The sequence below is a fragment of the Hylobates moloch genome, unplaced genomic scaffold (genome assembly GCF_009828535.3).
Source record: "Hylobates moloch isolate HMO894 unplaced genomic scaffold, HMol_V3 SCAFFOLD_6, whole genome shotgun sequence".
Classification (NCBI taxonomy): domain Eukaryota; kingdom Metazoa; phylum Chordata; class Mammalia; order Primates; family Hylobatidae; genus Hylobates; species Hylobates moloch.
In genome coordinates, this window is record NW_026652281.1 from 137,360,088 (window position 1) to 137,497,943 (window position 137,856).

At 42.7% G+C, this 137,856-nt stretch overlaps 4 protein-coding genes across 7 annotated transcripts; 1 reads left to right on the forward strand and 3 right to left on the reverse strand.

Annotated features, from left to right (window-relative positions):
- Positions 1-18,474: 18,474 nt before the first annotated feature.
- C1QTNF2 (C1q and TNF related 2) lies at positions 18,475-40,460 on the reverse strand. Its single transcript, XM_032155992.2, has 3 exons — positions 40,339-40,460; positions 24,771-25,023; positions 18,475-20,480 (listed from the first exon to the last, which is right to left on the reverse strand). The coding sequence occupies exons 2-3, from the start codon at positions 25,012-25,014 to the stop codon at positions 19,867-19,869; spliced, it is 858 nt and encodes a 285-aa protein (XP_032011883.2). The 5' UTR covers positions 25,015-25,023; positions 40,339-40,460; the 3' UTR covers positions 18,475-19,866.
- Positions 40,461-61,007: 20,547 nt separating this feature from the next.
- Positions 61,008-67,975, reverse strand: FAM200C (family with sequence similarity 200 member C). Its single transcript, XM_032158533.2, has 2 exons — positions 67,553-67,975; positions 61,008-63,442 (listed from the first exon to the last, which is right to left on the reverse strand). Exon 2 carries the CDS (start codon positions 63,391-63,393, stop codon positions 61,609-61,611), a length of 1,785 nt encoding a protein of 594 aa, XP_032014424.1. The 5' UTR covers positions 63,394-63,442; positions 67,553-67,975; the 3' UTR covers positions 61,008-61,608.
- Positions 67,976-69,554: 1,579 nt separating this feature from the next.
- On the reverse strand, positions 69,555-87,009 carry SLU7 (SLU7 homolog, splicing factor). Of its 2 annotated transcripts, none has more exons than XM_032158536.2 (16): positions 86,857-87,009; positions 83,021-83,206; positions 82,209-82,362; positions 81,789-81,869; positions 81,227-81,391; positions 80,224-80,292; positions 76,571-76,618; positions 76,250-76,381; positions 75,892-75,989; positions 75,669-75,736; positions 75,399-75,538; positions 74,384-74,545; positions 72,943-73,047; positions 72,721-72,792; positions 72,348-72,464; positions 69,555-71,378 (listed from the first exon to the last, which is right to left on the reverse strand). In XM_032158536.2, exons 2-16 carry the CDS (start codon positions 83,188-83,190, stop codon positions 71,199-71,201), a joined length of 1,761 nt encoding a protein of 586 aa, XP_032014427.1. In that variant the 5' UTR covers positions 83,191-83,206; positions 86,857-87,009; the 3' UTR covers positions 69,555-71,198. The 2 variants fall into 2 exon arrangements, with proteins under 2 accessions (XP_032014427.1, XP_058296086.1); XM_058440103.1 differs by lacking the exon at positions 86,857-87,009 and adding an exon at positions 86,437-86,585.
- Positions 87,010-89,645: 2,636 nt separating this feature from the next.
- On the forward strand, positions 89,646-96,828 carry PTTG1 (PTTG1 regulator of sister chromatid separation, securin). Of its 3 annotated transcripts, none has more exons than XM_032158537.2 (6): positions 89,646-89,753; positions 90,093-90,194; positions 90,502-90,686; positions 92,253-92,346; positions 95,805-95,963; positions 96,691-96,828. In XM_032158537.2, exons 2-6 carry the CDS (start codon positions 90,104-90,106, stop codon positions 96,768-96,770), a joined length of 609 nt encoding a protein of 202 aa, XP_032014428.1. In that variant the 5' UTR covers positions 89,646-89,753; positions 90,093-90,103; the 3' UTR covers positions 96,771-96,828. The 3 variants fall into 3 exon arrangements, with proteins under 3 accessions (XP_032014428.1, XP_058296088.1, XP_032014429.1); XM_058440105.1 differs by having other exon boundaries at positions 89,685-89,722; XM_032158538.2 differs by lacking the exon at positions 89,646-89,753 and adding an exon at positions 89,844-89,962.
- Positions 96,829-137,856: the final 41,028 nt, after the last annotated feature.

Sequence of the window (137,856 nt, forward strand, 5' to 3'; positions counted from 1 at the left end):
TAACCCTCTAAGGAAAGTAACTGGGAAATGACCCATCTGCTTTTTGATCCTTGTTTCTACTTTCTTCAGCCTTTTTCTGCCTATAAAATCCACCACCTCTGCTCAGCTCACTGGAACACCTTTCTATTTTGCAGGTGGGATCTGTCCAATTCATGAATTGCTAATAAAAGCCAATTAAATCTTTGAAACTCAATTTGTTGACATTTCGTTCTTTGAGACAGGTATTATTAGGACACCCCTCCGCTGTCCTCCATATCACCACTGTGGTTATGGAGAGAGACCACCACCCTCTTTGTGCTCCTGGCAAGACCCCCACCCCTGCCTCTTTCCAACACAACCTCATCACCATGATCTGTCTTGAGACCACAGTGAGGCACCTGAGCCTTCTTCATGTCTGTTGCTATAGAAGCTCAGTTCTCCCTTTGCTCCTTCAGATTTGAATCCTCATGCCCCACCTTGCCATTGTCCCCAATTCTGACCCTGTCTCCTGAAACCTGCCACTCTGTTCTGGACCCTGGTCCAAATCTCTCAGGGTCCCCTTGATCTCGTTACTCTCATTCCTGGGCTGCATATTCATATCACCTCAAGGGCTTAAAAACATCCTGAAGTCCAGGCTCCTCACCAGACCAATTAAATAAAATTTCAGATTGTGGCATCCAGGTATTGGCATGTTCTCAAAATTCCCCAGGTGTTTCTAATTTGTGGCTGGGTCAAGAACCACAGAGGGAAGAGACCTTGGCTCCCCCGAGAGCTCAGCTGCCTTTAGGGGTGGCTGTGTTCACTTCCTGCCGCCTCCGCACCATGGGCCTGAAGGTGTCGTGGGCTCCTCTCTCCTCTCAGCTCCCCCTTGTCACTGCCACTCTCTTCTCCATCGTTGTTCCTGTAAAACCTTCAGGCTTTGAACCTCGTGTCTTCAAAGTGCACCTCCTGGCCACCAGGTCACCCCTGATTGCTTGAGGATTTTAGCTCCTGGCTCACTATCACTCTAACAGTGCTCCTGTCTTTTTTTTTTTTTTGAGACAGAGTCTCCCTCTGTCACCCAGGCTGGAGGGCAGTGGTGCGGTCTCAGCTCACTGCAACCTCCGCCTCCTGGGTTCAAGTAGTTCTCCTGCCTCAGCCTCCCAAGTAGCTGGGATTACAGGCATGTGCCACCATGCCTGCCTAATTTTTGTATTTTTAGTAGAACTGGGGTTTCACCATGTTAGCCAGGCTAGTCTCGAACTCTGATCTGCCCACCTTGGCCTCCCAAAGTGCTGGGATTATAGGCGCGAGCCACCGTGCCTGGCCCACTGCTCCTGGCTTAATTCTCAGTGTTTTCAATATCCAAACAGATAGATGGACCTTCTGAGACTCTGATCTACTGTCCTCTAATCCCCTGTCTTCCACCTCACTTCAGCCGTTCCTTGTGATGGTCTCACACCATCCATGGTCTCAGTGTCCAATAACTCCTCGACCACTCATCACTTATCACTTGCCATCTTTCCAGCTCACCCTCACTAGGACCCAGATCCCAGTTATCCTTGAAGCCCTGAATCTTTTCTTTTCTTTTTTTTTTTTTTTTTGTGAGACGGAGTCTTGCTCTGTCGCCCAGGCTGGAGTGCAGTGTCTCAATCTTGGCTCACTGCAAGCTCCACCTCCCAGGTTCACACCATTCTCCTGCCTCAGCTTCCCAAGTAGTTGGGACTAAAGGCGCCCGCCACTATGCCAGGCTAATTTTTTTGTATTTTTAGTAGAGACACGGTTTCACTGTGTTAGCCAGGATGGTCTTGATCTCCTGACCTCGTGATCCGTCTGCCTCGGCCTCCCAAAGTGCTGGGATTACAGGCGTGAGCCACCGTGCCCGGCCTAAAGCCCTGAATCTTATCTCCTCTCTGCTGTCTCACCTCCTCTCTTCTCGCCTTTTCCAGATTCCATTCCAAAGTCAATCAGTGGACTCAATCATTTGCATCTACCCTTAACCCTCTTGACTTTCTCATAACTTGCAGCATCCACTCGGTCAACCTTCAACCCAGGTTCAATACAGCTGCCTGTTCTGCACCAGATCCTGTGCACTGACCGTGATGGGACAGAAACACAGCCATACTAATGGCCTTCCAGTGAAGTCACCATCATTAAGCACAAATGGGTTTTCCATTTGGCCGAGCAAGCCTACTATATTTCTCTTGTCTGGTGGATCTCAAGGATGGTCCCTGAACCAGCAGCTTCAGCATCATCTGGGAACTTGTTAGAAATGCAAATTCTCAGACTGTCAGACCTACTCAATCATAATACTCTGGGGGTGGGCCCAGCACTCTACTTTAACCAAGCCTCTGGTGAGTCTGATGCATGGGCCCCAGTATATACCATTGCTAGAATCTGTTTCCCCTCCCTCTCTCCAAGATGAATATTTCATGCCATCTCTTCTCCCTGCTGATGTCTAATACTTCCTCACCCCTCCTCACATTCAGCTAGCTTCCTTATACACTAAGAAAATAGGAAAAATCGGAGGAACTTCCACAAGCTCCCACACCACACCTCTGCCTCCTTTTACTGCACCTGTACCCATACATGCTGCCTGCTCTCTTTTATAGATGACACGCTGGCCATCCGGTCTTAAAACCAGGCCCCATGACTTCCCTGCTCAAAGCTGCCACCAACTCTCCACTGGATAGTGGCAAAAGCTCCCTAACCAGTCTCCTTACATCTGCCCTTGCCCCTCCCCCCAACTTTGCCCAGCCAGAGTGACTCCATCAAAATGCAATTCACATTCTTCCTTTGCCCAAAACCCCTCAGTGATTCTGCATCTCACTCAGAGTAAAGGCCTATACCTACAGGGCCCTGTGTGATCTGCCTACACATTTGTAACCCTGTCTGACCTCATCTTCTCCCACAGTCCCCACCCTGTCCACCTGCTCCCACCACACTGGCCTCTTGCTTGTCCTCAGACATTCTGGGCAGGCTCCCACCTCAGGGCCTCCGTACTTGCTGTTCCTCCCAGCCCCACATATCTGTACAGCCAGCTCTCCAATACCCTTCAAGTTTTTACTCCATGTCATCTTATCAAGGGGGCTTTTCCCAGCCACCTATTATAGTTTCAGCTACTGACCCTTCCATCTGTCTTCTCTGTTTTTTTTTTCTCCTAGTCCTTAGCACTAATAGACTATATATTTGGCTTTTAAAATCTTGTTTACTCTCTGTCTCTGGGGTGGAGCATAAAGTCCACGATGGCAGAAATATCTTACTCTTTTCTTCTCCATCGCAGTGCCCAGCAGAGTGCCAGGCATAGAAGTGGATCAGTGAATTAAGACCACCAACCTCATCAATGATTCTCTTCCTCCACTGGGCATAGTGGCTCACACCTGTAATCCCAGCACTTTGGGAGGCCAAAACAGCAGGATTGCTTGAGCTCAGGAGTTTGAGACTGGCCGGGCCAACATATGACTACCCAGTCTCTACAATTTTTTTTTTTTTTTTTTCGGAGACGGCGTCTTGCTCTGTCGCCCAGGCTGGAGTGCAGTGGAATGATCTCGGCTCACTGCAAGCTCTGCCTCCCGGGTTCACACCATTCTCCTGCCTCAGCCTCCTGAGTAGCTAGGACTACAGGTGCCTGCCACCACGCCCGGCTAATTTTTTTGTATATTTTAGTAGAGATGGGGTTTCACCGTGTTAGCCAGGATGGTCTCGATCTCCTGACCTCATGATCCGTCCACCTCGGCCTCCCAAAGTGCTGGGATTACAGGCGTGAGCCACTGTGCCCAGCCCAAAAAATTTTCTAAAAAGTAGCCAGGCATGGCAGTGTACACCTGTAGTCCCAGCTACTCAGAAGGCTGAGGTAGGAGGATTGTTTTAGCTTAGGAGGTCAAGGCTGCAGTCACCCATGGTCATGCCACTGCACTCCAGCCTGGGTAACAGAGTGAGACCCTGTCTCAAAAAAAAAAAAAAAAAAAAAAAAAATTCCCTTTCTATTTTCCCTCTAGCTAAGAGAGCAAGCTTCCACTATAATCCCCTTAGGTGGAGTTGTTTTCTGTCCCTCTCCCCTTGTACCAAGAGGCCTGAGCGGAAGGTGGTGACCCCTGCTCACCATCACCACACCCAAGCCACTCTCCTTCCCTTCTCTATGCCCCCTAGCTTAGAAATTCACCTCATCAGACTAGTCCATCTTGCCCCTGTCTCCTGTGGACCCCCAGGGTTTTCCCCTCACTCCTAGAAGAGCTGAGTGGGTGCCTTGCTGTTGCAGTTCCAACACTGCTTCATCAGAATTCTTGGTGATTTTGCTGTCTTGGTAGATGATTCATCCAAGACCCAGGTTTTTCAGTTCCTTGAAGTCCTCTCCAACAATCTTATTCTCCACCCTAACTCAGCCACTTACTCTGTGGCCAAAACTCAGACTCTGTTTTTACTAATAATTGCAAACCATCCATTTCAGGAATCGCATGCTGTGACCAACAAACCTGTCTTGCCAGCTCACCCCTCAGGCACCCCAACTTCAGCAACCACCCTACTCCACTGGGTCCTCCAACCATTGATCCCTCTACCTTTTCACTGCCTCACCCACCACTGTCATGCCCATGCCACACACAGTGCAGATTCCATGGCTCCCCATTAAATCCTTTGGTTGTACACAATCTCCACTAGGTTGCCTACTCTTGATTCATGATTTTTACCCAGCAAAAGCCCAGCCCTTATCAAAGGCAACATTCCACCTACTCAGCACCTGCACAACCAGAGGGCACAATAAAATGATACAAATCCATGCGGATGGCCTCACTTTAAATCAATCACAATAGCTATTCTCGTAGTGCTCTCCATGGGCAAGGTACCATTATAGGTGCTTGACATATAATAAGTCACTTAATCCTCATGACAACCTTATGAGATACTATTATTATCATCCTTATTTCAAGATGAGAAAACTGAAGCACAGAAAGGTTAAGAGACTTGCCCAAGATCACTCAGCTGGGTGGAGGAATTAGAACAGAACTGGCAATTCAGCCCCCAGAATTGATACTCAGGACCACTACCCTGGCCTCTCGGGATCCATGAACTTCACACACCGCTGTTGTCGAACATTTCTCCCACAATTCCTTTGGCCAGGCTTCTCACATGAGACCCAGCATCAGATCCACCTGGAGGGTCTGTTAAGAACAGGGGGCTGGACCCCATTCTCTGGGCTTCCGAATCCATGACAAGAAAATGTGGGCTGATGAGGAGCCTTTCCAACAACTGCCAAGGCGATGCCACTGTACAGTTCAGTCACATTAATTACATTCACACTGTTGTGCAACCATCACCACTGTGTCCTAATATTTTATATATAGAATATACATTTTAGCTGGGCACAGTGGCTCACGCCTCTAATCCCAGCACTTTGGGAGGCTGAGGTGGGTGGATAACGAGGTCAGAAGTTTGAGACCAGCCTGGCCAACATGGTGAAACCCCGTCTCCACTAAAAATACAACAACTAGTCGAGTGTGGTGGCATGCGCCTGTAATCCCAGCTACTGGGGAGGCTAAAGCAGGAGAATCACTTGAATCCTGCAGGCGGAGGTTGCAGTGAACCGAGATTGTGCCACTGTACTCCAGCCTGGGCAACAGAGTGAGACTCCATCTAAAAGAAAAATTACATTGTAATGTATCTGCTTATATATAATATAGACTATATAGTTTATGTATCTATTTATATATTTATATTTTTATATACCTAGATATATAGAATTTATATATTTTTATATACAGAAAATCTCAAAGAATCCACAAGAAAGTTGCTAGAGTACAGCCTCCTGTTGTCTCTTGACCCTTCCCTGGGCATGTTTTGCCTCCATTCCTCCACCCAAAATGCTCTTTCAAAGTCTCCTCTGATCTCCATCTTGCTAAAGCCAATGGTCAACACTTAGTCTACATCATCTGATATGGTTGATCATTACTTCCTCTTTCTTTCTTTCTCTTTTTTTTTGAGATGGGATCTCTGTTGCCCAAGCTGGAGTGCAGTGGCATGATCATAGTAGCTCACTGCAGCCTTTGAACTCCTGGGCTCAAGGGATCCTCCTGCCTCAGCCTCTCAGATAGCTTGGACTATAGGCAAATGCCATCATGTCTAATTTTTTTTGATTTTTTTTTTTTTTGTAGAAATGAGGTTTTGTTTTGTTGTCCCAGCCAGTCTCAAATTCCTGGCTTCAAGTGATCCTCCCACTTAAGCTTCCCGAAGTGCTAAAATTACAAGCACGAGCCACTACACCGACCCCCCTTGCTCTTTTTAACAGTATCTTTGGTTTCCAGCATCACAGTCTCTTGATTCTCTTCTAGCTCTGTAGCAACCACTTATTTTTCAGTCTCCCTTGCTGGATCCTCCTCATGGTCCACACTCCAAATGCCAGAGTGTCCCAGGGCTCAGTCTTCAGACTCTCCCCTTCTTTATTTGCATTCTTTCCCCTTGTGGTCTCTCTAGAACCATGGCTTAAAAACCGTCTATAGACTGAGGACTTCTAAATTTATATTGTCAGTCCAGACCTCTTCTCTGAACCCCAGACTCATACATTCAACTACCCATTTGCCATCTCAACTTAGTTGTTGATGACAGTCCTCAAAAGAATATGTCTACATCAAATATCTGGAACTTGTGAATGTGGCCTTATTTGGAAAAAGGGTCTTTGCAGATGTAATTAAGGATCTTGAGATGAGAAGGTCTCTAAGGAGGTCCCTAAGTCAAATAGAAGTGTTCTTATATGACACAAAGAGAGGAGACCCACTCAGAAGAGGAGAAGGCTGTGTGACCAAGGAGGCAGAGACTGCAGCAATGCAGCCACAAGTCAAGGAACGCTGACGGCCACCAGAAGCTGGAAAAGGCAAGGAACAGAGTCCACCTAATACCCTTCAGAGTAAGCGCAGCCCTGCTGCTGACATGTAGATGTCAGACTCTGGCTTCCAGAACTGTGGGAGAATCCATTTCTGTTGTTTTAAGCCACAGTTTGTGGTAATCTGTTATGGCAGCTCTAGGAAACTTACACAGGTGTTTTATAGACATCTCTGACACAACGTTTCTCAAAACAACTCTATTTACTCACCTCCTGCTCCCATCCACATAGCCTGCTCCTCCCACTCCTCCCAGGAGCAGTGTGTCCCATCCTGGTGAATGGCAATTCCAGCCTTAAAGTTGCTCAGGCCAAAACTTTTATGTCAATGTTGACCCTTCACTTTCCATCACAGCCCACATGCAAATACTCACTGGAACCTGTTGGCTCTATCTCCAAAGACGGCCAAAATTACATCGTTTCTTACCTCTTTCCTGCAACCACTTGGGGCCAAGCTCCCATCATCCCTTGCTGGGATTTTTTTTTTCCTTCCTTCCTCTTTCTTTCCTTTCTTTCTTTCTTTCTTGCTTGCTTGCTTGCTTTCTTGCTTTCTTTCTTGCTTTCTTTCTTTTCTTTCTTTCTCTTTCTCTCTCTCTCTTTCTTTCTTTCTCTCTTTTTTTGACAGGGTCTAGCTCTGTTGTCTAGCTTGGAGAGCAGTGGCACGATCACGGATTACTGCAGCCTCTGCCTCCTGGGCTCAAGCAATCCTCCCACCTCAGCCTTCTGAGTAGCTGGGACTACAGGCATGTACCACCATGCCTGGCTAATTTTTGAATTTTTTTTTTTGAGGGGGTAGAGACAGGTTTTCATCATGTTGCCCAGGCTGGTCTCAAACTCCTGGGCTGAAAAGACCCTTCCGTCTCACCTTGCCTCCCAAAGTGCTGGGATTACAGGTGTGAGCCACCGCACCTGGCTGCTGGGATTATTAAACTAATCTTCTGTCTCCCTCCTTTGTCCTTGTCCCTCACAGTCTATTCTCAAGTAGTAGCTGGAGTAATGCTGTTATAATTGAAACCAGACTTCATCACGCATCTGCTCAAAGCCCTCCAATTGTTTCATGTCTCACTCAGCATAAAAGCCAAGTGCTTACCATGTTCTGCAGGGCCCTACATGATCTGGGTGCTTGTAACCCTTCTGAGGTCATCACCTGCCACTCTCTTCCTCTGTTACTCTGCTCCTTGAGCCAATCATATTGGCCCCCACCTCAGGGATGTTTCATTGAGAATGTTGCCAGGTTACATTTTGTGCCATTGGAGATTTGTAGGCATGAATTGAAAGTAGGACCAATCAGCACAGTTACGTGTTCTTAATATTTAGTTGGAAATGAGTGAATTGTGAACAAATGTGAACCTGAAAGAACCAATCCTTCAAGATAGATCCTGAGTGGCTAACTGGGCCTAAATTTAAAATAGAGCCAAATGGCCATTTGCTGACTACAGGTCACACACATACTCTGAGTTCCCCAAACGCCCCTCACCTCTGTTTAATTTTGGGACTTTCAGGGCTCACCTCAACCAACAAGAGCTCACCTACCTCAGCCAATCAGGGCTTAGCTGTATCAACCAAGCAGAACTCAGCTACATCAACAATTCAGAACTAAGCAAGTTTGAATCCTTCATTTGCATAAACAGATTTGATTGGAAACCTACGTAGAAACCTTTTCTATAAAAGCTAAACCTGGCTCACTCCTGTAGTCCCAGCACTTTGGGAGGCCAAGGCGGGTGGGTCACTTGAGCCCAGAGGTTGGAGGCCACCTTGGGTAACATGGCGAAACCCCATCTCTACAAAAAATACAAAAAAAACTAGCCGGATGTGGTGGCATGGGCCTGTAGTCTCAGCTATTTGGGAGGCTGAGTCGGGCGAATCTTGAGCCCAGAGAAGGTTGCAATGAGCTGAGATCACGCCACTACACTCCCACTTGGGTGACAGAGTGAGACCCTGTGTCCCCAACCCCCCCACTCCCCAAAAAAAGCCAAACCTTCTCTTTGTCTCTGGAACATATCTTCATTTTACACTAAAGGCTTACCCTCTTGGTTTGTAAACTGTTCACTGAAATAAAGCCTCTTTCCTCCAAATTCCTTTTTTAGAGAATTTTTATTCACGGAATGAAGAAAGAGAAGGATTGGGTTTGGCCGGATTAAGGTTTTGCTAGGAAAGAATGATGAGAGAAAAGGGCAAGGATGTAAGGGCTATTTGTATAAGGGAATGATTATAATCTTGGCCCATGAGCTCTCAGATGGGTAAGAAGGACTTAGGTAATGTGTGTAAAGTGCTTACCATAGGGCCTGGCACATTTTAAAAGCTCAGTAACTGCATTCATCCTATGTGTACTAAAACTGTTCTTCTTCTTCTTCTTTTTCTTTTTTTTTGAGACGAAGTCTGGCTCTGTCACCCAGGCTGGAGTGCAGTGGCGCAATCTCAGCTCTTTGCCACTTCCGCCTCTGGGTCCAAGCGATTCTCCTGCCTCAGCCTCCTGAGTAGCTGGGATTACAGGCACCTGCCACCACGCCTGGCGAATTTTTGTATTTTTAATAGAGATGGGGTTTCACCCTGTTGGCCAGGCCAGTCTCGAACTCCTGACCTCAGGTGATCCACCCACCTCGGCCTCCCAAAATGTTGGGATTCCAAGCATGAGCCACTGCACCCAGCCTAAAACTACTCTTAAACCTCAAAAGACCTGGCAAAATTAACCACAGTGCCATACTCTAGCCTATCACTTGCAATTAAACCTCTATCTCTATAAACAAGAGATGGCTTTGAAGATAGAGCAATAAAACCCAAAACATGGATAATACTTAAGAAATGTGCATATATATATATATTTTTTATATATATATGGTATAAACAAATCAAAGGTATAATTGCCAGAGTGAAAGTGATTATCACTTTGTAACTCTATATAATGAGCAACATGCAAAAAAAAAAAACCAAACCAAAAAAACCACCACAACCCAAAAACACATCCAAACATGTTCTTCAATTTAAATACATTAAGATTTGCTTACTCCTCCAAGTGTTTGTAATATTTCAGTACCATTTCAGCCTGATAATATTGTGGTTTTCTTTTAGATATATGCCTCATTTTACAAATCTTTGTCGACTTGCTTTCAGTTATCCATTAGTGCTGACACAGAAAGTGTTTTTTCATCTGTTACTCATATCTGCCAAGCTGCAAGCTGTGGTTGACTAATTGGAAACATGCAACCAAATGGATCAACTTTATCAGTGTGTTCTAGGTACTCAAGGCCACGGCCCATTTTCCTCAAGCTTCAGTGTGATTCAAAGATTTGGCTGAGAAAAACATTTTATTTTTATGTTCATACAAATAGAGATGTTAATAAGGAGAATGTCAAAATCACATATATTTGAAAGATTAAAACACATCAGCAAAATTCACGAGCTGGGCCATGGATCAAGAAATCAACAGATGGGAGTTACAGTAGGAGGTGCCATCTGCCAATTCAAGGTCCCGCTAATTTAGGACTAAGACAAACCCTCTGTGACAACACTGTGGTGGAGGGAATTATTTCTACATTTCTGAGCTGAGCACCTGGGTAGATGGAGTTGCCGCTTACTAAAATGAGGGAGTTGGGGCTGGAACACACAGTTTCAGGTTCAAGCCCCTGATGGTTTAATTCCAACTGCAGGAGCCTCAATTTCATTATCTATGAAATGGATGTCTATTCCAAATTTCCTCAATCCTATTATTGATTTTTTTGGCATTTCTGCTATTGAGAATGTGTCTTAATTAATAAATTAATCCATCTGAAGGGTCTTTTAACAGATAAATTTTAAAATTGAAAGCATTTATTTTACATGGTGTTGATTTTAAATGTAACAAAGAAGACAGGACCTGGCTCATGAGGTTGCTGTGAGGATTAAATTCGTTAAAGTGTGGTGTTGTTGTAAAGCATTTCGGAGTGTCTGGACCCCAGGGCCGATGAGGGAAAGTGAGAAGGGCTGCAGCCTGAGTGAGGATGTTCCACTTCCTAGTCCTGTGTGTTGCTAAGATCTCCACCATCACCTCACCGAACCTCAGCAGAAAAAGGCCAGGAAAAGCATCCCTGTCCTAGTCTGGGGGATTATTTCTTATTTATAATTTGTTCAGGGATATGCATTTCTCTTGAGCTGTTTCCTACCCTGCCCCCCTTTTCTTGTTACTCACTATGAAACCTACTTCAGGACAATGTCAGATTCTGACCCACACAATCAGCATCTCTGCAGGGGGATCTTGATTTCACATTTATTTCCTGTTTACATGTGAGTCTTTTATTGTTCAAGACACTCCAGGTGGCTGGGCGAGGTGGCTCATGCCCTGTAATCCCAGCACTTTGGGAGGCTGAGGCTGGTGGATCACTTGAGATCTGGAGTTCGAGACCAGCCTGGGCAACATGGCAAAACCTCTTCTCTACAAAAAGGACAAAAATTATCTGGGCATGATGGTGGGTGCCTGTAATCCCAGCTACTCAGGAGGCTGAGGCAGGACAATTACTTGAACATGGGAGGCAGAGGCTGCAGGGAGCCAAGATCACTGCACTCCAGCCTGGGCGACAGAGCAAGACTCCATCTAAAAAAAAAAAAGAAAGACAACAACAAAACTCCAGGGGCGACCGTCAGGTCAATGGTCCATAAATGCCATCCATGATCTCTCTGACCAAGGACTCTAGCCATGGTGGCCTCTTGGCTATTCCTTCAACCCACCAGGCTTACTCTTGTTCCAGGTTCTTGCATTTGATATTTCCACTGCCTGAAATGCTCCCTGCTACCCTCCACCCCTACCCTCAGATATTCTCATCTCACTTTCTAAAAGGTCTGTACTCAAACGTCACCTTTGCAGTAACAGCTTCCCTAACCACCCCCATAAAGCTGTAATTCACCCTTAACCAGCACTCCCATTTTCTCCCCTACTTTATTTTCTCTCCGTAGCACTTTGACCATCTAACCCCATTTTATTTTATGTTTACTTGGTTTATTGCCAGTCTCTGTATTAGAATGTAACTTCCACGAAGGCAGGAATCTTTCTCTGTCTTGTTCACTGCTTTATCTCCAGTGCCCAGAATGGAGCCTGGCATATAAAGGTCCTCAGTAAGTGCTGTTAAATAAAATGTGTAGGAGGCCATTGGTTTAGACTGAGCTCCTGCGTTAGGCCCAACTGAATAAACCAAAATGGGATCAGTCATGCTGAAGTTCCATGTCACCCAGCCAAAACTAAGTTGTTTATCTGACCTTCCCAGAAATCAGGAGAGACAATAGCCAAATTTCTAAACAAGCTAGTTTTAGCTGGTATGATAAGGAAGTCCCCTCTTCTTTAACCTTCACAAGGGAAGTAACTTTGAAGCAACCCATCCGCTTTTTGCTTTCTGTTTCTGCTTTCCTCAGCCCTTTTTGGTCTATAAAACCAACATTCTCTGCTCCGATTCTAGGAACGCTCATTCTGTTTTACAGAACATGAGGTATTGCCTGATTCTAGAATTGCAAATAAAAGCCAATTAAGATCTTGAAATTTGTCAAAATTTTGTCCTTTGACAGGATTTATTTCAATAACTAGTCTTTTACGTATTCAGCATTTCTCTTCTTCAAGTTGGGATTTGGGGCCAAAAGGGATGACTACTTTTTATAATTTTTCATCTAGGTTGTTTCAGTGTATCAATAGTTTGTTTCTTTTTATTGCTGAGTAGTACTTCATGATATGGATGCATCCCAGTTTGTTCAACCAGTAAGTGCAAAGGCCTGGAGTGGGGAATGAGCTTGCCACCCCTTCAAGTGACAGGAGACCAAGTAGCTAAAGAGAAAGAGGTTATTTATCACATTAGGCTCTGAGCAGCAGAACCCCAAGAAGCTAAGGAGCCATAGAGGGCAGGTGAAGGATGTTCCTTGAGGTTTTGTTCATAACTCAGCTCTCAAGCTCAGTCTCATCTGACCTCTACAGGAACTTTTCCTTGGGAGGAACCAACCCCCGGCCTGCCCCACACCTTCCACAGCTCCTGACACTCTCAAAGGAGTGGATCAGATCCTGGCCAACAGCCAGCGGCATCCAGTCCTGGCAGTGCCAACTGTGGGTCAGCTACTTCATTTCTCCTCTCACTGGTCTGCAGGCTTGGTCTGCATCAGAGGGAAGATGGTGGGCAGGGCGCGGAGATACAGCCTTGAAGACTCTGCTCTCCCTGATGGGCCATTGGAGCTGACACAGTATTACCAAGGTCCCTCAGCCTCCATCTGTCAGTTCCAGAAATTCAGTCACCTTGGAGAAAGCCTTCTGGCAGCAGAACTGGTGAATCATAAAATAAAAAAAAAATCCAAGCTAGAAGGGAACTCAGAGATCACTGAGTCCAGCCAGAGAGATGGCTCTTCCCTGCACCAGCTCTCTCAGATGTTTTATGAGCTCTCTGCCTGTGGGTCTCAACCTGGCTGCACCACAGACTCAGCTGGGGAGTTGCCAAAAATTCCCAATGTCCAGGCTGTACTCCAGACTAATTGCATTAGAGTCACCTAGCGGGTGGGAGACAGGATTAGAAGTCTTACCACTCCACCCAGGTGCAACCACGGTTAGAACCAGAGCTGTGGTCCCCTGCAGCCTGGCTGTCAGAGGGCTGCAGTCATTATGACCGTGACCTCTGAGGTCTGAAGGACTTGGATTTGAGCTCCTGCTCTGCAACTTCTCCAACTGGGTAACCTCAGTCAACTTTCTGAACCTCTTCTAGCCTCTATTTCTTCATCTGTGGAAAGTGGATCATCGTAATACACCTACCTTACATGTTGTTCTCAACGCCAAACGTATTAATCCATGAAAAGCACACAGTGTTTCATTCCTAGTAAGAACTCAGTAAACGTTAGCTTTTATTGTTATTACTTTCCCAAAGTCTAGCATTCTATTAGAAAGCTCTTCTGGGCTGAGAGACATGGCTCATGCCTGTAATCCCAGCACTGTGGGAGGCCTAGGTGGGTGGATTACCTGAGGTCAGGAGTTCGAGACCAGCCTGGCCAACATGGCAAAACCCCATCTCTACTAAAAATACAAAAATTCGCCAGGTGTAGTAGCGGGTGCCTGTAATTCCAGCTACTCGGGAGGCTAAGGCAGAAGAATCGCTTGAACCCTGGAGGCAGAGGTTGCAGTGAGCCAAGATGGCACCACTGCACACCAGCCTGGGTGATAGAACAAGACTTTATCTCAAAACAAACAAACAAACAAACAAAATGAAAGCTCTTCTATAGGGTAAGTTGAAATGTTTCTCCTATAACTGCAAGAGTGGTCTTCTCAAAACCCAAGTCTGCTTATGTCACTTGCCAACTTAAAATCATTCTGTGGTTTCCTGTTATTCTCATGGTCAAGATAGCCATCTTTAGTTTGACCTATCAGCCTTCAAGGTCTGGGCTCTGCCCCCTTATCTTCTCCACTTGCACTCTTTGCCCCCATGACCTGGGGAGGGGCTTCTTTGATTCCTCCCCTCTGTCGTGCCCTGCCCCACCACGGGGCCTTTGCCTGCCATGCCCGTCCCTGGAAAGCCTTCTCCATCCAGCTTCCCTTGCCACCTCCCACTTGCCCTTCAGCTCTGCTTTTACTCCACCAGTGCTATTCCCTGACAGTCTCACCAGGACAAATCCTCACCTTGCCATTCTCGTGGCATCATGCCGCAGCTGACATCTTACATTTATTGGTGTGGTCATTTTTGCAATGTCTGTCACCTGTGTTAGACTCTAAGCTCCAGGAGAAGAGAGACCATATCTGTTTTGCTGATCCCATGATCCCTCTGTGCCTAACTCACTGCTTGGCACATAGCTAAGGTTCAATAAACATGTGTTGCGTAAACAAACTGGCCCCAATTGGCCTCTTGATAAAGTCCACCAGTTGTTTCAGTTCTGCCATCTGCAGCTCTTCAAAGCAGTCAGCACCTTCTACCCTGAGACCACCTTGCAGGGGCAGGCGGGCGCCTTCAGGACTCCCAGTCTTTTCTCCTCAAGGTTGAACAGCCAACACTCCTATGGCAGGTGGCACTTCTAGACCCTCCACACCCTCCTCGGGTTCAGGTTGTAGGATGCCTAGAACCAGACTCAACACCAGGGAATGAGGAGCTTTTCAAAAGTGATTTGCCCATCCAGTTCTGCCAAGTGACAGGAAACTGTGATGAGGCTGAGGATTAATGCCCTGTTAGCCTTTCACCTCTCAGGCCCTTGATTTCCATGTCTTGAAGCTCACACATTAAGTGTGTTTTATGGGATAAGAGAGCCCCAAATAGAATATGGACATCTCACATAAGGAAGCCATTTCGGATCGCTGTCAGCATCAGCTTGAAAACCACTTGGGGTGGGGATAAATGAGTGTCGGAAGTTTGCAAGGGCATCAGCAAAAATAAATACCTGTGATGAAGTTGAACTCTTCATTATTGTTTTTAAGTCAGGGCTAATCTGAGGCAAAAGTATAAAGTAGATGGAGAATGTTTAAAAAATAAAAAATAAAAAAACAAACCCACCATTTTCCAGAGCCATCTTTGGGCTCTTTCTGAGAAATTCTTTTTTTTTTTTGGAAACGGAGTCTCACTCTGTTGTCTAGGCTGGAGTGCAGTGGCACAATCTTGGTTCACCATAACCTCTGCTTCCTGGGTTCAAACAATTCTAGTGCCTCAGCTTCTCGAGTAGCTGGGATTACAGGCACCCGTCACCATGCCCGGCTAGTATTTTTTTTTTGTATTTTTAGTAGAGATGGGGTTTCCACCATGTTGGCCAGGCTGGTCTCGAACTCCTGATCTCAAGCGATCCACCTGCCTCGGCCTCCCAAAGTGCTGGGATTACAGGCGTGAGCCACTGCGCCCGGCCTCTTTCTGAGAAATTCTTTTTGGGTCTCTGTCTCTGGAGCAGGGAGAGAAGAGTGTTAGGAAGCCACAGAGGTCGTCGGGAGCACCCTCAGATGCTGTGGTTGAGGAGCTGGGCCTGCGAGGTGACCTCCAACCCACACTCTGCTCCATTCTCAATGCCACCCCGGCCTGAGGTCAGCTGTGGAAGTGACACCGGGACAAGGGAGGCACACACAACGTCCTCCCTTGAAGGGCAGAACTCGAGGCTTTCCTGTGTTAGTTTTCCCCTCAGCCCGGCCCAGGGCTTGGCAAAGCTGGCTGTGGGTTAGAATCGGCTGAGGAGGTTTTATGAAAGCACATGGCAGCTGTCCCCGCAGGCGGTTCGGGTGCTGAATGAGGTTGTGGTGCCAGATAGATCTGACTCCCCACCTGGTTTGGCGACCCCGGGTGCATTCTCCAGCCTTGCCTCAGTGAGTGCTCAGGACACGTCTGCTGAATTGAAATAGACCTTCAATGGACTGAACAACAACCTGCTTTGTGGCAGGCAGTCTAGAAAACAGCCTGAGACCAGGGTGGATCTCCCAGCCTCCATGCCGCAGGCCTGGAGGTTTGTGTAGTCGACGTTCTCCCCCTAGTGGCAAGAGTGAAGATGACAGACAGGAGGGAAAAAAAGCCTTTCCACCTGCGAGGCCTGGCTGCTAAGGGCTCCCGAGCTGCGGATGGACACCAGGATCCAGCTGCTCTTGCATGACTCGCCCTCCCTTACCTCGCCCTGATCCCGGCCCTGTCAGATCTCATCTTTACTTAACATTTTGATATTTTGTTTATCATAGAGTTTTGGGTTAATTTTGATTTTTTAAAATATTATTTCTGGCCGGGGGTGGTGGCTCACGCCTATAATCCCAAAACTTTGGGAGGCTGAGGCGGGTGGATCATTTGGGGTCAGGGGTTCGAGACCAGCCTGGCCAACATGGTGAAACCCCGTCTCTACTGAAAATAAAAATAAAAAATAAACTAGCCAGCCGTGGTGGTGGGCGCCTGTAATCCCAGCTACTCGGGAGGCTGAGGCACAAGAATCGTTTGAACCAGGGAGGCAGAGGTTGCAGTAAACTGAGATTGTGCCACTGTACTCTAGCCTGGGCGACAGAGCAAGATTCCATCTTAAAAATAAAAAAAAATTATTTCTGCCAGGTGCCCTAGCTCATACCTGTAATCCTAGCACTTTGGGGAGGCTGAGGCAGGAGGATCATTTGAGGCTAGGAGTTTGAGACCAGCCTGGGCAACATAGCAAGACCTCCGTCTCTACAAATAATTTAAAAATTAGCCGTGTGTGGTAGCACAGGTCTGTAGTTCCAGCTTCTCAGGAGGCTGAGGTGGGAGGATCACTTGAGCCCAGGAGGTCGAGGCTGCAGTGATCATGCCACTGCACTCCAGCCTCGGTGACAGAACAAGACCCTGTCTCAAAAATATATATATTTCTATTGATTACTGAGGTTTTTGTCATCCTCTTACATTTTGTGCATGAAGTGAGTGCTTCAATTGCCCTCCCCCAACCTCATCATAGTCCTGATGCAGAAGTCAGCCCACGAAGCCCCCCCAGATATAGCGAGTGCGACCCTCATCATTTGTCAGCTGAACCCTGAGGCTCCACCCAGGGTTGGGCTGGCCTGTGAGGGCCTTGGGTGTCTAGCGCTCTTTGCACTGTAATAAAGAGAGCTGCAGATTCTCCAGGCTTTCTCCAGAAGGGGAATGGCTGCCTTTCAAAGTGTGTTCTGAATGAGAAAATACCCCTGGATCAAGGGCGATTTGAGTGCACAAAGATGCACTGGGTTCTGTGGTGCTTACAAACGTGGAGACCTACAGGTAGGCCCTGGTTGCTGAAGCCCACAGTAATCAGCCAAAGCTAGGAAGAAGGGCTGGGACCCAGTGCATCTGGGAAGGCCACCGCCTTGGATCCCCTTCCTCATCTGGGTCACCATCCCGCATAATCAGCCTGAGACCTCCAAGTGGCTCACCAAGGAGGCAGCCATCCTCAGAAATGTCAGGGGATAAAGGAGCGCTCATCCTTGACATCACTCGCTACCAGAGACCCGCCTCAACTGCATCATCAGCTTCTGCCCCACCTGCCACAAACCCACCATCTGCAGCATCCGTAGACCACATCCAAGGAAGACAAGACCCCAGCCCTGGGCCCTGGAAGGTCTCTGCTATCATCTGCCCCACACTCTACAAAACAGTGACGAGTCTTCCCCCATCAGTCCCACACTCTCCCTGAGGAGTCCCTGGTAGATGCCAAGGGGACATCGGTTCAATATGGGCCAAAAAGTGGCAACTACAGAGCTCTGGGGTCCAGCTGATCTTTCTGAGTTTGGATTTATTACCTGGGCTACAAAGGGTTAAGTCAAGTGCCTTCAAATGCCTATATCCCTGAGGGAAGGAAGAGGAAGAAGCGAAAGGCTCTCCTAAAATTTATTTTTGTAAGAAAAAGAAAAGGAAAAAAGAACTGTTCACTGACCAAAGCTGACCCCTTCCCATAGGGCTGCTGCAGGGGACCCCAACCCACACGTCAATCTGATTGGGCCAGAAAGCCTTTCCTGAATTTTTCAGACCCACCCCAATCCCAAACCATTTATGGCCCAGAGAAAATGGAGTTATTTTAAATAAACCCCATTTTATTTATGGAGATGGCCACTCCTTCCGGAACCATCCTGTGCAGCTATCCTTGTCCCTGAGGATTTCACTAGGCGGGCAGCCAGAGAAAGCTGCTAGGGAGCTGCAGCTCCAACTGAAAATTCTCTCCAGCAAATTATTTCATGGGGCTCTCAGTACCTGCGTTTTTTTTGTTTTGTTTTGTTTTTGTTTTTGAGATAGTCTTACTTGTTGCCCAGGCTGGAGTGCAGTGGCACGATCTCAGCTAACTGCAACCTCCACCTGCCAGGTTCAAGCGATTCTACCGCCTCAGCCTCCCCAGTAGCTGGGATTACAGGCGCCCAACACCATGCCTGCCTAATTTTTGTATTTTTTTAGATGACGTGTTGGCCAGGCTAGTCTTGCACTCCTGACCTCAAATGATCCGTCTCCCTCAGCCTCCCAACGTCCTGGGATTACAGGCATGAGCCACCACATCCGGCCAGCACCTGGCACTTTTACTGCGGCTTCTTAAGCCCTCAGATCCCTGCATACTGGAAACACCTGGGCTTGGGGTGCGATTCACTTGCGTGGGATCCATTCCTGCCATCTTAGAGTAGCGGTTCTCAGGCGCACGTGCATATCCTGGTGTATCTCATTCATTGAGAAGCGGCCCTGCAAAAGATTAACTAATAATAAAGTGCTCAAGTCTGTGACCGACTTGACTCATGCAATGAGCAGATTCAAGATGATCTGCTTATCAGTGTCACTTTGCATTCTGATAAGCCTTTGTGAGTGGAAGGAGCTCTGCCATGGCCTGGGAGGTTCTGTATTATCTTCCAGCCTCACGCCTCATGCCTCCCTTCTCAATTCTTACCTTGGTCCCTCGCCCTTTCCTGTCAAGGTCTTTGCACTTGCATAGCCTTTTGCTGGAGACCTCTTTTCCGAGGCCTTTGCGTTGCTCTATTTCCTTCTTTGGAACTCAGCTCAAAAATAGAACTTTTCCAGGTACTGACTTAGAGGGGTCTTAAGAGAGCCTTTGGGGAAGGGAGGTGAGAGGCTGGAAATAGCTTGTTCTTTGATCTACATGGAGGTTTCAGGGTGTGCACGTAAGTAAAAATTATTCACTGAGCTGTCAACTTAAAATTTGGAGAGTCACTGTATGTAAGTAAACCAAAAAAGGCAAACTTAAAAAAAAAAAAAAGAAACAAATTTCCATCTCTTCCCTGTCTCCTGCTATTCCTATTACTGTCAACTGTGGCATGTTCATTTCTATCCTGGCATAATATTATATTATTTGCTTGTTTATTTGTAAATTGTATCTCCTGCTAGAATGTAAGCCGCATGAGGACAGATACTCTGTCTTGTCCACTGCTGCATCTTTCAGAGAATAGCATAGTGCCTGTTACACAGTAGATACTTTTAAAAGAAGTGAATAAATAGATGGTTGGATGAATAAAAAGGTTTGGATTTAATGATGGGGAAAAAAAGAGGCAAAGGAGGTCAACCTGAGGCTGGAACCGCTCACTCGACCCCCCACCCCCAGCCTACAGTTGAGGGGTCTTGCTCTGTAAGCCCAAGTCCAGAAGCTTGTTCCCTGCCTAGAGGACCACCCTGGCGTGTCTATACCTCGTTGGGGTCGTCCTGGTCAGCATAGATTAGGAAGCCCGTAAAGAGGCTGTCTGTCCAGTAAGGGTCATAGAAGAGCCCATTCTGCTCCGAGTAGAAGATCTGCAGCCAGACTTCATCACCCTGCTTGAGAGCCAGGATGGTGGAGCCTGAGGCCACATCGTGGTTGCCGGTGTTGGCATCAAAGGTCCGGATGCGGTACTGGCCGTTGTGCACCAGGCCGATGGCCAGGTGCTTGTTGGCCAGCGTGATGTCGTAGGTGAAGTAGTAGATCCCAGGCACACCGCAGACGAACTTGCCGCTGGAAGCATTGTAGTGGCCACCCTCGTTCATCAGAATCTTGTCAAACTTGATGGGCAGCCGCTCCCGTGGGTAGCTCTTGGTCACTGCCACTGAGAAAGCTGACTTGGTATGGCCACTGCCACAGCTGCAGGGGCCTGGGAGGCCCGGCTCCCCCTTCTTGCCCTTGGGCCCCTTCTTGCCTGGCGTGCCATGCTTCCCGGGGGTACCGTTGACCCCCTTGGGGCCACGGGGGCCAGCCCGCCCAATGGCCCCGGCTTTTCCCTTGGGTCCTGGCTTTCCCCGGTTACCTGTCCGGCCAGGTGGACCTGGAAGACAGAGCAACTGGTGTTATGGAGGGTCCTCACAGACCTAGGCAGAGGGGTGCGCCTTGATTTTCCAACCTTGGAGAAGGAGTGCTTGGGTAACAGAAAGAACAAGAAGGCTTTGCAGACACATAGAAATGGGTGTAAATCCTAATGCTAGCTATCTGGAAAATGGAAATGATGATACTTAACTTCAAGAATCACTGTGGATCAGGGCAAAAAGAATAACTTGTAACAGTTCATACCCTTTCCTTTTCCTGCCTTCTAAGGAAGGGTCTGGTCTGTCTGCCAGGTCAATCCTTCCATGGGCTGTGCTGGTAATGGGTTGAGAAGAGAACTGGAAAAAGCCTCTTGATTTCAACAAATTGATCTTAGTAAAATCTCTGCCTAGTGCATACACGCCCTGCCCACGTGTACAAGGATTTTATTGCAGCATTGCTTATAATAGCAAAAAATAGGAACAACTAAATGCCCATCCAAAGGCAAATGATAAAGAACATTATGGTCCATCCATACTGTGGATTTCTATGCAGGAGTTAAAAAAAAAAGTAGAGTCACGTGTGCTCTATGAAACCTTCTCTAACATACACTAAGAGGAAAGAGCAGGTGGCCAGACCCTTTGTGTTAAAAGGAAGCCAGGCCGGGCATGGTGGCTCGCGTCTGTAATCCCAGCACTTTGGGAAGCTGGGACTGGAGGATCGCTTGAGGCCAGGAGTTTGAGACCAGTCTGGGCAATGTAGCCAGACAGTCTCTGCAAAAAATACAAAAATTAGTCAGGCATGGTGGCACGTGCCTGTAGCCCTATCTACTTGGGAGGCTGAGGTGAGAGGATCCCTTGAGCCCAGGAGTTCCAGGTTACAGTGGGCTATGATTGTGTCACTGCATTCCAGCCTGGGCAACAGAGTAAGACCTTGTCTCTAAAAAATAACAATTAGAAAAACAAAAGGAATGGAATCCACAATGCTAATTTTTTTTTTTTTTTGAGACGGAATCTTGCTCTGTCACCCAGGCTGGAGTGTGGTGGCACGATCTCGGCTCACTGCAAGCTCCACCTCCCAGGATCACACCATTCTCCTGCCTCAGCAGCCTCCCGAGTAGCTGGGACTACAGGCACCTGCCACCATGCCTGGCTAATTTTTTGTATATTTAGTAGAGATGGGGTTTCACCATGTTAGCCAGGATGGTCTTGATCTCCTGACCTCGTGATCCGCCCACCTCGGCCTCCCAAAGTGCTGGGATTACAGGCGTGAGCCACCACGCCCGGCCCACAATGCTAAATATTTCTACACCCATTTAAACGCATAGAAGAGTGCTTGGCCTATAGCAAACATTCCCTAAATACTAGCTGGCATTCCCTGCAGAACAATTCCACCAATTGTGTTTTCCTTTAGAAGGCTTTTTGATGTTTCATACTCATAGTTCATAAAATGCACATTTCTCTCAATACAACATTTTTGGCTATTGATTGTATAAAATCAATTTAGTTTATGTCCCCTCAACTCAATACAACATTTTAAACAAAATCTGTATGGATAATGACTTGAGTTCACTCGACACAAGCTTGTTACAACCATATGAACTGGGTGATCAAGGAATTAATGTTTTAGGCATTTTCAAAATGCTGAAATTACAGGCATGAGCCACCATGCAGCCCCCAAGTCATTTTGACTTGGGGTTTTTGGCAGGAGACAAATAGATAAAAAAGCTTACCAGGAAGTCCTACCATGTATTATATAATGTGCTTCCCTCTTCATTACCTTTTTTGAGAGACTTTGGGAAAAACTGACTTAACTCTTGAAAGACTTTTCTGGAGGTGAATTTGTGTGTGTGGTGATGGGGGGTGGTTGGATGTTATCCTGAATTGGCCCCAGGGTGACAAGCTTTGTCTGAGTTACATGTGCTGGGACTCTCCCAACACTGCCTTTGTTGGTGTGGTGGCTTCCTTCTCTGCAGAGACTCAACACATATAGCAGAACAGATGGCCAAAGGCAGCCCCAGTACATGGTAGAACTTCCTGGTAAGCTTTATCTATTTGGGGAAAAAGTCAACAGCAGAGACTCTGTCCCTCAGGATCCATAGGCAAATCTCAGGGAAAACTCTAGCTGGCCTGCTTGGAGCATATGTCCAGACCGGAGTCTGCCGTTGTGGTCAGGGAATTGGATATCATGACACCAGTGCCCAGTATGCTGGAAGACCTTCCCCAGTTAAAGCTATGATGGTTACTTTTATACTAATCTCCTGGGGAGGAGGTACCTTTGAAGGAATTAGTTTGGTGTGGTAGGAAAAGACCTGGATTTGGAGTCAGCTATCTACGTGTTATGTGAGCTCAATAAGTCAATTACAGGGTGCCTAACATTTATTGTATGTCTATGCTGAGGCTGATGCTTCATACACTGTTTTATTTCATCTTTACCACAACCTTGTGAGACAGGTGCTATTATTATCCATATTTTAGAGATGAGGAAACCATGGTTTGGAGAGAAGTTAAGTAGTTTGCCAAAATCAGTGTTCAGGTTTGTTTCCAAAGTTCACGTTCTTGCAAGGATGACATTTTGCTATCAGCGGAATCACTCTGACTCTCAGTATCCTCGTCTGTAACATGGGGAAAATAAGAATCCCTCCGGCACAGGATATGGATGGTCAGATGGGCAACATGTTCAAAAGTGCTTTGTCAATATTAAAATGCCATACAAATAAAAATTATTACATTTCTCTACTGCTTAAAATGTAGGCTTAGGGATGCTGCTGACACTGAAAAGTACTTGGTTGCTGGGGTGAGAGTTTGGAGATATAAGGAAGGTCACAACGGAAAGGTCTGTAGCGTATATCCATTCTGCTTGCCATCCACCTGGCATCCCTTCCCTTGGGGAGCTGCCCTTCACCATTTCATTTCATATGGTCCTAGTGGGGCTGTCAGTCGCAATGACTGACTGCCCCCACCACCCACTCACACACATGCAGGGGTGGGCCCATGAGCCTGCCCTGCAAATGGAGGCACCTCACCTCCTTGGTCAAGGGAATTGGTCCAGGATACACATGTGGCCAAGGAGAATTGGCTGTTCTGAGATTTGCTCTGTGGATGAAGCCAGGAAGATGTGGGCCTCAGCCCAGCAGTGCTATTTCAGAACTTCCAGCCTTTGTGAGGATACAACAAACACAGAGAGAAGCAGAGCCCTGACAATGATATTTGAGCTCCTGGACTCAGCTATTCCTGGAGCTTGGCTCTTGGATGTCTCAGTTTTTTTTTTTTTTTTTTTTGAGACAGGGTCCTGCTCTATTTCCCAGGGTGGAGTACAGTGGCAGGATCTCAACTCACTCCAACCTCTGCCTCCTGGGTTCAAGCAATTCTTTTACCTCAGCCTCCAGAGTAGCTGGGATTACAAGCATACACCACCAGGCCTGGCTAATTTTTTGTATTTTTAGTAGAGATGGGGTTTTCCTATGTTGGCCTGGCTAGTCTTGAACTCCTGGCCTCAAGTGATCTGCCCACCTCGGCCTCCCAAAGTGCTGGGATTACAGGTGTAAGCCACCGTGTCTGGCCTGATGTCTCAGTTTTATGAGTGAATACATTCCATTTGGGACTATAAATTGCGTTTCTGTCACTTGCAATCATCAAGAGTTCTGAGGAATATTTTGGGAGACTTTTCCAAAGTCACTTAGCAACCCAAAGGTGCACCAGGGGCAGGAACACAAAATTCAATACCTATGTTCCTTTCAGAATAAACTGCTCTCAGGCCGGGCACAGTGGCCCATGCCTGTAATCCCAGCACTTTGGAAGGGCGAGGTAGATGGATCACTTGAGGTCAAGAGTTTGAGACCAGCCTGGCCAACATGGTGAAACCCCATCTATACTAAAAAATACAAAAATTAGCCAGGTGTGGTGGCACGTGTCTGTAGTTCCAGCTACTCAGGAGGCTGAGGCAGGAGAATTGTTTGATCCCAGGAGGCAGAGCTTGCAGTGAGCTGAGATCACGCCACTGCACTCCGGCCTGGGCGACAGAGCAAGCCTCTGTCTCAAGGGGGAAAAAAAAAAAAATATATATATATATATATATATACACACACACACACATACATATATACACACATATATACACATATATACATATATACACATATACACATATATATACATATATATACACACATATATATTGCTCTATTTGTAAGTAAACAGTAATTTGATTTATAACGAAGAGGATTAATACTAGTTTTATTAACTTCATGACGCCCCCCACGTGCCGGATGCTGTCAGCCAGGTGGGAACGAGAGGGGCAGGTATAGGCCTCTTACCTTCCTCTCCACTGTCCCCCCGGTCGCCGTCGTGTCCATCTTGGCCGTCTTTGCCAGGAAAGCCCATTCGTCCCATGATTCCTGAGGGTCCTGGGGCTCCTGGGGGGCCGGGTGGGCCCTGGGGGCCAGGCAGGCTGCAGACCAGTTGAGGGGAGCCTTTCCGGAAGTCCCTGCGAGCAAAGGCGCCAAGCAGTGGGTCAGCAGCACAGGGGAGGGCACAGGCCAGGAGCACCCAGGGGATCATGGTGGTCACCTGTGGGAGGCAAGAGAGCTGTGACAGGTGAGTGTGGCCACCAAGCTGACCTGGGGCTGGTCAGAGGGGATGCACAGGAGGAGGCATCTGGGATACACTCAGTTGGATTTCTGTCTCTTGCTCTTTCCTGCATCACATACAAGTAGATGTGATGTGGACAGAGTCTTCATATCTTGAGGACGTATTTGGGTGAGTGGAGTCATTACCCAGAATACACTTTGAAGGGGTCTCGGGGGTGAGGCACTCATCATCAGACCATCATCCTCCAGAGTGGCTGAAATGGATGCAGAACTTATGACCCAGAGACCGATGACTGGGAGGAGCCGTTTCATCCAAATCTATGGCATGAATAGAAAGTTACAGTTCTACAAGGGTAGAAATGTTTGAATTGTAGGTGACTTTGCAACTAGTCTGCTTCTCACGGGAGACTCAGGGTTGCACATGAGGAAGGCTGAGGATTCAGTTACTGACAACCAACACCTGAGCGACCCTGGCAGGCCATGGTAGCAGCTCCTCCCCCAAGCACTTCCTGTGCGCCAGGCATGTGCTAAGAGCTTTCCATTCATTACTTGATCTTCACTATACCCTTATAGAATAGATATAGGAGAGGAAGCAGAGGCTCAGAGAAGTTGAGCAATGTGTCTACATCACGTTTTTCCAATCCAGGGGCTGTGGGCCGCATGCACCCCAGGATGGCTTTGAATGCAGCCCAACACAAGTTTTGTAAACTTTCTTAAAACATCATGAGATATTTTTTGCGATTTTTTTTAAGCTCATCACCTATCGTTAATGTTAGTGTATTTTATGTGTGGCCCAAGACAATTCTTCTTCCAATGTGGCACAGGGAAGCCAAAAGATTGGACACTTCTGGTCTACATCATGCGATGAGTAGATGGCAGGGCTAAGGTTTGAACCAGGCCATCCAGATCCAGGGCCTGTGCCCTCCTGTCCCAGGCTAGACCGTGTCCTTAAGGCTGATGGCAACAATAGCAAGATCCCACCGGAGATCAGTGTGCTATGCACCTGGAGGTATCTACTCCCTGCCCTCACTATGCACACGCAGAAACTGAGACCCAGAGCAGAAATAAGCAACTTGCCCAAGATCTCTCAACAAATCAGTTCCGTTGCTTTGTAATTAACAGCCTCTCTCTCAAGAATGAAACCGGCGGGGAACATCCCAGGCATGACTTCCTGCCATGGCGATTAACTATAAATGGCAATTTGCTTTGTGACCTTAGGCAAACCCTTTTCCCTCTCTGGGTCTCAGTTTCCTCACTTGAACAACAGGGGCTGGGCTAGAGCAGTGGTTCCTAAACTTCAGTGTGCATCACACTCACCTCGAGGGCTTGTTAACACACAGGTTGTTGGGCCTTACCCCCAAAGTTTCTGATTCATTAGTTCTGGGGTGAAGCTGGATCATTTGCATTTCTAATAAGTTTCCAAGGGATGCTGCTGATGGTGGTCCAGAGACCTTGTTTTGGGAACCACTAGAGTAGATGGTCTCTAGGGTCTCTTCTAGCTCCAATGCTGAGCTTTTCAGACTTCTAGCTGTTCTCTTTCCAGATACAAAGCACTGTGGGCTTCGTAGTCCTCACTCAGCCTGTGGCTATCCAATCAGAGCATTTGAGTATTAGGGGGATCTTCGGGAGCTGTGGTCCTGGTTGCACGGCAGGGGCATTGCTCAGGCATTGACCTTTGGAACTCATTTTTCCTTCTGGGCTTTCAATCTCCTTTCCCTTCAGACTCTGCTTGGCCCCTGGTTGTTGGAGCCGGTCCAGGCTTTTTGGCTGCCTCTGGCTGTTCCCCGCAGAAACAGGCTGACCATACCTCTCCTCCTGCCCCCTCCAGGGTCTTTAACCCTGGAAACAGATGCTGAGGGGAAGGCCTGGACTTGCAGAGAAGGGAAAATGTTCATTGCCCACATCCCAGCAGTGTGACAATCACAGGGCCCAAAATGGTCACTCCCAAAGAGCCTGCAAAAGGCCCCCATGGAAAAGACAGCTTTAAATGTCTGCCAGGCACAGAGATGCAGAGCAGTCTAGGCCCGCCCCAGTAGTGAAACATCTAGAAATCCTCCTCCTGTCCCTGTACCTCCCCTCCCTTCAACTTGGAAAACAGCTGAGCTGACAAGGGGAGCAGATGGCCTTGCCCGTTTCACACCTTCACTGGGGGAGCAGAAAGAAATCTCACCTTCGAATGGAAATTGAGGTGTGGGTTGCCTGGGAGTGGAGACTTCAACCAGGGGGAGGAGGAGCTCTCCTCACTGACTAAATTATAAGTAGGGAGGGGTAGGCAAAAATAAAGACGCATTTGATTGTATTTCTGATGTCACACTTGCTCAACCTAGGTTGCATAAATAATAGTAGAGATGGTAGGCAGGCATGGCAAACATCGTGGAAATGTTACATGAATGACAAGGGCTTTTGGAAAACTATGGCCTAGACACTCCCCAGGCCCTGTGAATCACCATTTCTTTCCCTTGTCTATGTGACGAGAGTCTTGGAAAACTGGTTGGCCTTATTTGTGAGCTGCAGCACATCTGGGACCCCCAGAATAGAAACTGAATTTTTAAAGCAGGTTCGAAATTATTTGGAAAGTTGCAGTCTACAATCATTTTGCAGTAGGCAGAGAGGGAGGAAGGAAGTGGAAGCGAGTCTTCGAGGCAGATGAGAATGCTGCAAACAGCTAGCTGAAGACAGGCAGAAAAGAGAGCCAGCCGGACGAGAGAGAGGGAGAGAAAGGGAACCATCTGTCACAGTTGACAATGCCCCTCTCTCTTCTGACCTCCATGCCCAGCCACACAGGCTCCACAAGAGGAAGGCGGATTTGCTCTCTTGCCCACAATGGCCTTGCACCAGCTTCTCTGGACAAAGAGGGAATGCCTCTCTGCGAAAGCTGGTTTGGGGCAGGCCCCAGTGCCTGGGAGGAGGGGTGTGTGTCTGAGACACACAGGGAGGCAGGGTTTTCTGAACTGGAGCCTGAAGGCTCCTGGAGTCCCAGAGGAGTCTTGGGAGCTAGAGCCAGGAACTGTTTTGGAAATAAAGGCGGGGAGACTAGATTCTAGTTCCAAACCTAGAGGAAGGGAGGGAGAGGAGAGTCTCCTTGCCTCCACAACACCTCCAAGAAAAACAAGACTCCAAATAGCACTGCTCCCAGCTTGTGCCCTGCCCCACCCTCACCCCACTCTCTACACAATGGTGTCGAGAAAGCCTGGGGGCAGGGTGCTTAGAGGGGCACTAAGGCCCCAAGGAATCCAGGCAGATTAACTCTTCCAGGGCTTTCTTTAATTTTTTTTTCTTTTTAGGGATGGGGGTCTTGCTCTGTTGCTCAGGCTGGAGTGCATGGGGCAAGAGCTCACCATAGCCTTGAACTCCTGGGCTCAAGTGATCCTCCTGCCTCAACCTTCTGTCCCAAGTAGGTGGACCTACAGGAGTGTGCCACCACTCTCAGCTAGCACCTTTTAAATACATTTAGAATCACAAACTTGGGGAGTGCCTCAGGGAACCATCTAATCCAACCTCTTCAGTTACAGATGGGGAAACCAAGGCAGAAGAAAACTGACCTTATTACACACCTACAATGTTCCAGGCACTGTGTGAAGCCCTGTATCTACATTGCTTTTTTTTTCTCACTTTGTCGCCCAGGCTGGAGTGCAGTGGCGTGATCTCGGCTCACTGCAACCTCCACCTCTCGGGCTCAAGTGTTCCTCCCTCCTCAGCCTCCCGAGTAGCTGGGACTATAGGAGCGTGCCACCATGCCCAGCTAATTTTCGTATTTTTTGTAGAGATGGAGTCTTGCCACGTCACCCACTGGTCTCGAACTCCTGGACTCCAGCGATCCACCCGTCTCAGCCTTCCAAAGTGCTGAGATTACAGGTGTGAGCCACCTCATCCAGCCTGCTGCATTGTTTTATATGAAGCTTACCAGAGCCCTATGAAGCTTACCTGAGCCCTTATCGTCCCATTTTTTTTTTCCAGAGGAAAAAGCAGATACTCCAAGAAGTGAAGTTATTTACCCAGAGTCACACAATCAGGGATTAATGGAGATGGCATCCAAACCCATGTCCGTATGACTCTGAAAACTATGCCTAATCCACACCATCTTGCTTCCTGCCCCTGCTATTTACCCCCCATTTTATAAAAGACACTGAAACTTGGAGAGGCTAATTTACTTATGTTTACACAACTAGTTAGTGGCAGAAGTTATATTTGAACTTGGGTTTGGCTGACCCTAGTACCCAAATGCTTTCCATTATGTCAGCATTTCTTATATTTTTCCCCCTAAATATCCCACATTACAGAAAAGACCTTGAAGCATATGCCAAAACCACACACAGCCGTAGAGAAATCTCTCTGATGCCCTGTATTTTATTTTACAATTTTTACACATACTACATGACCTTGAAAATGTACAAGTGATGCTTTTTCTCTCTCTCGGGGTGCTGGAGTAAATCAATGCTTGAGCAAAACCTCCTGTCCTTTGAGAGGCCCACACTTGGATTAGACAAGGTGATGAGAGGCGTGGAGGGGACAGCCTCCTGGGCCCTGGGTCCCCACCATAAGCCCTTTTAGTGTGTTAATGGGGGAGTTTCCAAGGCCTGAGCCAAAAGATCAGGGTGTCACTCCCCAAGACCCTCCAGTAGGTGCTGGCTTAAAATAGCAAACATCAGAATCTCGGCTGTGGCTTACAAGGCCCCAATTGAGCTGGCTCCAGCCTCCGCCCCAACTTCAGCTCCTCCCTGGCTCCCTCGGCTCCTCTGGCCCAGCACCCCCCGCCCACCCCCGCTACCTTTTCTAGGCCAAGCTCCATTCAGCCCCAAGGCACCAGCCACTCCACCAATAACCTCACGGCTCCACCCTCTTGGTTTGCTGGCTCTTTATCTGCTGTATTTCAGTTTAAATGTCACTTCCTCCAGGCATTCCCTGACGTGCCCTCTCTGCCAGCGCCCCTTTCTGCAAGCTCCCTTTTCCCAGCTGTTTCTTTTCCAGCACTTGAAACCACTTACCCATATTCACTTTACTTGGTTGCCTCCCCCATGTGTCTCCACTAAAATGTAAGCTCCATGAGTACAGGGACCCCAGCTGGCCACCTGGCTTCAAACTTCCTCACACACAGTGAATGTTCAAGAAATATTTGCTTAATTAGTAAGTGTTGGAGACACAGACTCTGCCCTCAAGAAAATCCACAGTGAAGAGAAAACCAGGCAGTGGCTGAAATCCAGAGGAGAGAGCACTGACACCCCTTGATACAAATCAGTTCTTTTTTCCTCTGCTTTTCTAACCCAAATCAGATCAAATCCCTCCTTGCTTTTGACCCCTTACAGTACAGGGGCTAGGTTGTTCCCTCTCTGGCCCCTAGGGTGAGGCCAGCCTTGCAGAATACCTTACATAGAGTAGGTGCCCCATAGAAAGCTGTCCAATTAACCAGAAGAGAAGTATTAGTCCTTTCTCACCTGTAAAAAAAAACAATCTCAGTTCCTAAACTGTCCTTTCTGGGGGTGAGAAGGTGTTAGTTGAATATGGAAGCCTTCATTAGAGCCTTCCTACTAAAGGGATAAAAAATATTAGTTGGTTAAACCCCGGAAATGGAATCGTGGGTTGCTAAACTCGGATGAGTTCTTTTTTTTTTTTTTTTTTTTTTTTTGAGATGGACTCTCGCTCTGTTGCCAGGCTGAAGTGCAGTGGCACAATCTCGGCTCACTGCAACCTCCACCTGCTGGGTTCAAGCAATTCTCCTGCCTCAGCCTCCCAAGTAGCTGGGACTACAGGTGCGCACCACCATGCCCGGCTAATTTTTTGTATTTTTAGTAGAGACGGGGTTTCATTATGCTGGCCAGGCTGGTCTCGAACTCCTGACCTCGTGATCCTCCTGTCTCACCTCAAAGTGCTGAGATTACAGGCGTGAGCCACCGTACCTGGCTGAACTTGGATGAGTTCTTAAGTCTGGCTTTCAGCTGCCCAGTCCCTGGGCTTCTCATCTCTCTGTTAAGTAGCTAACGATTCATCAATACACATGTTCTAGAAAAGCGCTAGGAGCTAAAGTGCCACAGCCTGGGTCTACTGTCAGGGAAGTCTTCCTCCTGGCCCACAGGACATGGCCCCCTGGTTTATTCCCAAGGGCCCTCTGCCCAGACTGTGATGTGAGAGGGGCCAAAAGTGGGGATATGGGCCTCTCACTCATCCTTCTTGAATGTATCTGCCAGTAGAAGCTCCAGGAATACTTGTCTTGAGCAAGCCTGCTAGGCCTGGGTGCTGAACAGTCTCCCCTTGCAGATTGGAAGATGTAAATTACACTCAAATAAATCTGACCTGTTGGTTATCAGGTTTTGACACACTGACAGATAGGAGTGGCATTTAACTCCGTGGTTAAGAGCCATGGAACACCCAGCACTTGGTTCCCTCAACTATGCAATGAAAATAGTAGGATACCTACCTCAGGGAGTTTGTGTGAGAAATGAGTGAAGGAATGCATCCAAAGATTCTATCTAGCCCAGTGTTTGACACTGTAAACGCTCCACAGTTGGAAAGAACCGTGCCTAAAATGCCCCCAATCCTTAACCTCCTCTGGGAAGCCCTCAGGTAGCTGCCAGCCTCACCCTTCAAGTTTCAGGTCTCATATCATCTCCTCAGAGGGGCCTGCCCTGATCATGTGATCCAAAGCATTCCACCCATCCTGCATATGCTCTTATCCCATCCTGTTCTTTCAAGGCACCTGGCCCAGTTTGTGATCATGTATTTGTTTGTTTCTTGACTTGTTAACTCTCTGGCTCTTTCCCTGGTATGGAAGGTCCAGGAAAGTATGGGCCCTGCATGTTGCTCTCAGTTGGGCTGCTGGAGCCTAGCGCAGCACTGCACAGAGTAAGTGCTCAACACACAGCTGTTGAATAACCTTGAATGAACTGGCCACCCTTACGGAGACAGGAATAATCCAGCGTGGTCATAGGATAAAAATTCCAGGCAGCAATTTGACATGATTAGACGCTATATAGGCCGATAAGACCCTGAAAAACAGGGTGTGGACCAAGCTGGCTAAGGCCCACTGGACCAACATGGTGATGGATTTGATCTAGGTTTTACCTAGGACCTCTTTATACGCTCATTCATGTACTCAATCACACACCCACCAGTGCCACGACAGCTCCGAGAACACCCATATTTGGTGTAGAAATGGGTAGCACCACAGTTCCAGGAAATCTCCACCTTTTTCCAGGAATTTTCATGAATATTCCACCTCTTGGTTAAAGAAACCCATAAAGATAGAAGCCCCAAACCCTTCTGCCCAACTCTGTCTTGAGAATGCCCACAGCCCCCTTTCCTGAGTGTGTACTTTTTTCCCTTGCAAAAAATCACCATATTTTCACAATTTTCTGACTCATCCTTGAATTCCTTCTTGAGATGGTGTCAAGAGCCTGGACACTGGCTGGGGTCGAGGTCCCACTGGCGTTTGAGGACCTCCCCAGCCCACCAGTATTATTATAATTTATAAAACAAGGGGATCACAAGGGTCTCAATAGACGTGCGGATGACAAAGCCTCACCTGGCTACTGAGGAAAACCCAGTGCAATGACTGGGCTTGGATTCTGAAGATTGGGGTCCCAGTCCTAGTTTTGTAACTTACTAATCGTGTGACTGTGAAAAAGTCATTTCATCTTATCTGGGCCTTCATTTCCTCATCTGTAAAATGGAGAGATTAACATTTGCCCCGTCTGCCTTACAGGGTTATTCAGAGAATCAAATAAGATAGTGGATTTGAAAACAAAACATGATACAAAAGTTAGGGCCGTATTTAAAATTGTAATTGTCACTAGTTGCAATTGAATGAAGGGATTACAGTCCTAAACTCCCCACTGGGAGCCCCCGGAGTGTTTCAGGGGAGGCCTCATCCTGGATGGAGGAGGACACCCAAATCTCGCCCAGCAGGGCAATTCTCCCTGTGTTTGGTGTTAAAAGGGACAAGGCTTGCTTGCAGATGAAGCTTGCTGAAAATCCACTTTGATGGGAGAATAGAATACTATAATAAGAAACACTCCACGCCCTCCCTGAATTCCAGGAAGTAAATTGGAAACAGTCCTCTCCAGCTTCTCTGAAAAGCTAAAGAGATCCTTTGGAGGAAAAAGCGGCTGGCTGCTGCTCCTCACAGTACTCATGAAATGTCCCCTCTCTCCAGATCTCAAGATCAGTGTCCTTTTGGAAACTGTCCAGAATCCAGAGTCTAAATACAGAGGCTTAAAAGTCCTGGGGCCCACTTGACAGGATGCCTCAGAAAATATTTGATCTGCTATTTTCTCTCTCCTCATTTCTGGTTCAGCCTAGGAAATGAGATCCAAGGACACATCATGATCTAACAAGGTCTCGGAAGCCGGGGGTTTGTCTCAGTAAGAATTCCTGAAAGCATATGGGAAATCAGCCCGTGTGTTAAAGCTGAAGAATTATACCTTCTAATATATACACGCCCAGCCTTTACAAAATGACAAACGTGGTGTATAATGTGGTGGGCAGTGGAGCCCACCCCCTGGGCCCTGGCCTGCTGCACATCTGAGCCTCAGCTGCCTCCTCTGCACAATGAGGGCAAGAGTCGGGCTCTGGAGTGGCTGAAGACAAAGCCATCAAGCTTTGGCATTGTCTGCAGCTGTTTTCTGCCACGTGGAGACCAAGGACTGCCGTGGGAGAGAAGAATGCAGCAGCTGTGCGAGATGTGAGGGGGAGAGAAGGCGGCTGAGGGTGTTCACATCCCCATATCGCATCCCCAGGGCCAGTCTCCACGTGCCTGACCACAGCGGTGGGGGAGTGGGTGTGAGCAGCTCAGCCCAATAGGAAAATGATGCAAGTCACATGTGTCAGTTTGTCTTGTAGTCACATTAAAAAAGTAAAAAAGAAGCAGGCGAAATTAATTTCAATGCTATTTAGCCCATGATTTCCCAAATACCATCATTTCAACATGTAATCACCATAAAAATTATTAATGAGACATTTTACATTCTTAAGTTAGTACTAAGTCTTTGAAGCCCAGTGATGTATTTCACACTTGCAGCAGATCTCAGTTCAGACTGGAGCATTTCAAGTCTCCAATAGCTGCATGGTAGCTTCCATAATAGCTCCAGCATAGCTGTGTGAGTTCAGATGCCATGAACTAGCTGTAGTACCTTTACACATTATTTAGTCTCTCCCCTTCAGTCTCCTCCTCTCCAACATGAACACGATAATAATAGAACCTACCTTAGACAGTTGTTACAAGGAATTAATGTTTCTAGAATAAGGCCTGGCATATGGCAAGAGGTATAAAAGCATCAGCTTCTATTATTTTCTTATTTCTTGCTCTTCCGAAAATCAAACAAGATAATGGGTGTTGAATGTAATGATACAAGTTTTAAGACCTTGTTTAAAATTGTAATTGCCACTAACTGCAGTTGAACTAGCAAAAACCAGCCCTGACCTGCCACCCTGAGTCCTGCATGCATTTCAGGTACAGACTCCTGTAGCTTCTCATAAATTCCCATTTTCACTTAAGTTAGAGTTATGGCTCTGTCAGGCGCTATCAAAAAAAGTCCCAGGGAGGCCGGGCCTTTGTTCCTGCTTTGCTGTTTCTGCCCTGAGGGAAGGATGGGGTGTTGCCTTGGCTCCACAACTTTGAGCCACCTGGCATGTCCGTGCTCCATAATACAAAGACCAGGGAAGAAGTGGGATGGTGCTCATCTCATCAAGTGACAAGGCCAAATGGGATATGAGGTGTGCATGTGTGCATGATACTGTAGCCTGGCACATGGATACCCAATAAATAGTATGGTTTATTATTATTGTCTTTGAGGCCAGACACTGGGGAATTGGAGGTGGAAAGATGGAGTTGCTGCTCCTGTAGGGCCCACTCTGATCCCTAGAACTACCTGGGCAGGTTATAACTGTCTGCTTACCTGAGCATCTAGCCTGCACACCTGTGTGGCCAGGAAAGAAAAGCCTCACTCTCCTTTTCCTTTGTAATAGGTGCCCAACAGCATCTAGATGTAACAGCATTCAAGACCAGGCAAGCAGCAGGGGAAGGAAATTTTGGGATTAGGCAACAATCCCTGGGAATGACATAAAAGGGACTACACTTGAAGAGCTAAGAACTGAGGGAAAGAAACAAATTCTGAACTTTGAAGGGGACAGGGAGAAAAGGCTAAGTTTTCCTTGACTTCTCTGGGTGAACCCAAGAACTTCCATGGAGTCATTTCTGGTCAGGCCTTGATGGGCGTTCAGAGTAACCCTAAACTTCTGATATAGGGCTGGGCACAATGTCTCACATCTCTAATCCTAGCACTTTGGGAGGCTGAGGTGGGGGGGATCACCTGAAGACAGGAGTTCGAGACCAGTCTGGCCAACAAAGTGAGACCCTCTGGGCAACAAAGTGAGACCTCCCCCCGCATCACCCTGCCATCTCTACAAAGAAAAAAAAAACCAGATACAAGTCTACCCTTAGAGAAGCACGAGCTGGTCTGGTGGTTAAGTCATTTTCCAGCTGTTTGACCTTGGGCCAAGTTATTTAATCCCTCTAGGCCTCAGTTTCTTTGTCTGTAAAATGAGAAAAATAATACTGTATGGTCTTATTTGAATTTGAATATTTATTGTTTCACTTGATTTGTGAAATCTGAAATAACCCCAATTTTCCCAAGTTAAAAGTTGTCGAGAATCTTGTAAGGCAGTGTGAATTGTAAATTTTAAACTGTGTTTATGCTATAGCCACATAATAGCACTGTCCTAACAGGTAATCAGAAATATCTACCATTCTTCAGCAGGCGAGCTTTTTTTTTAAAAATTTTTAATTTCCATAGATTATTGGGAACAGGTGGTGTTTGGTTACATGAGTAAGTTCTTTAGTGGTGATTTGTGAGATTTTGTTGTACCCATCACCCGAGCAGTATACACTGTACCCTATTTGTAGTCTTTCATCCCTCACTCCCTTTCACCCTTTCCCCTTGAGTCCCCAAAGTCCTTTGTATCATTCTTATGCCTTTGCATCCTCATAGCTTAGCTCCCACTTATGAGTGAGAACATACGATGTCTGGGTTTCCATTCAGCCCGTGAGCTTTTAATGACACAAGTTTTGAATTGTTTGAGGTCTTTAGGAATGCCTCCCTTGAGTAATTTGACTGTTCACACCTCCCTTATAGAGTAATTGTGAATATTTAATGAGATAATGCAGCAACCAGCCCACAGTAAGCACTCAGTAACAGTAGTGATTTTTGATACAATAATCATTCCTGAGAACAAAGAGAGGGATGATGTCATGGGAAAAGATTGCCACACTCGTGAGAATAAACAAGCAGACCTGGGTAGACCTGGGTCTGCTGTTTCTCCATCTGTAAAGTGGCCATAACAGTGACCCCGTGAGGAGCTGAACGTTCGCAAACTTTGGCATCAATGGTAATGAAAGCAGTTATAATGGCTGATGCAATTTTATAGCTGGGCATGAATGCAAAGAGGTACAGGATTTCTACAGGTGTGCCCCCCTTTAAGCAAGATTGTGAAATTCAAATTTAGTCATTCAATGATTAGCTTTTAACTTTTTGTTAATAATAGAATGTGCAGGCTGAGTGCGGCGGCTCACATCTGTAATTCCAGCACTTTTGGAGGCCAAAGCAGGTGGAGTGCCTGAGCCTAGGAGTTCAAGACCAGCCTGGACGACATGGCAAAACTTCATCTCTACAAAAACTGTGAAAATTAGCTGGGCGTGGTGGTGCATGCCTGTAGTCCCAGTTACTTGGGAGGCTGAGGGGGGAGAATCGCTTGAGTCTAGGAGGCAGAGGCTGCAGTGAACAGAGATAGTGCCACTGCACTTCAACCTGGGCAATAGAGCAAGACATTGTAAATAAATAAATAAATAAATAAATAAATAAACAACGTGCAAAAACTGGCTGAGAAGGATTAAAAAGCTATGGAACATGCCCCTGCCACTGAGGAAATTATAGCCTAGACAAGGGATCAGTTGGCTTATCAGTGGCCTCATGCGGATCACAGACTACTCTGTACTTTTTATTTTGGATTTTTAATTTGAAATTGTTGCCAATGTGAAACTTGGGAGATTTTCTGTTAACATCAACGTCTGCATCTTTTCTTGAACAGCAGAAGGATCTGGGCAGCAGTGAGCCTGCATTTGGGCAGGTCAACAGGTAGCTGCCCCTTGAGACAAGGTATTACAGGCTGACTTGTGTCTCCCCAGAATTCACACATTGAAGTCGCAACTCTTAGATTCTCAGAATGGGACTGTATTTAGAGATAGGATCTTAAAAACAGTAACCAAGGTAAAATGAGTCATATGGGTAGGCCCTAATCCAGTATGAGTGGTGTCGTTACATGAAGAGGAGATCAGGACACAGACACACACAGAGTGACAACCATGTGAAGACACAGCAGATGATGGCCACCTGCAAGCCACGGAGAGAGGACTCAGAAGAAACCAACACTGCAGACACCTTGATGACGGGCTTCCAGCCTCTAGGGATTGTGAGAAATAAATGTCTATTGTTGCAGCTCCCCAGTCTGTGGTATTGTCACGGTGCCCCACACTGACTAGGACAGAGAGCCTGTGTTCTAGAGTGTCCACAGTCCTCACCCCTCCCAAATGTCATGCATCCCATTCCTATACACATTGTGCACAGTCTCTGTCAGTATCTGGGTTTGCAACCCCTAATCTAGAGGAAAAGAGTAATGATTCTCCATGTATGTTGTGTGTTCTTATTTCAAAGTTTCAATGTTCATATCTCCTTTAATTCTCCCCACACTTCTAAGAGGCTGATACTGTCATCCCCACTTGGCAGAAGAGAAAACAGAGCTCAGAAAAGGGAAAAATTACTTTTCCTAGGTCACTGTTTGGGTGGAACTCAGGCCTGCTGGCTCAGGGCCCAGAGCTCATGTTCCTCTACCATGGCCCCTCAGCTAACAGGGGAGTTACTAACAGGGCAGTGATGTGTATGCTCATGTGTATGTGTGTTATAGGAGTAAGCCACTTAACAGAAGTGAACAAATCCAGGGGAAGGTTATTTGCTTGAAAAAATATTCAGAACACAATTCCTTTCAAAAGGAAAGCTAGAATGGGCTGGGCGCAGTGGCTCATGCCTGTAATCCCAGCGCTTTGGGAGGCTGAGGCGGGCGGATCATGAGATCAGGAGTTTGAGACCAGCCTGGCCAATATGGTGGAACCCCATCTCTACTAAAAATACAAAAATTAGCTGGGTGTGGTGGCGTGCGCCTGTAGTCCCAGCTACTGGGGAGGCTGAGGCAGAAGAATTGCTTGAACCCAGGAGGTGGAGATTGCAGTGAGCCGAGATCTTGCCACTGCACTCCAGCCTGGGCAACAGAGTGAGACTCCTTCTCAAAAAAAAAAAGAGAGAAGCTAAAATGGAATATAACTAACAGAAGTTTGATTTCTGCAAGAGTTCATCTCACAGAGGCAAATTAAGGTTGGCAGGCCTTTGACCTGCAAGAAGGAGTGGGTGAAGCTGTGGGTATGGAGAGAGACTCTGATACCCCACAGTGAACATTCAGGAGTAGGAAGCATCAGTGATTGAGACAGCAGGAGACACTGTCTGTCTGATCAGCAGGGTCAGGATAAGAGAAGGAATAGCGAGACAGGGGAGAAGAATAGGGAGATTTGCAGAGAAAAAAAGTGACATCTTGGAGAACTTGCTGAATATTCCATGGAGACAGAGTGGCTTCAAACATGATTCCAGCCTTGTGAAAAATAATATCAGTTCATCCATACAATGACACACTATGATACCATTAGTAGAACAAAGTAGGCCTGTGTATGCAGATATGAAAACATGGCGAAGACACACTGTTAAGTGAAAAAAGCAAGTTGTACCATGGAATGTTAAGTATGCTTCTCTTTGAGTTAAAAAAACAGCACAAATATAGAATATATATATGTACAGAAGGGTTGGGGAAATACTTTCTGAAAAGACACAAAATCTTGTTAAGGGGTTACCTTTCGGAATCGGGAGGGAGTGTGTGGCCTTTTACTTTTCTCTTTCTACCTTTTTGAACTGTTCGAATTTCTTGCGATGAGCATCGTTACTTTTATAACATTTAAAACAAAAGGTAACCCTAAGGTTTAAGGATTGGAACACAGGTAAGTGTGGTATCCCTGCTAGGAGATGGGGAGAAGTCAGACATTTGGGAGGAAACAAATTCTGCAGTGTATCTGATGTGTTACAATGAAGGGCTGTAGTGATGCTTGGAAATGTGTGGAGAGTCTGAGGATCGGGCAGTTGAAAGCAGGAGTAATTGATATAATTACTCCAGACGACAGAATAAATTAGAGAATGGTGCAGAGGGAGGGCAAAAATAAGGATGTGAGAGGACAGATTTTTAACAGTGCTAACTGAGCACCAGCCTTGGGTTGATCTATGTAAGACATTGTCTTTCTATTACTGCTACTTCAGCATGGTGGAAACACTGGGCCTCTGAGAGATGGCCAGTCTAAGGAAGGGACCCCTGCAGGCTTTCAAGCAGGGCAGTTTTGTGGTCAAGGAGCAGAGAAGGATCACAATGAGGTAGTGCAAGGGACTCATGGTGTTAGAGGAGAGACCTGGGCTGGGAGACTATTAGGGCCCACTGCAATTGTTTAGCTGAAAAGCGAGGTCCTAGAATGGGGCAGCAGCAGTGGGGATGGAGAAATAAGGACAAAGCATACTAAGACAAGTAGTTTAGGTGGGGAAGGAGAGTGAAGAGAGTCATGAAGAATTGGGTACAAATCTCTGCCTGCCATTCAATACCTTTTGAGCTCAGTTCGTCAGTCTGTATCATATATTTAAATAAATGTGAAGATTAAGTGAAATAATGCATTCAGTAAATGTTAACTGTGATTGTTAGCTCGGGTATTGGACTCAGATTTACCAGACTTCAAGTCCCTTTTTCATCAATTACTAGCTGTGCAGCCCTGTCCAAGTCATTAATGTCTCTGAGCCCAGTTCCTCTTTCGTAGACTATCCCCATCTGTTGTCACGAAAATGAAAGAGCAGAAGTAAAGTGCTGGCAGGACTTGGCGCAAAGTAGGCGCTCAATAAATGGCAGAGCTACGGGTGTTACTATTGTAACGGGTAAACCACTGGGCACAGAGCCTGGTACACAGTAAGGACTCAAAACATGTTAATTTGTATTATAATACAGAAGGCAGAAGTCGAGAGGCAGGAGTGCGGGAGCTGCCCAGCCCGCAATAAAGGCGCGCTGGCAGCTCTCCCACCTTCCGCATCCCGCCCCGCCCGCAGCAGTGCAAGTCCTCCTCCTCCTCCTCCCGGCGCGCACTTGGCGCCCCCGCCCGACCGCGGTGCGGGACACTCACCCTCGCGGCTGCCCGCCACGTCCAGGGGCGTCCGGAGCAAAGAAGCTCTCGGCGGGGCTCCGCGTCCCGGCTTTCCTCAGCGGCAGCAGCCGGGCCGAGCGCCGGCCCCAGGCATAGTTTTCCCATCCCGTCATGGGCGGGAGAGCCCTCCTCCCGGTCACGTGGGCTGGCCCGCAGCGCAGCATTCTCTTTTTAGCAGCTGTTTGGAAAAAACTTGCAGTGCTGATGACAGCTCGGGTGTGTCGGTGCATCTCTGCGTTTGTAGAGCTTGTTAGTGTATTTGGAGGTTTTGTGCGCCAGAGTGATCAGAGTGATGGTTTCCCACGCGTTTGCAAAGGTGTGCATGTACTTGAGTGTGATGATAAATCATAGGGATGTGTTTAGTTGTGTGTGTGCGTACGTGCGTTTATCCAAATTTTCATCAGGGCTGTTCGGTGTATGCACACATGCATGCACATGTCCAAGATGGCAGTTTGGTGTACAACTGGAGTGCACATCAGTGGTTGGATGTACACGATAGTGGCTAGACATCTGTATGTGGGGTGCATGTTTAAATGTATGTGTGACTGTGCAGTGGCTCATTCTGTGTGTTGTTTGACATCTGTATGTGGGGTGCATGTTTAAATGTGTGTATGACTGTGCAGTGGCTCATTCTATGTGTTGATTTCTATGCATGCCTTGGTGTGGATTTTGTCCGGATGTGAGTGTGCACGTACACACTAGTGTGGGTGAGTTCCCCTGTGTCCCAGCTCTCATTTCTCGTCTCCCCAGAAGGTGAGGATTCACTGGTCTCCCTCACTCTCTGGCCCAGCCTCAAGTCATTGAGAGACTTATGGAGGGTCTCAGCTCCCAGGATAGGCAAAGCAATCCTGTTTGGGAATCAAGCAGGCAGTGGAGGAAAGGAAATCCTCCAAGGCCTGGCTTTTGCTTCTCCCTGTTCCTTCCACTGCTCTCTTCCACTAGCTACCCATATTTCACTCCTCGCAGCCAGAGCATCTGGTTAACAGCTGGTAAGTGACACAAAATTTACAGTCAGAATTTTAATACAGATATGCATTTGAATTCTAATATTGTGTCCAGCACCTTAATCAAGTCAGATAATCTCACAGATGGTGTTTTATTTTCTAAAAAATTGGGAGAATAATATTACCTGCACTGCCTTTACCCCAAAGTTGGGACACTAACTCATAAAGATGTTTGGTAAGCCATTGAACTACGTAGGGAATTATTACTAATATTACATAAATACGATTTGAGAAAGAAAGTTTGTAGGCTCAACAAACATTCATTTGACAAATATTTAATAAGCATCCATTGTGTGTCAGTCCCCAAGCAAGGTGCTGGGGATATAGAGGGAAACAAATAGGCTTGATGCCTACCCTCATGAAACTTAGAGTCCTCCAGTTGGGGATGACACAAGTGGTTACAAGTGAAATGAGTGTTATAGAAAAGAAAAACTCAAAGTATAAACTGGGCAGTCAGGGGAAGGCATGGGAAACTGATGTTTCAGGTGAACCCCGAGAAATGACTGAGACTTGTCTGAATGTAGGGGAAGTGTGAGCTCAAAAAATGAAGGAATGATAACATGTGGAGTGGAGTTTAGGGTGTTGATACACAGATGGCTGGAAAGGAAACTTCCATCCACCACCTCTTGGGTCAGATGTGTCAGCAATCGGAAACGTGAGGAAACTGCTTAGAATGCCTGGAGGCCATTCAGAATTTAAAGGGCTCAGGAAAGCCCCTCTCCTAGAGTAGAGTGGTAATATCTGCGTGTTATCCATATGGCTCCACTATGACAGAGGTTGAAATCACTGGCATGCTCTCATTTGTTAAAAAAAAAAAAAGATTAATGAAAAGTTAAGAAAGGCAGTGGTGCTATACCTGGTAGTGTGAAACATTTAATAAACACTACTGATTGAATGAATGGGGGCAAATGTTTTCCCAACTTTTAAAGGATACCTGGAAACTAGGTTTCCTGAAGCCTAGCAGAGTTCCTGGGTCCTTGTCCTATGGTTCCTTGCAGTGGTGATGGCTTCATGTAGCATGCAATCCAAAATACTTGTTAAGTGGCAGTTCCATGAGCTGTAGGAATTGTGTCAAGCTAGAATGGGGCTTAGAACTTCCTCTCCCTAGCCTCTCTCTGTCTTTACTCTCTGCTTGAATTCAGTCTACGAACATTTGTTTGTTTGTTTGTTTGAGATGGAGTCTCACTCTGTTGCCTAGGCTGGAGTGCAGTGGCACAATCTCAGCTCACTGCAATCTCCACCTCCCGGGTTCAAACGATTCTCCTGTCTTAGCCTGCCGAGTAGCTGGGACCACAGGTGCATACCACCACACCGGGCTAATCTTTGTACTTTTAGTAGAAATGGGGTTTCACTATGTTGCCCAGGCTGGTCCTGAAATCCTGGCCTCAGGTCATCCACCAGCCTCGGCCTCCCAAAGTGCTGGGACTACAGGCTTGAACCACCGCACCCGGCCACAGTCTATAAACATTTATTACCTATTATGAGTATGGAGACAAAGAGATGAACTTCTGAATGAGAACACAAATTACACCAGGAGGCAAAATACAATTAAGTGCCATAGGAAAGGTGCAAAGTGTGAACATGAAAGAGGAGGATTTTCCCCTTCGATTTCATTCAATTCATTTCACATCCATTCACATCTAGAGAACATGCCAGTATCCATCTAGAGAAGACGAATGATATTATGACATTGATGGCCACAGAGCGGGGCAGCCATGAGGCAGATGTGGCAGATTGGCTTGTTCCACAATTGTCCAAACTTTTCTTGGTGTGCTTTCCTATACAACAGAGACTAGAAAGCTAAAAATCCATTTCCTAGACTCCTTGCTGTTGGGGCTCCCATTATAATTTAGGCTTAGCCAGTCCTGTGCACCTGGGAAAGACCTGAATTCAAAATTGTGTTACGAAAACCAAAAAACAAAAAACAAAAACAGTTATGTGAAGAGGAGGCAGCAGCCTGGGAGGAATCCACTTTGCTGGTGGTGACCTGGAAGGTGCAGTGTGACTCTAGAGTTCTGCCAGTTCCTGATCCCCAGATTACACCTAAGATGTTGTGTTCTTGTAGTCAGACTAGGCCAGTCGCTGGCCTCCTGATTGTGGCAGAAGGCCACAACCCTTGGGGTGGTGGGGTTAGTACAACGGCAGGTTTTGGGACTCATTCCTGCAAGCCCAAGCCAGAACTTGTTCTGCAATGGTTCTGAGTTTATTTGATTCTTTTTATTAAATTCATGTCTGCTTAAAATCCTAACTGATATGTCATGTTATGAACTATAGGTGCTATGAAAGTCAGGCAAAGGAGATGAGTGTGGATCAGAACAAGCAGAGAAGAAATCTAGAGGACTGCCTTCTTTCCTCTTTCTATCCACCTCCTATGCTCAACCCCATTTCAATCCTCCCATCAACCTTCAGATTAATCAGTTGATTAAATATCAGCAACTACAATGCACCAGGCACTCTGCTTGGTGTTGGGCTCACAGTGATGAACGAATAAGGAAGGTCTCTGCTTCCACAGAGCTTATGAGACAGATGTGAAACCAGCAATCAAATAAACATATAATTCAAAATTGTGAAAATAAGAGGGAAACATGGGAAAGAATAACGGTATGAAGTCTGTGAGATAACCTACTTTGATTGAAAAGTCTAGATGATCTCTTCAGTAGGTGATATTTAAGCTGAGTCCCAAAGGATAAAAAAGGGCTAATCATACAAAGGTGGCCAAAGTGAAGAGTGGTGCCAGGCAGAAGGAGCAGGGTATGTACAAGCTACCTTAGTCTTTCCAAACATCGTTCTAATGCTTCCCTGTGTAACAGAGGATAAAGCCTAAACTCAGCCTTTTTGTTGAGGGGGCTGTCCTATGCATTGTAGGATTAGCAGGATCTCTGGCCTCTACCCACTAGATACTACCTACTAGTAGCAGCCCCCCTCGACCCCAGCTGGGACAACAAAAATGTCTTCAGACTTTGCCAAATCTTTCCAGAGAGGCAAAATTGCCCTCTGTTGCAAACCACTGTCTTATAGGTAACCTCTGCTTTGCTCAGTGGTTTTCTCACTGACTCCCAAATGCACCATCAATGTTTACATTTCTGCACCTACATATGCTGTTCCCTCTAATTACTATATCTTCTTCTGCCTCTCCACAAAGCCTTACCCATATTTCTACCACAAATTCATGGCTTTTTCCATTGGGGAACTCTAGTTGGATGACTCTGATGTGTTTTGGGTGGTAGGGGAAGAGAGGTCTATCCCAGTGCTCTGTCTGCTCTCTGGCTACAGTGCCAGGGGCATGTGAATTACGTACCCTTTCCTATTCTGCCCAGTTAGGAGTTGAACTGGTGGGCATGAGACCCAAGTGAGCCAATCAGAGTCTTTCCACGTGATCTCCATAAGAGTGTATTGCTTTTCTTTTGAATTGTTGACTGCAAAGAGGTAGCCCCTGGGCTGCCACTAGCCATGTTTTTCCTGCCACTTGGAGACAGCCTGCTTATGGCAGGAGACAATGACATCAATACACAAATAGAAGTAGATTCAAGAAGAACTGAAAGGTGGAGCAAGTGCCATGACTACATTATTAAAGCCCTTTTTTCAGATACTTGTGCTAAAACAGTCTCATGCTCATATTCTTTTTCTTTCTTTAAGCTAGTTTGAATTGTTTCTGTCAGTTACCACGGAAAGTCCTAATCAAAATCCTTCAATGCCTAGTCCAAATCTTTCCTCTTTTATGAAGTCCTCTCAGCATAGAACAGTATGAAGAAAATGCCTTCTTTGCATTCTTAACTGGTGGTTTGGTGGATCCCAGCAGCCAATTCCATTCATCTTTTCCCAGCTCTGAGTTTAGTGATGTCATGTTGGTAATGTGAAAGTAATCACACCATGAAATCAACAAATTCTACAAATCAGAGCACTGTTCCGTCTACCCCAGCCCCCAGCCTGTTTACCAGCACATCACCGTCTAAATCCCTTCACAACTGTATCACCCATTTGGATAGTAATCATGTAGTGATTTGTGACACTTCTTGCATTTTGAAAATGGTGAGATTGGGAGGACAAGTACCCCTTATGCTGCATCTGAATCTTCAGAATCTCAAAGGAGGAAAGACCCTGAGAAATAATTTGGTCCATGGTCTTCATTTCGTACCCAAAGACAAAGAGGTCCACAGACCTTCAATGACTTAATGGTTGTGGAGCCAAGAAGAAAGTCTTCTGACTTAACACTCATTATTCAAATGTAGGCTTTTTTTTTTTTTTTTTTTTTTTGCCATTTACAGCCTTTTATTTTCTCCAATTTTGGTATAAAATAATATTTTAAAACTATTGTTGAATCATTCCAAACAGCTGATGGCCAAGACCCAAGTTCTCAGATGCTTACTTTTAATAAGGGTCTGTGAGGTTCTCCAGAATGAGATAATTCCAGATGGTGCTCACCATTGTGGCAGTACCGGGGAGATAGCTGTTCATAGAGAGGACTTACTGCCGTTCCACAGACTTCTAAGCCCTCAAGCCTGGAGAACTGTACTCACTGTTGTAATGCCGTATGAGGCAAAAGATCAAAACAGCCCAGGTTTAAGAGACCATGACGTGGAAGTGAATGTTGGCTGCTCTGTGTATTATGTCTCTTAGAATGAAACAAGATCAACCCAAATGAAAGCTTGCTGATTTATTTAAAAAAATTAAAAATACATGGTTTATTTTTTGATATAGCCATTCTGTTTCCAGGAACTTATTCCGGAAATGTGCATATGGATATTCACTGCAACCTTGTTTAATAAAGGATTGGACACAATCTAAATGCCCAGTAACAGGCAGCTGATTACATAAATCACTATACATATCTACACAGAGGCAGAATTCTATGTCTTATATGGAATGATCTCTGAGATATACTGTTTAGTGAGAAAAATAAGGAGCAGAACAATGTATATAGTTTGCTACTATATACATTAATAAAAGACAGGCAAGGAAAACACACAAACACACATGGGTATAAAAACAATTATTTCTGGAAGGATATAGAAATCGTAACCCATGAAGTTGTCTCTGGAGTGGGGAACTGGAAAACAGTTGTGAGAGGGAGGCTTATTCACTGCTTGTTTTTTGGAACGATTTGATTTTTAAAACCATGGGAATATGTTACTTATTCAACATCCCTCCCTCCAAGAAAATAAAAAATAAAGTCTATGCTGTGTTGTAGTTTTTGGAAATTCTTCTTTTGCTTTTATGGATGAGCTGGATCTGGGGATGTGCCAGAGTTTAGAAAGTTAATAATAGTAACCCCTCTACAATGATACACTTTCTTTAAAAAAAATTTAAAATAGCTTTTTGATCCATCTTTCAAATTTGGGACAAGTATTTCCCTCATTATACACCTGAAGGAACTGAGGCACAGAGGCAGGTCATCTTCCCAAGGTTACACGTTGAATGAGGGTCAGAGTTGGGATAACCAAAATATTGCACCCAGCCATAAGTTCCTTCTACTGGACTATATTTAGCTGGGCAGAGGGCGTCAACAAGCGAGTAGTTTTCATGGGAAGGAAAAGAAGAACCAGAGTTCTGAGAGGCTCTTCTTGCTTTAGTTTTTTTTTGTGTTTTGTTTTGTTTTGAGATGGAGTTTCGCTCTTGTTGCCCAGGCTGGAGTGCAATGGTGTGATCTCGGCTCACCACAACCTCCACCTCCCGGGTTCAAGCAATTCTCCTGCCTCAGCCTCCGAGTAGCTGGGATTACAAGCATGTGCCATCATGCCCGGCTAATTTTTGTATTTTTAGTAGAGACAGGGTTTCGCCATTTTGGTCGGGCTGGTCTCGAACTTCTGAATTCAGGTGATCCACCTGCCTTGGCCTCCCAAAGTGTTGAGATTACAGGTGTGAGCCACCATGCCTGGCCCCGTTTCAGATTTTAAGAAAGTTAAAGCTCTGACCGGATGCAGTGGCTCATGCCTGTAATCCCAGCACTTTGGGAGGCCAAGGCAGGTGGATCACCTGAGGTCAGGAGTTCGAGACCAGCCTGACCAACATGGAGAAACCCCACCTCTACTAAAAAAATACAAAAAAAATTAGCTGAGCGTGGGGCGCATGCCTGTAATCCCAGCTGCTCGGGAGGCTGAGGCAGGAGAATCGCTTGAACCTGGGAGGCAGATGTTACGGTGAGCTGAGATCGTGCCATTGCACTCCAGTAGCCCGGGCAACAAGAGCGAAACTCTGTCTCCAAAAAAAAAAAAAAAAGTTAAAGCTCTGAGACAGAGTCCTAGTGCAGACGAAATCAGACTAAAATAGGTATCGTTTACATTCAACAAGAATTGACCCAGAAAATCTCCAATCGGTTTCCAGATGTAACTCGAAGGGCCTCAGCTGGAAAGACTTCATTTTGGAATCTGATGCAAAAAGCTCTTGATGAGGTTTCTCAACTCAGTGTGTGGATCAGAAATGAACTAACATTTGATTTGAGAAAATGCCCTGCTAAGTTCTAGAGGCTTCTGCTTTGTAGAATTCTGCTTTCTGAGGAAAGTAGCCTATGAATGAGTCCAGAAACAGGCTTTGCCACATTTTGCCAGCATGATTTTAGGAGGGAATATAAGAAATAAAGGATCCATCTTTGCCTTTTGGCTGAGAAGAAAAGTAGGAGTCCCACATTAAGGAAATGAGACATGATTAAACTGCATAAATGAGATATTGCTAGTGGCTGGAAAGGGGTATTTTATCTGTTAGCTGTTCTGAAGTAGAAGGTGACTAATTTCTCTAAATCTTGCATTTCAAAAGACTTCCACAGATGTCCTTTAAATAACACTCAGAAGACTATGCCTCATTCACTTAATTTACATCCAGTAAATTTATTTTATTGACAGTAAATTAAAAATCTTGAAGTATTCAAGAGTGTGTAATGTGCTACTACTTGTGAAGAAAAAAAGGTTACACACACACACACACAGACACACACACACACAATGTACCCAGGCACCCATGCACATACTTGTTTATTAATAACTATCTCTTTAAAAATCCATAATCTGGTAACTGTAGCTGCCTCTGGGGAGAATTCTGGAGCTGGGAGATAGGACGGGAGTCACACAGCTTTCTCTGTACTGTTGCAGTTTACCATATGCATGTATTACATATTAAAAATAAGACATTCTAAAAAAAGCTCAAAGGGAAAAACATAGATTTGGTGGCTACTCTGTAACGAATTAAGTAAATTTAGCATTACCAAGGATGTAACATTTGTCATTTTATACCTACTAACCTGAATCAAATGATACTAACCTGAATTGAATAAAGCCTTTCAACCGAACCTCTGATTAGCAGAAAACCTAGAATAATTCGTTAAATGGCATACAAGAAGATACTCATATCAAGTAAGTGGGATATTCTTCAAAATTTTAATGTCATGAAAAAATAAAAAGGTGGTTCAGAAATAAAAGATAATAAAATCAGAAATAAAAGATATTGGGGGGACTTTCAATATGGTCTGCGTATTAGGTAATATTAAAGAATTATTACTTTTTATCAGGTGTGAAGAATGGTTTTGTAATTATAAAGGATAATGTCAGCTGGGCATGGTGGCTCACACCTGTAATCCCAGCACTTTGGGAGGCCGAGGTGGGTGGATTGCCTGAGGTCAGAAGTTCGACACCAGCCTGGCCAACATGGTGAAACCCCATCTCTACTAAAAATACAAAAATTAGCAGGGCATGGTGGTGTGCACCTGTAATCCCAGCTACAGGGGAGGCTGAGGCATGAGAATCACTTGAGCCCAAGAGGTGGAGGTTGCAGTGAGCTGAGATCGCGCCATTGCACTCCAGCCTGAGCAAAAAGAGTGAAACTCTGTTCAAAAAAAAAAAAAAAAAAGGATGTCTTTATTTTTAGGAGATGCATGCTGAAGTATGTAGGGGTAAAGGCACACGATGAACTCACTTTAAAATGGTTCAGAAAACACACATAAACACGCATGCAAGTGTACGCATGCACATACAGACACACACAGTATTGGTTATTAAGCTATAGTCTCAGTTCCAAACTCAGCTACGTGATGCCAGGGCTGGGACTTTGCAAATCACATTTCTTCTTTACCAGCCGGCCTTCTGTCAGCCTGCAAATAGGGAATACTAGAAGAAGACTGGAAGTCAAGAAGAGTGGCAAGGAACTTCGTCCTTTCTGTTTTGTTCCTGTTACTGTCATTGTCACTAAGCAACAGTTCCTTACTCTGGCAATGACAGTTATTTCCCGTAGGAGCAGCTGGTTCAAGTTTGCATTTTTTTCCACAATCTCAGTCTCATTATACTTCTTCAGACAACCAGTATCAGATGGCAGATGCTCTCTCAGTCCCAGCTGCATGGGGCCCTCCATCAAAGCTTCTGCATTTTAATAATCCCAAATTACTCTCCATGTTCTCCCAGCTGTAGGGCTCGTAGCTGCTTTGTGCATATACTATAGTATTCCTTTTGCCCCTCCAGTTCTCCAATACCTGGTTAACACTTCTTTATGTTAAATTCTCCCTGTGAAAGTAACTGGTATAGCTTATGTATCCTGACTGAACCCTGATTGATTCAGAAATTGGGATCAGGAGTCCCAGGAAACAGACTCTCAAAGATGGAATTTTTGAGGTGTTTGGGTTTGTCTTTAGACTTGAATGAAATGTTGAGCTCTTTGTCATGAAATGGGATGCTGGTAATCCATGGGATGGAATGGCACTGATATTCAAATTATTTATTGTAATAAAGAACCCCCTGAGGCAGGTGCCTTGGGGGCCCACGTGGCTGCTTGGAATGAAGATGACTATAAACATTGTGAGGTGGGATGCCTGCTTCTGAGTGCATGGAGTGCTTATAGGAAGAAAATGTCATACTCAGCTCTTACAAATCTCAGCTTAAGTCTTTGTCAGAGAACTAGACAGCATCTGTGGCAGTCCTGAAAGTATCTAAATGAGATTTAGATACATTTCATAGCCTACATTTCCCAGCAAAAGTTAGGGTGAGAATTTGGAAAGTGTCCCTAAGACTTGGAATGAGGACATCTTCATGGACTTGGATGAAGCTGAAAATCTTCCATGTCTGAGATTAGCTATCTTTTGCCTGAAGACCTTGTAATAACCTCACCTGAGACAAGTGCCTTTCAAGGAGGTGCCTATATTCTCTAAGACACAGCCTAACTACTCCTTGTTGCCACCAGAAAGTAACTAGGGTCAAACCCAGCATATTCCAAGGGAACAAATACAAAGTCTGATTCTGAAGGAAAGACTTACAATCCAAAAGAACTGCAAGATTTTTCTAATTTCTATAGGCAGAAACCTGGTCAATATATATTGGAATGGGATTCTAAGAGTGTTAGACCAAACAAGGTGGAATATAACAGGCCAAATTTACTGGTATGAGAGTACTTATCAGAGATTCTGGGTGTTAGATTGTATTAAGAATCTACTTACTTAGATGACAGAAACTTGGACTAAACAGTAACCTACATATAATCAATTTGAGGTCTCAGAACTTTCTGGCATAATGTAGAGAAAAGAATCCAAAGTCTTAAGAGGTTCTTAGTGATAAGGCAAATGATTTTTTTTCTCTATACCAATTTGCAATGAACACCAGAAACAGTTTGTCTTTACCTGACAGAGCCAAGAGATCACCTTCAGAGACTTGCCTTAGGGATATATTAACTTACTGACTGCTATAATATAGTCTGCAGAGATTTCGATCATCTTGACATTCCACAGAGTAACTGATCTGATAAGAAGGTAGTAGCAAGTACTTTAGATGTCTTAGCAAAATGCATGTGGGTCAGAGAATGGGAGATAACCACCACAAAAATAGAGGGACTCATGACCTTAGCGAAGTTTCTGATGAACTAATAGTCTGGAGCATATTGCAATATCCCCTTCAAGGTGAACAAGAAGTTGCTGTGCCTTGCATGACCTACCACTATACAGCAGAGGAACAGTGCTTGATGAGCTTCTTTTTAAATCTGGATGCAACATATACCACGAATGAGTGATGCTGCTCTGACCCATTTACCAAGTAATCCATAAGACTGCCAGTTTGGAGTGGAGACTAGAGCCCGAAAAGGCTCTACAGCAAGTCCATGCTGTAGTGCTAGCTACTCTGCCACTTGGAGCTTAAGAGGCAGCAGATCCAATGACACCTGAATGTAGCAAATAGGAATTCTTTATGGAGGCTTTGGCAAATGCCAATAGGAGAACTGAAGCACTGACCTCTGGGGTGGTAGAGAAAATCCACACCCTCTTCTGTAGATAACTATTTTTCTCTTGAGAAATAGTCACTGATTTGCTACTAGGCATCTAACAATGGGACAGGTGCTATTTGATCAAGCAAGCTATAAATTGGAGTGAGCATAGCAGCAATCTATCCTCAAGTGGAAAGAAGTACAGAAGAAACAAAGATAAGCAGATTTGGAAGGCACAAGCAAGTTGCCTGAGTAAGTGGCTTAACACCTTTAACACCTACTTGTGTTGCAAGCCTTCTTTTTTCTCAATCCATAATTTAGGCTACATGGGGAGTTCCTTATGACCAGCTGACTAGCGGTAAGAAATTTAGAACTGCTTTATAATTTATTCTGACCAATATGCTGGTACAAGCTGGTTGCTGCAAAATCTATTGCAGCATTACAACCCCGATCAGGTACGTCTTGGAAAGATCCTAATGAAGGGAAAAGTTCCTAGAGAAAATTTTGAGCAGTACGTTTGGTTCTCTACTATGTCTGAATTGAACATTATCCAAAAGTATGGATCTAAACTGCAGTAGTCAAGGGAAGTTACTAATGTTTTGATGGATGATCAGGGACTTGGAAAAAACAGATAGAGAAGATAAGTGACAAGAAGGTGTGGGGGAGAGGTATATGAAAGGACCTCTTAGAATAGGCAGAGAATTAAAGACAACTGTGCTCCAGATGAATACTTACCAAAGGATGTTGTGTGCCCATGGGAATGCAATTTGCAGCTGTCAACTACAGGCAACATAATTAACCAGGGGCCCCAGATGCTGAAATTAATGCACTCTGAATTTCATCACTGTACTTGTGCCGGTTCACGCTTCCTGGGAGCTCTCCCCAGCAAATGTCTGAGCGTGGCAAGAATACTTAGCCACGCCTATTCCTGGAATATATGGGTCTCTTGTGACAGCTGACTTTGGCTTGAGGTCTTCCGGACTGCCTTGCTGAACCTAAACTAACACAGACATCCATCCACTGCAGAGGAGGCTCTCAATAAACAGTAAGACAGGATGACACTCTTTCACATAGACCAATGGAAAAGATAAAAGAACCCAGAAATAAATCTACAAATTTATAGCCAACTCATTTTTGACAAAGGCACCAAGAACATAAACTTAGGAAAGGGTGGTCTCTTTAATTAGTGGTGCTGGGAAAACTGGATATCCACATACAGAAGAATGAAACAGGATCTCTTTTACAACATACAAAAATCAACTAAAAATGGATTAAAGACTTAAACCTAAGTTCAAGAACTATTAAATTACTAGATAAAAACATAGAGAAAACCCTACAGGATATTGGTCCGGGAAAAAATTTTTGAATAAGACCTCAAAAGCACAGGCAACAAAAGAAAAACAGACAAAGGGATTACCTTAAATGAATAAGCATCTGCACAGTAAAGGAAACAATCAACGGAGTGAAAAGACAACCTACAGAATGGGAGAAAATACTTGCAAACTATCCATTTGACAAGAGATTAATAGCCAGAGTATATAAAGAACTCAAGCAACTCAATAGCAAAAACTAAATAATCCAAATTAAAAATGGGCAAAAGTCCTGAGTAGATAATTCTCAAAAGAAGACATAAAAATGGCCAACAGGTATATGACAAAATGTTCAACATCACTAATCATCAGGGAGATGCAAATCAAAACCACAATGAGATATCATCTACCCCAGTTAAAATGGCTATTGCCAAAAAGACAAAAAATAATAAATGCTAGTGAGGATGCAGAGAAGGAGAATGCTCATACACTGTTGGTAGGGATGTAAAGTGGTACAGTGAATATAGAGAAGAATGTGGAGGTTCCTCAAAAAAATTAAAAATAGAACCACTATATGATCCAGTAATCCCACTGCTAAGTATGTATCCACACGAAAGGAAATCAGTGTATCTGCACTCCTATGTTTACTGCAGCACTATTCACAACAGCAAACATATGGAACCAACCTAAGTCTCCATCAATGGATGAATGGATAAAGATGTGGTATATATACACAATGGAATATTATTTGGCCTTAAAAAAAGAATGAAATCCTGTCATTTGCAGCAACACGAATGAGACCGGAGGTCATTATGTTCAGTGAAATAAGTCAGGCCTAGAAAGACAAATATCACATATTCTCAGTCATATGTGGGAGCTAAAAACATGGATCTCATGGAGACAGAGAGTAAAATGGTAGTTAGCGGAGGCTGCAAAGAGTAGGGTGGTGGTGGTTGTGGTGGGCGGGGGAGAATGCAGAGAAGTTGGTAATTAAGTAAAAAAAAATAGCTATAAAGAAGGAATATGGGGCTGGGCATGGTGGCTCACACCTGTAATCCCAGCACTTTGGGAGGCCGAGGTAGATGGATCACTTGAGGTCAGGAGTTTGAGACCAGCCTGGCCAACACGGTGAAACCCCGTCTCTACTAAAAATACAAAAATTAGCCAGGTGTGGTGGCAGGCGCCTGTAATCCCAGCTACTCGGGAGGCTGAGGCAGGAGAATTGCTCGGACCCGGGAGGTGGAGGTTGCAGTAAGCTGAGATCTCGCCATTGCACCCTAGCCTACGCAACAAGAGCAAAACTATGTCTCCAAAAAAAAAAAAGGAGCATGTTAGAGTATTCAATAATACAGTAGGCAACCTATAGTTAACAGTAATCTATTGTATACTTCAAAATAGCTGGAAAAATTGTAATGCTCCCAACACAAAGAAAAATGTTTGAGGTGACATATTACAATACCCCGATTTGATCAAGACACACTGTATACATGTGTAAAACTGTCACATGTACACCCCAAATATGTATAACTCTCAAATATCAGTTTAAAAAAAGAAAAAAAAAGATGACATCCTCTGTGGATATCAGATGGCCTCTTTCCCCAGCCTTCCCAATGACTGCCCAATAGGTCCATCTACAAGAGAGGCCATGCTGGCAAGGATGGAGACTTACACTTAGGCTCAACAACATGGACTTCCCCTCACCAAGTTTGATATGCTGAGTGCCTGACCTGCCAACAGCAGGGACCAATACTGAACTCCTAACATATGTACTTGGTGGCACATTGATTACAGTGGGCACTTTCTATTTACTGTCACTAGAAGAGATACATATTCTGGATACGACTTTGTCTTTATTATCTCTGCCAGCCTTATTAACTATCATGGTATCATGCACCATATTACTTATTATCAAAAATTAGCAAAGGGGTATGTATTAGTCTGCTTGGGCTGCCACAATAAAATGCCACAGACTAGGTGAATTAAACAACAGAAATTTATTCCTTACAGTGGAGGGTGTGAAGTCCAAGATCAAGGTACTGGCAAGGTAGGTTTCATTCTAAGGCCTCTTCTCTTGGCCTTGTAGGCAGCTGCCATCTTGCACAAATCTCTTGGCATCTCTTCTTCTTATAAGGGCACTAATCTCACGGGACCAGGGTCCTGCCCTCATGACCTCCTAACCCTAACGACCTCCCAAAGGCCCCATCTCCAAGTACTGTCATATTGATGGGGGGTTAGGCCTTCAACATGTGAATTTGGGGGGGAAACATTCAGTCCATAACAGAGTGTGGCAATAGACTGATGCCCATGGAATTTATTGGCTTTGTCATGTACTTCATCACCCAGAAACATCTGCTTTGTTAGAAGGATAGAATGATTTACTTAAGACTCAAGTTACTTGCAACTGAGAGAAAATAACCTAAAAGGATTAGGTTCTATTTCACAGGATGCAGTATGTGCTTTGAATCGATAACCAAAGATATGTAACCCTAACTTCCAAGGTCAAAATATGAGCCCAGAAATTAAGGAGTGAAAGTGGGAGTGGATCATTTTACTATTGCACCTAATAATCCACTCACAGAACTTGTGCTTCCCTTTGCTGCATCTGTGAACTGTTATTTTGGCAGTCTTGTTTCCCAAGAGAGGAATGCTTCCACCTGGGGATATAACAGTGGTTCTACTGAATTGTAAGTTGAGACTGTCACTGATCATTTTGGGGTTGTGCTATGAGGATGAATTCCAGTGGGCCTGAAATTGGCCTCAGCTGTTTGCATAGCACCAAATCCTGGTCAAGGCATAATATATCCTGATTAATAATATTGTTTTGCAACCTTATTTTTGAGGAGTTTCAGGGTAGTTTGTACCAGTTTATCAACAGTTTAATAGTCAGATGAATGATTTATACCTAGGGACCTCTGCCCCTCCCCATGTTCTCCTTCCTCCAGGGACACAAAAACTTGGTTGCTGGGGCTGGTTATGTGCCAAAAATATGCCTGTGTGAACAGCAGGGTGTAAGAAACCCCAGCTAAGGCTCCATTTTGAGCCCTCTGGTTCTGAGGTGTTCCATGTTCATACTGTTGGTCCCTGATCCAAGACAGTGTGTCCCTGCTGCCCTGTATTAGTTTCCTATTGCCGCTCTAACACTTTACCACAAAATCAGTAGCTTAAAACGACATAAATTTATTATCTTACATTCTGTAGGTGAGAAGTCCAAAATCAGTCTTACGAACTAAGGTAAAGTTGTCAGTCAACAGGCTGATTTCTTCTGGAAATTCAAGTGGAGAATCTGTTCTTACCTTTTCCAAATTCTAGAGGCTGCCTGTATTCCTAGGCTGGTGGCCCCTTCTTTCATCTTCAAAGCTGGCAGAGTAGCATCTTCAAAACTCTGACTCCCTGACCTTTGCTTTTATCCTCACATCTTCTTTGACTCTCCTGTCTCCTTATGAGAGGGACCCTTGTGACTACAATGGGCCCATTGGATAATCCAGGATAATCTTCCTATCTCAAGATATTTCACTTAATCAAATTTGCAAAGTCCTTTCTTCCCATGTAAAGTAACATATGCACAGGTTTCAGGGATAAATATGCAGACACCTTTGAAGGACCATTTTTCTGCCTACCACAAGCCCTGACACTTGGTGCTCAAAACTGTCCTCTCCAGACCTCTTCTTATGAGGCAGCCTTTGGGTATGATGCATACCTGTACTTTAATGCTGATACTATACTACGTCCTTTTCCTGTAATAAATTATAGATTTGTCATTTTGGGTCCTATTATCTGGCAAATGAATTCTGTCCATCACCATTAGTACTGGGCTCATGTCACTGAACCAATACGCAAAGAGGGGGAATATTTTACTGGCTAGGGCAATCAATAATGATTACTAAGGAGAAATTGGGTTGCTGCTACACAATGGCAGCAAGAAAGACTATGTCTGGGACACCAGTGGATGCTCTGAGTACACCTCTTAAAGCTTCCATGTCCAATAACAAATGTTAATAAAAAGTAATTCTTTTTATTTCTTTTTATTGCCTAATTGCCCTGGTTAGAATCTCCAAGTACAATGTTAAATAAAAGTGGTGGCTGGGAGCAGTGGCTCACATCTGTAATACTAGCACTCTGGGAGGCCAAGGCAGGCAGAATGCTCGAGCTCAGGAGTTTGAGACCAGCCTGGGCAACATGGCAAAATCCCATCTCTGCAACAAATTTGAAGCTTTCAAAGTCTACCTTAATTTGAAGGGCAGTATAAGGTTATTGTGTGTTGTGATTTGTGCTTCTGTGAATAAAGAGAGACCTTAGATTATTTTACTTTTGTTTTACAAATTTGCTGTAAATCTTATCATAATTCAGCAATGGATTGAGTCCTGTCTCAGCTACTAACTAGTTGTATAAACTTTGTATTTCTTGGCATATAGGAATCAAGAGATCTGACAGTCTGATCATCTTGTTTTGACTTGCTCAGCATTCATTCATTCACTTGCTTCTTTTAATAATAACACCCTGATTTTTCTTGAGGAACTATTTTCCCCCAACTATCAGTCCATATTACCCCCTCCTGGCTAATTAGTTAGCTGTAGTACTTTTGCTGGAATTAATGGGAAAGATGCTATACATGCTAAACTAATAAGATGTGTCTGGACTTCCAGTGGTATCTGAATTCAAATACATTAAAGCCATGCTCATAGTATTTGATATAATTTAGTGCTAAAAAAAAACCTGTATACTATCCAGAGCTTTTTTTTTTTGATATGGGTCTCTCTCTACTGCCCAGGCTGGAGTGCAGTGGCACAATCACAGCTCACTGCAGCCTCCACCTCCTGGGCTGAAGCAATCCTCCCAATACAACCTCCCAAGTAGCTAGGACTATGAGGGCATGCCACCACACCGGGCTAATTTTTGTAGAGAAAGGGTGTCACTTTGTTGGCCAGGCTGGTCTCGAGCTCCTGGGCTCAAGTGATCTTCCTGCTATGGCCTCCCAAAGTGCCAGGATTACAGCTGTGAGCCACTGTGCCCAGCCTTTTTTTTTTTTTTTCCAGACAAGGTCTCACTCTGTCACCCAGGCTGGAGTGCAGTGGCACCATCATGGCCTACTTCAGCCTCAACCTTTTGGGCTCAAGGAAATCTCCTGTCGCAGTCTTTTGAGTAGCTGGGACTACAGGCATGTGCTACCATGCCCAGCTAATTTTATTTTTTGTAGAGACGGGGTCTTGATATGTTGCTCAGGCTAGTCTTGAACTCCTGGCCTCAACAGCCCTCCTGCCTCAGCTTCCCAAAGTGCTGGGATTACCGGTGTGAGTGACTGCACCCGGCCTCAGAGCCTATTTTTAAAAATTGAGGCTGGGTGCAGTGGCTCATGCTTGTAATCCCAGCACTTTGGGAGGCCAAGGCAGGTGGATCACTTGAGGTCAGGAGTTCGAGATCAGCCTGGCCAACATGGTGAAACCTTATCTCTACTAAAAATACAAAAATTAGCTAGACGCAGTGGTGGGCATCTGTAATCCCAGCTACTTGGGAGGCTGAGACAGGAGAATCTCTTGAACCCGGGAGTGGAGGTTGCAGTGAGCTGAGATCATGATCACACCACTGCACTCCAGCATGGGTGACAGAATGAAACTCCATCTCAAAAAAAAAAAAAAAATTGAGATATAATTCAAGTATCATCAAGTTCACTCTTTAAAAGTATAAGTTAGCCGGGCGTGGGGGTGCACGCCTGTAACCCCAGCACTTTGGGAGGTCGAGGCGGGTGGATCACGAGGTCAGATGGAGACCATCCTGGCTAACATGGTGAAACCCTGTCTCTACTAAAAATACAAAAAAATTAGCTGGGCATGGTGGCGGGTGCCTGTAGTCCCAGCTACTCAGGAGGCTGAGGCAGGAGAATGGCGTGAACCCAGGAGGCGGAGCTTGCAGCAAGCTGAGACTGTGCCACTGAACTCCAGCCTGGGCAACAGAGCAAGACTCTGCTTCAAAAAAAAAAAAAAAAGAAAAAGAAAAAGTATAAGTCTATTTGGTTTTGCTTTCCATTGGCTCACGCCTGAAAATGCTGACCTATTATTTAATAACTTTAAGCAGCTTTTGGTGGCTTAGACAAACAGTGAGGATGTCAAAAATCCACATGCTTCTATTACAGAAAAAGTCATTTATATTTTCTCTTTCCCACCTGTGTTTCCCAGTGATTTCTTGCAGTCTCGTAGTTACTGGCTCCAACAGAGTTCTGCCTGCCAATTTTCAGTCCACAGAACTCAGGTAGGGAATTTTAAATTTGAGCCACTACTACCTTTTCTAGAGATGTTTAAAATCAGCTATTTGGCAAAATCTGTAATGAGAGTAAAGTTGCTGTCACTCAAACCTATACAGAGAGTGACATCTGCTGGTCATGAACATTATGTTTTTATTCTATTTTATTCCTTTTCAAAATTTATCAATGACTCTAAAATAAAACATAAGAAAAGTAATTATCTCTTCTTTGGGAAAAAAGAAACCAACACATGACTAAAATTCCAATATATGTACCATTGTGGGACATTTTTAAACTCAAAAAAGTTCAAATTCTTTCATTTTAGCAAACACTGCGGCTCTTTCATTTGATCAGGAGAAAATAAATTGTTGTAGAATTTGAAAATGAATAAAAATCCTAGTTAGCCATTTCCTTAAAAATGTCCTTTGAGTTTTTGTTTCAGAGCAGCAATAACTAATTTAGTCTAAGACCTAATGAAAGACTGGCTATCAAAGGTCATTTCATCCTGGTCCTTCTATCATACTATTAAATCCTAGGTTTCATACATGCCCATGTCCCTATTCCTACCTCCTTCCTAACTTTAGAATTGCATACAGATTAAACTTTATATATACACATCTAGATTTTTTTTTTTTTGAGATGGAGTCTCACTCTGTCACCTAGGATTGGGGTGCAGTGGCACGATCTCGGCTCACTGCAACCTGTGTCTCCCGGGTTCAAGCAATTCTCCCGTCTCAGCCTCCTGAGTAGCTGGGATTACAGGCGCATGCCACCATGCCTGGCTAATTTTTGTATTTTTAGTAGAGGTGGGGTTTCACCATGTTAGCCAGGCTGGTTTCGAACTCCTGACCTAGTGATCTGCCCGCTTTGGCCTCCCAAAGTGCTGGGATTACAGGCGTGAGCCACCACACCTGGCCTACACATCTAGATTTCCATATTAGCTTTGGAAATTTTTCTTTGATGTTAGATTGTAATAGGAAAATTAGGACCTATATTCTGTTATTACATTTTTAAGTGAAAAAAGGCATGTATTTATACTTACTGATAAAATATAAACTTTGATTTGCGTACTAATGTGGCATCTAAATTTGGTAGTCAGGTTCCATTTCCCTTCAGGTTTATTTTTTATTTTTCACTATTATAAAAATGTTGTGATTAGCCATCTTATAAGTAAAACTTTTGGACATTCCTGATTCTTTCCACATGATAAATTTATAGAGGAAAAAATCTTAATCAAAGGGCTATAAATAACCAACAAAGAGACTAACATTAGTGTAATAATAATAAAAAATTGAGAGGAATAGAAGAGATGGATATTTTATAAATTAAATCCTTACGTATTATCTAGGGGAGTCAATATATAAATTTTAAAGCTGATACAACTGCTATATGTCATGGTATGAACATACTACTTAAGAGATGTGGGTGGAACCACAAGAAATTACAGAAGAAATGGGTAATTGGGCAGGAAGGGGATTGTGGCTTTTCCTTATAGGACTCTCTATATCATTTTTTCCCAGCCTTGAGCATGTAGTACTTTGATAAAACATTAATGTTTAAAAATATACATGAAAATTTATTTAAATTAAAAAATATTTTGCCAAATTATCATCCAGAAAAAGTGTGCTAAGTTAGATTCCCATGGGGAATTTTTTGATGGTCTTGAATTACTCCATTGATTTCATGTCAATTTATTTATGATTTATACTCTGACATTTTGAACTTAGAAAAATACATATAAATGTAATATAAGTGACAAAATTAGGGTAAAGGAAAAGTAAGTATAGGAAAAATTGAACCCAGAGGACCCAAGAATCCAAGAATGCATCAGAACAGTCTGGAAAGCTGGTTACGAATGAGGATCCTTGACCTTATCACAGACCTGCTAATCACAATCTCTAGGGTAAGGCTCAGGAATCTCCTTTTCAGCAGCCTTGATAACTTGGAGTTCTGAAGTAATTTAAAGATGACAAACAGTGATTAATATATTAGGCTATTTATTAATATGATATTCATAGCACAGGAGCTAGGGGAAAGGACACTGTGAGACTAACTCCAAAGAGTATATTTAAAAATAAGTCTTATATAAGCCAGATCATTCCTTTTCCCATTATATTTCATAATCCTCTTCTGATTTCATTAACCTCTCCATAACAAAGATGGGCGAACTTAATCTGTCATTTTGCCTTTTTGACTTCTAGGATATCTTCTCTTTTCTCCTGGCTCAATTCCTAGCCTATTGCACCATTTAGCTGGATATTCTAGTGCTTAGGTATCTTTTTCATATACCACACGAACACGTTAAAGAGATACTTAGAATTAGGAAAATTTCATGATAGCAACTAGGCAGTAGTACTTAATCTTTTCTGCTGTTTGTGTTTTTATTCTCAAAACACATTTTCACATGCCTCATTCAAAATTAAAGTTCTTAAGTTTTTTAGACATAGAATTCAGTATATCATAAATATGAAAGAGACAGAATTACAGCTTAATTTTACAATGGCATTAAGATTATTCACTAAAAAAGTATATCAGCTTACAGTGACTTCTGCTGTAGCTGTAGCTTTTGTTCAATGATGTCTGAGAAACGAGGAACTTTTTTTGAAATAGCCACACGGATATCATCACTCAGATTAAAGCAGCTTCTGGACTTTGTTTTGAAATGTAAAAGTGATGAAAATCCCAACTCACAAAGGTATGTAGTTGCAAATGGCATAAGGATTTCTAGAGCTGTCTTTGCCAGGTTTGGAAACACTGTGAATTGGGCACACCAGAAATCCTCAAGCTTCATTGTCTCAAATTCCATTAGGATTTGGCCACTAGCTCGTAATTCAGCAAGATCATTTTTCATTAAATAACTATCATCAACAAAATCGATATTAAAAAGAAATGGATCCAATATCCATTTACTTGCCTCATTAAGATCTCCAACGGAAAAATATCCACGGAAGAAGTTGCTCAATTGTTGCAGATGCAGTGTTATTTCAGCTGCAATGAATACACCTTCATTATCTGAAACAATTATTTCTTCAAGAAAAGGAAAATTGGTAAAATTTCTTTTCTCAATTCGTTTTTGCCAACATGGAAACTTCCTAACAAAAGCAGATAACTTCTCTCTAGCGGATACTGTGTTCATCCCAGTCCTTTGCATAGATGCACTGAGTTCATTTAAGTGTTTGAATAAATCTGCAAGGTATGCTAGGTGAATTTTAAACTCTTTATTTTCAAAGCCATCAACTAAATTACTGCTTTTGTGGTGAAGAAACTGATTTATTTCTTCATACATTTCAAAAATGTGAGTAAGTATTTGGCCTCGGGAAAGCCACCTCATTTCAGTATGGAAAAGGAGGACACTATATTCTATGCCAATTTCTTCAAAGAAAGCCTGAAATAGGCGATGATTTGGAGCTCTCCCTTTGATGAAATTTATTACCCTCACCACAGTAAACAGAGCATCCCTCAGTTTTGTAGGCAATGTCTTTATGACAAGTGCGTGAGGATTCAATAAACAATGTGTGACTACGATATGAGGTATCTCTTTTTTCACGTAGGCAACAAACTCGGAATTTTCTCCTAGCATAGAGGAGGCACCATCAGTACAAACAGAGCCACATACATCAAGTGCTATCTTATGCTTCAGAAAGAAGTCTCTGAAGAGATTGAACACATCTATTCCTTTCATGGATAGCTGCAATGGTTCACAGAAGAGAAATTCTTCTACGATCTCTCTTTCTTTTATATAGCGCACAAATGCCATTAGCTGACTGCAGTCATCCATGTCAGTTGTCTCAGCAAGCTGAATACCCACTTTAAGAGGACTGGCTTTGATATCTTCTAGAACTTGCTGTAAGATATCTTGGCTCATTTCATCAATTCTAGAATGGATCACGTCATCTGATAAGGGTACCTGCTGAAGCTTCTTTTGTGCATCTGGTCCCAAAACTATTTGTGCTATTTCCAGTGCACAAGGTTTCACTAACTTTTCAGCTACTGTATGAGGATTCTTCTCCTTGGCACATAAATACGCAAATTGATATGATGCCTGTAATAAAGTATCCTCATGAGATGCAACTCCAAATGCTTTCAAGGTTTCACTCTGATCAGATGGTGTTGGCATATGCTTCAGGCTATTGAGATCATGCCCAGCTACACCACCATGCTGTCTGTTAAAATGGTCTGACAGTTTTGATGGTCTGAGGTCAGCATTTGAAAATACTGAGTTACACAACACACACTGTGGACGCTGAGTTCCATCTACTTCCGTTGTACAGGTGAACCAGTAGCGAACATAGTCATCATCCCATTTGCGTTTCTTCGACATGGCACACAAAAATTCTCGGGTAGTATTCCAGAGATGCCACAGAATTTTGCTTTGGGAGTAAAATATAACCCACACATTAAAAACCAGTGGCTAACTGAATTAAAACAAAGCCACATCACATGCTATATTGTCATCACATGCTATCTTGTATATGTCAAGATATAGCCTGCAGCATGTCAATTCGAAGTAAGCCATGACAGGATATAGTTCAACTTAAAGCTAGCAACTCATAGCTAATGTCCTGGAATAAATGATTTACCAGCAAGTTATATATGGTAGATTTGAGCTTAGACAAGTTATGAACACCTGTAAGTCCTTTATTGGTGAATTATAGTTATGGCTTGTTTTCAATAATGTATGTTACAAACAAATCTAGCACATTTTGTATCCCTAGAAAGGGCATCTCACTACCACCACCTTCTTCCATTCAGCCCCAAAGATGTATGCATACCCTCAGTTAAGAATCATTGAATAAAGGAGCAATTCACTAAATAAGGAAGGGTGGATTCTGACATGGAGGTTAAAATAATTGTATAAATTTATGGGGTAGAAGTGCAATTTTGTTATATGCATAGACTGCATAGTGGCGAAGTGAGGGTTTTTAGGGTATCCGTCACCCAAATAACATACATTGTACTCATTATTTCTCATCTACTCCCTCCCACCCCACCCTTCCAAGTCTCCTTTATCCATCACTCCATTATCTATGTCCATGTGTACATATTATTTAGCTACCATTTACGAGTGAGAACATGCTAGTTCTTTTTAATAGTTAAAGATTAAACAGGTCTGTAATACTATTTGAACCTTGAGCAGTTTTGACTCCAACTTAGGCAGAGAATTTCAAATAGGTCTTTAAGTCTGATTAAGCCATCCTTGATGCAAAGGTAGGCTACAAATTGGCTCAGAGCTTCCTTGCTGCTAAGTGTAACACACTATCGGTCCATGATTCATAGTGTCCATATAAAAAAGCAAAATGGCCGGGCGTTGGTAGCTCATGCCTGTAATCCCAGCACTTTAGAAGGCTGAGGTGGGTGGATTGCCTGAGCTCAGGAGTTCCAGACCAGCCTGGGCAATATGGTGAAACCCCATCTCTACTAAAAATACAAAAAATTAGCTGGGCATGGTGGCATACGCCTGTAGTCCCAGCTACTAAGCCAAGATCATGCCACTGCACTCCAGCCTGGGCGACAGAGCAAGTCTCTGTCAAAAAAAAAAAAACAACAAAAAAGCAAAACAACTTGCTCAGGGAAAACACAACTGTTCTTGTTACTGAGACTTCAGAAAAATCCCTCTCATAGGATAACACTCTTAAGTAAAATAACGAATTTCATGATGCTTTTCCACCTAAACACCTCTAAGGGAAAGCAGTCAAGAACACACACACACACACACACACATACACAAAATAAGCAGCATTCCTAAGGTTTGGTTTAACCCAAAGACAGGATGTAGAAGGCCCTACCCATAGAGATTCTGATTCTCTAGCTACGGAGTGGGGGCCTAGAATCTGTATTGTAAATAAGTATTTTAGATAATTCTTATAAATAGTAAGTATAACAGTGATCTGGGACAAGAGATACCGTATCATCACAATCACTGGGAAACCCTTTGAAAATATACAGGTCCCTGCACTACCTTAGAACTAATACATCATCTTCCCCAAAAGCAGAACAAAAGAATATGAAATAATGTTGTTCAGGCAATCCTGAAACACATCCTGGTTAAGTAGTCAGACTTAGGGGAATGAAAACATATCCTTCAAACCAATCCTCAGCTAACAAATATTCTAGGTTTCTAAGTGAATGGTCCCAATGCTTTAATAGATATTTAAATTTTCTACGTTTTCTGAGTTGATGACAGCCTCCTATGAAAGTTGAAACCTAAAATGAAAGCCATGTCTTTTCTCTTTCTCTCTCTTTAGCAATGAGTAAAGGCATAATCCACAGGTAGGCTCAAATATACCTTAGAAAACATTCTATCTCCAAGATAAGTAAGTGATCCCCAAAGTTTCCAAAGTTCTGTGCCAGAGAATGTGGCTGAAATAAAGTAACAGGTACACATTTAAATCTGAATGCCCACTTTGGCCATTAAAAGAAAAATCACAAGCCAAGAATATCTACTTAAAGCATTAGCTTTCAAGTGGATCTACCAAGATGAACTAGTTGTAAAGTGTACTCCAATAAAATAAGCTGAGCTGTTACACAGCTGTTATGAGCCTGTTAAATTGGAGGATGTCTGCCAATCAAAAAAGACAACCTGAAGTTTAAAGAGCTGATCTTAAGACTTCTTTTGTCAAGTAATGAGACTACATGGCCACTTTTGCTTAGAACCACTTCTAATTAATGATGATAAAATTATGACATTACCACAAATGCTTATTTTTCTGTATTCTATTAATGTATATTTATCATGTAATATTTGGGGACGAAGAGGGAATAAAGGAATATGTTTTTAGTCACATTAGAAATCATTACAAGAGGGGCCCAGTGCGGTGGCTCACACCTGTTATATCAGCACTTTGGGAGGCCAAGGTGGGCAGATCACTTGAGGTTAGGAGTTCCAGACCAGCCTGGCCAACACAGTGAAACTCTGTCTCTACTAAAAATACAAAAATTAGCTGGGTGTGGTGGCGCATGCCTGTCATCCCATCTACTTGGGAGGCTGAGGCAGGAGAATCGCTTGAACCCAGGGGGCAGAGGTTGCAGTGAGCTGAGATCACGCCACTGCACTCCAGCCTGGGTGAGAGAGCCAGACTCTGTCTCAAAAAAAGGCTGGGCACGGTGGCTCATGTTAATAATCCCAGCACTTTGGGAAGCCGAGGAAGGCGGATCACCTGAGGTCAGAAGTTCGAGACTGGCCCCGCCAACTTGGCGAAACCTCGTCTCTACTAAAAATACAAAAATTAGCTGTGCATGGTGCCTATAATCCCAGCTACTGGGGAGGCTGATGCAGGAGAATCGCTTGATCTGCGAGGCGGAGGTTGCAGTGAGCCGAGATGACGCCACTGCACTCTCCAGACTGGGTGACAGAGTGAGACTCTGTCTCAAAAACAAAACAAAACAAACTGGAAATCATTACAAGATCTGTTAAGAGTCCATTCCTATCCACCTTGACTATGTCTCTCAAGTATATTTTAATTTAAAATTTATCTGAACAGTTTTAGGAAAATCAATTTATAGTATTCTTCTCCATCCCCCTTAAAAAGGGAGAACAGGTGGCAAGAATTTTCAAGGGCCTCAAAGATGAACTTACGGCCCAAGAGGCTTGTGTTTTAGAACCTCACAATTTGCACTTGCGCTTTTGTGGTATTTAGGAATTACAATATCCGAAAAAATGTAAACATTAAAAAGCATCATCATGATAAGGAGATATTGTTAAACAGGCATGATAATGGTATTGTGGTTGTGTTTTTCAAAAGTCCTCATTTGTTAGATACAGACAATTATTTACAAGTGAAATAAGATGTCTGGGATTCCTTTGAAATACTGTACTTCAGCACACTCACAAACATGCACAAAGCGGGGTGGAGATAAAAGAAATGACTGGCCTTAAGCTGGTAACTCTTGAAGCTGGATGATGGGTACACATCATTACACCGTTCTATTTTAATGTATTTTGGAAACTTTCCATAATAAAAAGATAAAAAGCATTATCTTAAGATAGATATCACTCATTTTAAGAATGATTCTATTGAGAGATTATCTTCAGATGCTTAATGAAAGATCTGATATAACAAGGTAAAATGTTTTTGCAAGTTTATGAAGGGTAGATATGAAAAAGTATTACAATTGAGAAAAATTAGTTAAAAGTGAACACTCACAAAACAAATATTTAGGGAATGGTAATATATATACATATATATTCCAGCAGTGAAAACACCAAAGTGCAGTTGTAAAACTAGAACTCCAAACCAAATACAATTCAACTTCTATCTAGCCACTGCGTATGCAAGATCATGATAGGCGCAGGTGTTTGGGGAGGCAGAGCATTTAACCATTACATTTTACAGTTAAAATCAATAGCCAGGAGAATGGGGGCAGGAACTTGGTGGCTGGGCAGACGCTCCAGGGGCAAACGCCTGGGATCGTGGCTTTGTCACTTACAGGCTGGGACCTTTCCAAGCCTCAGTTCCTCCAGAGGGGATAACAGTACCTACCTTACAGGGTTGTTGGGAGGTTTAATTATAAGAATGCATGCAAATAACAAGCAGCTCTTAACTGATAGGGCCTGATGGTGTTACTGTTAAGGACGGAGATTTTTACAGCCTCCTGGGTGAGATAAGAACGCCAGCAGCTAGGAAAAAAAAAGACTCAGCGCGGTCTCCGCCCGCCCGTCTCCAAGCCTGAGGCGCAGGCCTATGGGATGCTCGGGCTTCTTTTAGGCGCCCGTTTCAGGCTCCAATCCCACTCTCCGCTCAGCCTAGGGCCCAGCCTCTGGCCGTCGGAACCAGTAGAGGCGGCGGTTCCTCAGGTCCGACCCCCGAGCAGGAATCTGCGGTGCGCCTGGGGTGAGAAGCATCCGCAACTACCTCCACCTCAGCCAGGCCCGGGTTCCATCCGGGTTCTCCAGGGTGCTTCCCGCCCGCAAACGGGGCGAGGCGTCTCCCACACGCAGGCGCAGTAGCAAAAAGCGGTAGGATGGGCTGGCTGGCTTGAATATTGAGCATGCGCGCTAGGCCTCCCCAATTTTTTTTTTTTTAGATTGTGTACGTGGAAAAAGAAATCGTTTGTTTATTGTGTCTGCCAGAAAGGATGAACTGTACAATTTCAGGAATGGAAGGGGCTGTAAAGTCTACATAGTTCTTTTTAACATGCAGAGAACTGAAACTTTTATATTGTGTCGGGCTTTGAGCTTGGAGATAAAACGCTTGATAATTGCAATGTTCCATGTGGAATAAATGAGAGAAAAAGAGAAGGAAGCTCATTGTAATTTCAGATTAGACATTTCAGCAGTGAAGGATGAGCTTCCATAGCTTGTGTACTGTTGCCCATGCAAGGTGATCCCCCCACTTTCCGTAAGTGGGAGCATGGGGATGAATTCCTCTGGCATCATCCATCTCAGAGGAAATATTTTTATTTAAAATTCTTTCAACAACATGATTTCAAAGAAATAAATCCATATTAGAGAGGTTTTAGAGAAAAATCCCAAGTAGAAACTAGGAAAAGTTGTTGAAAGAACCGGAATATAGCCCTTTCCTGTTTGGGGGTCTTTCCAGAATTCTTATAAACTTAATGAGTTTACTCACTTTTGTACAGTCTTGTTAGAAGCATTCCATAAGACTAGTGTGTGTGAGGAGTTGTGGGGCGTCAACGAATGTGGGCCAGATACATCATTTTCAGGTGTTAAGGGTGAGCCTGGTAAATATTGAAGGGCTGCTGAAGTTTTTTTGTGGATGGAAGAAACTGCTAAAGACCAGACTTGTTGGTCAAGAAACTATAGAGTCTTAAATACTAGAGAAAGGGGTAGGCTTCAGAATCCGAGACAGCTAGCTTCATGTCCTGACTCCAACGGTTAGGATTTGTGCAGATTACTTGGAGTTAATTCCATGTGCTTTTTGTAAAATTTATATATCATCCATTACCCCATGAAGTTCTTTTGAGGAAGGAGATAACATTATGACAATTACAGTACATAATTCTCACACTCAAAGGCAGCTATTATTAGATAATAAAATCAAAGCTCAATCTGAGTAATGTCCTAGGCATTATGTTTTTCTTTTCTTTTTTTTGAGACGGGGTCTCATTCTGTTGCCCAGGCTGGAGTGCAGTGGCGCAATCTCGGCTCGCTGTAACCTCTACCTCCCGGGTTCAAGCAATTCTTATGCCTCAGCCTCCTGAGTAGCTGGGATTATAGGTGTGTGCCACCATGCCCAGCTAATTTTCATCTTTTTCATAGAGATGGCGTTCTGCTATGTTGGCCACGCTGGCTAGGCATTACTTTTCCAAAATAAAATGGAAAACAAGATTCTGGATATTACAGAATTCTTCCTAAATCAAAGTAAACCAGGCCTTATAGAAGAGGGAAAGAGGTCTAGAAAGGTTAGGTGACAAGATGTCGAAATTTTCTTAAACTCACGGAAGCTAATCCAGGTTCCCCTCCCTGTCCCATAAACACCTTTTCTGCCAAATACTAGAAATAATGCTACAAACCACTCACAGTTAAGTATTGTCATTTATCTATCTTTAACAAAAGATAAAATACAAAACAGACACAACATCAGCCTTTATGTTGAACCACCCTGTTTGGGTAGGAAAATGAACATTGTTTTTCATTCTTAAAGTAAATAAGAATTAAATCTATTTGCATTGCTGTTTAATTTCATACCAATCTAAAGCTAGACACTATGCATATCCAAAGTACTTGACAATTTGACTCAGTTACTCACACCACCATTTCTGAGATGCTGACTTAACGCAGTATCCTACAGGTGGTTTTTGGTAGTTTAGAAAAGCCAGTGGGCTGTTAAAAGTTGACATACTGATGTCAGAGGTTTTGTTAGGCTGTTTTCACTGATTCCACTCTGTCAGTATTATCTTCACAGTGTTCTGAGAAGAGGCTTCAGGATCATGGCACTCTATTACTAATATCCCTACAAGCTATCCTTATAATTCTTTCAATAAACCAACTTCAGGTTTTGGTTTTTTGCAAAGTTTACAAACAAAGTAACAGCTGCTGGCTATAAACATTAGGATATTCTACAATTTAAAAAATCTAATATTCATGATTGTTACATAGGGGCAATCACAATGAAAACAAACAGTAATGTAAACCATATCCTCTATGATAAAGGAAAGGATTTCTACATCTAGGCTTATGTCCAGAATGGTAAAAGACCTACTACTGATTAGTCAATATTGACCCAATGGTGAGAAAATAGTTGTTTTCCATTCAAAGACTAACACATTTAGTCTACTCCAGAGGCCAAGGAGAGAGAATCGCTTGAGCCCAAGACTGCAGGGCAGTATGACTGTGTCTGTGAAAAGCCACTGCTCTCTAGCCTGGGCAACATAGCAAGATTCTGTCTCTAAAAAAAATAAAAAATAAAAATAAATATAGTCACAGAGTTGCTAGTAATTATTTTAAAAAAACAAAGCCCTGTTTTTTTTTCAAAACCAAGGTGTGCTAATACTAAATACAGGGCTACAAAAATCGAAGCAATAAAGTTTGAAGTTTAATAAATGTAGAGAAAGAGACATTCTTAATAGGTAGAGAGCCAAGGCTTTTTTACACATGACTCACATAAAACTGGAAATAGGCCAGGCGCGGTGGCTCATGCCTGTAATCTCAGCACTTTGGGAAGCCGAGGCAGGCGGATCACGAGGTCAGGAGATCGAGACCATCCTGGCTAACACGACGAAACCCCATCTCTACTAAAAATATAAAAAATTAGCCGGGCATGGTGGTGGACGCCTGTAGTCCCAGCTACTAGGGAGGCTGAGGCAGGAGAATGGAATGAACCCTGGAGGCGGAGCTTGCAGTGAGCCGAGATCACGCCACCGCACTCCAGCCTGGGTGACAAAGCGAGACTCTGTCTCAAAAAAACAAAAACCAAAAAAAAACTGAAAATAAATCTTAATCCAATTTTAAATTCTATTCCCAAAAGCACACTTCATGTGCCTGTTTCTTTTCTTTTTTGTTTCTTCAGTATGGAAAGGAGTTAACTTACTGTGAGGCATCTGAAATATTTATTAAAGCCAGGCAGCAGGAAGAATAAACAAGGATTTTTCTATCTACAATCATCAATAAAAAGCTGAAAAGAATGTATCAGCTGCGTCTATCTTGGATGGTCTTCTGACTAGTTACTACTGTCCAAGGAAAGAGGCCATGGGGTCATCTGGCCTCTGACGTTTCATTCTATATGCCTCCATTTCCTCTTCAGTAGGTTCCCGAGTTTCATACATGCTATTGTAAGGCCGCTTCCTCTCATCAATCTGCATGGTCTCCTTGACGTGAAGAAGGCGGGCCTCCTCTGCATTCAGTGCCTATAGTGAGAGGAATAAAATCCGTATCACAGCTCTACATCAGATGTCTTTTCTTCAAAAGTGGCAGAGTACCAACAGACCCCCAACTGAATATGAACTGCTCTATCAAAAACGCAGATTGCCTGAAAGAGCTTTGGAGTCAGCCCTTCTACTGTCAAGCTACAACTAATCACTATTTGGCTTACATGATATTTTTATAGAGCACAAAACATTCTATAACATTTTAAATAAATGTTGAAGAAATTTAATAACAAAAATTAAATGAGGTTCACTTTACTGATACAAGCTCACAAATGATGCTTCTGGTAGAGACTACAATTCTGACTTTTCTCAAGGACTTGCCGAAGCTTACAAATTATGGCGCTAGAAGGCAATTCTGGTCAACATGCCAATAACTCTAAAATGCTTTATAATGCACATTTCTTCTGTCCATTAGTCATAATTACTAAATACTCCAAGAAGAAGGCAATACCTACACCTCACAATATCTCCATTAATATAACTTGAGCAAATCACTCAGACTCTAGGCTTGTTTCGTCATTTTAAAAATGCATTTGGAGACAGGACTAGATCATAGGCCATTACAAATAAAGGCCTTTACAAATAATACTGGCCAAGAGCGGTGGCTCATGCCTGCAATCCCAGCACTTTGGGAGGATGAGGTGGGCGGTTCACCTGTGCTCAGAAGTTAGAGACCAGACTGGGAAACATGGTGAAATCCTGGCTCTATAAAAAAATACAGAAATTAGCTGGGCATGGGGGCATGTGCCTGTAATCCCGGCTACTTGGGACACTGAGGCAGGAGAATTGCTTGAGCCTAAGAGGCAGAGGTTGCAGTGAGCTGAGGTCGTGCCATTGCACTCCAGCCTGGGCAACAGAGCAACACCCTGTCTCAAAAAAATAAAAACAACCCAAAAAACAAAGAATACTGTTACTTGTCACTTTTACTATTTAGACTTCAGAAATTACCTTTTTCAATTTTTCATGCTTCTTTTCTTCATCATCACTATCTGAACTGCTCTTTCGATGCTTCTTCTTTTTCTTTTTCTTCTTCTTCTTTTCCTCTTTCAGTTTTTCTTGATGCAGCTGAAAGGGAGGATTGTAATGCAGTGTTATTATGTGAAAACAAAGCTCGGGTGCACTACTTGGGAGGCCGAGGCACAAGGATCACTTGAACCCAGGAGGCAGAAGTTGCAGTGGGCCCAGACCGTGCACTGCACTCGAGACTGGGTGACAGAATGAGATTTTGTCTCAAAAGAAAAAAAAAAAAACAACTCAGGTGCAGGTTTTAAAGCCCTCCCTCCAGGACTTAAAAATTCAGGACAAATGATTATCAACTTACCTCCATGAGGGTTTGAGGTTTTTTCACAGATTCTTCCCCAGTTATATCATTTATAATGCATTCTTCAGAGTTCTGTGGGAAATACATGTAATTTGAGTTGGGTGTCATAGTTACTAATCATCTAAGAACAAATTAAAATTTGAAACATGAGACAGTATGTTTTAGTTTGACTTAGGAGCTTCGGTTGTTTTATACCTTTAAGAACCAAAGACAATTACTTACAACAATCTCCTTCCCAGCTTCTCCAGTACAATAGGAATATTTGAAAAAAGAGTGACAGCATTTGTATCCCCATCGGCCTTCTTTCCAGTACGATCCCCAGATATGCTGTAGAGAGAGAAATTAAAGAGCTTAAAAAGGAAGCTGAAATTAGAAACTTCTGTATACTGTTGATAGGAGTGTAAAATAATACAGCCCTTTAAAGGTAATTTAGGACAAAAATTATGGGGATTCAAGGCTGGCTAACAGGGAGAAGGTAGTCTGACCTGAAGTGTGAGAAGCAGGACCTGTAGTTACAAAACTCTTAAATTCTATTCCCAAAAGCCTATAAAAAATTTTAGGATATCTGACTTCTCTTGAAAAACGTAGGAGTGGGAAATTCTGGGCCTATATAACCACTTGGTAATAATCAGCTGTTGCTGAACAGTGGATGCCCCATTAGATAGGGCTTGTGTTCTCCAGTTTGTACAATTTGCCTGGCTCACTTCACTCATGTATGATCACTGGTCTGGCTCCTATAGGGAGTTAGGTTTTTGACCCTCAACTAAGAGAGACAATTGTAGTTTGGTTACTTCAAGAGAACAGCAAAGGACAATATATGCTTTATGATGTTTACAATGCAATATGAATGAATATACTACATTACTTATTAAATATTCTTGTCAAAATATTTAACATATCCAATCAAGCCGTTAGACCTGAATTCCTATTTATAAAACATACAGGGATAGAGAAACAAGTTATATAACACTACTAGGAACCAGTCAATACAGAATATGAGACAATTTACAAACTAATTGGCCTAATCTGTTAAATGGTCACCGTCATGAAAATGAAGAGATACACTCTAGAAAAGAGACATAATAACCAAATAATGATCAAAAGAAATTTGAAAAGAATTCTGACTAAAACAAAAAATAGGTGTTAAAGGCATTTTTCTGTATATTTTGGAAAATGTGATTAATGACTAGATATTAGGTGATATAGAATTAATGTTAATTTTCTAAAGTGCAATAATGTCGATGTGGTTATATAGAAGAAAATCCTCATTTTAAGGAGACATGTGATACAGCGTTTATGGATAAAATGTCATGATATATATAATTTCCAAATGTTTCAGTCAAATGTATACATAAACTATATGTGTGTATATATATTTTACATATATATGTAAAACAGTGTGCATACGCACACATACAACTAGACAAAGCATATAAGGCAATATGTTAAAAATTTCAGAATTTAGATGATGGGTATATAGATGAACATAGTATTCCTTCAAAATTTTTCTATTTTTGAAAAAATTCCATGAAACACAGTTAAAATTTTTTTTTTTTTTTAAAGCACAGAGCATACAAATGGTTAGCTAATAAAGTTGTAGTGGAAAAATGCAATACAGAGCAAAACCAACAAGGACACAAAATTGTTCCAGTTTAGCACATACTGTGTGATTGTGGATCTTCACATCCTCCTCATACTTAGAGCAGGCAACAGCCCGCTCCTGTCCTTTGATGACTGTCCCATGTCTTGAGTACTCCACATAGTCTTCAGTCTGGGCTAAAAGCAATTCAGCTGGAGGAGCATCCAAATGTTCTTGGCCACCATACTAAAAGGACATTGGACATTATTCAATACATTTTACAACCTGATTTGCATTTAAATTTCCAGGAAAACATTTATTTCTAATCAGAAAGAAAGGGAACATTCTTTACTGGGTTTTGTTATAGAAAGCACAGTAGGAAAAAAAAAAAAGCCACAAAGTTTTTCCGAGGCAAATAGAAGATGTCTCAGTTGCTATTCATCTGTTGAATACAGTAAGTTACAAGATGGCCATAAATTCCTCTTATCCTTGTATATATGCCCTTTCACCACAGGGCTTTGCTTTTCTTCCCATCAAGAGACGAAGTCTTTCTCTATCCCTTGAATCTGGGCTTGGCCATGTTACTTGCTTTGACCAATGGGAAGTTGGCAAATGTGATGCAAGCAAAGGCACTTATGTACCACAGCACACTTTTTGCTGCCACTCTCTAGAACTCTAAGAATGCCATTTTAAAAAGCTGTGCTACCCCACTAGAGGATGAAAGACCACATGGGGTGGAGATGAGCTGTCCCAGAAGAGGTCCCCTTAGGACAGTTAGCCTGTTAACGGCTAAACACGAGAGTGAGGCCATCTTAGTTCATCATCTAACCTCAGCTGAGCAAGCCCAGACCAGGAGACTCGGCCAACTGTGAGAAATAATAAATGTTTATTTTAAGCTACTAAGATTTGAGGTAGCTTGTTTTTCTGCAAAAGCTCATACAAAATTGTATACCATCTGCCTAAGAGAAAGGAAGAAAAGGACTATTCTTCATGGATTAAGAGGGCTCTCTGCATTACTTTCCAAATGTAAAACTAATGCTTATTAACTAGTAACTTCTCTTTAACAGAAGTTCTTCTTTAGCATTTTGATCAAAATTACCTTTTCCAGGATGCTTTCTTTCTGCTGTTCTTTGAAATCTTCTTTTTTGACTTTGAAGGACTTATACAACAGCTCTAGCTTTGTAGGATCTGCCTGTAGATGCACTTCAGATCCCTTGTCATAGGCTTCCCACGCAAACACTAGAGTAATTCAAAACATCTTAATGAGTTGGCAGCTGCATTATTGTATGCTTCTTGAAAACAAGCTTTAAACAATCCCAAACGTCTTATGAGCTGATATAAAATGCCTTGACATAGAGGAAACACTTACACTGTGTCTGAGCCATTGAAATGGTATCTCCTGTGTACCTAACAAAGTTATCTCCAGCATAACTCACTCTGTAAATACAAATAAAGAAAATGTTTCAGATTGATTTAAGGAAAATTAATTCGTAAAACTGAATCTGAATTAAAATGAACACCATCTATGGTCAGGTCAGAAAACAATTAACTTTCCCTCATCTTGAAATCTGTACATTTAACTTGATACTTACTCATCTGGATTCTTTCCTGCATTGGCATAAGGATTCTCTCTCATTGCTCTAGTTTTTGGATCATAGTAGGCAGAATTTGGATCTAAATTCCTCAAATACTAGAAGAAAAAAATATTTAAAGAATAAATTAATGTTTACTCATAGCAAAAAAATTTCAGCAGACTAGTTGGAGGAGTTGAACATGATCAATTAAATGTGTGTATACATTTCTGGGGTACAGGTGAAGAGAAAAAACAGAATGAAACCTTATCTTTCAATGACTCTGACTATATTATCCATATGCTACCCAGAGTCGATAAAATTTATGCTGGGAAGACAAGTATTTTTCAAATATGTATGTTGAGTTGACAAGACTTACTTTTGCAATATCTTCTCGAATCCTGAGATTCCGGACAGTAATTCGTCTCTTGGAGTCAAAATTCTGTCCAGGCATGTCAATATCATCTGCATATTTATCTTCATCCTCATCTTCACTATTATGATCTTTTTCCTAAAAGAGGGAGAGGAAGGAAAAAAAAATAAGAAAAAAAAGCAGCATGTAGTTCTTTTTTTTTCCTTTCCCTTTAACCAAACCCTTATTTACTTGTGTTCTTTAAAAGCTATTATTAGTGTTATTTATTATTAGCCATCAGAAATTTAAAAATTTAACATATACTCAGAGACAGCAAATATGTATTACCGTCTGAGAATTTGGTTCCTCTTCTCCCCACTGGTGTTTTGGAGAATTCTGCATCATGGAAGAAGAAAAATAATTCGTAATTTCATTCCACTTAATCCAATTAACACTTAAAAAATAGTTAAGATAATAAAACTTAATTCTGACTGAACAAACTCACATTTCTCAGTTGTAATGAGCACAAAAATTCTGAATACAAGAGTGCCATTGTGAATAATTTTATTACACTGTCTATAAAGCCACCAAATTTCAAGAGAATTTTAATTAAGATTATAACCACAAAATGGTAACAGGAAGATTAAGATGACCAAAGTACCCAAAAAATATTAATTTCTAAATGCATTAGTCTTCAGACATACTGTATTCATTAAACGTTACTAGTTTCCTAGTAAGTCCAAAAAGAAAATGTTACTGGGTTCATGTCTTCACAGCCAAAGTGAAGTTTGGGCAATGAAAAAAAATCTACAAGTGACACAATATTGTAATTTAAGGAGAGGCCAAACTCCTTGTCACAAGGATACACTTTTCTTCACTAGCAATTGGTCAGAATACTTTCTAACTCCACAGAATGCCTATACTAACGTCGTATTTCATCATGTCCCTTCATAAAGGCTTCAAAGATTAAAAATACCTAAAAAGAAAAAAGAATACATTATAGCATTAGTGAGGAGATATAGAAACACGTGTATGTATATATACTATATAGACGGAAGCATAAATCTGCATAGCTTTTCTGAATGATGGCTAAGTGATATGTCATAAAAATTTTAGAAATACAAACTCACTGCAATATACTTCTAGAAGGTTATCCTAGTATCATGTCAATTATATAAAGATGTATAAGAATGTGATGTGCAGTGTTGTATATGTGCAATGTGTTTTCAAAACACTGGGAAAAAATCAAATTAATAGATCACTGGTTATATAATTTATTGCACTCCATGGAACACCAAACGGCCATTAAAGGTGACTCTATCCAAGGGGCAGAAAAGTATGTATCATTTCCTAACTTTTTTGATTAAAAAAAAGGGAGGGGAGAGAAAGGTGGGATAAGAGTATATATTTGTATTTATTCAAGAAAGTCTGAAAGGAGCCGCACACATATACAAGGGGCGAGGGGAAGTTTAGTGTTAGGGTGGATAGAAACAGGGGTGGAGAGATTTCACTGTGCATCTTCTTAAATTGTTTTAATTTTTGAGCCATGTGAATTCATACAAAAATAAATGATGCTATACGTCTATAAATATAGACAGAAAACACATTCCCATTGTACTCTATGTTGTTAAATTAAAAAAGAAGGTAATAAATGAATATATAAAGATGGATTCATGTAAGAAACATTTTGTATTCTAGCACACATCAACAGGTATATGTGGACAGGAGAGACCTGGAAAGGCCTACTTTAAAATGTTCATAATTAACACAGGGATATTTTCTTTTTTATATAATGTTCTAATTTCTTTCCACTTAATATGTGTTACTTTCAAAATCAGAAATATAAATATTTTGTAAAAAATAATTTTTTTGAGTTCCCACTATTTGCTAGTTCACCAAAGACATTTACATACATTTCTATAGTGACAGCTAAGTCTCTAAATCTACTGTATGTGGTTCATCTTAATATCCAAGCATCCTGGGAGCAGGGAGGGAGAGCATTAGGAGATACACCTAATGCTAAATGACGAGTTAATGGGTGCAGCACACCAACATGGCACGTGTATACATACATAACAAACCTGCATGTTGTGCACATGTACCCTAAAACTTGAAGTATAATAATAATAAAAAAAAAATCCAAGCATCCAAGTGGGCAAAAAGCATTAGCCCCTTACATTAAGTATCCTTACTGGGGAAATAAATTACACTATGTTTACAACAAACAACAGAGAATATATTAGAACAAAAGAAACCGGCCCTTTATCTTTTCCCAAAGTTAGTAATAAATAAAAATAATCACAACAATAATAGCTACTAATTACCCAGCGTTTACTATGGCATATGTATATAAGCTTCCTGGGGGTAGGTGTTGTCATTTCTATTTCAGACATACTAAAATGCAGCTCAGAGAGGCAAATTCTTTTTTTTTTTTTTTTTTATTAAGACGGAGTCTCACTCTGTCACCCAGGCTGGAGTGCAGTGGCGCGATCTCGGCTCACCGCAAGCTCCGCCTCCCGGGTTCACGCCACTCTCCTGCCTCAGCCTCCCGAGTAGCTGGGACTACAGGTGCCCGCCACCATGCCTGGCTAATTTTTTGTAGTTTTTAGTAGAGACAGGGTTTCACCGTGTTAGCCAGGATGGTCTCGATCTCCTGACCTTGGGATCCACCGGCCTCGGCCTCCCAAAGTGCTCGGATTATGGGCGTGAGCCACCACGCCCGGCCGGCAAATTCACTTTTCTAAGAGCATGTATCTCTCATGGAGCAGAGACGGATTTTGTTATTGATTGATTGACTGATTGATTGACATGGAATCTCGCTCTGTTGTCCAAGCTAGAGTACAGTGACGTGATCTTGGCTCACTGCAACCTCTGCCTCCTGGGTTCAAGCGATTTTTCCGAGTAGCTGGGACTACAGGTGCTCGCCACCACACCCAGCTAATTTTTGTATTTTTAGTAAAGATGAAGTTTCACCATGTTAGCCAGGCTAGTCTCGAACTCCTGACCTCAGATGATCCATCCGCCTCGGCCTCCCAAAGTGCTGGGATTAGAGGTGTGAGCCATCGCGCCCGGCCAGAGATGGATTTTAAACACCTATCTGGTAACTTACGATGTTAACTTGCCTGATAGGTTACCTTAGTAACTCGGTAACTGCTTACTTCGTAATTATTTCAAGTTCTGTTTGCTTTGTTACTTATACGTGGTTGAGTCCCTTTTAGAAACTTAAACTAAAAAACTATAAATGTTTACTATTTATTTGTGCCTAGATTTGTTAAAAAGAAACTTGACAACTCTAATATGCATAATATACTGTTGACAAGGATTTAAAAAAAAAAAAAACTGGCTGCAATAGACCTTTCATTCATATAAAAAAAAAGTTCTTCCCAGTTATATAACTAATACATAGTCATTGTGGAAAATGCAGAAAATACTAAAGAAAAAGGATACAAAGAAAAATTCATAAATTCTACATTAAATAAAAACTAGTGTTCTGGTCTTTTTTTCTGTGTGATAATATTACACTATCTTTTCATGTATTATTCAAATACAAGTGTTAACCAGTGTTGTTAATGAAGTCTTGAAAATGCCATTTTAAGAACTAAGCAGCATTATACCATGCAGATGCACTTAACCAATTCCCTGTTCCTGGACATTTAAGCTATTTCAATTTCTTTACTATTGTGAAAAATGCTGTACTATCTTTATGCATAATGATTTTTCTGAACTCTAGAAAATTCTTTAGGATGATAGATCTAATAATTTAACTTGAAAAAGTAAGTGTATGTCTGTGTGTGTCTAAATATAAATAGTGGCAATATTGTTCCCAAACTGACTGCATCAATTTATATTACTATGAACTGTATACAAAGCATCAGTTTTATTTCTCTCCCAACAGCATTTCTCTCTTCCTCTTTAACTGAAGAGCTATAAAATGAATTGTTTCAATTTTCATTTCTTTGTTTAAAAGAAATGAAACTTTATTGATCATTTTCATTACTTACAGCCTGTTCCACTAATTTTCCTGAGGCTAATTCCTCTTGGAGTTTCTGGGCTTTCAATGTTCGTTTTGCCTTTAAAAGAAAAAAAAAAAAAGAAAGAAAAAGTAAACATTTAAATTTTACTTACAACATTCAAGTTACCACCTAAATTTTTATATATTTAAAATGAATAACTTTAAATTAATTTATTTCATAAAAGGTCACTGAACAAACCTATCTCTTTGGGATTCCTTGTAGCCCTAGACCTATTACTCCATAAAGAGCAGGAGTTACACAGTGTTTGAACCAGGCATTAATGTAAACTGAGCCAAATGGCATCAGTAGTAAATTGCAGGGAGCAAGCCCTGACAAAAACAAGCAGTTGCCACAGAACTCTAGATGACTGACTCTTACCAGGCAGGCGTGGGGTTACCATATATTACAATGTTCAAGAAAAGATAAAATCCAGATTTTTATATGAAATCTTATAATTTTAAAATGATACCTCTAATTAAAAAAAAAAGGCAGTGTGACTATGACTTCAAAGGAATAAGGGTGAATAGATCAAATCATAACAGGAAAAACTGAAGTTGGTTTAAAATAAAATAAAATTTTCTGAAACAAATTATCCATTCCCTTTCTACTACTCCCAAATGCTATGGGAGGCAACTATAAAATAGGTTCGTGGGCAAGCTATAGCTTGGGGCCATGCATTTCTAACCTCACAAAACCAAAAACTTTGGAAACTAATCTGTCTTCATGTTTCCAATATCTTTTGCTACCTAAGTCAGGGAGTAAAGGACGATATAAGAATCAAATAAGAAGAAACTGCTGGCAAGTATGGCTAGCACACTATTTCCTTTATTCAGTATTACAATTATAAAGGTAGCCTATACAGTAGTACTACTACTATCATAAAAATGCTACCATTTTTAAAGTGCTTCAAGATTTGAAAAGTAGAGCTGCTAGAGATACAGCAAAAGGACGATTCTTTAAGAAGCCCAGGAAAGCAGGGAATTTTGCTCACCAGATCAACTTTGGCATACTCTTCAACAATTTTCATGTGTTCTTCTGGATTGTAGCCATTCCACCGATCTCTCTTCCCATCATAGTCAAACATCAGTTGAGGCTGGACATGTTCATCTGGCGCTATATTAGTACCTGTAAATTTGGCTCCAACTCGCCTAGGTCTCTAAAAACAGAGTAAGATTTAATCTTTTAATTTAATCTTTTCCTATAATCTTTTAATTTAATCTTTTCCTAAGTGCTTATGGCCCAAAAGAAAACTTCATACAACTTTTACAGAGTGGGCACTTTACGATCTATTCAATTATCGAATTCATTCAAACTACCAAAAATACATCCTAATAACATATACTGTTTCGTATGTTTTTCCTCCTATAGTATGTGTAAGGATACTGTCTTACAGCAGAAAATTTTGTTGGTGTTGAACCAATTCCACTGAAACTAATTTTTATTTAACTTGTACCTAAACATAGGTGATTTCAGAAGAAGAGAAGTAAGCTCTCTGACAAAGAAAAAAGAAAGACTCTGACAACGGTTTTCAAAATTTTCAAAGGTGAACTTACCTCAAAGCAGTCTTTCTTTTTGTGTGTCATGGCCCCACAATTTTCACATGCTCCTTTGCGGTACTTAGTAATTATGGAATTCTATAAATATATATAAAGAAAAACAAAGAAAATGTCTTAACCACGTAAGTTAGAAATAACTTGGACTCTCATTACTACTTTGTCTAGTGAAATGATTTCTTTGTTAAAAGGAAAATGAGTTACAGTCTCCACACATTTATAAATGTGAAAGTTTAAAGACTTCAGGAGTATAAAATTTATGTAAGAAATACAAAGATAAAATAGTAATGCACTGTGAATTTCAATACCAGATAAAGGGTTTTATTATCTGTTTCTACTTTAAATAGTATTGCATTAAAAGTTCTTACATTTTCTTAAACTCTCCATATCCATGAAGATGTATACAGCTTGCCTACATACCTCTTTTACACCCCTCTTGTACCATTCTCCAGATGAGCTGAACTGCTTTTGTTTTTCTGGTTGTGGTCTCTGGTGTTTTAAAGTAGGTCTTTTTGAAGGATCAATATACCATGGCACAGAAGAAATATACTGAGGAATATGGGGGTTGATGTCTCTGTAATAAAAGTAAAAAAAAAAAAAAATTTTAAGGATAAAGTTGGAAAATAATCAGTATTACAATTACAAAGGTAGCTTATACAAAATCTAAGAACAGAAATATTGCAGTGGTAGGGGGAAGAGAATATGGTTGCTATCTCTATACTATAATAAAGAATAATTAAAAATAAAGTAATTTATTTTATAGTGAAAATATTTCTAACTAAGAAACTAAGAATAGTGATATAACTGAAGGGGGACAAGAGAGGAAGGAAAATAGAGATGTGTGTTAGTAATCTAAATCTTCTATCACAAGAAGTTTTGGTTCAAATAATGTCTATAGTCAATTAATTAAAATAATTGTGTAGGTATTATTATCTAGAGATGTGACGGTAACAACCAGAAAAGCTCAAAATAGAAAGATTTAACAGCAGTCACTTCTGTAGAGCAGGCCAGGGGTGGGAAGGGTAAAAAAGGACTGTTGCTATTCATTATAAGTCCTTCAACATAATTTCATTATTAAACCATATGCATATGAGTTTGATAAAATAAAAACAAAAATGACATAAATGATGAAGAGAGGTTCCTCTCAAAGAAAAGGATGAAAAATTAATAAACTAAGTAGACATGAATTTGAATTTTGAATGAATGGATCATACAAAAAATTAAGTACTTACTTTCCTTCTTCATCAACTTCTGCAGGAGCATTGCCCAATTTTCGCTGTTCTTCTAGCTCCTTCTTCTTTCTCCAGTCCTCTCTGGTCATCTTCTTTGGTTCTTCCAAACTCATTTCTTTGGACCCTGATAGGGGTGCAGCATTAACTGCATCTACAACTGTGGCTGACATGGTTATCTGGCCTCCTCTAGGAAAAGAAGTCAAATTTACAGTAAAAAGTAGGCCTTCATGAATTCACTCAAACTACCAAAAATACATCCTAATAATATATACTGTTTCATATGTTTTTTCTCCTATAGTATGTGTAAGGAAGGGTCTCTTTCCCCTCCTCAAGGTCTCTATATACTGTTAGCACTGTTTCTCTCTCAACTCCAATTTACAAATGGAGACACACACATGTATTTAAAATTTCACAGGACTCTTTTCTCATATATATCCTGAATCCCTCTTTCTGTGTATGTGTCTCAAACTTTTCTAACACAGTAACTCTTAATGAGAGAAAAGAGGGTCCTATCTCTGTACCCCTTTAAGAATGAACATCTCAAGAGTTATCTATATTCACTGCCTCCATTTCCTCTCCTTCTACTTTCAACCTCACTCACTCTAACTTAGCCCTCCACTCCCTACCATTCTAAAGAAAAGACTTAAATCATTAAGTCATCAAGGACCATTGTGCTAAATCCAATGGACATTTTTCAGCTCTGTTCCTTCCCTTTTTATATATTATGTCTTGACTTCCCTAACACTACATTCTCTTGGTTTTTCTTTTTCTTTTTTTTTTTTTGAGACAGAGTCTCGCTCTGTTGCCCAGGCTCAGCTCACTGCAACCTCCGCCTCCCAGGTTCAAGCGATTCTCCTGCCTCAGTCTCCCGAGTAGCTCGATTACAGGTGCCCGCCACCATGCCCGGCTAATTGTTTTGTATTTTTTGTAGTGACAGGATTTCACCACACTGGCCAGCCTGCTCTCAAACTCCTGACCTCAGGCCATCTGCCCACCTCAGCCTCCCAAAGTGCTGGGATTACAGGCGTGAGCCACCATGCCTGGCCCTCTTGGTTTTTCTTGTACCTCTCTTGTCATCAAATTTTGCCCAGTTATTTAATGTTGGATTCCTCAAGGCACAGTCAGCACCTTTTAAGCCACTCTAAACTACCAGTAATGGATAAGCTCATTGACTTCCAAGGCTTCAATGGTCACAACACAACACTGCTAGCTCTCCAACTTATTTTTCTATAAAATAAAAAATAATAAAGGAACAATGTATTTTTCTATTCAAGACTTTTCATCTGAGCTTCAGATACATATATCCAATTGCTTACTTGACATCTCCACTTAGACGCCAGAGGCATTTAAACTCAATACGTCTTAATTCAATCTCATGATCTTCCCTCTGAAATCTAATCTCCTACTGTTCCCTATGTTAATGAAAGACACCACCATCTGTCCCTTTACATTAAGTGCTTCAGCTTATCCCTACATCTGTCTCATCACTAAGAACCGTTATTTTCACCTTCTGAGTATCATTCAAATGCATCTACTTCTTTCCATTCTTACTGCTGCCACCCTAATGTAAGTTATTACTTTTTCCCACTTACTGGTCTCCTGATTCCCTCCAGTCAATTCTCCACATTGCAGTGTTAATTTTTCAAAACACAAATCTGATCATATCATGTCTGACATGGTTTGGCTCTGTGTCCCCAGCCAAATCTCATCTTGAATTGTACGCCTATAATTCCCAAGTGTTGTGGGAGAGACCGGGTGAGAGATCACTGAATCATGGCGGCAGTTTCTCCCATACTGTTCTCTTGGTAGTGAATAAGTTTCATGAGATCTCATGGTTTGATAAAGGGAAACCCGTTTTGCTTGGCTCTCATTCTCTATTGTTGCCGCCATGTGAGAGGTACTTTTCACCATGATTGTGAGGCCTCCCCAGCCACGTGGAACTGTTAAGTCCAACAAACTTATTTCTTTTGTGAATTGCCCGGTCTGGGGTATGTCTTCATCGGCAATGTGAAAACAGACTAATGCAATGTCCTACTGCCCAAGCTTAAAATCCTCCAATGCAGTACCGTCTAAAAATTCAATACAGCACCATCTAAGAGAAACACAATGCTAGTCCCATATGTAATTTTATGTTTTCCAATAGTCACATTAAAAAAGTAAAAATAAACAGGTAAAATTACTTTTACAAGATTCTATTTAATGTAATATATCCAACATACTATAATTGCAAATTTGAATTAGAAAAAAACAACTCTGTCTTTAAAAGTTGATATGGGTTTTACACTTATTTAATCACATTTCCAGTCGCAATAACCACAAGTGGCTAATAACTATCATAATGAATAGTGACAGCTGGGTGTAATCCCAGCACTTTGGGAGGCCGAGGGGGGTCACCTGAGGTAAGGAGTTTGAGACCAGCTTGGCCAACCTGGCGAAACCCCGTCTCTACTAAAAATACAAAAAATCAGCCGGGCGTGGTGGTGTGCACCTGTAATCCTTGCTACTCGGGAGGCTGAGACAGGAGAATCACCTGAACCCAGGAGGCCGAGGTTGCAGTGAGCTGATATTGGGTCACTGCACTCCAACCTGGGCGACAGAGCTAGACTACGACTCAAAAAAAAAAAAGTGACGCTCCAAAGGATTTTATCATTCGTACTCTAAAAACTGACAACTTTTTAACACACCTACATGGTCCACCATGGTCTGGCACCTGCCTGCCTTCCAGCCTCACCATTACAACTATCCCTGCTTCCTTCTCTACTAACTACATAGACCTTCTTGTAGTTCCTCTAGTTCCTCTAACACACCGTGCTCCCTGTAGACACTGGGCCTTTACACAAGCCCTTTCCCAGTGTAAAGTGCTCGATGCCTGGGTGTCTACGATGCTTCTCAAAGGTGTTCTCTTCTCCTGTGTCTGACCTATAGAAAACCTCCACATATATTTGTGTAACATATAAACTGATGGCCTAAATATACTGCGAAGAGAAGCAAAACAACGGTAAATTTAATCTTTATTAAAACAGCTACCATTTCTTGAGCCTACCGTGTATCACCTCATCTAATCTTCACAATAAGCCCAGTAGATAGGTCTGATGAACACCATTTTACAGTGAAGAAACAGGTTCTGAGAAGTAAGATCCTCAGCCAAGAACACATTGTAGTAAGAAACAAAGACTTCAAACACAAGTCTGTCTGATTCCAAAGTCAGTTCTCTAAACCAGTATGTTATACTCTGTCCAAAGAACATTGGCTTCTGGGCCTGAAATATTAAAAACTAAAACTGAATAAAGTATTATAGTCACCAAGTTGTACTCACTAGTTTCCGTCGCTGTGGAGGGGCCTATTTTCTCCAACTAAAAACAGTAATAGCTCCCACTTACTGAGGGCTTATCGTAAGACACTGTTTAGCGCTTTACCTACACAGATGTTTTCACTTATACCCGCATGATACCCCACTGAAGTCGGATCATCTCGACCTAACAGGAAAAACTGAAGCTCAAGTAAATTTTTCTGGCGAGGAAATACAGTCTGTCAATTTGGGTACTGGAAGCGGCTTTCCCTGCTCGCAGTCCGGGGATTGCTCAAGGTCTTCGAGGCACCGCCACAAAGGCGACACTCTCATAGTTATCCCGATTGTTACCCTGAAAACGCAGGCCTGGTCTGCCATGAATAGGTCTCAGGACAGTGGCTTCCTTTTCGGTCCCCCGTCCTCGCTCCCTCAACACCTGAGGGCTCATCACCCCCATGAAGACATATCCAATAATTAGGAGCCTTCGACCCATTTTCTCAGGTTCCCAAATCCCCGTCGCCCGCAAGTTCTAACAATATTTTCTTACCTAGTCCCGCCGCAGCTAGCCCCACGTCCATCCGACTGAATCCAAGCCAATCTCGTAATGTTTACTTCCGGCTTTTCGCCTTATTCCGGCGGCCACTGCGGTAACTTCCGGAAGATCGGCACATGCGCACTAATTTCCTGGCGGGGCGGGGGGCGGAGGGGGGCCTCCAGTGCTCTTGCGCCGTGGGAATCGCGAGAACTCTAGCTGTGCGTATCGCGCTATTTACCCGGTTTGTGGGGAGTTTCAAGTTGGGCAGCTTCTTTTTGGCTTCTATTTAGGAGCTTTCTTTTAGAATCGGAGAATTTTAGGAAGTTAAAAAAAAAAAAAAAAAGACCAGAACAGACAAGCGCTTAAGCCTCACCAGGAGACTATGAAATGAAGGGGGAAGTTGGTGAAGTATCAGCTAAAAAAAAAAAAGCAGTTAAACTTGGCACTAATTAGTAGCCAGGCTCTGCAACATGCTGGGGATTTGGTGAACACAGTGTCTTCCCTCAAATTTACATCAGCGTGCAAAAGACACCGAAACAACTATTCGGATAATTTAGCAGTTGTAAAAAGTTGCTATGAAAGGAATACCAGGTGCTGTGAGAACATAAGGCACGTTATCATTAGAAAAAAATACGACAATTTCCATTTTGGAGAAACAGTATCTATGCTATCCCATCCCTTCTTTAAAAGTATACATGTGAAGTAAAATACTGGAACATAAACTAATTTTCGTGGTAGAATTTCTTGTGTGTTTTTTTTTCTTTGTGCTTTCTATTCTGGTTGTTCTCCTCCTCCCCCCATAACGTGTATCCTTTTTGAATGTAAAAGTTAAAATAGCTACCATTTCTGCCTCAATAAAATAGCCCAACATAATAGAATCTATTTTTTTGTATTAAGAATTTGCAATACCTGAAGTTTAGGAACATTAATATTAATTGTGGTTTTACAGGGCAGATGAAGAAACAGAGTCAGAGATTAGCGTGAAAGTGAGTAGAGTCTATGAATCATTCAGGCTTTGTTTTTTTCCACTTAAAAACATTCCTGAAATTTGCTTAGGAGTGTTAAGGCCTAATTAGCCAAAACCACCAGGAGAGCACATCTTGAAGAGGAATCAGAAAGCGCAGGACAAGAGAGTTGAATCTTTTCTAAGACTTGAGGTCCCTCTGGAGGGTTCTGAGGAAGGTCTAGGAAAGCTGGGATTGGTTCTGGATGGGTTGCTGTTTGTATAGCAGGATTGGGAGAAACTGATTAGGGACTAAATGCTGTTATGAGTGAGGGTGGTTTAGCAATTGAGTATTTCCAGTAATAGGAATAGCAAAGGTGGTGTGAGGGCATCATTAGTAAGAAAACAGTGGTTATTCAAAGAGAGGGTGGTTATGGTTTACAGCTGCTGCATGACCTTTGGAGAAACAATGCTTTCTGTTGGTGAAAAAAAGAAGACATCTGAAGGAGATAAACCTTGCACCCCAAAACCTCTGTAGATAGAGAATCCCCACTTGGAAGCTATAGGTGTTGTACAGATTCAGTCTCAAAAATTAACACTTTGAGTGCTGATAATATGATGATATAAAATTTAGGAGATACAGGAGGAAATAAGGGATGGGGATAAAGGAAAGAGAACAGTGAAGGGACAATAAAGGTATGCATATTTTTCTGTCTTTCCTCTTTTCTTCGCCTTAAGTTAGGCTCTTTTCTTCTTGATACCTAGGATAATGTCCAGCATTTAATAGGTATTCAATAAATATTTGTGAATGAATGAATCATTCAATCAATATTGGTCCTGAAATGCCAGGGAAGAAGAGATGATGAACTGGCATATATTGAGAACCATGTCTATGTCAGGTATAGTGTTAAGCCTTTTGTGAAAGAGTAATATGGAATCAACTCCTCTCTCTCAGCTGATCTGCAGGTTAAAATGTATATATGGTGACCTGTGGGAAGTGGAGTTTGAATGACACAGGTCAGCCTTATCTTTTGAATTTATACCTTCATCTTGTAGTTGTTCAATGTATTCCATTTTACTATAGAAACAGGAAAAGGTCGTCAACTTTTTCAAGAAAAATTTCTTTTCAGATCTGGGAAATTGGAATTCCTTTTTTATATCTTTATTATCTCTCTGATGTTCTCTTGCTCCCTGGCCAAGCCCTCCCAGGCAGCTTTGGTTAATATATTATTGAGATGTTAGAGGTTTAAAATAAATCACTATCAAAGGACAGGATTTTAAGGGAAGACCAAATTAGGTATTCATTAGAATCATAATTTTGTTCCTAAGATAGATTCGTGATGGTATAATAGAAACAGCATCTTAGCCTGAAGTATTGAGGATAGTACTAAGATTAGGGAATGATCAGTTCGTTCTTAATCATAAGCATAGGAGAATGACTTAAACGCTGCTGTTTGATATATCTGTACTTATACTTACGTTTCTTCTTAATTTTAAATTCTCCTCTGTTAGTATTCTTTAGACCCAACATTGGTGGTTTCCCCCGTTTCTACAATATTTCTATTTATTTTGCATCCTTTCTGCAGTGCCATTTAAATAAAAATATCTTAAAGCAATAAAACTTTGTTATTGAGTCAGTACCTCACTCCATGCAGCTTAATAATATGGAGAGCAAAAAAAAAGCCTCTCAATTCATTTTTTAATATTACACAATCCTAGCTTTTTTCTTCCCAGAAAACGTGCCACAAAGTTTGAGAGCTTTTGGGGCGGAGCCCTGGCTGCTTAGGTCCCTTCCATTGGTTCTACTTGGTGACCACGCCCCCTGCCCCGCCTCCTGGGCGGAAGAGCCAATTGGGCCGCGAGTTGTGGTTTAAACCGGGAGTTCGCCGCGGCCGTTCACCGCGCCCTTAGATGAATGTGGCTGTTAAGAGCTGCGTGAGTGAACGGGAGCGTCGCGGTTGGTTAGGTGAGCTGGGTCGGGCGGGGAAGGAGGCGGGCTGGGGCTGGGGTTGGGGGACTGCCCGGGGCGTAGATGGCTCCGAGCCCGTTTGAGCGCGGTCTCGGACTGCGAACTGGACCCACGGCGATTCTCTGATGAGTGCCAGCCCCAAACTGTCCGCTCCTCGGGACCTTAGAGCCCCTGACTCAGGCTGAAAGATTTGAGAGCTGGATTAAGTACTTGTTGGCTCACGCCCGTGACTGTCTGTCTGTTTAGCTCTTGTTTTTGTGTGGACACTCCTAGGATAGAAAGTTTGGTATGTTGCTATACCTTCCCTAATATCTAATATGTATTTCTCATTCTTAGAATAATCCAGAATGGCTACTCTGATCTATGTTGATAAGGAAAATGGAGAACCAGGCACCCGTGTGGCTGCTAAGGATGGGCTGAAGCTGGGGTCTGGACCTTGTAAGTATACAAGGCTGCAGTCGGATACACTGGTATTGTGGACGTGGCCTGGAGCTGGACGAGACGTTTGGTGTACTTTTTGGGCAATTGGAGTCAAGTTTGTTATTGGCCCTTTTTCATTTTCAATATCTTAATGAGATGATTTAAGGAAATACTGAATCTCAGCTATTAGGCCTATCATAGCCATGCCACTACCAAAAGTGGGGGGGTGGGTTTGGGGGTGAGAGGTCAAGTTTATATACACAGTATTCAAGTTGTACAGGTATTTTGCTGCTGGAATATTCTTATGGTAAGACTTTTTCTTCAGCAATCAAAGCCTTAGATGGGAGATCTCAAGTTTCAACACCACGTTTTGGCAAAACGTTCGATGCTCCACCAGCCTTACCTAAAGCTACCAGAAAGGCTTTGGGAACTGTCAACAGAGCTACAGAAAAGTCTGTAAAGACCAAGGGACCCCTCAAACAAAAGCAGCCAAGCTTTTCTGCCAAAAAGGTAAGTGTTGGCTATAAAGACACTGTTTAAACACTTAAGCACTTTTGACTCTTAAAATGACGATTGGCATCACCCTGCCTAGCTTTCTTCCCTCTGAGTAGAAGGGAAATAGGGGTTAGCAAGCAGAGTAGTGGAGAAGACTCAGATTGTCCTTGTGGACTTCTTGGTACCTTGAGATTGGAAATCTCAGATGCAGCTAATGCATATTTTTGCCTCACCTGTCCTTAACTAGTGTCTTGAAACTGGTTGGTGGTATCTACTTACAGATACATACCGAGAGAGAGGGTGCTTTAAGACGTTCTGGTGCTGCTGTAATAACACAGGTGCTGCCATTCTCCTCCTAGCCTTCCAGGGCAAGTAGCAGCTTGTTAGGTGACAATTTGCTAGCATGTTGATCTTTGTGTGAGTCACAAGCTACAGGTCTGTGTATCCCAGATGAGAGGACTTTGCTGTGAAAGATGTTAGCATGTGGATTAACACTTTATTTGAATAACTGTTTTTGTTTAATTTGCATTAGGAAACAGCTAGTGAATTACATGTAGTGCAACTTAGGACAAGGATGTCTTCTTTAAAAAGTGAATTAACTTAAAGAAAAATATTAAATACAGGAATTGCAAAGATATGGCAAAAACAATGAGACAGAGAACCGAAGTGTGAGAACCCCATAGGGAGTTCTAGGCATGCATATGTGAGGTGAGATAAATCAGGAACATACCACCTTCCATTGTAGCACCCTTCTGTAGTAGACTGTAGTAGACCTGTCAACTCCAGACTAGGAGATTGCCCATGGTGTTTATTCTAAAGTCCTTGACAGTGTCTTGCTGCCTCTTACTCAGTGTGTGTATTTGAGGAACACAAACTTGTTTTTAATATTAACCAAGCAAATAATTTAAGGTAACACTTGTGGAAAAAATCGCACTCCTTGGCTGGGCGCGGTGGCTCACGCTTGTAATCCCAGCACTTTGGGAGGCCGAGGCGGGCGGATCACGAGGTCAGGAGATCGAGACCATGGTGAAACCCCGTCTCTACTAAAAATACTAGCCGGGCGTGGTGGCGGGCGCCTGTAGTCCCAGCTACTCGGAGAGGCTGAGGCAGGAGAATGGCGTGAACCCGGGAGGCGGAGCTCGCAGTGAGCCGAGATTGCGCCACTGCACTCTAGCCTGGGCGACAGAGCGAGACTCCGTCTCAAAAAAAAAAAAAAAAAAAAAGAAAAAATCGCACTCCTATAAGCCAAAAATGGCTTTGATGATTAGCTACTATCCGGGTGATTCATGCCCATTTTCTTCTCTGTTAGGTTGAATAATTGCATTGATTAGCTCTGAATTAACTCTGCATTCTTGATCACTTATGCTGACAGGTGCTGGTACTTAAATTTCAGATTTCAACTTCTGAGTCATGCTACTCGAATTACATTTGAATCATATTATTTGAAGTATATTTAGGTGCAATTATGAAAACTAAGGATTATGGCTTCTTAGAAGGCAGCATGAAATTGACAAATTTAAAAACTAATCAGCTAATAAGACTTCCACTCTCACTAACCCATATTTTCTTTGGCTGTTCTAGATGACTGAGAAGACTGTTAAAGCAAAAAGCTCTGTTCCTGCCTCAGATGATGCCTATCCAGAAATAGAGAAATTCTTTCCCTTCAATCCTCTAGGTAGTATCTTTTGCAATTGCGAAAAGTGCTTTTGGCCTTTAGTGGCTTAGTATTCAGCTCAGCTGTAACTTGTTATGAATATAATATATGACCAAAAACTATGATGAGACTGTCTGAATCTGGGTTGCTTTGGACAAATGTACTTGTTGATGGAATTATTTGCAAGATATCATCTTAGGTCAGGAGGGGAATAGGAACAAAGATGTAGAAGACATTGTTCCTGTCTGTAAAAGCTTATCACCTAGAGGAGGTAAGATGTATTCATGAACATTGAATAAGTCCCATTGTGGACAGTCTTTCTCACAAGCCTTTTAGAAAGTGAGCTTTATGTCAAGTTGAGCAATGCCTGAGAGTACTTTGGTAGGATTATTTCTTTGGTTAGAAAAATCTACATAAGACAGTGAAGACGTGTTTTTCAAATTTCTTCAACCTGCTACATGTATCTGAAATATTTTCTGTTTTGGAAACAGCTTTTCAAGCTTTAATTTACTCAGCCATTTGAGGAGAAGCTACTGTGTGTCAGGCATCATTAGGTGCTGGCCACACTGTTTAACAAGATGGGCCCTGCCTATGGGAGCCCATAATTTGAAGGGAAAGTCAGATGCTGGACAAGTCATCTCACTTTGAGTGTGAGCCAGAAAAAACAGCATTGTAGGTCAAGGTGGTGCAAAGATCGTAAGGTAGGAAAAGAGACTGAAGTGGTTCTAGGAAAAATACAGGCAGAGTAACTATTTACAGTTACAGAAAAATACAGGAGGATACAGGGGAGGTGTGGGAGCAGATCAGGGAGGGCCTTACAGATTTCTGAGCTGGATCTTTTACCCTTTTATTTAGCGGAAGAGGTCATGTAGTTATTCTTTTACTAATTTGCATTCAGATTGTTCTGGCTTTTAGAAACTGCAAACATTTCTACGATTAGTATTCTTGAAATGATCTTGTTGTAAGTTTGTGAGTACATCCAGAGGAAAACTCTGAGAAGGACTGCTGAGTTCAAGGGTTTGTGTGATTAAGTTTTAAAATTATAAAATGTGGTGCATCCGTGCTAATAATTACCATTCAGCCATTGAGGAAAATGAGGTAGATTTATGCATATTGATCAAGAATGAAGACCACAATATCCTGTGTTATAGGAAAGAGATATTGCTAAGTGGCCCTTCAAAATAGTGTAAATTGTTCAATCCATCTACAGTGGATGAAGATGTCTGCTTCCTCTATGTTCACTATCAATGTTTTAAAACTCTAATCTTTTTCAAAAAAGAAATATTTCATTGTTTTAAATTTGTTGTGTGTATGGTGAGCATATTTGATTATTGGCCACTTACAGTTTTTCTTTTTTTATTAACTTCCTGTTTGTGTTTTTCTTTGTTTTAAAAGAGCTCTTTGTAGATAAAATTAGCTCCCCTTATATTGCAGACTTTCCTCTGGAGTCTTTCGTCTGTTTATGGTTTCCTTTACAATTCAGTGGTTTTAAGTTAAATAGTCACATATCATTCAATTCCTTTTTGACTTCTGGATTTTACCAGGCTTGAAAAAGAGCAGACTAATTCTTGAGTACTTAGGCTTTAGAGAACTTTCACACCTACAGACAAAGATAAGGAAAACCATGATTTTCTAATCTTTTGAGAAAACGGCTCCTTGAAGAAAATTCAGCATTAAATCCTACTTTTGTTACTGTACAGAAAAATCACTTTTTAAAAATAATTGCTAAGAAGTAAGGTACTTGGATTTTAAGAAAGAATGTTACCTAACACAGTGGTTCCCAATTTTTTTTTGTTTTGTTTTAAAGACCCTTTTACACTCTTAGAAATTATTGAAGACCACTTTTGCTTGTGTGATCTGGTCTTTTCTGTATTCAAAATTAAAACTGAGAAACTTGAGATATTTATTCACTAAGTAATCACATTACATTAATGTAATTTTTTTTAACATAAAATATTTTTTGTTTTGGAAAAGTTTGGAGAAGAATGGCATGGTTTATATTTTTGAAAATTTGCTTTATTTGGCTTAATACAAGACAACTGGATTCTTGTCAAATTCTATGTTCACTCTTACATGTGTTAAAATATACGAAGAAAACCTGGCCTCACACAGATACGTTTTTAATAGATAAAACGTATCTGTTTTATCTTTTATCGCTTTTCAGATAAGTGTGGATAGTTTTTTTTGCCACTACACTAAAACCCACAAGTGGCTGTTTCTGAATATAAAATTGCAATGTGGAATCTGAAACTGTATCAATGAGCATTTTGTATTTTGACAGTAAAATCCATTGGTCTATTTTGCACTTGGAATGTATCTTATATTCTTGCATCTATCTTGCATTGATCATTCAGAAATACTGATTCACTGAGATATGTAGATACCCACATGTTGAGATGCTTTATTATACAATATCAAAAGCACATTAATATCACAACCGATCTCATCAGAAAAGTCTAAGGCACCTGTCAAGCTAATGACTGCAGATAAGTTTTCCAAAATTCCTTTTTCTGGCCAGATGCAGTGGCTCACACCTGTAATCCCAGCACTTTGGGAGGCAAGGCGGGCGGATCACCTGAGGTCACGAGTTCAAGACTAGCCTGGCCAACATGGTGAAACCCCGTCTGTACTAAAAATACAAAAATCATCCGCGTGTGGTGGGCGCACCTGTAATCCCAGCTACTTGGGAGACTGAGGCAGGAGAATCGCTTGAACCCAGGAGGCAGAGGTTGCAGTGAATGGAGATCGTGCTACTGCACTGCAGCCTGGGTGAAAGAATGAGACTCTGTCTCAAAAAAAAAAAAAAATTCACTTTTTAATTTTTGACAAAATTTTGACATTTTATATTCTGCCATTGGCAACAAAGACTGTCAGTTTTCCTTGATGTGATAGACTGCTTTCATTCCTTTGAGAAAAAGTGTGACAGGCACCCAGGTCTGGGTGACCATGGGATTTCTTGCAGTTGTTAATTCAAGTAAAAACAGTATTCCAGGAAAACGTTCTCTAGTTTTAGCTTGCAACTGAGATAATTGCACAAATCCTTTTGCTTTGAGATAGTCATATTTTGGTGTACAGTGGAAGTGCTTTATGGCATACTTCTCATTTTATCACACAGAACATTAAAAAGACATCTTCTCAAGGATGGAGAGCTAATAAAATTAATACTTTCTACTGCATATGGTGAAGTGACATTAAGTGAAACTGGCATTTTTAAACTACAAGTGAAGAAAGATGTAGAACAGAGACTGCTAATATGGTTTACTGTCACTGCCTTGATTTGTGTTGAGGCACCAGCAGCTTTATCCACCATTGCCTTGGTACCATCATTACAAATGTCAACCCAGTGGGAAAAAGTGTGAATATTGTCATGAAAATAGTTCTGACCTTATGGACCCCCTGAAAGGGTCTCAGACCACAAGGGGTCTATAGCCCACACTGAGAACTGCTGCCCTGACAAAAACGCTTTCTCTCTGTAACAGACTTTGAGAGTTTTGACCTGCCTGAAGAGCACCAGATTGCACACCTCCCCTTGAGTGGAGTGCCTCTCATGATCCTTGACGAGGAGAGAGAGCTTGAAAACCTGTTTCAGCTGGGCCCCCCTTCACCTGTGAAGATGCCCTCTCCACCATGGGAATCCAGTAAGTGAGCAAGTGCCATTCTAGAAGGGCTACAAACAATTTGTTTCATAACACTTCCATTACCGTGGGAACAGAGTTGTGCAGGAGGTGAGCCTGTGAGTAATTTCTATCCTTCAAAGGACAAGGATTAGTTTTCAGAAAAATAAACTACTCTAAATTGGTATTGCTTTTTAGTCCCAAGTGCCCCAGTAAAATTGTTATTCGGGAAACTGGATAGTCTTACTACAGTCAAAAGATTAATTCTCACTTACATCTTCTTAGGCTGTAAGTTGAAGCATATATAATAAACTTGCTTGGAATGATGATTCCCTGTTATATCCAAAGCTAATATAAGATCAAAACACCTGTGCTATAGCAAAGACAATAACTTCTTACTGCAGAAGGTTTGAGGTCTTTGTTTGAACTGGTAGTCAAAGCCATCATTATGTTTTCTGTTTGTTCTGATGTGGCATAATTTGTGCTAATAAGTTACATTAGTGAGACTGTTAACTCTTACTTTGGTCTCTAAGAACAGTAGAGATTCAGATACTTCTAAGACTTACTTCCTAATGAAAGTCAATTCTGGGGCCACAGACACATTCCAAAAAGTGTGTGTCAGGAGGGGATGGAGGTGATTGATTTGACAAAGGGAAAAACATGAGTTTTTGATTGACAGCTAATGTCTATGTTGATATGGACAGTGACTCAAGGATTTGCAGAAATTTAATAAGAGATTCCTGTTTTCTAGATCTGTTGCAGTCTCCTTCAAGCATTCTGTCAACCTTGGATGTTGAATTGCCACCTGTTTGCTGTGACATAGATATTTAAATTTCTTAGTGCTTTAGAGTTTGTGTGTATTTGTATTAATAAAGCATTCTTTAACAGATTCTTCCTAGTATTGTGGTTGCTTTTCCGTGGAGGTTACTTAAAACAACATGAAAGCTAGCTGAGGTGTTTAACAAAGAGTCTGTAATGTGACAATAGAGATTTGTCTGATTTCTAAAAACTTAAATCTTTTTGGTTTAACAGCTTATTTTAGAAGCCGCCACTGTTTTTCCTGAAAAGTATACCCCTCAGTGTGTACTTTTATTGACTTTTTGTGGCCATTAACTAGTGACAGTTATTAGACCTCTTAATTAAAATAATATAATCTAATTAATAATTAGACCTCTTCTAATTAAAAGAGCTAGTTTCAACGCATTAAGTATCTATTGCTAGGCATTCTTTATTGCTGGTTGTACTTAGTTTCTAAAGACTTTAATACTCAGTATTGAAAGGCTCTATATCTTCTGAGAATTCAACCTCCTTGGGATCTTCAGTTAGGTTCCTTAAAGATCACTGGAGATAATTTACTGATAGTAAGGTCTACACTCTACCTATAGGAAACTGTATTTAGTTGTTTACCTTGTGTTGGACATGAGTATTTGAGAAGCATTATTATGTTTAATGTTTGACACTTTTCCAGATAAGACAATGAAGCTCAGAAGTTCATTGATTCGTCAAAGATGTGAAGAGCTAGAAAATGATAGAGCTGGTATTTTGATCTCAGTTCTGAGGTTGGAATCAAAATAGAGATGGCAAATGGTTGCTCACAGGTTTTTTTTTTGAGGGAGGGGGTGGATATTTGAAAAACCTTAATCATTTCCACTATTTAAAATTCCAGTGTTTCACCAATCTGGCTTTGGAGATTCTCTTGGAAAGAGATGTGTCCATAGTAGACCCTGTTTCCAACACTTGCTGGGGCTAGAGGTGGATTGCTGGCTGCTGCCTTTTAGGTGGAGTGTAGGCTTTCTATCCCACAGACCCTGCCTTAAATGGCCTCAGTGAGAACTGAAGTGATCCTTTTACTTTTCGTGTCTCTTCTCAGACCTAGCCTACTTAACTTTCTTGACTTGCTTGGGCCATGTAGTCACATGAATTTGACCCTTGCTTGATTCTAAGTTATATAAGTCTTTCCCTTGATATATCAGTAGCTTCTATGGTCAAGTTAGAATGTGAACCCTTTGCCATTGTTATCGGAGGAAGCTGAAGGATATTGGGCATGAAATACTAAGAACACCTACAACCGCTTATCCTGACTTTAAAACTTTTTACCTTCTAAATACAACTGAATCAGTGTGACTTTCTGGAATTACTGGAAAGGCAGACTTCTAGAAGATAATACCATAAGACTACTAGGGCACTTGGCTTTGGGGAGAGTATTAGGTTTAGCATCCTCAGATAAAATAGGGCTGCTAAGAAAACCAAAGTATAGGTTGGACACAGTGGCTCACACCGGTAATCCCAGCATTTGAGAGTTTGAGGCGGGAGGACTGCTTGATCCCAAGAGCTCAGGTTCAACCTGGGCCATGTAGTGAGACCCTTGTCTCTAAAAAATTAAAAATAATTAGCCGGGTGTGGTGGCGCATGCCCGTAATCCTAGTTTCAGGAGGTTGAGGCAGGAGGATCGCTTGAGCCCAGGAGTTCAAGCTTACAACTTGAGTGGCTATAATCATGCCACTGGGTGGTAGAGTAGCCTGGCTGGTAGAGTGAGACGCTATCTCAAAAACAAAAACAACAAAAAAAGCAAAGTGTAGTTCTGAATGGCTTTCATACTCTGCAACACAAACTGAAGCTCTGGAAAATTGTCTTTTGTGGTAGAGGGAACCAAGGGCTGGGAGCAAGGGGACTAGTCAGTCCCTTACCAATTAATTGCTGTCCTCTGGGTCAGAACTGAGTATAGAGGGATCTGATTTTTTCATCTGCTGTTAATCAGATTGCAGTGTGCATAATGTGTTTTGAGACTGAGAACTTTAAGCAGCTGCTCCTTCATTAATACAGATAATTTGCATCTTGTGGGGGTTGTTGCTATTTTGTTAAGTTCTGACACTTTGAAATAAGACAGACTTTATTCATACCTTTACAACTCTGTAAACCTTCTACGTTTCTCTACACCACCTCTGAACCTGCCTCAGGATACTGTACCTTCTTAGAGTAGGAGCTAACAGTCAGGAATGCCATTATCTTGCTACCATTTTTTCTTTCTCATCACAAGTTGTATTTTTCTACTTCTTTGCATGCCAGCCATGGATTTTACCTTTTTTCATGCTGGGTGTTTTTACATTTCTATTAATAGTCTTAACCTTTGTTCTGGAGTATGGGTAAGGTACCTAGAAGCAATTTGATTCATTTGAGACTTGCCTTTAAGGTCAGGCATCACCAGAGCAGCATTTAGCCCAGGGCTAATTTCCCCCTACTACTGAAGTGTGAGACGCTTAGGACTCTGCTGCCCCCTGAATTATGAGGTTTTCCTGTCCTGCTGGTGGGAGCAGACACTATTCCCAGCCCTGTGTGGGCTTCAGGAATTCTTCCCTCTCATCCTTCCAGCTAGTTTTCTCATATGCGTGTATGTATCAGTGCTCTTCTGAATATTACAGGGAGACCCTCCGCAAATTTCCAGGGTTCTCTCTGTGCAGCGCTCTCCTCTCCAGTGCTCTGCTCTGCAAACTTGGCCTGCCTTGGCCTGACTCTCTGCTTTGTCTCTTCAACTCGGGAAATTCACTGAGCTCTGCCTGCCTCTCTTACTTCCCTACTCTGAGGCCTGGAAACTCAAAAGTAGCCAGTGAGGACAGTCATCGGCCTCGCCTCACTTATTTCACATTCCTCAGGCATCGCTGTTCTCTGTTGCCTGATGTCCACTCTTTGGGAAGCCCTTGTTTCATATATTTTGCCCTGTTTTTTAGTTTCAGGCAGAAGAGTAAATCTGGTCCCTGTTACTCCATCTTGGTTGGAATTGAAAGTTCCTTCCAGGTATTCATTTTATTTTTTTTTCTTTTTTGAGACGGAGTCTTGCTCTGTTGCCCAGGCTGGAGTGCAGTGGCGCAGTCTTGGTTCACTGCAAGCTCCGCCGCCTGAGTTCACACCATTCTCCTGCCTCAGCCTCCCTAGTAGCTGGGACTACAGGCACCCACCACCACGCCCGGCTAATTTTTTTTTTTTTGTGTATTTTTAGTAGAGATGAGGTTTCACCATGTTAGCCAGGATGGTCTCAATCTCCTGACCTTGTGATCCGCCTGCCTCGGCCTCCCAAAGTGCTTGGATTACAGGCATGAGCCACCACGCCCAGCCTTTTTTTTTTTTTTTTTTGAGGTAACATTCACATAAGAAAATTCATTTAAACATGTACAATTCAGTGGCTTTTAGTTCATGGAGCATATGCAACTATCACCACTATCTAATTTCAGAACACTTTCATCACCCCAAAAAATAAACCCATGCTCATCAAGCACTCATTCCCTACTTCATTTACTTTGGAATGATGTCCCTCTGCCACCAGGATGAAGTCTGAGTTGCTCAGTGTGGCTCACACGGCCTTGTGGCTCCTTGGGGGTGTAATTTCCTCTCCTGATTCACCTGGCTCACACCTGTCCATCTCTAGTACTCCAATGAGATGCTTTTCTTACCAGAAGCCTTTTCTGATACCCCAAGATCAGGCTATGTGTCCCCCAGTTTGCTCGATTAGCCCCTGACCTTAGCTTTTTCCTTGCACTTACCATGCTCAGCTGTGTCTGGTCCTCTCCTCCGCTATACTGGGAGCTGGAGGAGGTGTGTCCTGTGCACTGGTATATTCTCTGCCTGGCACGTGGCAGGGGCTCAGAGACTTGCTGAAATGAGTAAAGATGTCATCAGTCCCTGGGGATCCAGGTTCCTAGAGACCCAGTGAATGCACTGTATCCACTGTTAGCATCACACAGTATCAGGGCCAGGGAGCCTGACTTCAAGGTTTCCAGAGAGAGAGTGGTGGGGGCAGGCACAAGTCTAGGAGGTCAGGTTCTCCCACCCTAGACAGTTCCTGGTCACCTGTTTGTCTGTGCCCCACCGAGCCCAGGTATAACCTGAGAAGCACCAGGTCTGTGGGGGAAACATAAACTGAGTTTCTTTCTTTTTTAATTGCCACCAACTGTGTTTTGTTGACCTATTCTCCTTTCTGGGTGGGGGGTGATGCTGAGCAGCATTCAGACAGATTTCATAGCTTTCCAGTTACTTTGGGTTAAAATTAAACTTTGCTTATTTTAAAACTTGAGGTTCAAACCTATTTCAGGCTCTTCTCCCTCTCCCCTAGTACAGGCGAGGGCTCGGCAAAAGCCCATGTGCATGCTCTGCTCGCCACACATGTCCCCTCTCCCCTTCTGGTGTTAACGACCCTCACAGGGGCTTAGTCCAGCCCCAAGCCTGGGAGGACAGCTGGAGGGAGAAGAGAGTCTGCTCGTGTGACAGGCCACTTGTTGGTTATGGGGAGTGTGCTGGCTTCGTTCTGGCTCTGCACGATGCTGGTGGCCTCTGCTCATGGGGAGGTCCTTGTGTAGAGAATCACCCTGTCATCCATGGCTGAAGACCCTGTCCCTCCTGAGAATGGCAGCCTGCCTCTCTTCCCACACGTTTCCCAGGTGGGCCCTTCTATTCCTTGGTCCAGGGGCTGTCCAAGGCCTCTGCCCTTCCATTATTAACTACTGGGGTCTTTTCCATCCCCTTTGAGGGCTGCAGAACCAGGATGGGGGGAAGATTTCCCTGCAGGCCTGGGTACTCCAGCAGGTGTCCCACCGTGAGAAATCTCTGGACCAGGAGCAGGTGCCAATCTTTAAGTTGCAGCCAGTCTCCACATGCCGATGATCCTCTCCTTCTCCCCATAGTGCAGTGACAAGACTGAAAAGAACAATAAATACTCCCAGAATGCTCTCTCAAGAGCCCTCTCTCTCACCAGTCTTGGTTCTGTTGGTGGCACCAGCATGAGGTTACCTATTTCTCCTGCAACTCAGCAGGTGTGTATCTGGGGGTGAGAGGCCCTTCTCCCCTTCCTGAAGATTCCTATCTTTACGTGTTCATTTAAAGCTTCTCATACTGCAGGAAGGAGAGGAACATGTCTCCCACCATGGACACAGCTTTCCTCTGCAGACATCCCCAAAGTGGACCACCTCATCTATCAGGCCTCTTTCTGCTCCTGATGGTTGATGCTCCTAGGACTGGCATCTCTTGGCAAGCCCAGAGCTAACTTTAGCATATGCCACACTCAGCGGCTTTTGGGGACCTTAGCTGCATGTTTTCAAGCAATAGGAACAATCAAACAGCAGATCTGTCTCTCCTTTCCAGCCAGAGTGAACTTGGACGAGGGTCTTGTTTATCCTCGCACTCTCCAAGTCCAGTGTCTTGCCTGGAGTAGACGAATGATCAGTTTGTGGAACTGAACCACGGCAGGAAGAATGAGTGCAAAGAGGCTCCCTTTGGCTCTGTGTGCACAGGCTTCTGGGAGGATTTGTGCCTACACTCCCTTCTGAAGAGGCCTCTTTTTCCTGCAAGAGGAGCCTGGGACTGATGAGCCATTTCTCTTTTCAGATCACATAGTGGAACAGACCGCAGGCCCCACCTTCCTCTGCTGCCTGAGGAGTGGGAGTGGGTTTCCATGGCAATGGCACGCACCAGCGCTCACCTCTGCTTTGCAGCCCTGCTGCAGAGGTGAGAGCTGCCTACCTTTGGTGTGCTGCTCAGAGCCCAAGCCAGGCTGGTTCCTGGCTTCCTGCACTGTTGCAGGAAGGGACCCCAGAAAGGACAGCACTACAGGGACATTAGCCTAGAGGTGTAAGTCCGGGGCAGGTCACATGACTAAGAAGCATCTTCATCTTACTGGAAAGATGAAGTTAGTTGAGTATGATGTTCTGTATTACTAGTTTGAAAACTGGGCATGTGACTGGAGCCGTACAACACATCGTATTTCAGTCTTGTAGTTAGAGGCAGAGGGTGGTATGTGAGATGGCAAAGGGGAAAGAGGGAAAGGCAGGCATGGATTCATACCTTGAAAAAGAGACAGGGAAAGAGGGAGGAACTAAGAAAGCAGCAGACACAAAACTACATGGTGCTTGGTGCCTACCGGGTACTCAGACACAGGGCTGTTGAGTTTTATGGGAGAGTTGTGTTCCTGAAGACCTTGTATAATTACCATAAATTAATGTAATTTAAGACTAATCCTGACATGGATGTTATATTTATGTGCTAGGGCTACCATAACAGAATACCACAGACCGAGGGAGCTGAAACAATGGACATTTGTTTTCTTATGATTCTGGAGGCTGGAAGTCCAGGACTGAGGGGTGGCAGGGTTGGATCCTTCTGAGGGCTCTCTTTTTCTATTGCAGTCATGTCCCTGGCTTCTCACTGTGTCCTCTCACGGTCTTTCCTCTGTGTTGCCTGTGTCCTAATCTCCCCTTCTCCTAAGGACATCAGTGAGATTGGATTAGGGCCCACCCAAATGACCCCGTTTTAACTTGATTAACTCTTTACTGGACCCATCTCCAAATACAGTCACATTCTGAGGTGCTGGGGGTGAGGACTTCAACATATGAATTTTGAGGTGGGGGGGAGGGACACAATTTATAACAGATATCAAGTGTTTCTGTTACAGAAGCTAAGTTATATGGCAAAAGTATAAACATTAATTTAAAACCCGATAAAAGTGAAATTAGATGATTCTTAATAAATTCTAAAACATCAATAGATTTAAAATTTTTTGTAGAAGTGAGATTTAGTGATCCTTTTTATTGTTTCAGATCTGCATAATCTAATTTTCCTCATGCAAAAAGGAAAAAAAATCAATTGAATGGCCACTATGAGCCAGGCACTCTTCTAGGTACCAAGGATACTGCACTGAACAAAACAGACAAAAATCTCTGCCCTCCTTATGAAACTTACATTGCAGCCAGAAGAAACAGACTATCTACAAAATAGTCAATTACATGGTATGCTAGAAAGTGATAGGTGTAGTGGAAAAAAATAAAGTGGGAAGGGGGTATGTCCTGTGGGTGAATGGGTAGGTGGACGAATTGCAATGTTAAACAGAGAAGTTTTGGAGGGCCTCATTGAGAAGGTACTTTTGAACAGAGATTTCAAGGAAGTAAGAGAGATACCCAGAGGACATCCAGGGCTGTATCCATCAAGGAAGCAAGAGAACATTGGCAAAGGCACGACTTTGGAATGGATTTAGTATGTTTAAGGAATTGCAAAAAGGTCAGCAGGGCTGGAGGGTAGTGAGTGACAGGGAGAGGGGTAGGAGACAGGGCCAGAGAAGTAGGCAGAGGTTGTACCATGGAGGATCTTAGGGGCTGTGAAAATGAGCTTGGATTTTAAGTGTATGGCCCTGGAAGACCAAAAGAAGGAGGCAGAGTAATGTTGAGCTGGGAAGATGGAGAGTAGGGTGCTTGAAGATCAGATAATCAGTTATGGAGAGTTTGAAGTTTTTCTTAGTAACAATGTCTAGGAGATGACCATGGGACTGGGTGGTTGAGGTAGATGGAAGACAAGCTCATTGGAGAATTGCCAAGGAATTCAGAGGACAGCATCTTGGAAGGCATAGACAGAACAAAGGAGCAGTAGTAAAGAGAATGGCAGTGAGCTATGGACAAAATCTTTAAGCGGTGGGTGGGGGAGCGGGGCGGGGAGAAGGGAATGACACAGGTGTTTGCAATGAGATAAGCAATGGATGGACCTGTTTGATGATATAACAGTCCAAGCTGGAGTTTGAGGGTAGAGGGAGAGAGTGTGGTCTGGAGGCAACAGCGAGGATCCAAGAGGACACTATTCCATCCCCCTACTGTCGTAGTGGGGAATGGGGTGGAACAGCGGTCCCCTCTTCACTGATGCTGATGGGAAGGCCACATGAGGGTTGGTGACCAGGGAGGGATGACAGCCAGGGGAGCCCCCCTCTAGATGTGAAATATGATGTCTTTTAGGATACTGCTATTCATGACTCATTTACATATTTTAATAAAACACAATTGGGAGTATCACTTCTTGACACTGGTCTTCTTCGTCTAGGTGAAATTGAGTGAGAATTTTTTAAAAGTTCTTTTCCCTAGAAATGGAATAATAGGAATGAATAGTGATATGGTTTGGCTGTGCCCCTACCAGAATCTCATCTTGAATTGTAGTTCCCATAATCCCCACGTATCGTAGGAGGGGCCCGGTGGGAGGTAATTAAATCATGGGGGTGGTTACCTCCATGCTGTTCTCATGATAGTGAGTTCTCACAAGATCTGATGGTTTTATAAGGGGCTTTTCCCCACCTTCGCTCTGCACTTCTCCTTGCTGCCACCATGTGAAGAAGGATGTGCTTGCTTCCCCTTCCTTCATGACTGTAAATTTCCTGAGGTCTTCCCAGCCCTGCAGAACTGTGAGTCAATTAAACTTCTTTCCTTTATACATTACCCAGTCTTGGGTATTTCTTCATAGCAGTGTGAGAACAGACTAATACAAATAGTTTATGTTCCTTGGTCTTTATATAGAGGCATCTAGGATTAAAGCAGAGACCCTCTTTATTGCTTGAAGGATTCTGTTTTGGAACTCATCATAGCCCTGAAGGGCTGGCTGCATCTGGAACTCAGAGGAAGAAAGAGTTGCCTTCAAGGACATGCAATTTCCAGGAAAAGAGCAAGAATGTAAAAAATGAAGAGGTTGAAATGAGTTAATGAAGTCACTAAGAACATTACAGGTGGAATGAACTCCCTGGAGATGTGACTCTCAGGAGGGCAGAGCCCTTTGTTTGCTTGTCGTATGGACAGCATATTGTACATCAGTGCTTCTCAAAGGGTGCCTAGACATACCAGGGGTCCCCAAGACCTTTTAGGGGTACATGACATCAAATTTATTTCGATAATAGTGCCAGGATGTTATTTGCCTTTTAAATTTTCATTCTTTCACAAGTGTACAGTGGAGTTTTCCAGAAGCTACTCCAAGTATGGTATTATAGCAGAGCAAATGAAGAAGCAGATATGAGAAATCAGCTGTCTTAAGCCAGATAGTAGAGATTTTCAGAAATGTAAAACAATGTCATGTTAATTTTCTAAATGTGGGTGTTTTTTGGTTTAGGAAAATAGTTACTTTTTATAAAAATATATTAATTATGTTATAATTAGTTGGTTTATTATGGTAATGTTTAAGTAAACATATTTTAAATTCCTCAGCTTTAATTTCTAAAACTGAATTTCTAAAATATTGATAGGTATAATCCTTATAAACAAAAACTTTTTCGTCCTTAATAATTTTTTTAAGAGTGTAAAGGAAGCCAGGCGAGGTGGCTTGCATCTATAATCCCAGTGCTTTGGGAGGCTGAAGTGGGAGGATTGCTTGAGCGTAGTAAAACCCCATCTCCACAAACAACAACAACAAAACCCAGACTGTAAAGGAATCCTGAGACCAAACAGTTTGAGAACTGCATGTCTGGTGGAAAAGCACCTAGGCTCTGGAGTTAGTATGCTTGGTTTGAATCCTGGCTTTGTGATCTTAGGCAAGTTACTTGACCAGAGACTTAATTTCCTTATCAGTAAACTAGGCTATCTCACAGTTATTGTGAGAAACAAATGAAATAATGTATTATTCATTATTTCACAAACGGTCATTTCATAAATATTATTTCCTCAAGTAATTTATTGAATACTGTATCTATGTATACAAAACCCCGTGGTGCCTGCTTTGAAGGATGTAAAGTGACACAAGCCACAGCTCCTACTAGCAAGAGGTTTGCTGTCAAGGGCGAGATTTCTCGATTTTTAGTTAGCACCTTTGGGTTCAATTCCCAGCTGCACCCTTGACTAGCTGATCTGACCTTCAGCATGCCACTTGCCGCTGGCTAAGGTCAGATCCTAAAGGCATCTTCGATGGTCCACAGAGTAGACAGTAAATTCCCACTTGCATCTTTGAAGCATCACTGCCTCCTGCCTCAGTTTAACAATTGGTTTTGTCCTTCCCTTTGAAAATGAACTACATCACCTTTCCTCCCAAGCTAATGTAACCATGCCACTAGAGGGCACCTCTTGCCTTCTCAGTCAGTCAGTCTCAGCTTCCTCCAATTTGGAAATGATCTTTCAGCTGAGATGGGTGGTACGTTGAGATGTGATGTCTTTAGGATTTCCTCAGCTAGATGGATGTGGTAAGTTTTGCTCGAAAATCCTGAGTATTTTTTTTCTTTTTCCTTTTTTCTTTTTTTTTTCTTTTAAATCAGACCTCTTTTAATAAAACTGGGGTGGAGAGGTTGGTGGAAGGGAGAGCGCCGTTACCACCACCACCTGACATTGATAAGTATTTACCTGCTGCCAGATCAGTGCTAAGTGCCTCACACGCATCGTCCTTTGGACTCTCAGAGAAACGCCACGGGGTGTGGGTATGCGTGAGCATTCATTATTGACGGTTGGAAACTTGGGCTCTGATTGGTTAAGTAACTTTTGCAACATCCAGCTAGAAGGCACACTTGGTACCACGAAGCAGTCTCCATAGAAGCTTGTCCTCCCCGGCTGTTAAGCAGGGAGCGGCGGGTCTTGCTGCTCTAGGACAGTAGTTCTCAGCCTTATCAGACATAAAAGCCCCTTTCTGTATGAAACATTTCGTAACACCTCCTGTACTATCCTGAAGTGATATCCACAGGCAGTGTGTGCCTATGCTTACATACAATGCAAAGGAAACCTCCTTTTAGGAAGGTATGTCTTACAAGTATTAGGCTTGTCTACACCAGAGGACAAAGGTGCCGGGCTAATTTCCAAACTGCCCACCAGGGGGCGGCATACCACTTTCCCTGCTGCGATCTGCTCGCACAGTCAGTCCCCCTCCGTGGTGGCGTTGGCTGTTTCCCCTTCAACTGGAATTGCTCCATTAGACTCCTCCTGAGGTCCCCGGAGTGGTACAGAGGGTTGTGGCGGAGAGTGACACGAAGAAGTCACAGAGCATGGAGCTGACCCTCATGTTAGCGTGATAGATTTCTAGTCACGTGTACCCACCATGAGTACAGTCACATGCTTTAAAATTTTAGTTTCCTTACTGAGTGATTTGCTTACAAAGTGATTAGGAAGTAACATGTTTATTTTCATTGATACTGCTTTGAAAAATTTTTATATTATAGCCAGTGAGCAGTATTCGTTTAATATTTTTATTTAAATCAACTCAATTTTTCTTTATCATTAATACATATATTTAAACGGAAACTTCAATGTTTCAATGGAAAACTTGCATCATTTGACATAATCGGAGGGTAACCAAGACAAAAAAAAAAAGCAATGGTAGTAAGTTCTTGCTGATACTGATGCGATTTCCCACCAAGGATCCATTTTCTCTCTTAAAAGAGTTTCTTAAAGAAATATTTAAGGAAAGCTGTTAAAGATATATTAGGACTGAATTGAGATTATCCTTAAAGTAATCAGAAAGACTAAAAGAGAAGTGAAAAGGGAATAGTTTTCTCATGATGTCGACCAACATTATTTTATTTTTAATTTTTAATTTCAATAGTTTTTGGGGAACAGGTGGTATTTGGTTACATGGATAAGCTCTTTAGTGGTGATTTCTGAGATTTCGGTGCACCCATCACCAGAGCTGTGTACATTGTACCCAATGTCCCATCTTTTATCCCTCACCCCTCTCACCCTTTCCCCCGGAGTCCCTAAAGTCTGTTATATCATTCTTATGCCTTTGCATCCTCATAGCTTAGTTCCCACTTAAAAGTGAGAACATACGATATTTGGTTTTCCATTCCTGAGTTACTTCACTTAGAATAATAGTTTCCAACTCCATCCGGGTTGCCACGAATGCCATTATTTCATTCCTTTTTGTGGCTGAGTAGTATTCCATGGGGTATATATACCACGTTTTCTTTATCCACTTGTTGGTTGGTGGGCATTTAGGTTGGTTCCATATTTTTGTAATTGTGAATTGTGATGCTATAAACATGAGTGTGCATGTGTCATTTTCATATAATGACTTCTTTTCCTTTGGGTGGATACCCAGTAGTGGGATTGCTGGATCGGATGGCAGATCCACTTTTAAGATCAACACTATTTAAAGTTTTATCTGTGTACCACTAAAATCATCTCCTATATACCAGTGGACACAGTGTCTCCCCCTGTGGAGACAGTGGCATGGTGGATGGCTTCCTGGGCTGGAGTCAAGGGGCTGCTTGCTAGCTGTGTGTTCTGCACTGGTTGCTTGCCCTCCCTGAGCCTTGTCCTCATCTATAAAACGAAGAGGTTGGAGGAGATAATCTCTGTAATTCTTTGGGATCTAATAGTCTAAGACTCTGAAGTACTGATTCTTATTGGAAAGAGATACAGTACTTAGCAGGACATCCTCTTTTTTGAGTGCCTAGAACGTTTGAAGGGGTCAGGGAAAGCTGCAGATTCTCCAAAATCCCAGCTGACACCCCCGTCTCCTGAGAGGCAATTCACCCTCTAGGAAGAGCCAGCAGCTTAGATCCTGGAGTCCAAGAGACCCGGATTTAAATCATTGCTCTGCCTTCTACTAGTTTTGTAACTTTCAGCAGATCACTGAACCTCTTTGGCTTCAGCTCCCTTGTCTATAAATTAGGAACAATAATCCTATTTATCCTTATTTTGATGATCAAATTATTATATGCATGGTAATTGCTTACCATAGTGTCTAGACCATAACGTAGCTGTTATTATGGTAATTCCTAAGGTTTTTAAAAAATGAAATGAATTTCCTGGAAGTAAGCCACTGGGGAAGTTATTTGGTGGCCCTGCCCCCCAATATTTTAAACCGATGAGATGAAATGAATATCATAAGCACCCAAGAAAGGGAAGCCTTGTTTGAGAAAGGTGAATGTGAATGTACAAGGCTGCCTACTCCCATGTGGCCTTGGGTGTGGTGTGAGAGACCAGTGTTATTTGTGTGGGACTTTACAAAATATTAAACTTTTTTTGTTTTAATGCACTAGTTGAGCAACTTGTGGCCTTCCAGCCTACAGACTTCCTGAGTCTCTGCTTGGCCCCGATGTGCAGGTGCTTACAAGTTGTGGGGACAGGGAAGTGTGGGGGGAACAGAAGAGGGGTAGGGTTTACCCCTGGTGGCCCTTTATTGGCTCCTCCACCACTGCAGGCCTGTTCTAACCTGGCCAGGGCTGGGTGAGGTGGCTGGGGCAGTGGAATCCTGATGTTTAGAAAAGCTGCATTGCTCATGCTGGGAAACTCCTTCCTGTGAGGTCTTTGCTGCCAGTTCTGGGACATTCCTGACCAGATAGAATTCTCCTGATGAAGATATTTCATTGGGATGATAATAAGAATGCTACCTAAAGCATGGAGAGTTTTGGTATTTGAGCTGTGGACCTGGATTTTCATCCTGACATGACCACTCATCAGCTCTGTGACCTTGGGAAAAATACTGAACACCTCTGGTTCTTTCTTTCTTTATCTGTAAAATGAAAGAGTACCATACCAGTGGTTGTGAGTGAGTGTGTGTGTGTGTGTGTGTGTGTGTATGCGTGTGTGTGGTTGATAGATCACAAAGCCTTTCGAAGAGCTAATGAGAGTTATAGACCCTCTCTCCAGAAAAGCATAGGTCCCCATTACATTTTATATATAATTCCAGGGTTTTAAAAGACTCCCCATCCCTCAAACCTATCCATAGATTCCAGAGTGCAAACAGTGGTTCTATGCCTCATTCAGCTTATAAACCTCTGTGAAGCCCATGGCTTCCAATTTTGCTTCCCTACTCAACCCAAACCAAATGTAGATTCTGTTCATTTGTAAACTTGTGTTTAGTATATTCTCCCTAAAATACAAACTCGGCCTGACAGGGCCTTGGAAAAAATGTGCTACCAAGGCCATTGTGTATGAAAGTGCAGGTATTCCCTGCACAGGGCATTCCCCGCTGCTTATCAGACCTTTTCCTAATTAACACATAGGTGGGCCCGGGCCACCAGCCAAATATATATGCCCACCACATATATGTGGGCACCAAATGTAAGGTCCAGCTGGAGATTCTCCATCTAAAGGCTTGACCTTCATCTGTTTCTCTCTGTGAACCAGTGGTTGGGAAGAGGGGTCGATAGGCTAGAAAACACACTCAAAGAAGGCTCAGGCAGGGCTGAGCTCCTTGAACTAGTTGGGACTCTTTTATGGAAAGAAACTGGAGTTTCTTAATTGCCACTGGAGTTCTTAGTTGCAGACAACAGAAACCAGTCCTGGCTGATTTAAGCAGAAAAGGAATCAATTGAGAGCATGTCAAGTGGTTCACAGAAATGCCAGGAAAATGATAGAAGGGGCACCAGATAAAGGGAGGTAACAAGGAAGGTCAGGCATCAGCCAGGGTAGCAGTCTGGGTGATGACACAGCGCCAACCTGGCATGGATGCCACTGCCACTGAAAACCCTAGCTTACACAGCCAGCACAGGTGACACAGGATGCTGCTGCTATTGCCGCCACTACTACAATGGGTTCATGGCATATGCATATCTAATTGGTTGAACCTGGGTCATGTCCTCAACCATCCCTGACACTTTCAACTTCTACGGTGGGAGGTGCTCTCTGCTTCCCACCAAGACTCTTAAGTGGGGGAATTCCTCCAACAACTGAAGGCAGCCCTCCAAAGTCAATGAATAGTCAGCAGGAACAGAAACCAGCTCGAGCTAGCTTTAGTATAAAAGACTCTTTCAGGCTATTGGGTGTTTCATGAAACCAAGAACAGGAGGGAAGTCAGGCCTTTGGGAGGGCCTGGAGCCACGTACTTGAAAGTCAAAGAACTCTTTTCCCAGCTCTCACCTCTGCTTCTCTGTGCTCCTTCTTCACTTCTTTCTCTTTGCATTATGACACTTCATTCCCTCAGTCCAAGAGATGGGATCAGGTGGTTTTTGGAAAGGCTTCCTCCCATGGCTCAAAGCACACCTCCTAGAAAAGCGAGGCGGCATTCACTACAGGGATGGCTTCCAGCCCCCTTCACACCTTCATGCTGGTCACTCAGCTTGGGTGTCTGCTGTTTGATACTGTTTTCTCCTCCACTGTCTGCTGAGGTCCCTTTAGATAGCCTGAATATCCCTCTTTGTATCTCTCTGAGGCTGCAGGTAGAGGCTCATATATTCCTAGAAGGTTAGGCCTTCGTTTTACAGATGCACAGTCTGAGGCCTAAGAAATTAAGTGACTTACTTGAGATTCTGACTGTCCCATGAATGGGTTGGAACATGGTGCTTAGCATGTAGAAAGATCTCAGTAGACTTTAGTTATGTTATTCAGATTTCTTTTAATTCAAAGCACATTCCTTTCCTTTTCTCTCTTTCGCTCTCTTGGCTCTCTTTCTCCATTATTTATTTGTCCTTTCCAAAAATATATACTGAAGGCCTTCTGTGTGCCTGGTAATATTGTCGATGCTGGAGACTCATCTGTGAACAGACAGGCAAGATTACTGCCTTCCCAGGGCTTTTATTTCAATGGAAATAAAATACACAAACAAGATTATTTCTGATGGTTATAGTGCTCTGAAGGAAATAAGAAGAGGAGTGAAAAGGTTTGGCTCTGAGGGTGGGCTACTTTTGACAGCGGGTTCAGGGCAGATGCCTCTGAGTTGGTGATTGGGAACTGAAGTCTGAAGGATGGGAGCTGAGGAAAGAGGGAACAGCAAATGCAACAGCCTTGAAGTGAGAACACCTGGAGCTTATTAGCAACAGAAAGCCTGGAACACGATGGGGCAGAGAGTGATGGGAGAGGAAGGCAGAGGTCAGCTTAGGAGTGGCTTTGTAATGATGTGATTAAGTGTAAAGAGAAAAGAGTGATTTAAGTAGGAAAGTGTCATGATCAGATTTACATTAAAAAATGATTTTTATCAGACAATTCCAAATTGAGAGGCATCCTATAGCCAAACAACAGTGACAATAACCCAACTGGCTGGCACTCTTCAAAAATGTCAAGATCATTCAGGTCCTTTGCTCATTTTAAAATAAAATTTTTATTTTTCTGTTGAGTTGTTTGAGTTCCTTGTGTATTCTGGATATTAGTCCCTTGTCAGATGTATAGTTTGCAAATATTTTCTCCCATTCAACAGGTTGTCTCTTCACTCTGTTGATTGTTTCCTTTGCTGTGCAGATATAGTTTTAGTTTGATGTAGTCCCATTTGTTTGCTTTTATTCTTATTGTCTGTTCTTTTGAAGTCTTACCTGGAAAATCTTTGCCTAGACCAATGTCCTGAAGTGATCCCCTCATGTTTGAATAGACATATCTCAAAAGAAGACATTCAAATGGCCAACAGGCATATGAAAAAATGCTCAACATTACTAATCATTTGGAAAATGAAAATCAAAACCACAATGAGATATTACTTCACACCTAGTAGGATGGCTATTATCAAAAAGACAAAAAATTAACAAATACTGGTCAGGATGCAGAGAAAAGTGAACTCATACACTTTTGATGTCAATGTAAATTAGTATAACCATTATGGGAAAGAGTAGGGAGGTTTCTCAAAAAACTAAAAGTAGAAGTACCATATGATCCTGCAATCCCATTACTAGGTATTTATCCAAAGGAGAGGAAATTAATTTATCAAAGATATAGATACCTACATCCCCATGTTTATTGCAGGTCTATTCATAATAGCTAAGGAATCAACCTGAATGTCCATTAACAGATGAATGGATAGAGAAAATATGGTATATGTACACAACAGAATACTATTCGGCCATAAAAAGAATGAAATCCTGTAGTTTGCAGCAACATGGGTGAACCTGTAGGGCATTGTTTTAAGTGAACTAGGTTAGACACAGAAAGATAAATACCACATATTCTCACTCGTGTGGGAGCTAAAAAAATGAGCTCATAGAGGCAGAGAGTAGACATTGTTTTAAGTGAACTAGGTTAGACACAGAAAGATAAATACCACATATTCTCACTCGTGTGGGAGCTAAAAAAATGAGCTCACAGAGGCAGAGAGTAGAATTGTGGTTATTAAAAGCTGGTAAGGGTGCTGGAGGGGAGGATAGGGAGAGGTTGGTTAATGAATACAAAGTTACACCTAAAAAAGAGAAATAAGTTCTAGTGTCCTGTAGCACAGTAGGGTGAATATGGTTAGCAATAATTTAGTGTATGTTTTCAAAAAACCAGAAAAGGGTATTTTGAGTGTTCTCAAAACAAAGAAATGATTACTATTTGAGGTGATGGATATGTTAGTTACCCTAATTTGATCATTACATCTTGTATACATGCATCAAAATATCACTTCTTATCGCATAAATATGTATAGTTATTATGTATCAACTGAAAGTAAAAGGAAAAAGAAGTCAAGATCATGAAAGACAAGGAAGAGCTGAGGAATAGTTCTACATTAAAGAGACATGGCAATTAAATGCAGTGTGCAATTGTGGGATGAATCTGTGACTGAGAAATAAGTTGGTAAAGAACATTATCGGGGGAAATGATGAAAATTAAGAATAGACTGGCTTTTGAAAAGAGGATTGTATCATTGTTAAATTTCCTGAATTTGATAACTTGAAGGTTATGCAAGATAATGTCTTTTTTCTTAGGAAATACATGTGAAAATGTATAGGGGTAAAAGGGCATGATGTCTGCAACATACTTTCAAATTATGAAAAAAATGTATGGATAGGGCAAGCAATAGCAAATGTGGAATAACAATAAAAGTTGGTGAATCTGCATGAAAACCGTAGTTGAGTTCTTTGTACTATTCTTGCAACTTTTCCCTAGCTTTGATTCTTGATGTGGCTGGGTTTAAGTCTATTTAATCTTGCTATTTGTTTCCTATTTGCCCATCTGTTCTTTTTTTTTTTTTTTTTTGAGACAGAGTCTCACTCTGTCGCCCAGGCAGGAGTACAGTGGCACGATCTCGGCTCACTGCAACCTCCACCTCCCGAGTTCAAGTGATTCTCCTGCCTCAGCCTCCTGAGTAGCTGGGAGTACAGGCATCTACCACCAAGCTGGGCTAAATTTTGTATTTTTAGTAGAGATGGGTTTTCACCATATTGGCCAGGCTGGTCTTGAACTCTGGACCTCAGGTGATCCGCCCGCCTTGGCCTTCCAAAGTTCTGAGATTACAGGCATGAGCCACGACGCCTGGCCTGTCCATCTGTTCTTTGCTCTCTTTTTCCTCTTTTGCTGTCTTCTTTTGGATTAAATATTTTGAACATGATCTTCTTTGTTGACTGATTAGTTAGAACTTTTTTAGTGGTTGCTTTTGAGTTTATGGTATGCATCTTTAACTTATCACAGTATACTTTTAAGTGTTATTATGTCGCTTTATTTATGGTATATGAATCTTGCAACAATATGCTTCCATTTCTCCCTTCCTAGTCTTTGAGCTATTATTGTCATACATTTTTACTTTTTAATATGTTATAAATCCTATATTATATTTTCACTATTTTTGTTTCAATGGTTAATTATCTTTTAAAGAGATTTGAATAATAAGACAACCTCTTCTATATTTTTTAGTATGCTCTTTATTCCTTTGCATATATCCAGATTTCTTTCTGGTATCTTTCTCCCTCTGTCTGAAGAACTTCCTTCAACATTTATTTTATTAAAAAAAATTTTGTTTTGAGACAGAGTCTCACTCTGTCACCCAGGCTGGAGTGCAGTGGTGTGATCTTGGTTCACTGCAACCTCTGCCTCCCAGGCTCAAGCGATTCTCCAGCCTCAGCCTTCTGAGTAGCTGGGATTACAGGCTCCTGCCACCAAGCCTGGCTAATTTTTGTATTTTTAGTAGAGATGGGGTTTCACCATGTTTGTCAGGCTGGTCTTGAACTATTGACCTCGTGATCCACCCACCTCAGCCTCCCAAAGTGCTGGGATTACAGGCGTGAGCCACCACGCCTGGCCTCAACATTTATTGTAATAATGGTGGAAAAGTCTTTAATGTGGAATTCTAGGTTCAGAGTGTTTTTCCCTTTTAGTTTCCTGCCTTCCCTCTCTTTCTTCCTCCCTCCCTCCCTCCTTTCTTCTCTTCCTCCCTCCCTCTCTCCCTTCCTCCTTTCCTCCCACCTTCCTTTTCTTTCCTTCACCCAGCCTGGAGTGCAATGGCGTGATCTCGGCTCACTGCAACCTCTGCCTCCTGGGTTCAAGCAATTCTCTTGTCTCAGTCTCCCAAGTAGCTGGGATTACAGGTGTACACCACCATGCCTGGCTAATTTTTGTATTTTCAGTAGAGACAGGGTTTCACCATGTTGGCCAGGCTGGTCTTGAACTCCTGACCTCAAGTGATCCACCCACCTCAACCTCCCAAAGTGCTGGGTTTACAGGTGTGAGCCACCGAGCCCAGCCTCCCTTTAGGTACTTTAAAGATTCTGCTCTATTGTCTTTTCATTTGCATTTCTTATCCTTGCCTCTCTGTCCCTGGCATGTTTGGTTGCTTTTTTCCTCTAGATATTCTCCTTCCCCCAAATACCCTGTATCACAGATTTTGAATGAGTATGATGTGCCTTAATGTAGTTTTCTTTTTTTTCTGTGTTTGGAGTTTGCTGAGCTTGTTGGATCTCTGGGTTTATAGTTTTCATCAGATTTTGAAATGTTTTCATTCAATATTTCTTCAAGTAGTTTTTTTCTGACTACCTCTCTTCTTTTGGGGACTTCATTTTTATGTATAAAAGGCCTCTTGAAATTGTCCCATAGCTCACTGATGCTCTGTGTATTTTTTCCAGCCTTTTACTTTCTGTATTTCCATTTTGTTTTGTTTCTATTGTGATGTCTTCAATTTCACTAATGTTTTCTTCCACAGTTTCTAATGTGTTCTTTTTTTTTTAAGCACCTTGTCATATGAACAGATAATCTACTCTTAATCTCATCCAGTGTACTTTTCATTTTAGATATAATTTTCACTTCTAGAATTTCTATTTGGGTCTGTATATTCTTTGAATGTACAGAATACAATTATAAAGACTGTTTTAATGTCCTTTTTTTTTGGAGACGAAGTCTTGCTCTGTCACCTATGCTGGAGTGGAGTGGCGTGATCTCAGCTCACTACAACCTCTGCCTCCCGGGTTCAAGTGATTCTCCTGCCTCAGCCTCCCGAGTAGCTGGGACTATGGGCGCCCACCACCATGCCTGGCTAATATTTTTTTTTTTTGTATTTTTAGTAGAGATGGGATTTCACTGTGTTAGCCAGGATGATCTCGATCTCCTGACCTTGTGATCTGCTTGCCTCAGCCTCTCAAAGTGCTGCGATTACAGGCGTGAGCCACCATGCTCGGCCTGTTTTAATATCTTTGTCTGCTAATTCTGACATCTGTGTTAGTTATGGGCCAGTTTCAATTAATCTTTTTCCTCATTATGAATCTTGTTTTTCTGCTTCTATGTTTGCATGTGCATATTTTTTAGTAGACGCCAGACATTGTAAATTTTTGCTTTTTGGGTGCTGGATAGTTTTGTTTTCTTAAAATATTTTTGATATTTGTTATACTTCAATATTCTTGAGCTTCCCTCTCTAGGATGCAGTTAAGTTACTTGGAAATAGTTTAATCTTTTCAGATTAGTTTAATCCTTTTAAGATTTGTTTAGCAGGATCAGAGCAGCACCTAGTCTAGGGCTAATTATTTCCCTCTACCAGGGCAAGACCCTTCTTACTACTCTAGCCAATGCCCCATGGACGATGAGGTTTTCCAGGGGTGTGGTTGGAGGGAACAGGCTCTATTTCTAGCCCAGAGTGAATGACAGGTATTTTCCCTGTAATCCTTTCAGGTTGTTCTTTCCCAGCTGATATGGTTTGGATGTTTCGTCCCCTCCAAATCTCATGTTGAAATGTGATCCTAAATGCTGGAGGTGGGGCTGAGTGGAAGGTGTTGGTTTGTTGGTTCATAGGGGTAGATACCCCATGAATAGCTTAGTGCCATCACCTTGGTGATGAATGAGCTCTTGCTTTTAGTTCACATGAAAGCTGGTCTTTTAAAAGAGCCTGGCATCTTTCTTGCTATCTTTCTCACCATGTGATATGCCAGGTCCCCCTTTACCATCCACCATGATTGCAAGCTTCCTGAGGCCTAACCAGAAGCTAAGCAGATGTTGGTGATGTGCTTGTACAGCATGCAGAACTATGAGCAAAAATAACCCTCTCTTCTTTATAAATTACCCAGTTTCAGGTGTTCCTTTGTAGCAATACAAACAGACTAACACCAGTGTTGGGTAGTTTTTTTTTTTTTTTTTTTTTACATACATGCAATGAATGCATTCATTACTCTCCTGAATACTCAAGGGAGACTTTCACAGAGCTCTGGGGTTCTTTTTCTGTATCTTCTTCTTTCTGGTACTCTCTCTTATGAATTCCAGCCCCCGTGAATTTCAAGGACTCTGCACTCTGCATTCTCAACTCAAAGAGTTCGCTGGGTTCTGCGTGGGTTGCCCCTCCCTGTGCCCAGGCCTGGAAGGTCTCATAATGCAGTAAACTGGGGGCAATCGAGGGCTTGCCTGCTTTGTTTCTATTTCTCAGGTATCACTGTTTAGTGTCATGAAAACCTTTGTTTCATATATTTTGTTTAGTTTTTCAGTTGATTCAGGTGAGAGGGTAAATCTACTATTACTCCATCTTGGCCAGAAGTACATATTATTCTATAGGCTTGACATTATTGCAAGTAAAAAGTTTAAAAAAAAATTCTGGTTGCTGTGTATAGGGAAAGAACAGAAACAGGAGGCCAATGGTCCATGGATAGAGAATGGACACTAGGAATTGGCTAGTGACAGTGGAATTAGAGAAAAGTAGATGCATTGGGGATGTGTTTTGGAAATTGTATCAGTTGGCTTGGCCTGCTATAGCAAAATGCCACAGACTGGGTGGCTTAAATAACAAAAATTTATTTCTCACAGTTCTAGAACCTAAGAAGTCCGAGAGGAAAGTGCCAGATGATTCAGTTCCTGGTGAGGATCCTGTTTCTGGTTTGCAGATGACAGCGTTCTTGCTGTATCCTCACACGGAAGGGAGACTTTTCTCATGCCTCTTCTTATAATGGCACCAATCCCATCATGACCGCCCTACACTCTTGACCTCATGCAAACCTAATCGTCTCCCAAAGGTCCTATCTCCAAATACCATCACACTGGGGGCTAGGGCTTCAACCTATAATTTTTGGGGGTGTGGATAAAATTCATTCTATTAAAGAAATACATTTATAAGACTGGCTGTTGGAAGAGTTGGGCAGGAGTGGGAGTAAGGCTTGGTTTGAGAGAAATGAGAAATCAACACTTTCATACCCCACCTTCCTGTTTACCTCTTAGGTCTTGACTTAAAAATACCCAGCAATATGATATTTCAAGAATGTGCTTCTTAAAGCTAAATCACATCATTCAGATACTATCTCCTTATTGGAAAGCCAGATGTTCATAAAGCCTTGATAAATAGTTCAGCCACTTTATGCCTCACTCACTCAAATCATTACATATTGTATGACTACATAATAAAACTATTGGTCCTTGGGGAAAACCTTTACTTTCAAGTTACCTAGAGACTTTCCAAGTTTCTGCTTTTCAAAGACTGTGTCTGAATTATGCAAAACTTCCCCCATTACCTCCAATTTTCAGGGGTCAATATTCTTACTATGGAAGAAAACACCTGGTGTTTGCTGAAAAGGCTTTGCTATGGAAATCTTTGTTAAGAATATTGTATTAGATGAACCAGTGGCAGAGTCTTTCTTCTTATCACTCTTTTGGTGAATCTAGTCCAGCCAGAAGAGGCATATCCAAGAGGACCAAGGGACCCTGGTTCTGAGCCAATTATGTTGGACCTGCCACTTGACCCTCAAGGCAGCCAACAAATGGATTTGTAGCAGCCTGGGAAGGGGCCTGGCATCTAAGACAGGCTGGGCTATTGGAGCCTCTCTTTACTGAGAATTTTAATCTAAGAAATACCTCAGAGGGCTGAAGTTGTGAGAAATCTGGAGTGGTCTTGATACAATAGGTGAAAGTTGTGCTTGTTAGTGCACATAGGAGTTACTAGAGATGCTTATTTAACATGCCAGTTCCTAGAACTCAGCCCCAGAGATGCAGATTCCATTGTCCTGGCATGGGGCTCAGGCACTGGTACAGTGTTTTAAACCAGTTCCTGACTTATTCTTATGCATCCGGTCCAAGACTACGTTTTTGGCCTTTTAAAAAAAAATTAATGTTGTTTCCTATAATCTCATTTGTTAACTTATTTTCAAGGCTGAGCACACTGGCTCATGCCTGTAATCTTACCACTTTGGGAGGCTGAGGCAGGAGGATCACGTGAGGCCAGGAGTTCAAGACCAGCCTGGGCAACATAGCAAGATCCCATCTCTACAAAAAAATAAAAAAAAATTAGCATGGTGCTGCATGCCTGCAGTCCCAGCTACTTGGGAAGGTGAGGTGGGAGGATTGCTTGAGCCCAGGAATTTGAAGCTGCAGTGAGCTAGGATCAGGCTACTGCACCCAAGCCTGGGCAACATAGTGAGACACTCTCTTGTATATATATGTGGGGGCGGGGGAGAGGGGGGAGAGAGAGAGAAAGAGAGAGAGAGAGAGAGAGAGAGATGCAAGAATAAGAACTTCTGAATACTTTCAAACCAGATTCACCAACTGTAAACATTTTGCCACATTTGCTTCTCTCTGTCTCATTGCACACACACACACACGCACACACACACACACACACACACACCCCATATACTTTTTTTCTAAACTATCTGAAAGTAGTTTGCACATGTCAAGCCCCTTTATTCCTAAATCCTCTAGTATATATTTCCTGAGGATAAGGCTAAGGCTATTCTCTTACACAATCAAAATATGGTGATCAAATTCAGGAAATTTAACAATACTATTGTCTAATCTTCAGTCTGATATCACCAGTTACCCGGATAATGTCCTTTATATAGCCCAAGGCCCAATCTAGAGAGGAAGGAGATCCAAACTCCCTGAAAATAGCTGAATCACAGAGACTCAAGGCAGACACTCAAGGGCAAGGACCTCCTGCTACTTACCCCTGGGGCCTCCTTGGATTGAGGGCCAGCATCTCCAAGACTGACTTCTGGGATGTTTCTGTTCCTACTGATGCCGCACTGAGGGTCTTGGGTTCCCCTACCTATCCACCTTATTACTTCCATAGCACATTCTCCCCCATCTCCATTGCTTAAGGCAAGCACACAAGTCTTTATTATTTGCAACTGAGAGTAGGAAAGGAAAGACAAAATAAATGGAGAGGAAGAGAGTAGGAGAAATAAGTAGTGAAACAGCAAACCAAGCTCTTTTGCCCTTATAAACCTAGAAATTGCTAGATGACCTTGGATAAGTTACATAACATTTCCAAGCATCAGAATCAACATCAAAATAAAACTGGCTTTTACTGTGTCCTAAGGGTGAGAAAATGGTTTTAAGAACTGAACCTTGGGAGCTATTATGATTGGCAAATGAAAGGATGGGAAAAGTCTACAGATAAGGTTCTGTACTTAAGAATGTCCCACTTTGTCATACCCGTATATCTACTTTCATGTGAATATTTGCACAAGGGTTTCTCTTTTTTTCTTTTTTTAAGAGGGGGTGAAAGAAGGAACTCAGTGCACATGACATTGGTGGGGCTGAAATAAAAAACCCCGATTTAGAAATCTGATACAAAAGCAAAGTCATCGTTTTCAAATCAAAACTTGGCTCTGCTTCATTGGCTTGCCTCGTGCTTCTGCACAGGCTTTCAGGGGAGGCTCCCAGGCACATGTGCCTAGAGGCCCTGCTTCTAAGTGTGCACATTGGAGCTGTAAGGGCAAGGGTGGCTGCTACCTCACATTGGCACTGAGAAATATCCAGAGAGTGACTCCTTGGCATGAATCCAAACACCTTATGTGGAGATCTGGTCCCACTTCAGCCCACTCCTCATTTCCCATCCTCCATCCAGCCTCATTCTACCTCTGTAGCTCCTCCACCTCTCAAGGGCCATCATACTTGCTGTTTTCTCTGCTTGAAAAAATATTCTTTCCGGTCTTTGCCTTCTTAAATCCTACTTCCGTTTCTGTGCTCAGTTTTGAAATAACTTCCTATGTTTCCAAGGAAACCCAAACTTGGGGTAGGTGCTCCTACCTGAAATCCCAATATCCCATGAATTCTCCTGTCTGAGCATGACTGTGAGTGTCCATTCACCTGCCTGGACTCCCAAGTTGATTTTATGGTGTGTGAGATCAAGGACTGTGTTTTCTTCACTGTTGTATTTCTGGCTTATAACACAGCAGTTGATACACAATAGGTGCTCAATAAGTATTTATTGAATTAATGAAAGAGAAGCAGGCTCTGGGCTTCTGACAGGTTGCAAATTAAAAATAAAAGAGTAAACTGTGTTTGGTAACATGACACAAACCCACTTGTACCCCCATTTCCACCTCCAACTGTCAGGGAAAGCTTGGATTTATTGCATTAACTAGAAGTCTGGAGTTGGTCTTTTACTTCTTCCTTACCTTCTCTAGCTAAACATGTAACTGGTCACCAAACCCTAGATAGTCCACATCTTAGAGTAACTTAGATTCTTTCTCATTTCCATTCTCAGTTTTGTTGCCCTCCTCACTTCCTTGTTGAGTCAAGAAATTCCATTGTTCCTCAACTTTCGGCATCCACTTTGTTCTAAAAGCTTCTCATCACAGCATTTGAAACTTTACCAAGATTGCCCCACTGGTCTCCCATGATGGAGGTACCCATTCCGGGTTCTTGGTCATTCCTTTGACATATTTACTGCTGCATTCTCTTAATTCATGTTGCTTCCTTAGCAAGGAAATCCTGTTTTCCCTTCTTTCCGCCCCCCTGCCCCCACTGCCTATTGAAGTTCTACTTATCTTTCACCACTTAGCTCAGACTCCTCTTCTAAGTATTTTAATTCTCTGAATCTATTTTGTTCCTGTGTTCAGATAGCATGTTTAGATAGGGAGGAATGGTGAGTTATCAAAAATGAAGAGGTTCCTGATTTTGAGAAAGCAATAGAGTTCAAATAGAGGACAATACCTGTCATAACATTGGCTCACACTTGACATACTTGTTCCCATTTACTAAGAACCAGGGATGAGCATTTCATCTGCTTTATCTCTTTTATTCTTCATAATAGCTCTATGGGGGTGGGAAGAGTTGGATCTTTGAATATCCTTATTTTGAGGATAAAGAAACAGAGGTGCCGGGCATGGTGGCTCATGCGCAGCACTTTGGAAGGCTGAGGCAGGTAGATCTCTCGAAGTCAGCAGTTCGAGACCAGCCTGACCAATATGGAGAGACCCCGTCTCTACTGAAAATACAAAATTAGCCGGGCGTGGTATCAGACGCCTGTAATCCCAGCTACTCGGGAGGCTGAGGCAGGAGAATTGCTTGAACCCTGGAGGAAGAGGTTGAGCTGAGATCGCGCCATTGCACTTCAACCTGGGCAACAAGAGCAAAACTCTGTCTCAAAAAAAAAAAAAAAAAAGGGGAAAAACAAAACAAACAACAACAACAACAAAACAGGTGATCTGATTTTCCCACAGTCACCCTGTAAGGAAGTGGTGGATCCTTGGTACACCTTAAATCTACTCTGCTTCCCTCCAGAGTCAGAGATGGTAACTTCTGTGCCCTCCTAAAGGAAGGAGCCAGGTCTCTGGCATGGCTAGTGTATGCAGCATGTCATTTTGCACATAATAAATGCTCCATCAGTGTTTTAAATAAATGCATACTTTCTAATTGGTATTGACAGAGTATGATCTTTCATTATCTTCTATTATTAATATTGATAACAATATGGTACATAAATGTGGCCGTTTTGTTTATTTAAATGGAAATTCTACACATGAATGATGAGAAAAAGTAAACAGTACAAGAATGTATAGAATGAAGAGAAAGTTTCATTCCCTTTTATTCAAGCTGCCTAATCTAAGCCCCAGGGGCAACTGCTGGAAACAGTTTCTTGTTTATCCTTCCAGAAAAATTTCATGTATAAATCAGCATACGTGAATATAGATTACTTTGAAAAAAACCCAAATGAGAGCCTACTATACATGGCTCTGCGTCTTGCTTTTTTCCATTTAGAAATGGTTTCTGGAGAATGTTTCATTTTTGTGCATACAGATCTGCCACATTCACTTTAGTATTGTACAGAATGGATATGCTGTGATTGATTTAATGACAACTGTGTTGATGGACATTTAGATTATTTCTCCTATTTTGAACTTATGAAAATGCTGGAGTATTAGCACTCTTGCATATACTTCTTTGCTCTCATGGTAAGTGATCTGTACCTCTTGCGTGTAAATGTGGACTCTTGTGAGGTAGCTCCGGGCGACTGCTCATGGAGGTTTTTAGAATTTTTTTTGAACAAAGTGTTGGAGGGAGGAGGTCAAAATCTTGCACATTTTCAGAACAGGGTCAGATTGGGAGGTTATAAATATGGAAAGATTATGGTGCTTTCTCCCATAAGTAAAACCCATAAATTTAGTATAAGGAAATTTTAAAACATTGGTTGTTTCCCCACAGGAAGCCACCTTGGTATTTTTGTTGAAGTCCTTATTGCTTTTGAAACATTACTTTTTGGCATCCCTGGGATGAGGCTGGGAGCCTCAGCACAGGCTTGCCCTGTCTCCTGCACTGGATGGAAGGGAGAAATGAAGCAGTGCAAAGACCAGTGGGTCCCAGGCGCCACAACTAGCCAGGATTAGTGCTCGGAAAGGAGCTGAGTATGAATTCACACAGCCCTTGTCCCAAATGCCAACTCTACTGAGACCCACAGAGATGTCATGCAACTGTCAGAAACTAATGCAGTCTCAACACATGTTTCCCAAACCTGGGCAACAACCCATAAATACATTTAGCCTTTTTTTTTTTTTTTTCTGAGACAGGGTCTCATTCCATCACCCAGTCTGGAGTGCAGTGGTGTGATCATGGCTCACTGCAGCCTGGGCCTCCTGGGCTCAGGTGATCCTCCCGCCTCAGTCTCCCTAGTAGCTGAGACTACAGGTGCACACCACTAAGCCTGGCTAATTTTTAATTTTTTAATTTTTTTTTGTAGAGACAGCATCTCCCTATGTTGCCGAGGTTGGTCTCAAACTCCTGGGCTCAGGCAATCCTCCCACCTTGGCCTCCCAGAGTGCTGGGATTACAGGTATGAGCCGCTGTGCCTGCCATGCAGCCTTAATTCTTCACTTTTATTTCACAAGTGCAAACAGGCAGCGCCAAGTGACTTAGAAGCCTGCTCTAGGTCAATAGCATGTTAAATGTCAGCCGCCCCCTGCTCCAGAAGGATACATCACTAGAGATGGAACTACGATTTATAATGTTCTAATAGGATATGTGGAGAGTAACAGTAAATGGGTCTCGGGGGCCTAATGTAGGCTGACACTGTTCATCACTCACACACTCCGGTGGCCACATTAGTAGCCTGGAGGATGACCGTCAGGTGCCTCTTAGATAATATTTCAAGCCTGACAATGATATTACTTGTGTCTTCTTGACATGGCTGCAAAAGCTTCCAACCACTACACTGATCAAGGTACTATCTGAGCTGGCAACACTTCCTGTTGAAAGAACCTTTAAATCAAGACTTTCCAGAGAAGGTAGCAGGCTTGGTGGCTGTTGTGAGTCCTTAGGGACAATGAAACTCCTGGAAGTCCGAACAGAAAAGTAAACACCACATGTTCTCACTCATAAGTGGGAGTTGAACAATGAGAAACACATGGACACAGGGAGGGGACCATCACACACCGGGGCCAACTGGGGGGTCGGGGGTGAGGGGAGGGAGAACATTAGGACAAATAGCTAATGCATGCAGGGCTTAAAACCTAGATGATGGGTTGACAGGTGCAGCAAACTATCATGGCACACGTATACCTATGTAACAAACCTACAGGTTCTGCACTTGTATCCCGGAACTTAAAGTAAAATTTAAAAAAAGAAAAAAAAAAAAGAAACTCCTAGAAGTTTCATGGTCTTTATATGCATATGAGCCTCCTATTTATTTTTCCTTCATTCTGATGGAAGTGCAGGTGGTGTGGTATGTGCTCAGGAAGGAGGAAAATCTGGATTCACATCTTGGCTCATGACACACTGCAGTGTGACCTGGAGTGAGTTACTTAAATCTCCGTGCATCATTAGCCTGGAGCAGGCTCCTGATTCTCTCCATGCTCCTCGCATGTTCATGTGAAAATAAAAGTGAAGAATATTGACTATATTCAATATAGTGGCTTTCTAGGATTTGACTTGCTTTAGAAAGTCCCCCGGACTGGGTGGAACTTGAGTTACAGTTTGATTGCTGGGAGCGTGGCTCTGGGATTAGGCTGCCTGTGATTTATCCATGCTGTGGATTCTTCCACTTCCTAGTGTGACCTTGGACAAACCACTTAAAAAGGATTATTCTTATATTTATTTTTCAGACAGGGCATTGCTCTGTCACCCATGCTGGAGTGCAGTGGTCTGATCATGGCTTACTGCAGCCTTGATCTCCCCAGCTCAAGTGATCTCTTCTGCCTCAACCTTCTGAGTAGCTGGGACTACAGGTGCTCGCCACATGCTCGGCTAATTAAAAAAAATTTTTTTGTAGAGAAGAGGTCTCTCCATGTTGCCCAGCCTGGTCTCAGACTCCTGGGTTCAAATCTTTCTGCCTCGGCCGCCCAAAGTGCTGGGATTACAGGCACGAGACAGTGCTCCCAGCAGTAGAATTAATTTAATTTAATTTTTAAAAATTATTATTTTTTGAGATGGAGTTCCACTCTGTTGCCCAGGCTGCAGTGCAGTGGTGCAATCTCAGATTAATGCAACCTCCGCCTCCTGGATTCAAGCGATTCTCCTGCCTCAGCCTCCCAAGTAGCTGGGATTATAGGTGCCTGGCTAATTTTTGTATTTTTAGTAGAGACGGGGTTTCGCCATGTTGGCCAAGCTGGTCTCAAACTCCTGATCTTAGGTGATCCACCCATCTTGGCCTCCCAAATTGCTGGGATATAATTTGTACATAAATAAGTTAATAATTGACCTTTGATCTTCTAATCCCATTCCTTGAGAAAACCAATGTTGTATGTCTTTTCATACCTTTCTCTGTGTTCAGAAATGAGTATATGAAACAAACACATGTACATTTTATTCTTAAAACTAAGAAACAAACAAGAAATAGGATTATGTTATATTCATTGGTCTACCAGTTGCTTTCTCTCAAGCTTAACAGAACACTGTAGCCATTCCACAGGCTAAGCCAGTAAGTCTAACGTTTGTTATTATTATTATTTTTTAGCAGCAAAAGCATCCACTATACTGATATATCATAGTTTACTCAACAGTCCTTCACTTAGAGCACATTTAGGGTTGTTTCCAATGTGTGTGTGTGTGCAAGTGCACACCCCTTCTGACGGTGCTGCCATGAACATCTTTATTCATAATATTAATAGTAGGTCTTCCCTACTGCTCTCAAAGACTCCACCTCAGTTATCATGGGAGTCCTAGGGGCTCCCTATGGGAGAGCTAGGGGCAGGCAGTTAACCTTCTTCCCATTTGTGAAGTGTTGTAGTGGGCCATATGAAGAGCTGGGCTTTAGTCCAGCTTTGCCACTAACCAACTTGTTGTGTATGTAACTTTGGGCAAATTCCTTCCTCTGTCTGGGTCTCTGTCTTTCTATCTGTCAATGGGAGAATTGGACAGGGTGATCCCAAAGGGTCTTTCCATTTCTACGATCTTCATGGAACTGCAAGTTCCATGAGAAGAGCTCTATTATTTTGTTCAATGCTGTTTCCTGAGTATGAATCACATAGTAGACCCTTAATGAATATTTGTTGAACAAACGCATGAATGAATTCCTTGTCTCATTTAAGGTCATGTAGCTCAGTCACAGCAGATCTATGTGAGCTCCTGTTTTTTCCCTCTCTATCACGCTGCCTCCCACCTCTTAAATATCTTTGCTCTTGACCTTTGCATCTCGTAACCACATGGTCTTTTTTGCTCATCTACTGATACTCATGTGATGTGTGATTCACTGTCAATGTGTCTTTTACATATTAGGCCAGGACTCTAATTTTAGCGCCACCATTTACTACCTGTCTGGCCCTCAGCAAGTTGCCTGACCCTGTTTCTTCCTCTATAAATGGGAATGGAAGTTCAGTACTTATCATGCAGATGTGGTTTGAGGTAAATTATCTAACAGAATAGATGTGAACTGCCCAGCAAAGTGACTGGTGGATAGTGGGTGCTCAGTAAATAGTTGCAGCTGTGGTTGAGCAGGCATAGCACACATGATGGGCAATTCGACAAGTGAGTATTGGTATCTGTCACATGTGAGGCACTGGCGGAAGTTTTGGGGTGATTGAAAGCTGTGTGACTGAGAATGATGGTTTCCAGCTTCATCCATGTCCCTACAAAGACATGAACTCATCATTTTTTATGGCTGCATAGTATTCCATGGTGTATACGTGCCACATTTTCTTTTTTTTTTTATTATTATTATACTTTAGGTTTTAGGGTACATGTGCACAATGTGCAGGTTTGTTACATATGTATACATGTGCCGTGTTGTTTTGCTGCACCCATTAACTCGTAATTTAGCATTAGGTATATCTCCTAATGCTGTCCCTCCCCCCTCCCCCCACCCCACAACAGTCCCAGGAGTTTGATGTTCCCCTTCCTGTGTCCATGAGTTCTCATTGTTCAATTCCCACCTATGAGTGAGAACATGCGGTGTTTGGTTTTTTGTCCTTGTGATAGTTTACTGAGAATGATGGTTTCCAGCTTCATCCACGTCCCTACAAAGGACATGAACTCATTATTTTTTATGGCTGCATAGTATTCCATGGTGTATATGTGCCACATTTTCTTAATCCAGTCTATCGTTGCTGGACATTTGGGTTGGTTGCAAGTCTTTGCTATTGTGAATAGTGCCGCAATAAACATACATGTGCATGTGTCTTTATGGCAGCATGATTTATAGTCCTTTGGGTATATACCCAGTAATGGGATGGCTGGGTCAAATGGTATTTCTAGTTCGAGATCCCTGAGGAATCGCCACACTGACTTCCACAATGGTTGAACTAGTTTACAGTCCCACCAACAGTGTAAAAGTGTTCCCATTTCTCCACATCCTCTCCAGCACCTGTTGTTTCCTGACTTTTTAATGATGGCCATTCTAACTGGTGTGAGATGGTATCTCATTGTGGTTTTGATTTGCATTTCTCTGATGGCCAGTGATGATGAGCATTTTTTCATGTGTTTTTTGGCTGCATAAATGTCTTCTTTTGAGAAGTGTCTGGTCATGTCCTTCGCCCACTTTTTGATGGGGTTGTTTGTTTTTTTCTTGTAAATTTGTTTGAGTTCATTGTAGATTCTGGATATTAGCCCTTTGTCAGATGAGTAGGTTGCAAAAATTTTCTCCCATTCTGTAGGTTGCCTGTTCACTCTGATGGTAGTTTCTTTTGCTGTGCAGAAGCTCTTTAGTTTAAAGAGATCCCATTTGTCAATTTTGGCTTTTGTTGCCATTGCTTTTCATGTTTTAGACATGAAGTCCTTGCCCACGCCTATGTCCTGAATGGTATTGCCTAGGTTTTCTTGTAGGATTTTAATGGTTTTAGGTCTAACATTTAAGTCTTTAATCCATTTTGAATTAATTTTTGTATAAGGTGTAAGGAAGGGATCCAGTTTCAGCTTTCTACATATGGCTAGCCAGTTTTCCCAGCACCATTTATTAAATAGGGAATCCTTTCCCCATTTCTTGTTTTTGTCAGGTTTGTCAAAGATCAGATAGTTGTAGATACGTGGCATTATTTCTGAGGGCTCTGTTCTTTTCCATTGGCCTATGTCTCTGTTTTGGTACCAGTACCATGCTGTTTTGGTTACTGTAGCCTTGTAGTATAGTTTGAAGTCAGGTAGCGTGATGCCTCCAGCTTTGTTCTTTTGGCTTAGGATTGACTTGGCCATGCGGGCTCTTTTTTGGTTCCATATGAACTTTAAAGTAGTTTTTTCCAATTCTGTGAAGAAAGTCATTGGTAGCTTGATGGGGATGGCATTGAATCTATAAATTACCTTGGGCAGTATGGCCATTTTCACGATATTGATTCTTCCAACCCATGAGCATGGAATGTTCTTCCATTTGTTTGTATCCTCTTTTATTTCATTGAGCAGTGGTTTGTAGTTCTCCTTGAAGAGGTCCTTCACATCCCTTGTAAGTTGGATTCCTAGGATTTTATTCTCTTTGAAGCACTTGTGAATGGGAGTTCACTCATGATTTGGCTCTCTGTTTGTCTGTGATTGGTGTACAAGAATGCTTGTGATTTTTGTACATTGATTTTGTATCCTGAGACTTTGCTGAAGCTGCTAATCAGCTTAAGGAGATTTTGGGCTGAGACAATGGGGTTTTCTAGATATACAATCATGTCATCTGCAAACAGGGACGATTTGACTTCCTCTTTTCCTAATTGAATACCCTTTATTTCCTTCTCCTGCCTGATTGCTCTGGCCAGAACTTCCAGCACTATGTTGAATAGGAGCGGTGAGAGAGGGCATCCCTGTCTTGTGCCAGTTTTCAAAGGGAATGCTTCCAGTTTTTGCCCATTCAGTATGATATTGGCTGTGGGTTTGTCATAGATAGCTCTTATTATTTTGAGATACGTCCCATCAATACCTAATCTATTGAGAGTTTTTAGCATGAAGCGTTGTTGAATTTTGTCAAAGGCCTTTTCTGCATCTATTGAGATAATCATGTGGTTTTTGTCTTTGGTTCTGTTTATATGCTGGATTACATTTATTGATTTGCGTATGTTGAACCAGCCTTGCATCCCAGGGATGAAGCCCACTTGATCATGGTGTATAAGCTTTTTGATGTGCTGCTGGATTCAGTTTGGCAGTATTTTATTGAGGATTTTTGCATCAATGTTCATCAAGGATATTGGTCTGAAATTCTCTTTTTTGGTTATGTCTCTGCCAGGCTTTGGTATCAGGACGATGCTGGCTTCATAAAATGTGTTAGGGAGGATTCCCTCTTTTTCTATCGATTGGAATAGTTTCAGAAGGAATGGTACCAGTTCCTCCTTGTACCTCTGGTAGAATTTGGCTGTGAATCCATCAGGTCCTGGACTCTTTTTGGTTGGTAAGCTATTGATTATTGCCACAATTTCAGAACCTGTTATTGGTCTATTCAGAGATTCAACTTCTTCCTGGTTTAGTCTTGGGAGGGTGTATTTGTCGAGGAATTTATCCATTTCTTCTAGATTTTCTAGTTTATTTGCATAGAGGTGTTTGTAGTATTCTCTGATGGTAGATTGTATTTCTGTGGGATCGGTGGTGATATCCCCTTTTTCATTTTTTATTTCATCTATTTGATTCTTCTCTATTTTCTTCTTTATTAGTCTTGCTAGCGGTCTATCAATTTTGTTGATCTTTTCAAAAAACCAGCTCCTGGATTCATTAATTTTTTGAAGGGTTTTTTGTGTCTCTATTTCCTTTAGTTCTGCTCTGATTTTAGTTATTTCTAGCCTTCTGCTAGCTTTTGAATGTGTTTGCTCTTGTTTTTCTAGTTCTTTTAATGGTGATGTTAGAGTGTCAATTTTGGATCTTTCCTGCTTTCTCTTGTGGGCATTTAGTGCTATAAATTTCCCTCTACACACTGCTTTGAATGTGTCCCAGAGATTCTGGTATGTTGTGTCTTTGTTCTCGTTGGTTTCAAAGAACATCTTTATTTCTGCCTTCATTTCATTATGTACCCAATAGTCATTCAGGAGCAGGTTGTTCAGTTTCCATGTAGTTGAGCAGTTTTGAGTGAGTTTCTTAATCCTGAGTTCTAGTTTGATTGCACTGTGGTCTGAGAGACAGTTTGTTATAATTTCTGTTCTTTTGCATTTGCTGAGGAGAGCTTTACTTCCAACTATATGGTCAATTTTGGAACAGGTGTGGTGTGGTGCTGAAAAAAATGTATATTCTGTTGATTTGGGGTGAAGAGTTCTGTAGATGTCTATTAGGTCCACTTTGTGCAGAGCTGAGTTCAATTCCTGGATATCCTTGTTAACTTTCTGTCTCATTGATCTGTGTAATGTTGACAGTGGGGTGTTAAAATCTCCCATTATTATTGTGTGGGAGTTTAAGTCCCTTTGTAGGTCACTCAGGACTTGCTTTATGAATCTGGGTGCTCCTGTGTTGGGTGCGTATATATTTAGGATAGTTAGCTCTTCTTGTTGAATTGATCCCTTTACCATTATGTAATGGCCTTCTTTGTCTCTTTTGATCTTTGTTGGTTTAAAGTCTATTTTATCAGAGACTAGGATTGCAACCCCTACCTTTTTTTGTTTTCCATTTGCTTGATAGATCTTCCTCCATCCCTTTATTTTGAGTCTATGTGTGTCTCTGCACGTGAGATGGGTTCCCTGAATACAGCACACTGATGGGTCCTGACTCCTTATCCAGTTTGCCAGTCTGTGTCTGTTAATTGGATCATTTAGCCCATTTACATTTAAAGTTAATATTGTTATGTGTGAATTTGATCCTGTCATTATGATGTTAGCTGGTTATTTTGCTCGTTAGTTGATGCAGTTTCTTCCTAGCTTTGATGGTCTTCACAATTTGGCATGTTTGGCTGGTACCGGTTGTTCCTTTCCATGTTTAGTGCTTCCTTCAGGAGCTCTTTTAGGGCAGGCCTGGTGGTGACAAAATCACTCAGCGTTTGCTTGTCTGTAAAGTATTTTATTTCTCCTTCACTTATGAAGCTTAGTTTGGCTGGATATGAAATTCTGGGTTGAAAATTCTTTTCTTTAAGAATGTTGAATATCAGCCCCCACTCTCTTCTTGCTTGTAGAGTTTCTGCCGAGAGATCAGCTGTTAATCTGATGGTCTTCCCTTTGTGGGTAACCCGACCTTTCTCTCTGGCTGCCCTTAACATTTTTTCCTTCATTTCAACTTTGGTGAATCTGACAATTATGTGTCTTGGAGTTGCCCTTCTCGAGGAGTATCTTTGTGGCGTTCTCTGTATTTCCTGAATCTGAATGTTGGCCTGCCTTGCTAGATTGGGGAAGTTCTCCTGGATAATATCTTGCAGAGTGTTTTCCAACTTGGTTCCATTCTCCCCATCATTTTCAGGTACACCCATCAGACGTAGGTTTGGTCTTTTCACATAGTCCCAAATTTCTTGGATGCTTTGTTCATTTCTTTTTATTCTTTTTTCTCTAAACTTCCCTTCTCACTTCATTTGATTCATTTCATCTTCCATCCGCGATACCCTTTCTTCCAGTTGATCGCATCTGCTACTGAGACTTCTGCAATCTTCGTGTAGTTCTTGATACTTGGCTTTCAGCTCCATCAGCTCCTTTAAGCCCTTCTCTCCATTGGTTATTCTAGTTATCCATTTGTTTAATTATTTTTCAAAGTTTTTGACTTCTTTGCTATTGTTTTGAATTTCCTCCCGTAGCTCGGAGTAGTTTGATCGTCTGAAGCCTTCTTCTCTCAACTCGTCAAAGTCATCCTCCGTCCAGCTTTGTTCCGTTGCTGGTGAGGAACTGCGTTCCTTTGGAGGAGGAGAGGTGCCCTGCTTTTTAGAGTTTCCAGTTTTTCTGCTCTGTTTTTTCCCTATCTTTGTGGTTTTATCTACTTTTGGTCTTTGATGATGGTGATCTACAGATGGGTTTTTGGTGTGGATGTCCTTTCTGTTTGTTAGTTTTCCTTCTACCAGACAGGACCCTCAGCTGCAGGTCTGTTGGAGTTTACTAGAGGTCCACTCCAGACCCTGTTTGGCTGGGTGTCAGCAGTGGTGGCTGCAGAACAGTGGATTTTCGTGAGACCACAAATTCAGCTGTCTGATAGTTCCTCTGGAAGTTTTGTTTCAGAGGAGTGCCCGGCTGAGTGAGGTGTCAGTCGGTCCCTACTGGGGGGTGCCTCCCAGTTAGGCTGCTTGGGGGTGAGGGACCCACTTTAGGAGGCAGTCTGTGCATTCTCAGATCTCCAGCTGCGTGCTGGGAGAACCACTACTCTCTTCAAAGCTGTCAGTCAGACAGGGACACTTAAGTCTGCAGAGATTCCTGCTGAATTTTTGTTTGTCTGTGCCCTGCCCCCAGAGGTGGAGCCTACAGAGGCAGGCAGGCCTCCTTGAGCTGTGGTGGGCTCCACCCAGCTCGAGCTTCCTGGCTGCTTTGTTTACCTAAGCAAGCCTGGGCAATGGCGGGCGCCCCTCCCCCAGCCTCGCTGCTGCCTTGCAGTTTGATCTCAGACTGCTGTGCTAGCAATCAGCGAGACTCCGTGGGCATAGGACCCTCCAAGCCAGGTGCGGGACACAATCTTCTAGTGTGCCGTTTTCCAGGCCCATTGGAAAAGCGCAGTATTAGGGTGGTACTGACCCGATTTTCCAGGTGCCGTCTGTTACCCCTTTCTTTGACTAGGAAAGGGAACTCCCTGACCCCTTGCGCTTCCCGAGTGAGGCAATGCCTTGCCCTGCTTCGGCTCGCGCACAGTGCGCTTCACCGACTGTCCTGCACCCACTGTTTGGCACTCCCTAGTGAGATGAAACCGGTACCTCAAGCAGAAATGCAGAAATCACCCGTCTTCTGTGTCGCTCAGGCTGGGAGCTGTAGACCGGAGCTGTTCCTATTCGGCCATCTTGGCTTGGGTCATTTTCTTAATCCAGTCTATCATTGTTGGACATTTGGGTTGGTTCCAAGTCTTTGCTATTGTGAGTATGGCGAGGACAAAAACCAAACACCGCATGTTCTCACTCATAGGTGGGAATTGAACAATGAGAACACTTGGGCCGGGCGCGGTGGCTCATGCTTGTAATCCCAGCACTTTGGGAGGCCGAGGCGGGTGGATCACAAGGTCAGGAGATTGAGACCACAGTGAAACCCTGTCTCTACTAAAAATACAAAAAATTAGCCGGGCGTGGTGGTGGGTGCCTGTAGTACCAGCTACTTGGGAGGCTGAGGCAGGAGAATGGCGTGAACCTGGAAGGCGGAGCTTGCAGTGAGCTGAGATCACGCCACTGCACTCCAGCCTGGGGGACAGAGTGAGACTCCGTCTCAAAAAAGAAAAACAAAAAAAAAAACAGTGAGAACACCTGGACACAGGAAGGGGAATATCACGCACTGGGGCCTGTTGTGGGGTGGGAGGAGGGGGGACGGATAGCATTAGGAGATATACCTAATATAAATGACGAGTTAATGGGTGTAGCACACCAACACGGCACATGTATACATATGTAACAAACCTGCACATTATGCACATGTACCCTAGAACTTGAAGTATAATAAAATATATATATATAAAAGAAAGCTGTGTGATTAATGTGCCCCATCCTTCTGGTAGCTCATCACAAAGTTCCGGAAACATTTATTTTGTAGTGGAGTTTCATCAAAATAGCTAAGTATATTGTGGCAAATCATATTTCTTGCCTTCCCCTCCTGGGTAGTTACTGGATTAAAATACACACACACACACACACACACACACACACACATACACACACACTTTACAGAGTTTTATGCATTTGACTTAGTTTCTATGTTTTTCTTATTTCAGATGCCTGGACCATTTTCCATGCCATGTGGTTGATTTTGGAGGGTACCTTAGAAATTGGGGTGGGGGTTTGAAATAGTTGAAGTAGGAAACAGTGAGGGCAGCTGAAGGTTTATTTGCTTCCATTTTCTTCAGAGAAAATCAAAGGGAGTGTGAGACTCAAGGCTTCATAAAATTCTATTGATGCAGAGAATGCCTGGAATGTAGTCACTGTTCAGAGAAAGAAATGCAAAGGATTATTCCTCTGAGACAAGTGGATCAATTAGGGATTCTTATGTGTAAATTACAAAAGACCAAATTTAATTGGCTTAAATAGTAGATTATTGTTTTATATAGCTGAGATGTTTAGCAGGAGATTTGACCTCAGGTGAGGCCAGAATTACGGACTCCGGTGATATCAACAAGAGCTTTCTTTAGTATTGGCTTTATTTTCAACTCTTACCTGGAGCTCTCTGGCAGCTCCAGACTCCCGCTTATGGTAGCCACAGGCTCTATATTCTTTCTGAAAAAATTATTTATTTAGAGACAAGGTCTTGCTATGTTGCCTAGACAGGACTCAAACCCCTGGGCTCAGGCAACCCTCCTGCCTCAGCCCCCGAGATGTTCAGATTACAGGCTGAATCCTGGCGAGGCCCCATCTTCATATTCAACACTATCCAGGGGAAGAGAGAGGGTCTCTTCTGGAGATTCTTCACAAGCCTCTGATTGTTTCTGTCTTACTGGCCTGAATTGGGTCATGGGTCTTTTTCTGAAACAATCATCACTGTTTGGAAGAATGGTTTAAGTCAGTGGTCCTTAACCTTTTTGGTGGAAGGGACTAGTTTTGTGGAAGACAATTTTTCCATGGACCGGGGCAGGGGGATGGTTTCTGGGTGATTCAAGTGCATTACATTTATTTTGTACTTTATTTCTATTATTATTACGTTGTAATATAGAGTGAAATAATTACGCAACTCACCATAATGTAGAATCAGTGGGAGCCCTGAGCTTATTTTCCTGCAACTAGACAGTCCCATCTGGGGGTGATGGAAGACAATGACAGATCATCAGGCATTAGATTCTCATAAGGAGGGCGCAACCTAGATCTCATGCATGTGCAGTTCACAATAGGGTTCTTGCTTCTATGAGAATCTAAAGCAGCTGCTGATCTGACATGAGGTGGCACTCAGGCGGTAATACGAGCAATGGGGAGTGGTTGTAAATACAGGTGAAACTTGGCCCACTTGCTCTCTGCTCACTTCCTCCTGTGCGACCTGGTTCCTAACAGGCTATAGACCCATACCGGTCTGTGGCCTAGGGGTTGAATCTGGAATAGCATTAGGAAGGGAAATGGATGCTAAGCAGCCAGTACTTAATAACTGTCCACCAGAATAATCAACTGTTTATTTATGGACTACCTCCTACACGTCAGAATTGCTCTAAACATTTTACATGCGGCAACTCATTTAATACTAATAAAAGCCCTGTGAGCTACCAATACTTTTTCTTTTTTCTTTTTCTTTTTTTTTTTTTTTTTGTGATGGAGTCTTACTCTGTTGCCCAGGCTGGAGTGCAGTGGTATGATCTTGGCTCACTACAACCTCTGCCTCCTGGGTTCAAGTGATTCTCCTGCCTCAGCCTCCCGAGTAGCTGGGATTACAGGCACCTGTCACCATGCCCAGCTAATTTTTGTATTTTTAGTAGAGATGGGGTTTCACCATGTTGGCCAGGCTAGTCTTGAACTTCTGACCTCAAGTGATCCAACCGCCTTGGCCTCCCAAAGTGCTGGGATTACAGGCATAAGCCACTGTCCCCAGCCTCCAATATTTTTTCTGTCCCCAGGTTGAGGCGACAGAGGCAGACAGAGACCAAGTAGGTGGCTCATTTGGTAAGCGGAAGTGAAGGGATGGCAGCCAAGCAGTCTGCATCCTCCAACCCTCTGGTCACAACACTGTGGCATGGTGTTTACCAGACTCAGGCTGGGAACTACAAGAAGTTCTGCTCTACGTAATCATTCCCCTAATGCTATTTGCTGTAAACTGTATTTTCCCTTGAGATGCTTTTGAAAGAAGATGATGTTCCCATATTGCCCTAGATCATTCTACTTGGTTGAAAGCTTTTGGGTAGTTTTTTAATACTTTCATGCTTTTAGAATGCATGAGAAAGACAACCACTTTTTGCCTCAAATTACCCTTAAATTGCACTTATCTCTGCTCTATAAATATTTACTATCTGTTGGTGCATTGGATCTATGTTTCTAGTCTTTTGTCTGTAATATTTTACTAGCAGCATGGCTAGTGTTGTTTTTCCTCACTCAGAGGTTTTGAAGAGGCAGAGTTTGTAGACAGGGAAGCAGGTTGCGGGGAAGATGTCTATGAATCCCTGCTTTCTGATCTCCTTTCCTTCCCTTATATTTCCTCCTGCCTCTCTTTCTTCCTTTATCCATCTTTCAAACTAACAATTTCTCCCTTTTTATAAAAGTCTAATATGGTTAATTTTTTTTTTTTGAGATGCCAAGGCTGGAGTGCTATGGCACGATCTCGGCTCACTACAACCTCTGCCTCCTGGGTTCAAGTGATTCTCCCACCTCAACCTCCTGAGTAGTTGGGATTACAGGTGCGTGCCACCATGCCCAGCTAATTTTTGCATTTTTAGTAGAGATGTGGTTTTGCCATGTTGGCCAGGCTGGTCTTGAACTCCTGACTTTGAGTGATCTGCCTGCCTCGGCCTTCCAAAGTGCTGGGATTACAGGT

Bases quoted from the DNA above. Each gene is read 5' to 3' on its own strand.
- FAM200C (XM_032158533.2), bottom strand. From the start codon at position 63,393: ATGTCGAAGAAACGCAAATGGGATGATGACTATGTTCGCTACTGGTTC.
- SLU7 (XM_032158536.2), bottom strand. From the start codon at position 83,190: ATGTCAGCCACAGTTGTAGATGCAGTTAATGCTGCACCCCTATCAGGG. The intron at 73,048-74,383 runs GTATGTGCTAAA...CTCTCTCTACAG, and splicing joins TGAAGATCCACAATCACACA to CATATCTGGGGATCGTACTG. The intron at 71,379-72,347 runs GTAATTTCTGAA...CTCTCACTATAG, and splicing joins AGCATGAAAAATTGAAAAAG to GCACTGAATGCAGAGGAGGC.
- C1QTNF2 (XM_032155992.2), bottom strand. From the start codon at position 25,014: ATGATCCCCTGGGTGCTCCTGGCCTGTGCCCTCCCCTGTGCTGCTGAC. The intron at 20,481-24,770 runs GTAAGAGGCCTA...TCTGTCTTCCAG, and splicing joins GGGGGACAGTGGAGAGGAAG to GTCCACCTGGCCGGACAGGT.
- PTTG1 (XM_032158537.2), top strand. From the start codon at position 90,104: ATGGCTACTCTGATCTATGTTGATAAGGAAAATGGAGAACCAGGCACC. The intron at 90,687-92,252 runs GTAAGTGTTGGC...TGGCTGTTCTAG, and splicing joins CAAGCTTTTCTGCCAAAAAG to ATGACTGAGAAGACTGTTAA. The intron at 95,964-96,690 runs GTAAGTGAGCAA...CCTGTTTTCTAG, and splicing joins CTCTCCACCATGGGAATCCA to ATCTGTTGCAGTCTCCTTCA.